Source organism: Erpetoichthys calabaricus, chromosome 2 (assembly GCF_900747795.2).
Source record: "Erpetoichthys calabaricus chromosome 2, fErpCal1.3, whole genome shotgun sequence".
Taxonomy (NCBI): domain Eukaryota; kingdom Metazoa; phylum Chordata; class Cladistia; order Polypteriformes; family Polypteridae; genus Erpetoichthys; species Erpetoichthys calabaricus.
Window position 1 is genome coordinate 224,136,781 of NC_041395.2, and position 144,179 is coordinate 224,280,959.

Consider the following 144,179-nt stretch of genomic DNA (forward strand, 5'->3'; position numbering starts at 1 on the left):
CTTTATTGTCAGGCAACATTTTTGCAAGGGTTTTCCCTTGGTGTTACATCCATACACATAACAAGGTAAATACAATTAAACAACACAATATACAATACAATATATGACACCATCTCAACATTATATACAGTACTAGTAAAAAACATAGTGCACAAAATACAAATGTATAAAACAATAAAATAGAATTGCACTCCTGCCCAGTAATATATCAAGTCAGTCCCTATAATATGAAAATAAACCAAATAGAAATAAAAATATAATTTAGATTGGTTGGAGGAGTTTAGAAATCATGAAAAGACAGAGGTGAATAAGAGATACTGTAGTGTTTAACCATAGAAGGAAAGAGCACCACTGATGCAATGTTTGCTCTGACGGTGTTGATGGAGAAGTATAGAGAAGCCCAGAAGGATTTGCATTGTGTCTTTGTGGACCTGGAGAAAGCATATGACAGGGTGCCTCAAGAGGAGCTGTGGTATGAGGAAGTCAGGAGTGGCAGAGAAGTACGTAAGAGTTGTACAGGATATGTACAAGGGAAGTGTGAAAGTGGTGAAAACTGCAGTAGGAGTGATGGATGCATTCAATGTGGAGGTAGGATTACATCAGGAATCGGCTCTGAGCCCTTTCTTATTTGCAATGGTGAAGGACAGGTTGACAGATGAGATTAGACAGGAGTCCCCGTGGACTATGATGTTTGCTGATGACATTGTGATGTGTAGTGAGAGTAAGGAGCAGGTCGAGGAGACCCTGGAGAGGTGGAGATATGCTCTAGAGAGGACAGGAATGAAGGTCAGTAAGAACAAGACAGAATACACGTGTGTGAATGAGAGGGAGGTCAGAGGAATGGTGAGGATGCAAGGAGTAGAGATGGTTAAGGTGGATGAGTTTAACACTTGTGATCAACAATTCAGAGTAACTGGGATTGTGGAAGAGAGGTGAAAAAGAGAGTGCGGGCAGGGTGGAATGGGTGGAGAAGAGTGTCAGGAGTGATTTGTGACAGACGAGCATCAGCAAGAGTGAAAGGGAAGGTCTATAGGACAGTACTGAGACCAGCTATGTTATATGGGTTAGAGACGGTGGCACTGACCAGAAAGCTGGAGACAAAGCTGGAGGTGGCAGAGTTAAAGATGTTAAGATTTGCACTGGGTGTGACAATAATGGACAGGATTAGAAATGAGGACATTAGAGGGTCAGCTCAAGTGGGACGGTTGGGAGACAAAGTCAGAGAGGCGAGATTGCGTTGATTTGGAAACATGCAGAGCAGAGATGCTGGGAATATTGGGAAAAGGATGTTATGGATAGAGCTGCCAGGCAAGAGGAAAAGAAGAAGGCCTAAGAGAAGGTTTATGGATGTGGTAAGAGAGGACATGCAGGTGGTGGGTGTAACAGAGCAAGATGGTGAAGACAGGACAATATGAAAGAAGATGATCCGCTGTGGCAACCCCTAACAGGAGCAGCCAAAAGAAGAAGTTTAACCATAGAAGGAAAGACAACTTTATATGTCTAGTAGTTTTTGTCTTTAGTGAACAGTACATTTCCTCATTAGTAATAATAGAAAGAGATGGACACTTGGGTTAGTGTAGTCTTTTATTACATTTTTGTCTTGTTTCCTGACCAATAATGTATACAGGACCCCAATGGGGTCCAGTTTAAGGCTTATCTTTTCTTCTGTCCGAATAACACAATGCAGTTTATGTTTTGAGTGAGCAAGGGCATTGCTATATCAGACTTTTATGAAGAAAGTGAGGATGCTTTCAATTAAGGCTCAATAAAACTGTACTAACACTGACTGTGACAAGTTAAAGTTTTTAAGTAGATGGAGAAAAAACATTATGCTGATAATCATTTTTAATAACAGAAGTTATGTCTTCATCCCAGATCAGATTGTGAGTGATAGTTGGGCCAAGAAATAAATTATTTCACTCCATTCAAAGTGACATCCTTTATAAGGAGGCGAGGAGTGTCTCGTAAAATCCACCATCATTTATGCTGTTTTCAGAGAATCTGAGATTATATTTTTGAATGTACACAAACTGGTCGGTCAGCTGTTGCACTTCCTTCCGATATTGCGACTCATCCCCATCTGTGATCAGGCCAATTGAGGTGATGTCATCAGCAAACTTCAGCAGTTTAACAGATGCTTAACTAGAGGTGCAGTCATTGGTGTACCAAAAAAAAAGAAAGTAAAAGATCCAGAGACACATGGCATAGTTTACATTTATACTGAGAAGTTTTCTGTGGAGAAACTATGGTATGATTGTATTAAATGCAGAAATGAAATCCAGAAACAAGATCCTGGCCTAAATAGCTGGAGATTATAAATACTGCAAGATAGATGACCTATTGGCATGGTAGGCAAACTGTAGTAGATCAAGGAGAGAATTTGTAACAGATTCTGATGTCCTCATTATTACAGAGGTCAGTGCCTCTGGCCTGTAATCATTTAGAATCTGGAAGTATTTTGCTTCTAGGCACAGAAATGACTATGTATGACTATGTATGCCTTGAAACAGGCAAGGACTTTACATTTAGCCAAGACTGAATGAAATTAATGTAAAGAGAGGTGCTATCTGATCAGAACAATGTCAAAGTCAAACCGAGCTTTATTGTCATCTCAACCACATATACAAGTACAGTAATCCCTCCTCCATCGCGGGGGTTGCGTTCCAGAGCCACCCGCGAAATAAGAAAATCCGCGAAGTAGAAACCATATGTTTATATGGTTATTTTTATATTGTCATGCTTGGGTCACAGATTTGCGCAGAAACACAGGAGGTTGTAGAGAGACAGGAACGTTATTCAAACACTGCAAACAAACATTTGTCTCTTTTTCAAAAGCTTAAACTGTGCTCAATGACAAGACAGAGATGACAGTTCAGTCTCACAATTAAAAGAATGCAAACATATCTTCCTCTTCATAGTGCTGTTTGCTTTTAAGTATGCGAAGCACCGCGGCACAAAGCTGTTGAAGGCGGCAGCTCACACCCCCTCCGTCAGGAGCAGAGAGAGAGAGACAGATAAAAAAAATCAATACGTGCCCCTTTGAGCTTTTAAGTATGCGAAGCACCATGCAGCATACTTAAAAGCTGCACACAGAAGGTAGCAAAGTTAAGATAATCTTTCAGCATTTTTAGACGAGCGTCCGTATCGTCTAGGTGTGCGAACAGCCCCCCTGCTCACACCCCCTACGTCAGGATCACAGATAGTCAGCGCAAGAGAGAGAGAAAGAAAAGTAAGTTGGGTAGCTTCTCAGCCATCTGCCAATAGCGTCCCTTGTATGAAATCAACTGGGCAAACCAACTGAGGAAGCATGTGCCAGAAATTAAAAGACCCATTGTCCGCAGAAATCCGCGAACCAGCAAAAAATCCGCGATATATATTTAAATATGCTTACATATAAAATCCGCGATGGAGTGAAGCCGCGAAGGGCGAAGCGCGATATAGCGAGGGATTACTGTATACAGATAGACGAAAATTGCGAAGTTCAGCATCCATAGCGTAACAACATGAAGTGCAAATAAAAAATTTTAATTAGATAGATAGATAGATAGATAGATAGATAGATAGATAGATAGATAGATAGATAGATAGATAGATAGATAGATAGATACTTTATTAATCCCAAGGGGAAATTCACAAATTAAAAATATAACTAAAATTTAAAATTGAAACACAAACAAGACAAGACATTGTGCAAAGACAAGATTGATGCAATGTATGATACTAATTATTGACATTAATTAATGTCTTAATTGTTGAAAAAAAAAAATGTTACCTGGACCTGGAGCTTTGAAATGAGATTGAAGGAAATGGATTTTTACATGAATCCGATTTAATGTGGCATGATCAGCAAGCTGTATTTAATAAAAATATCTAATTCAAGATGGTTGTATTATTTTTTTTTTATTATAAAATTGTTCTTCCAGGGTTAGAATAGCTATTTTCCTACTAATAAATATTTCATTGTGTTTAAGAAATACTCTGGCTAAAACTGAAATTGCAAGACCATGAAAGCTCTATCCATCGTCCACCGCTAGGTGTCTTCAGATATATCCAAAGCTTCAGCATGGAAGAGAAGCTAAAAGATATGGTTGTAAGAAAACAAATCCTTAATTTTTTAACTGTAAAAGACTGCAAAAGTAGAAACAAATATTGAAAATATTAGTTACTAACAAAACAGAACTGAGGGAAAAATAGAGAAATGGTTAAAGCAGTACATTATTTTCCTTGACTCCTTATAATGTCATCAAATACTACCTTAATATTGCCACTTATGACAGTTTTGTTGACTATTATATATTGATTTATCATCATACCATTTACCTTACTAATTTGTAGTACACGTGTTTGTGCTGTAAGTTTGTAGAACAGATGACATTTAGATGTTTTTTATGGGTTATGAATAAAGAAAGTACCCTAAATGGAGTGTAAAATCCACTAAAGTGTTTGGCGGGTCAAAACTCAAATGAAGGACATGGCACTGTTCAAAATAAGTAGCCCCATAAGTTACATTATAAAATGCTAGGACTGGCTATGTATTTTTTTTCTTTATATTTTTATTTTATTAATTTTCATTGTAATCATTCCATACAAACAGATCCATTTATAACCCAACAAATTTGAAAACAAATCAAACCCCATCCCTGAGAAGGAGAGCTTAGCTAAAGGAAAATTTCTTTAAGCTTTTTAATAAGGCAACATTAGACAAAAGAAGGGGAGAAGTAAATATCTATATAAATAAGAGATGGAGAAGGGAGTTAAATACAATAATAGTTAATTCTCTTATTCTAAAATAATATTGATTAAATCCTGCCAAGTTTTGAAAAAATTTTGTACAGATCCTCTAACTGAAAATTTGATTTTTTCCAATTTCAAATAATATAAAACATCAGTTTCCCACTGACTTATAAGAGGAGAATTAGGATTCTTTCAATTTAACAAAATAAGTCTGCGTGCCAAGAGTGTAGTGAATGCAATCACCGTTTGTTTGTCCTTCTCCAATTCAAGTCCATCTGGAAGGACACCAAACACAGCTGTTAGTGGGTTAGGAGGGATTGTGATACTAAGGCTGTCTGAGAGGCACTTAAAAATTTTTGTCCAAAATGATGTTAGTTTGGTGCAGGCCCAGAACATGTGACCCAGTGAGGCAGGAGCTTGGTTGCAGCGCTCGCAGGTTGGATCCTGGCCTGGAAACATTTTGGACAGTTTTAAGCGAGACAGATGAGCTCGATATATAATTTTTAGTTGAATAATTCTATGCTTTGCGCATATAGAACTCGAGTGAATTCTCTGCTTTGCTACCTTCCACTCCTTTTCTGATATATTGATTAAGAGATCTTCTTCCCAATGTCCTCTTGGATCTTTGAAAGGTAGGGACTCTAATAAGATTTTATATATTGCGGAAATAGTGTTTGTTTCCTCGGAATTGAGCAGTATTTTTTCCAGCATTGTGGAGGGTGCAAGGTGGGGGAAATCGGGCAATTTCTGTTTAACAAAATTTCTAATTTGAAGATAGTAAAAGAAATGTGTAGCTGGGAGGTTAAATTTTGAACGTAATTGTTCAAAAGATGTAAATATGTTGTCTATATAAAGATCTCTGAGCATTTTAATCCCAAAACTTTTCCAGGTATTAAAAACTGGATATACTTGCGAAGGTTGAAAGAGGTGGTTCCCTTGCAAAGGTGCCACTGATAAAAGATTTTCCATCTTAAAATGCTTCCTAATTTGGTTCCATATTCTGAGTGAGTAAAGCACAATTGGGTTATTAGTATATTTGCGATAACTTTCATTTATTGGAGAGCAAAGCAGGGAATATAAAGAAGTACTACAGGATTTTACTTCTATTGCAGACCAAGCCTGTGTATGTGCATTTATTTGTGTCCAGGTTTTTATGGCTTGTATGTTTGCTGCCCAGTAATAAAACTGAAAATTAGGTAAAGCCATGCCACCTTCTGCCTGAGGTCTTTGTAGGGTCGCTCTTCGGATACGTGGGTGTTTTGAGTTCCAAATGAATGAGGTTATTATTGAATCTAACTGTTTAAAAAACGATTTATTGATATATATTGAAATGTTTTGAAATAAAAAGAGAAGTTTAGGAAGGATATTCATCTTAACAATGTTAATTCTTCCGGCTAGAGTGAGATGAAGGGTTGACCATCTATGCAAGTCTTGCTTAATTTTTTCCATACAGACGCCAAAATTTTGTTGATAAAGAGCTTTATGTTTACTTGTGATATTTACCCCTAGGTATTTAAACTGATCTGCTATGGTAAAAGGTAGGGTGTCTAATTTAATATTATATGCTTGTGAGTTCACTGGAAAGAGTATACTTTTATTCAGATTAATTCTAAGACCAGATATCTTTTGAAATTCTGTTAGTGCTGTTAAAACAGCAGGGACAGTGTTTTCTGGGTCCGATATATATAAGACCATATCATCTGCATATAGAGAAATTTTCTGTTCCAGTCCTTCTCTGACAATCCCCTTTATCTGATGAGAATTTCGGCAGTGAACCGCCAGTGGTTCAATAGCGATTGCAAACAACAGTGGCGACAAGGGACATCCTTGTCTGGTACCACGTTCTAGTTTAAAGTAGTCTGAGCAAATTTTATTAATACAAACTGAAGCTTCTGGACTGGTATACAGTAGTTTAATCCAAGCACAAATATTCGGGCCAAACCCAAATTTCTCCAATGCAGTGAAAAGGTAATTCCATTCGATCATGTCAAATGCCTTTTCTGCGTCTAATGATAGTAATATCTCTGGGGTGTTTGATTTTGCTGGTGAATATATAACATTAAACAAGCGTCGGAGATTTGAAGATAGATGTCGGCCTTTAATAAATCCAGTTTGATCTTGTGATATTACCGAGGGCAGCACTTTCTCCATCCTTCTAGCTAGGATTTTTGAGAGTATCTTAACATCATTATTCAGGAGTGAAATTGGTCTATATGATGCACATTGTAACAAGTCCTTATTTTGTTTAGGAAAGACGGTGATTAATGCTTGTCGAAATGTTTGAGGTAGTATTTGGTGGTCTTTAGCTTCTGTAAATGTTACCAATAAGAGTGGAGCTAGCTGAGTGGAGAATTTCTTATAAAACTCTACGGGGTAACCATCAGGGCCTGATGATTTCCCGCTTTGTAGTGACTTTATAGCGTCTAGTAATTCTGTTAGCGTTAGAGGTTTATCTAGTATTTTTTTAATTTATAGAAAAACAATTAACTTTAGAACACAGTTTCACATAGCAAATTCATTTGTACCATTTTTGTGAATACATAACTTTGACTTGAAAAACACCAAACTTATCCTTTAAGGGTCACAAATTGACAGTCCTGGGACAAGGGTAGAAGGATGGTCAGCTGGCAGAGGTGGTCATTGCATACTGGATGTTAAATACAGGCCTCAGAGGACCAACTGCACAGAACTGTTCTATCTAGCATTAAGTATTATAAGACAGATTATCATACACCATCTGCATGACATTAACCCATGCAACCACATTCTGTCACAATGTCTTCATCTAGCACCAAAAGAAAAGACGTGTATAGTCTCATGAAACACTACATTGAGTAACATAGTGTCTCTGACTTTTTTTCAGTAAAGAGTTCATCTCTATATAGGGCAGAGTGATAGGTGACATCAAGTACATACAAGGTCTGTATGAAGGGCTCTTCCAGGAATGATCATTGTCAAAAATCACAAGTCATACAGTAAGTGCTGCCTATCATGGTTTTCACTGTTTTTAGCAACATCACAATGACTGAGTGGCCTGCCAGCTTCCCTGAAATAAACTCGGGCAGTGTCATATGGGACATTGTTGGGAGATGTTTGGACTCTTCTAGTCAAAACTATGGCTTGGCAAGACAAGAAAATACAGTATCACACATTAACATCCCTAGGAAATTATCCAAAATGTTTATTGACTCATAACTGTGTTTTTACAAGTGTGCTATTCACCTAATACTGGACATCATACTTACTGGCATTTTTGTATAATACTCTGTTGGTCAACCTGCAAGGCACCTTCTGCACATAACTGATTCAACCAGGGAGCACTACTAGAGGTCTTTCTGACAGCTTCCATTTAACATATGTCTAAACTTTATTTTCTGACACGTTAATTCTTTTTAGTTTAAATTATTTTAATGCTAACTTTAATGATATACTGTAGTGGACATAGTGACGTGCAGTGAGGTTCATGGCTGGTGAGGAACAGACTCCTTCAGAGTCAGTTTTACAAATATATGAACCCACAAGAGTAGCTTATTCACTATTCAGTTGGCAGCATACACATTGACTACTGGTTATGATTCATATATCATCAGCATTCTTTACAGACACATGGGTAAGGTACATATTTGGCTAAGAAAGAACGTTCCATGTATAGCGCCTAGAGTGAGCAGAGAGAGTGCATTTGCTCTGCACCCTCCATGTGTTCTAAATTTTCCATTGCAATTCCACAATTCATACTCATTCAATACAAATGAAAGTACTGAGTGGTGTACAAAAAAAAAAACAGATTTCAATTTTGATCTTAATTGAAATTTTTAGTTATTTTAGCTTTTAATTCTGATACTGTAATCAATTTTAATACAGACTGTTCAAAAAAAGGATAACAAGAAAAACAAAAGAATATTTTATTTAAGGTCATATTTTAGTATTTAAATATTGGATTGTTTTTTTCTTAGTCTGATCCTATTTTTTATAAAACTGAAAACTGTTTATGGTCTTACCTTTATTTGTAAATGAAGTCCATGCGCCTATCCTTCTCCACGAAAATCTCCATCACTTTCTTGTAAAAGTCCTCCTTATTTTTTTTTCAAATTTTACTGATTTTATTGTAATCATATAATATTCCATATAAATAGATCAATTTTTACAAAAATAGGATCGAAAACAAATCAACCCCCACTCCTAAGAAAGAGAGCATGGCCAGCAGAGTGAAACTTAAAACTAGTAAAAATAAGTAAATAGATGAATTAATAAGTGAATAAAGATAAATGGAGGAGATAAAGAAATGGGGAGAGAATCTGCTTCCTCAGTGCCTTAAAAGCTTATTCTAAAATTTTATTGATCGGATCCTGCCAGGTTTTGAAAAAATTCTGCACAGATCCTCTAAGGTGAGAATTTCATTGTTTCCAATTTCAAATAGTATATAACATCAGTTACCCACTGACTTAGAATAGGAGAGTTAGGATTCTTCCAGTTGAGCAAGATAAGTCTATGTGCCAATAGTGCAGTAAAGGCCATTACAGTTTGTTTGTCCTTCTTCACTTTAAGCCCATCTGGAAGTACACCAAACACAGCTGTTAATGGGTTAGGAGGGATTGTGACACCAAGGCTGTCTGAAAGGCATTTAAAGATTTTGGTCCAGAATGATGTTAATTTGGTGAAGGCCCAAAACATGTGTCCCAGTGAGGCTGGAACTTGATTGCAGCGTTTGCAGGTTGGATCTTGCCCTGGAAACATTTTGGACAATTTTAAATGAGACAGATGGGCTCGATATATCATTTTGAGTTGAATAATTATATGCTTTGCACATATGGAGCTCGAGTGAATTCTCTGCATTGCTACCTTCCACTCCTATTCTGAGATATTGAATGAGAGATGCTTTTCCCAATGTCCTCTTGGATCTTTGAAAGGGAGGGACTGTAAAATGGTTTTATGTATTGCAGAAATGCTGTCTGAGTCCTTGAAACTGATATTGCTCAGTTTCGAGTCCCCCTTATTTTCGTTTAGTTTTAAAAATCTTAATCTTTCATTTTGGCAGTCAGTCAGAACAAAAAATAAAAATAAATGGATTGCTGCAGTGCACTTGACTTTCTGATATCGCTAACTTATTGGCGCCCAGAGCCTCTGCGTAGAAGAACAGCAGCAACGAGCACCTGTTGGGCTCAAATGTGCCCCCTTCAGTGCGGCACGATACTGTCTGCCTCACTTTGCCTTTTCACAGCGGCTTAATGTCCAATCAGCAAGACTAAATATGTCACACACATTCATTAAAGATATCAGCCAGACTGCGGTAAGTCAGGGTGTATAATAAACATGTCTGCAAACATTATATTGGCAACATACAGGGAGACAGCAACAGGCACATGCCAATTGGATGCATCAGCTCTGCCTCACCTGCCTCCCCTGACTACACGTCCCTGAGTAGACATATCAGTCATGTAATTATCTATGTACAGTATGTATGAATCCTGCTTTTTATCTTGAGTGTATTCTGTGTAGCTCTTGTGTGTTGGATGCAGTTTCCCTTGCGATTAATAAGTTATCTATCTATAGATTCCTATGCTGTTGAAACAATGAAGAACCACAATTTCATTTCTGTTTTATTTTTTGATATGGTATAAAGCTGTTACATGTTTAACTTGGAGAGTGCAAACTTGAATATATTACAGAAATACTGCCTTTCATCTGCCCTGGAAGGTTACAATATGATTTATCTAAACCTTTATTAATTGTAATATACTTTATATTAGAGCAAACTGTAAAAGGTGCCAAGTTAAAAAAGTTAATAAAAGTTTACTTTGAATGACTAGAAGGGAAGAACTTGCATTATGGCCATTTTGGTACATGTACAATATGCATTTGACATTCTGAAACCATTGTACCCTAAATGAAATGAGAGGATAAAAAATGGAGAATACAAAGTGTCAAAGTTAAAAAAAAAAAAACCACAACTATGCAAAATCTCTAGTTCTTTCTTTACAGGTTTTGACCACTATGTGTGTCACGTAAGGTGGTGCACCCATTTGGCCACCTCTGTAGTGTTAGGTTCTGTTGGTACTTTTTATTCCTTAGCTTTTTTTTCCACGTTGTCTTTCTTATATATAATATATTTATATTTTTTCAGCATTTTATTACAAAAGATTTTCTTCCATATTGTGACTAACAGTGAACATCTTTTCATGAACAAAACTACCAGAAAGTCTAATGGGGAATAATCACTTTTATTCCTATATTGAGGGAGTCTTTCCTTTACTTGCTGTGAAGAGAAAACATCTCATGAAACACAAAGCCATCTGTAAACTAGGCAACATTATCAACAAGCACAGACATAATGAAAACAATAAACAAAATACATTTTCTGTAATGGAAATATAATATAATTAACCAAAAGGAGTAAAAATTACATTAAACGAGCACATGTCCCTGGCATGTGTGTTACATTGGTTGCTAAGAACATCTTTTTGTCACATAAGTGCTATGGGCCACATATCAGTTCATAACATAACAGACATCATCTTATTTATGCATGAGGAACCACCATTGCATCTTGTCTGAACTTACAGCTGCTCTCCTGAAATGGAATTAATAAATTTAAACATTTCAGGTTTTTGGACTTCACTTTTCCAGCTTTTAACTTTTTTTTTTGTTTGTCTCTAATAAAGACAGTAAAATTGATTGTGCTGATGCTTTCTTGTTTACACTTCTGATTCATTGTTATTTTTCCACATTTCCAAATTTTTCAAATTCTAACACTCACATTTTTTGCCAGTGTATACTATCCTTTTATGTTTTAACAGACTTATTTGCCACACAAGTATCTTTCTCTATTTGCCTTCTCAATCTTTCTATAGAGCCTAGCTTCTTGATTGTGGGTGTGAGCATTTGTCCCATTTCTCCTTCTGTCTATAGACTCACTGAATTTTGAGTTGACTGACACTCTTTAAGTCCTCCAGGTTATCATTTATAAGCCAAGCTTCAGAATCAATTCAAAGGTCAAGGTCACCTCACTGTGACTAGTGTGCACTCAAGTGGTCCCCTTAGCCCTGAATAGCACTTAAAGGACCAGGTCTCCATGAAAACATTCATTGTCAACCTTGCCTGTATGAAAAGTTCTGGCTTCCTGTCCATCATTCCAGGCCTCATTCCTAAATAGCAATGTCTTTCCTTTTGTCCTAGTACAATGTCCTCTGCCATTTCTTTGTGGCCTCATGCTTTTTAATTGTGTTGCTTGGCCCTTTATCGCAGGAAAAAAAAAATTTTGTTTGTTTTTTGCATTATAATTGTATGTACTATAACTGGTCTCTTACCCTAGTGAAGATTTTGTATTCAGGGTAACATGCACAATTTTAAGGCCTATTGGCTGCTGAGGGCCCCTGACTTCCCAAACTTTCATTTCTTCTTGCTCTTGTGAAGATTGCTATTGGTCTGGTCTGTGTTACCTTAGTGGTGCCATTATTTCTGGGACTGTCCCTCCAAAAAATGGAGAGGAAACCACACCAAAAATCAGTCATGGGTTGTTAACTGTTTTTCATGTCAGCAAGTCTCAGCTCATAAGTGGCTTCCTTTCTCATTTATTAGACCCTACTTTGTCTTTTATAGTGGTTACTGCTACTGTATATCTCAGGATTGTGTCAATGCATCCAGTATTATTTAGTGTATCCAGAATATTTATTCCGGCAAACCCAACTTCATACCCTGTGCTTTTTCATGCTATTGTAAAACACTAATCGGTCGGTGTCTAAATTTATCCTTTCTGTCGAGTTTGCTAATACAGAAGTGGCCCCTATCCTTTTAGTATAACTACATATTCAGTGAAACCTTTTTCATTCCAACTCAACTTATTCTACTAAGAACTTCAGGGAGCCTATACTAGCAGCATTTAAATAAGCACAATTTCATATACGTCATTTGGGTAACATGCAAACTCCATTCTGACTGTTCTGAGCTGAGATCTGAATCCTACTCTCTAGAGGTGTACAGCCACAGTGTTAAACCCTGCACCACAGCTGTTACTAAACAGTTTTAGGACATGTCACAAAGCTTCTAACAATTCTGCTAATACTGCTTCCGAGGGCTTATTTTTGTAACAGAGTTTTTCAAAAACAAAAAGGCATTTACCATACTTAAGAAGATTACTTTTCATCACCCCTACTTATTTAATTTCACAAACTTTAAAACATATTGTGTACATGCCAAAGCTTTCATGGGTAAATGCTAGGCACAAGCCTAACATTCTGCTGCAAAACTATTATTTTGCATGAGTCTGAAATGAACTTTTCTTAAGTTTCATTTCCTGTATCTTTGGCAGCTGTCAGGAGATGTGAAAAACAAAAATACCTATTTATAATAATAATACATTTTATTTAATAGGTGCTATTTGGGTATCACCCTGCTTCCTCCCATGTTCCTAGGCTCTCATTACAAGCACTTCTCTTGTTCTATTTTTGTTTCTAAACAATCTTTTGCAGCTGACCAAGTAATCTTTCTCATTTCTTCCTTTCTCCTGACTTAATGTTAAGAAACTTTTTTTCTGCATTTTATCGGATCACTGACCAAAAATTCATTCTGCATAAAAACAAGTCCAAGTGAGCAAAACACAAGTTGGGTATGTGTTTCTTGCATTTACTAAAGACTTGTTTAAAATTAATTGTCTCCTTTGACAGAAAACCGGTTATGCCAGATTATTAGCAATAACTTTAGTCTGATCTTTCCTGTTGTTATGGACCACACTCTCATGGCTCTAAATAAGAATTTTAGTTTACTCCTTTTGCAGAACTCCTTACAAAGTGACGTTAATGGGTTTTCGAGCATGCCCCTTGAGCATTACATTTTAATATGGAAGAATGGGATAAATCCTTTGCCATTCTTGACAGGAGTCATTGTGCACTATCATTTTATTTCTCCACTTTATAGGTAATAGCTGCTCTGTGGTTTGCTCTTCACTCTCAAAATTTGCTGGTGTGAGCAAACTTAGAAGTAATTTTTAGGACAGGCTGCAGACATCATGGTTAGAACTACCGTACAATGTGAAAAGGACAGCATATTTGTGGCCAATGAATATGATAATGCATAAATCAATGAACAAAAGGCATTTTAATACTCACTTTATTAGGTATACCTACTACCAAGACCTTTATATGACAATTTAGAAGCCATAACAGGACAAATAATAAGACATGACAAATAATAAGACATACAAGGCAAACAACTCCAGCACTGACAGTAGGTTTTATGAGTGCATGAGAGGAACATATAAAAAGATATTATGAAAACTAAAAGGCAGTTAGAGAGAGATATTAAGGAAAAGGCAAAAATGACCAAAGAGATGCTTTCAAAATTTCAGTAGCAAGACAACAATCAAGAGGAACGGAAATGCATTAGAATGGGGTGAACTAAAATACATGGACAGTGAAATAGTGAATGCTCTAAATTGCCATTTTTCCCAAACTTTTCACATGTTAAGAAGTTGATTGCATACTCGCAGGTACATGGGCTACTATGGAGGTACTTTAGTGATCTGATAATTGTAAAAGAAGAAGTACTGCTTAGATTAAAATGATATCAATCAACTGGATTATCAAAGAGTGTTAAAGGAGATAAGTGACCAAATACAGTATGTAAACCCCAATGTACAGTACATCTTACTGGTAAAGCCTAGCATAACTTGGGTAAAGCTCATATTATCAAGCAGACCCGGGTAAAGCTGGAATAGCATATGAGTTTCTAACCTTACCTGGGTAATCTCTTTGGATAATGCAAGCTTTACCAAGGTAATACTAGGTTTGTCCAGGCCTTTTGGATAATGCAACCTTTACCCGGATAATGCTAGGCTTATCCAATTTCTGACTTTACCGGTAACATATATATTTCAGACATCATTGCACACTGAGAAAATGCTTAAGAACTGGTAGCTATTAAATGTTATCCCAATATATAAAAACTGGGATTGGTTTTTATTCAAGTTACAAGTAGGCCAGTAAGATTAACATTTATTATGTGTAAATTAATTGAAGCATATTAAGGACAAAATCGAGCATCACATGCCACATTTAGCAAAAAGGCAGCATGGTTTCAGATGGGGAAGGTCATGTTTCACTAATATGCAATAATTCTATGAGGAATAAAAAAAATTGTAAAGCCATAGAGATGCATATGATATTACTCATCTTGATTTTTGGAAAGCTTTTGATAAGATCCCACATGAAAGGCTACTAAACAAACTAAGAGACACTGAATTCAGGGCATAGCTTGTAGGTGGGTTTAAATTTGACTAGAACAACAGAAGCAAAAGGTTATGCTGAGGGGAACTATTTCAGAATTAGCTGATTTTAGAAGTTGTGTCCCACAGGGATCAATGCTGATGCTGTTGCTCTTTTTCATATTTGTATTCTTATCCAGATTGTTTATAAATAACAAGCTGATTAATTTTTGCAGATAATACTAAAGTAGATGGAACAGTAATGTAGAATAATAATGGCTGATAATGTAGAATCTGCCAAATAATAATAATAATAATAATAATAATTCATTACCATTATAGAGGGATATGTAACAGGCAACATTTACGTGTGCATTTATGTGTATTTGCAAGTTAATGTAAATTATAAAGTGTTATGTGTTGGAAGCAATACTGTTAGATTTGAAAACACAATGGAAGGATTGAAACTTTAAAAGTACAACATATTAGAAGGACCTACGAATCAAAGTGGACTCTTATTTTTAACATCCAGACAATGTGAAGAAGCCCTTAAGAAGGCAGGAGAATGTACTTAAATTATATATATAATAGTTAAGCCTCATCTTGAGTACAAAGTGGGGGTTTGTACTGCAAAAAATGCATATGCAAAAAATAAACAAACAGAAACTTCAAATGGGAGTTGTTTTGCTTTTATTTAGCAAAAAAAAAAAAAAATCTGCCAATGGGTAAGCAAAATTTACTTGACAAATTTTCTTAAAGTAAGCTAAATAATCATAAACACAAATTTTTTGATAAGTTAATTTTTATAAGATTTAATGTCATGATTTAATGTCATGATATAAATACTTACATTTCATTTTTTGCAGTGTGGTCACCATATTGAAAAAAGACTAGGCTTACCCAAACACTTCAAGATATGAGCCATGAGGAAAGATTGAAGGAGCTAAATCTTTTCAGTTTAAGCAAATAGAGATTAAAAGGTGACATTACTGAAGTGTTTAAAATTATGAAAAGAATTAGTACAGTGGATCTCAACTGTTACTTTACAGCAAATTCTTCAACAAGAACTCAAGGACACTGATAAACACCTCTTAAGGATGGATTTCACACAAATGTTACAAAGTTTTTCTTCATACAAAGACCCATAGACACATTCAACAAATTACCAAGTAGTGCGGTAGCAGTACTATTTTGGGGACCTTAAAAACTTGACTTGCTGTTTTAGAGGAATGTAGCAAAGAGGAGTGGCAAGTTTTTTTTTGGCTGAATAGCCTCTTCTCATCTAAACTGTTCAAGGTTATAATGTATAAGAGGAATTCAGTTTTTTTACAGGATATTTTCCATGAGGTTACAGGTAATGGAAGCATAAAATATATGGAATATTTCAGATAAGCTATGTGCATTTTTTATTAATTAAAATTATGTATTTAATAAATTGTTATACTGTATATCATGGGTGTGACATTTTGCAGAATCTGACTTATAATTAAAACTTTCAATGTACCCTACACTACCAACACTAAGAGCATGTTCTAATTGCTGTCTACATCTATATGCAAACCAACATCAACGATGTGCTGAACAATCTGTGCGTCATTATTGTGGAATATAAACTTTTATATTCTAAAGAATTATTTATTGGTGTTGTGAACTTCAACAAAGAAAATGTAAGGAATATTAACCCTCAATATCATCAGCATGGAAACAGCCCCACAAGGGATGCCAATACTATGGATTACAGCTACAGAAAGCCCTGATTTAAAATGTTTATTTATTTTCTAGAATAATAAATATAAAAAGTACTCTGAGTACAATATTTAAGACTGAGGTTCACTAGGTTTCAACGTGTGAAAATGCAAAGTCACTACTTTATCTTTTACCGATAACTTGTTTTCCTGCAGTAAACCACTTTACAGTGTATACTTGTGCTATTAATTTAGTGGGATCTAGTAATGTTCTGAGGGGCCACGTGGTGGCACAGTAATTAGTACTGCTGCCTCACAGATCCATCTTCCTGGAACTGAATCCCGTGCACTATCAAGGTCCATGTGGAGTTTGCATATTTTGCCTTTGTCAGCATTTATTTGTCTTCAGAATTTATTTTTACTTCAATTTTCCTCATATTTAAAGAGGAGTGTGGCAAACAAGATAGAAACTGCTCATTCAAAACCTGCCTTTTTTCTTATAGGTTTAATTATTTCACATATTGAAGTGGAAGATGCAATTACCTATCTGCTTATTCTCACCTGGACAAAGCTGGCAGCATGGTGAGGATTTTGATTTCTCCAGTGCCTTCATTACCATCAGCCATCCCTGTTAAGGGGTAAACTCAAAAGATATGCAGGTGACTGAGTCTACGGTGTCCTGGATAAAAAACTATCTGTTGGGCAAACCATAGTTTTTGAGACTCAAGGGCTGTTTCTCTGATATGGGTGTGAGCAACACTGAAGCACTACAAGGAACCGTCCTGACTCCTTTTCTCTTCAGTCTGCACACTTCACACTATAAATATAGCACCAGGTCATGTCACTTGGAAAATCTCCATTTATGGGATGTGTCAAAAAGGGGACTGAGACACAGTATGGAGTGCAGAAAGAACTGACTGCAGCTTAAAATCAGCAAAACCAAAAACTGGTTATTGACTTTCTCTGTGCCAAAGAACCTCTACAGTAGGCCACTATTCAGGGAGTAGATGTTGAGGTTTTGCACTTCTACAAATACTTGAGGGTACACGTCAATGACAGGGTAGACTAGTTTCGTAACACAGAGGAACTACATAAGAAAAGGCAGAGCAGGCACTTTTTTCTTAGGAAACTGCATCTCTTTAATGTGGGTAGTGACATCCTTCACATTTTCTACAAACTCTGTGATAGCCAGTGTGATTGTCTATGCTGTGGTATGCTGGGCCAGTAATATAACTTCAAAACATGTGCACTGCATTAACAAGCTAATTATAAGGCTTGGTTATGAGATGAACTCAAGACCCACTGGTGGTAGCAGTGGAGAGAGTGAAGACAAAACTGAATGTCATGAACAAAATTACATATCCTCTATCTCATACAATAACATGGAGAACTTTAAGCCAACAAATTATTTAGCGGAAGTGTGTAAAGAAACTCAATTGGGGCTGATTAATACAAACAACAATACGCCTGCACAATGCCTCACTGGGGCAGAGGCTGCCAAGTCATAAGTTTACTTTCATATTAGTCACTCTGGTGTGTATTTGAGAGGGGACTGTTGCCTGTTATTATATAATATCTATTTATTTAATGAGCTTCTGTAAAAGGCCAAATTTCCTCCTGGGAACAAATACATTTCTACCTATCTTTATTGGGACGTATGAATGATTTACAGTTATTACACCTGCCAATAATTTGCCAACAATTTCATTTTATGGTTTTCTTATTCCCATAAAAGTAAACCATCATAGAAAATAATAAACTATTAGGTAGAATTTCAGAAATAGTTTTCATCATGCTCCTTCTTATACCTATTATTATTGAGACTAATCACAGAATTTAGTTGAAAGAAAACTGGTAAGATGACACAATCAAAATCATTACTACAACCAAATATTTTATTTTTTAAAATGATTTATTTCAAAATACCAATTAACAAAGCGATAATAAACTATAAGGCTACACTTTTTTGTGAAATAAGCGCATTAAATAAATAAAATCTGTAGTAACAACTCAGTGAAGATTGCTCAGGGTTGTCAGATCCTGCAAACATTTCCAGCTAAATGAGAACTAAAAACCCATCTAATGGTGCTGCAGAGCTGCCCAATGAATGGCGTTCCCTTTACACTGTAATACCCACAATAAAATCGAAGAGCGGACTCACTGTGAAGTTTTGAGACCTTTTATACAACATTTTTAATTTTCTGAAGCACAACGGGATCATCCTTGGAACGGGTTGCCCAGTTCACTTGAAAAATTGCTAAAATAATTTCACATCACCAAGTCTTTTTTATTTTTATTATAGTTATTTTTTTAACCCACACAATGCTTTTAAAACTAACCCGCACATCATTAATGTTCTTAGGTGTTTAGTTGGGTGTGATGGGTGTGCAAACAGGAAGTCTCTTAAACTGCTGTGTATTGCAGCTATTAGAACTTAATTGATTCTGGATGCATTGCATATGGGTCGGCGTCACAGGCAGTATTAAAACCACATGATAAAATAGAAGACCAGGCTTTGAGAAAGGTGCTATGAAATCCTCTCCAATATCAGCAATATTAGTTGAAATGGAGGAGATACCTTTGTATTTACGAAGAATGCAATTGGCTGTGGTCTACTGGATTAATGCAAGGGAACACAATGACAGACATCTAATATCAACAACTCTAGAAGACTGTTGGGAACACCATAGTAATAAGATTACAAAATGAATGGGGAAGAAAATCTTGGAGTATTTAAATATGAGCTTGGTCCCAGTGTAACTATTTCTGCTGTTCCACTGTGGTTTTTCCTGTTACCTGTGTTGGATTTAAGTATCTAGGAGAAAATGAAAGAAAATGCAAAATGTAATTTACTTGGGCAAATTGTTAATCAACATGTGCAAAGGAAATATTTGGGATTCTTACAAATTTATACAGATGGCTCAAAAGATCCAGTGACTGGTCATACAGGTGCTTCAGTGTATGTTCCCACGTTTCAAATTAACATTAGGAAAAGGCTGGCCAATAACTTCTTTGTATTTACCTCAGAGATTACGGCAACAGTTATTGCACTGGGATGGGTAGATGAGGTCTGGCCAGAGCATGTACAGATTTTTACTGATTCAGTATCTGCAGTATTTGATATCTTCAATATCAAATATCATGCCTGTAAATTCCAAATGTAGGCCAAATATATTAAAAGAGATACAGCAACAGTTGTGTAAACTGAAGATTCTTGGCATAGCTGTTCATTTTCTATGGGTTCCTGCTCATGTAGGTATTCTAGGAAATGAGGCAGGTGTTAACTTGGCTACACAGTCACTCAGTATTAACAATATAAATGTAATAGTGCCACTGCATAAAGGGATAAGCAAATGCCTTAATAGAAACACCTATTAAATCAAGATAAAGATAAGAAAGGCATCTATAGGAAATTCTTGTTCTTTCTTTCTTTTTTTGTGTACTCTGTTTAATTACAAAATTGTTTAAACATGAAAATTATATTTTGCTATATTATGTATTTTATATATGTATTATATTTTTGCAATTCATAAACTAAAATATTGAAAAAAATTCTTAGCAAAGCGGAAGAGAAAAGGATGTGACGCCATATTTATGACGCACCTTGCTGACGCTTTTACAGAGCGCCACGCACGCTTTCGGTCCTTTTTGGAAGATGGCTGAGCTCCCTGTGGTGCCGAGTGACCTGTTTCAGCATGTTTACTCTTTCCTGTTGGAAAATAAGTTCACAAAAGCGGCCAATGAGTTTCTGAAGAAGGCTAAAGTGGTAAGTCAGATGAGTGAGGTGGCGGAAAAGGAAGGTCAATCGTTTGGTGTCGGCTTTTAGCGTTCGTTTATTCAGTGGGCCAAGAGTGGCCTACCAGCGGCGTAGCAAAACTACCTTTTTCTTAGTTGCTTTGGTCTGAAGAAGCTCCTTTGCACTTGCGTGCAGTCAGTAATTGTATCGAACCTCTTTCCAGTCCTGTAAGGCTCGCGTGTGACCGCCACGTGAGGGCTGTTAGCCCACGTGTGATATGTTTACTCCATTTTCTCACATGCAGCAAGCGGCTTGGACATGCGAAGGTTGCACTGGCACAGGCTCAGTTTAAATTAGTTTCTTCATTAACTGACTATAACGTGGACTTTGTGTTCGTAGCCATATCCGATGCTTCTCGGCTGACGACTTACCATGTTGCCGCCTCCTCTGTTTCATATGAGTTTGGGTGAATTGTGAGATATGAAGGCCGAGACAAGATGTAGGAGTACACGTGGACTGAGGTACATTAAACGGGTGGAGAGGGGTCTGTCTGCTTATAATAGCGGCTTTCGTGTTTATTCCTGGGCTGTACCGCTGTGGCTGTTGGTTTTCGTTCAATACATTTGTTGACTTCAGTCGTCCCCCTACCTGAATGAAACAAGCTATTTCACAGTGTCAGTCCTGAAATTAAGAAAGTAAAAAAAATCCGCATGGAACATCCATCCATTTTCCAACAGTACAGTGTAAATTATACCGCGGGAAATTTTGCAATACGGTACGACCTACTGTACAGTGCGATAGTAGAGAGATAAATGGAACTTTATTTGTCCCCAGAGGTCAATTCATTGTTTTACAAGAGCTAATTTAAAAATAGTTGCAAACACACGTACACCAGAATGACTATAAATAAAGAAAACTGTCGCAGTGAGGTATTATACAAAACGTATTTCTGTTTGTATAAGGCTCCACAGTAGCGTTTCTTCACACACTTCCGCTGAGTAACTTATTGGTTGAAAGTACTCCATGCTAGTGTGTTGGAGAGAGGATGGGCAGCATTGTTCATAGTGGCACTAAATTTGTCTTCACTTTCTTCCTCACCACAAAATCCAGGGTTCAATAGTGCATCCCCAAACTGAGCCTGCCTTTTAAATCTGCATGTTGATTCAGTGGGCCTCTCTTGATCTGATGTGAGTGGACCAGTGTAGAAGATTTCACTGGCTATCAGAGTTGTAGAATATGTGAAGAATGTTACTATCCATGTTAAAGGAATGCAGTCTCCTAAGTGGAAAATGTCTGCTGTAGGTTATGATGTCTTAGAAGTTCACATTGTCACATCATCTTCTTTTGGCTGCTCCCATTAGGAGTCGCCACAGCGGATCATCTTTTTCCATAACCTCCACACAAGGTGTCTAACACTGGACAATGATGGAGGAATGGTGTGCAGGTGTTTTAGCTTGTAACACAGTAGTTTAGTTGCCACATGGATTGCTGCAACTTGGCACATGTATCGGTAATGTTACAACAATTATTTAAAGGTTATTCATTTCAAGTTCATTTAAATTGTATCAATTCACAATACAGTATTGGCATGAAACTCTAAAATAAGATCTGCCTCATTGTAAAATGGATATGAATAAATGTATACTGACAGGAAACTTCAAGTTACTAATTACTTCTGCTCACTTAAATGTGGACTCCTTACTTGTTCTCTATATCATTTTCTGAACCAACAAAAAGTAAAGTTTGTCATAGAAAAATTGTGATTTGTTGTGCATCATTGTGGCAAGTGTATAGTGCATATTTTGACATTTCTTATGATATGCCGATGTACATGCAGGAGGACAATGGCACTGGCTTATGTAAGGCACTACTTTGATATACAGTGTAATTGGTTTGTTTCACATTTATTGTTTTATGTACACAGTCTGATTACATTCCAGTTTGCCCACAAGCAGTGCTTGAAGTGGAACCAAATTACTGGCACTGCTCTATTTATTCAGCATCTTGTCCCTACTTCCAATTTGTTACTTTTACATAATGGTGCTGGGGGTTCTCCTTGGAGGTTGGAGCATGTGCTTATTAGTATAGAATATCGACAGGAATAGTCCCCGTGAAACTACAAGTGCTGTGATACACTAACATTAGATTATAGGTTGAGGGTTCCCTTCAGGCATTGCCCACAAGACCAGTTAAGCACCACCACGCTACTGCTGTCCTTGTCCGGTGCTTAAATTGGACATCATTGGTTATGTGGAGTATAACACCACAAGGATATACTCCAGTTGTCTTGTGAACTTGTCTTGGATAACATTACTGTATTAGCTAGGTGAACAGTCTCTCACAGTATGAATTGCCATGAGACCCACTGTGTTGAATCCTGTAAGATGAAGCTTAAAAAAAAAAAAAAAAGATTTATATTACTTACATTAGATAGAATGCCTTGTGAGGGCTGCTGGTCTTTTTTTTCGCCTGGAACTTAACTGGAATTTTTTTTTTCTCTTGTCTGCCCAGGCCAACTGACATTATCTTGTTCAGAAATAGGAGGAGGTCGGGAGCATGCACTGATATGATGTAGAGTAAAATAAATAGGAAATTGAATTAGATGAACAGCTTAAATAATAATTAATTTGAAAGTAAACACATTAGGTCAAGTGACATAAACAAGTTGCCTAGATTGACGGATTGGTATAGGGGAGTAGCATAATACCTCTGTCCACATTAACCTATACAGATGGTTTGTGTGTGTTTTTAATTATTTCCTCCTCATCATCCAGTGTGTACTCTTAGGGCAAATAAGCTGTCAACCATCTTTACTTCTAATTTTTGTTTTGAGTGTGTGTGTCAGCACCTTCATGTATGCATACATGTATACTTAAGTAAATTATTTAAAAAAAAATTGCTCTTACAAAAATGTTGCAAATCAATAATTCTGGTTCCGTGACTGAATGGTACAGATTGTAAAAATCCCAGCTAAATCAAACAATTTCTGTAGCAGTTATCGTTGGAAAAAGCTCAAATTGTTTTTGAAGGATATAGGATAAGTACTGGACCAAACTGTACCAGAAGTAGTAGTTGTGGAGCCTGTAACAAGGCAAACCCAATGCAACTTGTTTAAATAAGAGAGGTAATTTTTTAGGAAGTTGTCATTGTACATAGATCTCAGTGTTCAGGGTTGAATATCCTGGAAACCACTTGTTCTATAATATATTTTTTCTTGGATTGATATCTAGCAGTTCTTCACAACACAAAAAGACAATATTAAAATGAAAATTGTACTTTTAAGACGTGAAAATCAATTTCAATTTTCCACATGTACATACAGAAAAACATGGCTGCTAAAATCAGCCTTTATGTTATTTGTAGAGTCAGTCTGAGCTTAACTCTATCTTTGGTTGAGGGCAGAAAGAATTGCTGCACAAGACACCAGTTCATCACAGGTTGAGTACACACCCATCAAAGACCTATTTACCATCTCCAGGTAACCTGTTTTACTGAATTTTTGTTAGAATGTGGTCACCATTAATATTCTTTTAACTATTTTTTTAAGATTTTCATTATTGGCATATTTGTTTTGTTTTTCCTGTTCTAATTGCTGAATCACGAAAGTACACCTTATGAGAGTGACTAGGAGTCATAGTGAACTTCTCACTTTCTACATCAAGACAGTGTGAAGAAGCAATCAAGAAGGCTAATAGGATATTAGGTCACTTTTTATAGCCAGTTATGTTGAGTACAAGTCAGGGGAGGTTATGTTTAACCTGTATAACACACTAGTGAGGCAGCATCTGAAATAGTGTGCACAGTTTTGGTCCCCATATTACAAAAGGGGTATAGAGTAGTTATAAAAGGTCTACACATCCCTGCCAGAGTTGCAGATTTTGTGTAATAAAAAATGAAACCAAGATGAATCTTGTCAGTGTATTCCACCTTAACTGCAATCCAAAAAAAGATTAAAACAAATCAGAGACTGCTTAGTGAAATAAAGGAAAACAACATACAAAAACCTGGTTTCATTAGTGTGCACACACCCTTTAATAATCAAGGACTGGTTGATTCTGAATGCAGCCACATCACAATAAGTCTGACCTCAGATAGTAGTTAGTATAGACCTGACATCAGTTAAAGTGGCTCTGATTGAGCTCAGGTAAAGTTTGGCTGTTCCTGTAGGATTATTTTGATATCCTCTTGGTTGCAACATACTCCAAATGCCATGGTCTGCAAATAACTTTTACAACATGAACAAGATCTCATTATTGAAAGGTATCAATCAGGACAGGGGTACAAAAAAGTACCCAAACATAAACATCACATGGAGCATTGTGAAGACAGTCATCAACAAGTGGAGAAAATATAGCTCAACAGGGACTCTACCAAGATCAGGATGTCTCTCCAAGATTGATGAGAAGACAAGGAGAAAACTGGTCAGGGAGGCCACCAAGAGACATACAGCAATATTAAAGGAGCTGCAGGATTTCCTGGCAAGTACTGGTCGCTCCCTACATGTGATAACGGTCACATTCTTCAAATGTGTGGATTGTAGGGTAACGTTAACCAGTGATGAAAGACTTTTCTCACAAAGAAAAACATCCAAGCCTGGCGAAACTTTGCAAAAATGTATACCCAGACACCCACCACCATGTGGAAAAATGTATTATGGTTTGGTGAGACCAAGGTTGAACTATTTGGCCATAATTCCAAAAGTATGTTTGTCCCAAAAGTAACATGGCACATGATTCACTGTGGGTATGATGTTCTTTTGATCATGTTGGAGGCAGCATCATGCTTTGGGGCTGCTTTTCTTCAGCTGGAATCTGGCACTTTAGTCAAGGTGGATGGAATCATTATTAGCTCCTAGTATCAGTCTATTTTGGCATAAAACCTTCATGCATCTGCTAGGAAGCTGAAGAGGAAATTCGCCTTTCAGGATGGCAATTATCTAAAGCATACATCAAATTCTGCAAGCAGTGGCTTCATGAAATGAGAATCATTGTTCTAGAATGGCCCAGCCAGAGCCCAGATCTTAATTTAATTGGAAAGCTGTTGGGTATTTTTTTGCATGGAAGAGTGGGCAAAAATCACCAAGTCCAGATGTGCCAAACTGATACCCAAAAAGACTGCTGTAATAAAATCAAAAGGTGCGCACACTATTGTGACCGGGTTTTTGTATGTTTGGTTTATAAAAAAAACCAAAAAAAAACAAAATAACAGTTTCTGATTTGCTTTCATCTTCTCTGCATAGACTGAGTAACAGCTGCAATGCCCAGTGTTATAAATCATGAAATGACATGGCCAATACAGTTAGAAGATGTGTATGTCTTGCCATTGCTACATTGTCCATGTATCTTGGTAACAATAAGGCTAACTCTTCGGTTCAGCTTCATTATTTATATTTGTTAATTTTGCATTCACACCAAGACTGCATTTCCCTCGAAACAGGTACTATGTACTTAAGTGGTCCTTGGTTAGCTTATTTTTCCATAAAATTAAAGAGAAATGTTTCTTTTTCAATGATACTTTAGCACCATTGGCCAGAGTCCACTCAAGTCACAGTAAAGGTGCTCTTCAGTTAAACTCCTTTTGTTGTTAAGACTTGTGCAAGAAGTACTTTGACTACAAAATCAGCCTTTTTTTTTTTTTTTAAATGCGCTCACAGGATAAATAGCACTGGTAGTTTGGTAGTTGACTACTTGTCTCCACTTTCTAAGCTTTGAAACTATAACTGTAAATCAAAAGTATGAATCAAAATTTGGGGAAAATGGTGTCCCTCTGTTGGTTCTGATGATAAGATGGATAGATTATCAAACATTTGTTACTGCTTTCTAGAAAATACTTTAAAGGAGGTTTTCCTAGTATTGGTAAGCATGTTCTTCAAATTAATGATAATGATTATTTTGTGGGTTTACATTTTAAATTTTATTTATTCATTTTCTTAAACAGAAACCTCAGGACCCACAGGATAGCAGTCTTACTGACATATTTAACTTCTGGATCAAGTAGGTATTTGATATTGTTCTATGGTAATATATCCAGTATGTACATAAACAGCAATTTGGTTGTGTGTGTTGTTTGAGGTTTGTTTTATTTAATTTTTAAATGCCTTCTGTTTTGAACCTGACTTTAAAGCTAATCTTCACAAAAAATTTAGAAAATAATGGCAGAAATAATTAATATGGCTGTTGGAGATGTAGGGCTATCACCTGAGTCCACAACTGAGAATTGCATGTTTTATATACAGATTTTGTATTTCTTTAAATACTTGGTTACAGTTCTGGAGTATACAAGAATTCAAATGTGTAAGGTACACACTTATAAAACTATTAAAATTTCATACATTCCATCAGGTCATCACACTAATGTTTGAAAGGTAAAAAAGCCATATTTTGGTTCTTGGTACCATGGACATTCATGTTAATTTGTATTGTATCAATGGTGCATGTCATGGTCAGGCATATATTAGACATTCCATCGGCCATCTAGAGTGCTTAGATCTTCTGGTCAGCTGTCTCTGGTTGTCCCTCGTACCAAGTGTAAAATCAAGGGGGACAGGGCTTTTGCAGCTGCTGCGCCTTGCCTGTGGAACTCTTTACCTCATCATATAAAGGAGTCGCCTACAACTGTTTAAAACAAGACTAAAGACTCATTTCTATTCACTTGCATTCTGTGACCTTCAGTAATACTGATGGTTTCCTCTTTTGTCATTATATAACATCTATTTTTTATGTATATAACATTACTTCTAATTATTATGTATTTTATGTTCATATATTTTATTTCTGTTTGTTTTATGTTAATTTTTGTTTTTTTATTCTATTATTGTAAAGCACTTTGGCCACAGCATTACTATGTTGTTTTAACTCGTAGATCCGGCCCACCTTAAATCGCTTCTTAAATCCGTTCACACCTCTCCGCCAGCATCCTTTGTCCTCTAAATGTGCTGATAAAAGACAAGCTGCCAGCAGCCGGCTATTCCATCCCCCCACTGACTTAGAACGTTGGCGAAGTTTTCCCAGCTCATGCCTTGATTGATTATCTGGGAGTGAAGTGGAGTATTAGACTGGAAATAGATGGCTATTTGGAACACATGCATTTCATGCGTGTTCCGTTTCTACAGTAATCTGTGTAAACACATTGTTAAAACAGAAACTTTTTCATATTTTAGTAATAAATGTTACCAAATGTAGTAGGCATAAACTATAGAATGTGTAAAGCCCGAGTTCCAAAGATCAAATAAACACTTTCACAAAAGCTTCAAGGAGGATACAACTGCTTCTGTGGCGTAACGTGCTAAGATTTGCTTCTTAGAGCACAGCTGCTTTGCCGTGCCTCACAGATCTGGGTTCGATTCCCTGGTGGGGATAAAGTGTTGGCGCGGCATCGGCTGGTGTCTGATCAGCTGATGCCTGCTTCTCACTCTCTTGCTCGATCTCCTGATCACTGCCAATAAAATCCGATTCTGAAAAATCAAGAGTCCGACTCCGCGATAATGTGCAAAACATCGTCTGCCGAGTGTTTTCTTTTCTGCGCTTGCTTCGCTGCCTTTTCACATGTCGATGCCATCTTGCCATTGTTTACATTTCACAACTCGCGCACACGCAAGGTTTAGTTGCCGAGTCAACGAGTCTAGCATTCCTCCAAGCACAGAGGGAATGCCTGTGACGTGACAGTGAGATTTGTCGCCCCCTATCCCTGGATGTTGACTTTTGTCGACATTCGCCTTCAACCCCTCCTGTCGACAAAAGTCGACATCCGCCCTAAAAGAGTTAATGAGATCGTTATATTTTCATATGGGATGCTCCTTTTAAAATATTTTTTTAACGATTGAGACTGCAATTAACATGAACAACTGTCCCTAAAACTGTTATTTTTAAGATCCATAACACACAGACAGAGCACTGCGTAATAGAGAGACAGATAGGCAGAGATATATGAATAAACAGGGAAGGCACATGTACTGAAAGAAAAAAAGATCAACATGTGCGTTGTTCCTGCTGTACTAAATAAACTCACGCGCTCTAACATCAACGATCTGACTCTAAGTAACTGCGCAAGTACAGACGCAAACCAAGTGCATGTGTGTACTGTATAATAATAACAAAAAGAGCAGCTTACTACTGAAAACGGCAAATATAGGAGTGAGTAGGGATGGTACCGGACACTCTTGATTACACTTGGTTTGCGTCTGTACTTGTGCTGTTACTTAGAGAGTCAGATGGGGGGAGGGGTGATGTTAGAGCACGTGAGCTTATTCAGTGCTGCAGGAACAACGCACATGTTGATCTTTTTTTTCTTTTAGTACATGTACCTTCCCTGTTTATTTATATATCTCTGCCTGTCTGTCTCTCTATTACGCAGTGCTCTGTCTGTCTGTTTGTTATGGATCTTAAAAATAACAGTTTTAGGGACAGTTGTTCATGTTAATTGCAGTCTCAATTGTTAAAAAATATATTAAAAGGAGCATCCCATATGAAAATATAACGATCTCATTAACTGACAGTGCATACCAATTTATAAATTTTATGTTTGAGTTAAAAAGAAAAAAAAAAAAAAAAAGCAACACTTTATCCCCAGCAGGGAATCGAACTCCGGTCTGTGATGCACGGCAAAGCAGCTGTGCTCTAAGAAGCAAATCTTAGCACGTTACGCCACAGTAGCTGTTGTATCCTCCTTGAAGCTTTTGTGAAAGTGTTTATTTGATTTTTGGAACTCGGGCTTTACACATTCTATAGTTTATGCCTACTACATTTGGTAACATTTATTACTAAAATATGAAAAAGTTTCTGTTTTACCAATGTGTTTACACAGATTTCTGTAGAAACGGAACACGCATGAAATGCATGCGTTCCAAATAACGATCTATTATTTCCAGTCTAAAACTCCACTTCACTCCCAGATAATCAATCAAGGCATGAGCTGGGAAAACTTCGCGCACATTCTAAGTCGCTGGGGGGATGGAATAGCCGGGTGCTGGCAGCTTGTCTTTTATCAGCACATTTAGAGGACAAAGGATGCTGGCGGAGAGGTGTGAACGGATTTAAGAAGTGATTTAAGGTGGGCCGGATCTACAAGTTTTTTCGTAGGCTCTGGTAATTCTAGTGTTTATTTATATAGCACATTTAACATTGACATTAAGCTGACACTGGATACTTTTAGATCAGCAGGTTAAACCAACCTACCACAGCCTCACCTTTTTTAAGTATTTGTTTCTTACCCAGTTTTATTCCCTCTACACAGCTGTTTCAGTTAATCAGCTAATACATTCTGCCATTGATCATTGATACCTGTTTGTCATGAACTGCTCAAAAAAAATAAAGGAACACATCCGATCTCAAAGTGGGGGATCCTGCTGAATAACTATACTGATATGAACTGGGTAATGCGTTAGGAATGAAAGGATGCCACATCATTTGATGGAAATGAAAATTATCAAGCTACAGAGGGTTGAATTCAAAGACCCCCCCCCCCCCCCAAAAAAAAATCAAAGTGAAAAAATGATGCAGCAGGCATCATTGCCGAAATTTCATTGCAGCAACACAAAATCATAGTCAGTAGTTTGTATGGCCCCCACGTGCTTGTGTGCATGCCTGAGAATGTCGGGGCATGCTCCTAATGAGACGGTAGAAGGTGTCCTGGGGGTCTCCTCCCAGATCTGGTCCAGGGCATCACTGAGCTCCTGGACAGTCTGAGGTGCAACATGGTGGGATCAGATGGACTGAAACATAATATCCCAGAGGTTTTCTGTTGGATTTAGGTCAGGCGAGCGTGGGGGCCAGTCAATGGTATCAATTCTTTCATCCTCCAGGAACTGCCTGTATACCCTCACCACATGAGGCCAGGCATTATCGTGCACCAGGATGAATCCAGAACTCCCTGCACTAGCATAGGGCCTGGACAGTGGGTCCAAGGATTTCATCCCGAGGTGTAATGTCAGTCCAGGTGTCATTGTCTAGCCTGTGGAGGTCTGTGTGTCTCTTCATGGACATGCCTCCTCAGACCATCACTGACCTACCACCGAACCGGTCATGCTGAACAATGTTACAGGCAGTATAATGTTCTCCACGGCTTTTCCAGACCCTTTCACATCTTTCACATGTGCTCAGGGTGAACTTACTCTCATCTGTGAAAAGCACAGGGCGCCAGTGGTGGACCTGCCAATTCTGGTATTGTATGGCAAATGCCAATCGAGCTCCACGGTGCCGGGCAGTGAGCACAGGGCCCACTACAGGATGTCGGGCCCTTAGGCCACCCTCATGAAGTCTGTTTCTGATAGTTTGGTCAGAGACATTCACACCAGTTGCCTGCTGGAGGTCATTTTTTAGGGCTCTGGCAGTGCTCATCCTGTTCCTCCTTGCCCAAAGGAGCAGATACCAGTCCTGCTGATGGGTTAAGGACCTTCTACGGCCATGTCCAGCTCTCCTAGAGTAACTACCTGTCTCCTGGAATCTTTTCTCCGCCCTTGAGACTGTGCTGGGGGAGACAGCAAACCTTCTGGCAATGACATGTATTGATGTGCCATCCTGGAGAAGTTGGACTACCTCTGCAACATCTGTAGGGTCCAGGTATTGCCTCATGCTACCAGTAGTGACACTGACCGTAGCCAAATGCAAAACTAGGGAAAAAACAGTCAGGAAAGATGGGGAGGGAAAAATGTCAGTGGCCTCCACCTGTTAAACCATTCCTCTTTTGGGGGTTGTTTCATTGTTGCCCCTGTTGTTAATTTCATTAACACCAAGGTAGCTGAAACTGATTAACAACCATGTCTGCTACTTAACTGACCAGATCAATATCCCAGAAGTTTCATTGACTTGATTCTATACTCTGATTTAAAGTGTTCCTTTAATTTTTTGAGCAGTATATTTGTTTATTCAAACACTGGGCTTTGCCTAAAAATATTTGACATTTTTTAACTACAAAGTGGTCTATTACTAAATTAATTGCCCTTAAAGAAAGAAACATTACATAGCTTGATGTATTGCTTTACTTTTTTTCAAAAGGAATGTTTGGAACTCTAAAATGTGCTCTTTTCTGTTGACACTGTAATCAAGAAAACACAAAGTCTGATGAATATTTGTGTGCTAAATACATACATATATTTTAAAAAAAAAAAAAGTTGTCGTGGTGTATCTTCTGGCACCTGAATGATGCAAATTGTGCACTTTTCCCTTTAATTTATGATCTTGGAACATCCAAAATGTACCACCATATGAAGCATTCAGTTCACACCTGCAGTGGAGTTTGGAGATCAAGAAGTAACACATCATCTGTGTTTTACAGTAGAGTTAATTATATTGGGGCTCTGCAGAACAGTTCACATTTAAAGGAAAAGTCTGTTTATCAATGACAATATTAGCTTTAGAGCTGTTTTATTGTAACAAAATGTTTATGAAAGGCACTGTAACCTCCAAGGTTCTTTTTGCATTGGTGGATAAGTTAATACTGGAAATGCCAAAATTAATAGATTTTTTTTATGTTTACACCTCACAATGCTTGCCTCTTTTGTTCTTCACTCGTGAGTCAAACAGCAGTGGCCAAATTGCTTATCACTGTCCCTGCCGAGCTACAGATATGGCAGTTTGGTTCTGGATCACTTCCCTGATAGAATTACACTTTAGAATACCTTGGCAAAGGCCAAAAATCACTTCAAGAGCTTCACTGTACTGGATTCATTAATGTGGAGCTTCGTACCAAGATACCCAACTTTTGAAAGTGCAGCACAGATGCTCTGCCCAGCTCATTTATATATTAACTCTCATTGGTCATTGCTAAATGTCAGTAATCAAGATGCCATCAGCAAGGTAGAACCAAACTTTATTTTCATCTTTGCTTGTTTATTTGTTTACAAACCAGGAATAAATATTAGGTATGGAAAGCATGCAACCTGAGCGATTTAAATCAGGGTCACACAGCAAGCTTCGTATTAGGTTGCTATAGCTGTAGTTGTTACAGTCTTAGTCGGTTTAAGCCTGCTGTGATGCTTGAGAGCAGGGCGATGGTAGATGGCAAATCTGACAGAGCTGTCTTCTCTCAGGAGGTTATGATGCCTCTGGAAATTTTAAAATCATTTCCTTTATTGGGTGCTTTTCATATGGCTATTTTCTGTAAGATCTTGCACCTGCTGAAATTAGTCAGCTGATAAATTGCTGTTTTGCATGTGCATATGAGTATATACACACTGGTTAGTTTTTCTGCGCTTAATCATATAAATTGATGCAATAATAACATTCTTTTGTTCATAGATGCGTTCTCTTAAAATCTTACCACCTTTTAATTTGTATTATTTGGAGAATTACCTTTTTTTTTTTTTTTTTTTTTTTTTATATATATATATATATATATATATATAAACATAACCTGTGCTGTAGTGGTAACAAATGCTGGAGGTAATAAAAGAATGTTTATACAAGTACACATCTCACATTTGCTTTGGTTAAGGTCTCCAGAGGCCAAGAAAAGAAAAGCGATTGGTAATGGTCCAGCTGCCAAAAAGGCGAAGAAGGATGAGAGTTCAGATGAGGAGGATTCTTCTAGTGAGGATGAAGAAAAGCCACCTGCTATAACACCAGGTAAGCTTGATATATAGCAGTTTTTCCACAGGTGGTGTATAGTTTAAGAGGAACAGGCACAATTTTTTTATATTTTAATAGCAAATTACTGTCACTGGAGTTTTGAAAAAAATGTGATATGAAAAGATGCAGCTGTTTACATTTTCATGGGGTGTTCATTGATTTACCTACTCGACTGTGAAAATAAAATCCCATTATAATTCCTTTTGCATAAGCTTGTTTAGCTTCAGGGTCAGATTGGTAAACCCATGTTTCCTCCCCAGTAACAGTCTGTGAGAAAATACTGGTGCAATTTCTTTTAACACTAAAATTCTTGAAGCCTATGAAAAAACTCGTAATCCTGGCCAACCTTAAATCCCTTCACACCTCTCCATTCAGTGTATTTTGTTTTGTAAATGTGTCGATTAGCGCAAGCAGCCTGCTCTCCCAGATCAAGCCTTGTTAATCTGGGAGTGAGGTTCCTGGAGCTGTATAATATCGTTATTTGGAACACATGCATTTCATATGTGTTCCGTGTCTTTGTTACAAAGACAAAGATGTAAGTGTAGGATGATGGGAAATACAAGAAATGTTGAAAACACACCTAAAAGACAAACTCTTCATGTTTTAGTACTAATGACAAAATTTTGACATGAAGTGTATAATGTGTGAAGACTGAAGTCCAAATATCAAATAAGCACTTTCACAAAAGGTACAAGTATAACAAAACAAGTGCGCTTTTATTGAAGAATATAACCAAAGAAAAAGAAATTGGGTTAGTGTACGTCGTTGGAATGACAGCTTTGGTAGTACAGCAGTAAGAACTGCTGACTTATAATCAACAGGTCGTGAGTTTGATCCTGGCCACTTCCCAGAATTAACGTTTTGAGTATTGAGCTGCTCATATTGTTACTATTATACAATAAAAACATAAATTTGATTTGCGTCTGTAACAGCCAGTCTAAATGTCCAGTGTTAGCACCCATCAGGTACTCGCCTTTTACATCATCAGTTTAGTTTGGATAATTGTGGAAACTGTGCCAGATGAAATGCCTAATTCATGGGCTATAACATTAAACTTGTACAACAGTCTTCCATAATCATGGCCTATACTTTTTGCCACATTTCCTGTGAAGATTCCTTTCCTGGACACCCCATGTGGGCATCATCTTCAGTCGATTCCCGACCCTATTTAAATTGCTTAGCCCAAAACTTCACCTTATAATACAAAGGTGGATCATCACCATATATCGCATTCAACCTCTTATGGATTTCCATTGGGTTCTTCCCTCCCTTTGTAAGGAGTTTAATAATAGAATAATACCCCCTGTCAATTTTTTGTACACTTGCAGGTAGATGTGTTTTGCTATTTTTTCTCTCTCTCTCTCTCTCTCTCTCTCTCTCTCTCTCTGTGTGATGGAAGACTTCATCCCAAGAATCAATGCAGCTCTTTAATGGAGGTTTTATATTAAAAAATGGGTGCATTGATTTTGCACCATGATTTTTTTTTTCCCCCTTCCATAAAAACTGTCCAATAAAGAGAGTATTTTTTATTTTTTTTTTGCTATTATAAGGTACATAAATGTGTGTTCCCGGCCATTGCAATACCTTCCCACCCTGTAATATATTTGTGTAAACATTATTCGCAATAATGCAGCATCAGTGTACCTTTCTGAACCCATTACCCCCACTGGAGCACCACCTCTACTTCATGGCTTTACACCTCAAATCCCACCTATTTTGTACAAGGCAATTTTAACGTACTTGTTAATAAAATAAATGTCAGAATGTTAGATTGGTTTATTCCAGTTAAGGAGGTAAAAATGGTAGTAGTTAGTAATTCTAGGCTTAATCATCATTTTCTGCCAAATGTCTGCTAGTAAAGTACAGTATACTTAACTTTATTTGGAGTGATTAGTAGGATAGGTGATTTGTTCCAAGTTCATTTTAAATTGCTACAAGTCACAATGCCCTATTGAAACTAAACTCTGAAATTAGATCTGCCTCATCATAAAATGGGTTTAAGCAAATATCTAACAGGAAAGTAGAAGTTACAAATTACTTTTACTCACTGAAACAAAACATCTTCAGTTATTCTTTCTATCTTCTGAACAAAAAAATGACTTGGTATGTTATAGAAGAAAAAAAAATCTTGCCTCAATTTGCTTCATTGTGGCTTCGCTCTAGGATATATAATATGATAAAAAAAAAGTAAGGTACTGCTTTGAGATATGGATAGATACAGTATATCTACTCTCTCTCTCTATATATATATATATATATATATATATATATATATATATATATATATATATATAAAATTCTAAGCCTAAAAGCGCAACGATTTTATGTGATGTTTTTATGTCACGTTTTTTTGTCACTCTTTAGATGGGCTTATTTTAAAACCTACATATATGTTTAATATCATTCTTTTCAGAATTTATCGAACTTTAATGTGATGTTGTTAAATTTTCAGATTCTTATTTCTATTTTAAATTATAAACTAAAAAAGACCAAGAACTCGTGTCCCATGAGATGATACTTTGTGCCAAGAGATTTAACCACACCCGGGGCCGGAAATAAAAGACAGAGTAGGACAGCTGCTGTACAGGCTTTTAAATGGTTGAAGTGTCATGTGATATGCAGATCACACGACACGGCAGCAGCAGCAAGCCAGCAGCTGATCGAACAAAGAGGAGGTAAAATATATATAAGCTGAATGTGTGTGCAAACCTGTAAATCCACCCTCTTGCCATTTTTGAGAATCTAATTTAATGTCAAGTTCAGATCTCTATGTATACATTAACACATTTCTGATTATTTTTTCAAAACATTTACCAATTTTAACATCAGGAGTACTGTGGATGTCAAAAGAACCAATATTTTCATTACCAGTTGATAGCAATGTTCCAAAACATAATGGTTCTTGCCCTCAAACCCAACCCCCCCCCACCCCCCTATCGGTAGTTCCAGGTGAAAGCTGGTACCGGACGCCTGCATGATTGCAAGTAGACACATTTCTTCAGAAGGAAAAGTATTATGTGAGAAAAAGTGAACCAAAACCACATTTAATAATGTGTCGCGGTGATGATGATAAAGGAACAAATGTCCGCATGTAGAAAAGAAAACCAAAACTCATGTCTAGAAATTTTCTCTCCAGCACAGGATAATTTTAACATGTCACTGCAGGAATAGTGCTTGTTTAATATTACCCAAAACGTGTGACTGATCAGATGTGAGGTGTTTTTTCTATATGTGGGAGAAAAAACATTGTATGCAATGAAGTTGAACTGGTATAACAAATACCTTAATAGTCAAACTAGGGGGGGAAACACACATCATAAAACAGAATTCAACCCCCCGCCAGAGAGAGGGCGAGAGTAGGGCTAAGACCATGGGCAAAAATAGTTCTTGTAAGCTGGGAAAATGTCCCCAAAATGCATGGCTGTCTTTAACTCCTTTTTCTGAGATATTAATTGAATGACACTTTTCCCACTGTATCCTTGGATCTTTGAAAAGAAGATTCTTTGAGATATTTTTGAGTATTTCTTCTGTAACAGAAATGGGTGGGAAATGTGGAAAGTTGGTTTCTTTTAGCAAAATTTCAAAATTCAAAGTAGTAGAAATACTGTGTTGCTGAGAAATTAAATTTGAAGCATAGATATTCATAAGATGCAAAAACATTATCTACATAAAGTTCTCCAAGTGGTCTTTAATCCCAGGCATTTTCCAAAGATTACTGTTTAGGTTCGAGTGGATCAAAAAAGATGAAGCTCGTGGAGAGAGGCAACATATAAAAGATGTTCTGCCATGAAGTGAATCCTGCATTGGTTCGATACTCTTGAGTGATTGGACAATTTGATTATTGATATACAGTGGAACCTCGGTTTGCGAGTAACTTGGTTTACGAGTGTTTTGCAAGACGAGCAAAAATTTTTAATAAATTTTCACTTGATAAACGAGCACGGTCTTGCAGTACGAGAAGTTTGTCTGCTGAGCGTCATGTGATCACAACTGAGCTGATGGTGGTTCTCTCTCTCTCGCTGCGGGATTGTGGGCAATCGTCTCCTATTCTCCGTCTGAGTCGGCGTGCCTCACTCATATAGTCAACATCCGTATGAGCGTATAGTGTTTACTACAGCATTAGCATTGTGACTGTGTGTGTGCTGTGACGTGCAAGTCCCCGTCTTGCACCCTCAAACACGAAGCTGAGTCTCGGTACTTTAGCAACACAAGCTTTATTCAGCTTGAAACAGCAACAGCGCGGTTATTTATACAAAGACACAACAGTCAGGCAGGGCCCTGCACATTTATAATGTTCCTTGTTCCTTGTATCACCCATTGACGGCAAGTGCTTATAGCATGACCGTGATCTTTTCGGATTCGCTTTTATGGAGAACTGCTACAGTGCTGGGAGACTGCGATTGCTTTGGGACGCTCTTCAGCGTGTCATCCCGTTGGGTGCAATCCCACAAGAGTTTAGAAACTCAATCACACCAGCCATGATTCTTTTTAAAGGTAAAGTGCAAGTTAATTTGTTTTATGTATTTTTACTTTATATTTTGTATTAATCATTTTTATATGAATAGTTTTGGGTTGTGGAACAAATAATCTGAGTTTCCATTATTTCTTATGGGGAAATTCACTTTGATATACGAGTGCTTTGGACTATTAGCATGTTTCCGGAACGAATTATGCTCGCAAACCAAGGTTCCACTGTATTGATAATAGTACCTACCTGGGCACAAAGCAGTACATATAAAGAAGTACAAGGTTTTATTGCCATTACTGACCAAGTGTTTGTAAATTCATCAATTTCTGTTCATTTCCATGTCTTTATAGCTTGTATATTTGCCAGCCAGTAGTAATGTGAGTTTTGACCCGCAAACTTTTAGTGTCACAGTATTGTAAGTGGAGACAAAATGATGGTGTGAGTAATTGTATCGTATGTATAGGAAACAGTATTAAAAAGCAAAGGGCAGGAAGCTTCGTATTCATTATCTGAATATGTCAAATGTCCATGGATGTCTTTTTAAGCATCCATCCATCCATTTTCTAACAGGCTTTGTACAGTTTGCAGCCATGAGGGAAATATCACACATACAGTTCTGTATATAAGACTGTGCCTTCTGTATATAAGACTGTGCGCTGTCAAGCCAAGAATCTAAACAAAATAGCTATTTAGATTGCTTGCACTAATGATGAAAATTATCTGCTTCATTTGATAATGCAAAAATCCAAATGACTTATTGCTTCAAAGCACTGTGATTATGCCAGTTTGCAGCATAGGAGAAGCAACATCCTTCATTGCTAAATGCGTATATGCAAGCGCTGAATTTGTGTTGTTTGGTTTTTGAAGCCAGCCATGCCCATTCGTATAATCCACATGACTTATTTTTGAAGAGTGCATTGGTGAGTGTAATGCATTCAACCAGTTAAACTCCAAGTCCAGTTAATATTTTACTTCTGGACTAGTACACAGACTAAGTAATAAAAGAAATCTGATCAATCATATGATACTTTGAAAATAGCACAACAAAGATTTTTTTTACAGGAGTTCCTGAAATAATAGATTAATGTAAAGCTGACAAGATTGATTTCATGCAGGAAAGTAGTTTGGGCAAATGGAGAAAATTTAAAGTTCCGGGATTTTGTGACATTTGAAAACCGAATCGCTGTAGCTCATCTGTTAATCTTTAGTTTGTTCGTATCCAGCTAATGATGTAAATATAAACCTTAGTGGCAAAAGTTGCAAATCTAACCGTGATTCTGTAACAAACCAGATTTTAAAAGTACAGTGGAACCTCGGTTCACGACCATAATTCGTTCCAAAACAATCGTAACCCGATTTGGTCGTGAACCGAAGTAATTTCCCCCATAGGATTGTATGTAAATACAATTAATCCGTTCCAAACCATACGAACTGTATGTAAATGTTTTTTTTAAGTTTTTAAGCACAAATATAGTTAATTAAACCATAGAATGCACAGCATAATAGTAAACTAAATGTAAAAACATTGAATAACACTGAGAAAACCTTGAACAACAGAGAAAATTAACACTGCAATAGTTCGCGCTATAGCGCTACAAACTGCTGGCTAAAAACACTTTTTTTTTTTTTTTTTTAATATGAGTTTTAAGCACAGGGGAAAAAATTAACATTTGAAAAAATCTGTAATTTAATAAACCACCAAGAAAAGTAACATTGCAACAATGCACGCTACGAACCGATCGCTGTAAACAGAAGTGAAAACAAAATCAAGCCCAGTGCATTCTTTAACAGCCTTCCTACCCCCTCTCTCTCCCACTGCCTGTGTGTGTGCGCAGCTCTCTCTCGCATTGCCTGTGTGTGTGTGCACGCGCGTCTATTCCTCGTGCTGCCTGTGTGTGCGCGTGCGTTTCTCTCTCGCGCTGCCTGTGTGCGCGTGCGTCTCTCTCTCACTGCCTGTGTGTGTGCGTGCGTCTCTCTCTCGCTGCCTGTGTGTGCGCGTGCGTCTCTCTCTCGCGCTGCCTGTGTGTGTGTGTGTGTGTGTGTGTGTGTTGCACTCTCTTGGTCTCTCTCTTGCTCGCTGCACAGGGAATCGACTGAACATGTACAAACCGAAAGGGAAACTGGCTTGTTCGTATACCGAGTGTGTGGTCATGAACCGAGGCAAAAGTTTGGCGAGCTTTTTGGTCGTAAACCGATTTGTACGTGTACTGAGACGTTCGTGAACCGAGGTTCCACTGTATGCGGTTATAAGACACTTAAATTTATTTAAGTGAAAATATCCTGAATTATCTTTGAATTCACTAATTCAACAGTTAGATACAATGTTTGGATTTTTATTTAGTGAACATGATTTTTTTTATTTTTTTGCTTTTTTTACTAGAGAGAATGTGTCAGAGTATAAATTTTTAATGTGCACATGGTAAGATAAATTAGGTAGTCCTTGTTGATATCATCCTTTATAAACCCTATGCTGAAATCCCCTCAAGATTATAACATTTTTCCCCTTGGTTGTTACATTGGAGGGATCCCCATGTCCATCACACTTTAAGATTCCAATACTAGCTTACTTAAATGATAATTTGGTAATATCTTAATAGGTATATCAGCATTTTAAAGCTGCTGTTACTACTGTGGTAGTGTGGTGTACTTTTTGGCAGACAGTGTGGCATAGTGGTTAATGCTTTGGACTTCAAACCATGAGTTTGTGGAATCAAATCCCACTATTGACACTGTGACCACGAACAGGCCACTTCTTCAGCCTGTGCTCCAACTGCGAAAACAAAGAAATGGAACCAGTTGTGTATCAAATGTTTAAGTCACTTCAGGTAAAGGTGTCAGCCAAATAAGTAAATGTTTTAGTAATTATATATTTTATGTTCTATTACAGAAAAATGCACAATACTGTCATGACTGTTAATAACGTCCAGGCTAACAACATTGCTGTTTAAGATGGAACTTCCATTGGGATGCAATAAATTAAATCAAATGAAATTGGTTGTATTACAGTATTAATATTGCTATTATTGTATTTCAATAATTATTTATGTAATGTATATTATACTAATATTAGGTTACTTGAGGTTAAGTTAGCATAAAGTAGGCTGTGTCAAGTCAGGTGTTGATGCATTCTCTGAGAAATTATACACTGAGAGATTATAATGTGAACTGTACTAATTAAAGGTCTGTTAGTTTGTAAATAACTGAGTAATACAGATACACACCTGTGAGAAATGGACTTCCTGTACTGGATTTAACTCATCTGATACACAAAGTTGGTGGTGCCCTTCTGCAGCTAGAGAAAATGCCCGTAACTGAAGTAACTAATCTATTTCTCTGTCTATCTCTCTCTATCTGTATCTTGCGTCTGTATATTTGTCCGCCTTTCACGATGGAACTACTTGACGGATTTAAATTGTGTTTTTTTTTTTTTTCTCTTTGATAATTTGCTTTAACATTCCGGTTGATTTCGCGACTTCTCTCATAGTGCGAAGTATCATAGTTCGCTTGCAGTACCAATTTTATTTGCGCTAACCCCGTGAGAATGGATGCAGGCTGAAGGGAGGGGGCAGGTCCTAACTCACTCATGCGCCAGCCTCCGTTCTAGTCTGTCTACCTCTCTCCACAATATTTATCTATACTAATAAAAGGCAAAGCCCTCACTGACTGACTGACTCATCACTAATTCTCCAACTTCCCGTGTAGGTGGAAGGCTGAAATTTGGCAGGCTCATTCCTTACAGCTTACTTACAAAAGTTAGGCAGGTTTCATTTCGAAATTCAACGCGTAATGGTCATAACTGGAACCTCTTTTTTGACAATATACTGTAATGGACGGCAGCTCGATGGCCGTGGGAGGCGGAGTTGAGTGTCACGTCATCACGCCTCCCACGTAATCACGTGAAAAGACTGTGAACGCAGTAGGGAGAAATGAAGGAAGAGCCGCAAACAGCGAAGAACAAAAAATTCATTAAACAATTGAGAAGGGAGCGAAACAATAAGAAGCGAGTGAGTGAAGCATACAAGCATCTTCATAAGGGAAACAAAGCACTGTGTAAAACGTAAGTTTAAATTAAGTTTATAGAAACGCTCCCGCTGCGGATTGCAATAACATATTCGCGAGATAAAAGTTTAATGAGAAGACACGAGGTATAAACGAACCACACGCCGTAGCGCAACGTAAGGGGCTTCACCTCTGGTGCTGACGTTCGAAATTCGATTCCCGAGAGGGGATGCAATGAGTGTGTATGCATGAAGAGCACAGAATTAGGGCGAAACACGTGTCGCGTACTCTTTGCATAATTTGAAAGTAAACAATTTCAACCATTCTATGATCTGCTTCTCGCAACTGAAAGACGGCACATGGCGGATGTTAGCCGACTTGCTGACCGCAACGTTAGGGGCTTCAACTCTGGTGCTGACGATAGAGATTCGATTCCCGAGAGGGGATGCAGTGAGTGTGTATGCCTGATGAGCCCAGAATTAGGGAGAAACACGTGTCGCATACTCTTTACATTATTTGAAAGTAAACTATTAAAACCATTCTTTGATCTGCTTCTGGGAACAGAAAGAGGGCACGTGGCGGACATAAGGCGACTTGCTGACCAACCACAAGCGTAACCTGGCAGGTAACCACCCATACAATCAGATTGTGATTCAGAAAACGAATGCCATGAATGTAATTACCCCAATCTACATACAAAGCGAAAGTCTTGCAACATTCAAAGATGATGGTTTGGGATAAGTACACCATGGATCATAAAAGACCTTATGAAGCCTTGAACCGAAAAAAGCAAGATCTCAGAGATCGTAAAAAAAAAATAGGAGGTAATGTCGTTTTACTCGCTGTAGATTTTAGTCAAACATTACCAGTTATTCCACGAGGGAGACCAGCAGATGAACTCAATGCGTGTTTAAAATCCATGCTTCTCCCATGGTCGGTTATATGTCGCGTGTTCTGGTAGGTACACCAAAAAATGTATACATTTAAGCATGTAATGGGAAAACAAAAAATGAGGTATACCCGAAGGCACTGCAGTAGTACTCAATGTAACTTTACTTCTTAAATGTTAATGTTTTACTGTTTAATAATTTATACGCTTCTTATATGTTGTTCAAATTCTTTTATCAAAATACCAGTGACAGCGCAATGCACGATAACATGGAGTGAATACACCATACGCATCCGCCCACGGCCGCCCTGGTGTGCGCAGATAGGAGTTGATTCTACAATAAAATAAAATAAAGATAAAAAGAGTAATACAATCATCACCCATAAAGCGGATAGTAGACGTGACGTACTATATGTGTACCAGATTTCAAGTCAATAGGTGAAACGGTTTGCGAGCTACAGGTGATTTAAAATCCTGGACAGGCAAACGAATAGCCACGGTAGCAAATTATAGAAGATTTTACTGTTTAATAATTTATATTTATATGAAATGTGCTTCTTATATATTCATATTCTCATATGATAATGATGTTAATGTTGTTTATATTGATTTCTATGTTATTGTAAGTGCATGTATGTGTGTATATGTGTGTGTATATATATATATATATATATATATATATGACAGCAACACTCATAACAATGACAACACAATTACATTGACAATCATGTTACGTTATTTTTAAAATGTTTCCTTTACTTTTTCATAACCTCTTTAACACACTACTTCTCCGCTGCGAAACGCGGGTATTTTGCTAGTATATATATATGAGAGAGAGAGAGAGAGAGATCAGAGCTACATGTGTTTTAGAGGATAGCTGCTGATTGCCAGAATTATTTCTCCCCACGCAGGGAACGCTCTCCTGTCCAGAGCTGAACACGGTCAGATACTGTGTCAACATTTGATGTTGGAGCGTACCTACCTTCTGCTTGGCCAAAATTACATTTTTTAATTGATTTTTAAAGTTTGTACTGTTTCACTACTGCTTGTGGGTAGCTGAGTGGGGACCGCTAGTTAACATAAAACAATTGAGGCTATTAAAAACTTGTAATTGTAAAACAACGTTTTTTTTCCTTTATCGATCTTTTGAAAATAAAACTGTAGTGTTCAAATTCTGTTTCTTCCAAGCTGTCTTTAAAAAACTAAAATGTTTCAGAAACTATCATTTTGGTAAAATTAACATGGTTCTATCGTGTACAGACATGAACTGTAACCTTTACATTCATCAGTCATTTTGGCTATTATATTTAAAATACTGATCTCTATTAAGATGATGTTAAGGTAGACCTTGTATGTTGTAAATAATGACACACTAAACTCGCCACTACATCAACTACTCAGGCCATTTACATACAGTAGAAAATTGCAGCAATTGACCAGTAAGTGCTTTGCAGTAAGGATATTGCTTGTTCGCTTCCTGGGTTCTCCCTGTGTGGAGAGAGGTTTGAGTAGTGAGAAAAGCACTATATAAATTTAAAAGAATTATTATTATTAAATGAAAAAAAATTATAAACTACAACTGTCAGGATTGTAAGTAAGGCTGCAACTAATGATTATTTTGGTAGTCGACTAATCGTTCAGTTTTTCGATTAGTCACAATTATTTCATGCTTGACTATTTTGATGCCTGCGACCTGTGGTTGCACATCCTGTTCTGGGCTCCAGTGCATGTCTTACCTCATCTGCTCATGTCTGTCAACCTGTGAATGTCACCCGGATGTCTCTGCATTAACACGATTAAAATTAATAATAATCAAATGAAAATAACCAGTGAAACATATGAATTTGAAAATAATCAGATGGTTTTGTATTAGTGTGAACATCACAATAAAAAAGAAATGCATTAAACAATACAAACTAAAGTGCACACAGTCTTTAAACAAAAAAAAGTGCATTTAACTTAACCAAAAAATACATTGTTAAAACTGAAACGTTTTTCATATTTTTGTAATAAATGACAAAATGTAGACATAAACTATATAATGTGTAAAGCCTGAAGTGCAAAGATCAAATAAACACTTTCACAAAAGGTTCAAGGATGATACAATAGCTTCCGTGGTGCAGCGGTATGAATTGCTGACTTATAATCAAGAGTCCCCTGGTTCGATCCTGACTGCCTTGTATATTTACCGTTTTGAGTACTGAGTTGCTCTTATTGTTAATATTAATATTATACTGTACAATAAACACATACATTTGATTTGCGTCTAACCGCCACTGTATTAAATGTGTAATACTTGTAAAAGTTACCTTTTTTTTTTTTTTTTTTTTTTTCGCTTTTATTCTGCCAGTCACGATACATACTACCCCCAACCCTGCTCCCCCCACCCGGGATCTGACGCTGTTGCTTTTTATATGCAACTGGGAATAACTGTAATTGTGAGTGGTGTTTTGAGACAATCGAACTGGAAATTCTCTGATCTGGATGGATAAAAGCTGACACACATGCTGGCAAATCTGCCTTCCTTGTATCTCATTGTCACTTGATTTTTTTTTTTAATTCAATTTTGAGTGTTCCTGCTTACGCTGAATTAGTATGCGCCTTAAGGCCCGTGATGTCAAAGCCACACTGACAAAAAAAAACAGACATAGGTATATATGATATTTGGAATTATTCATTTTTATGACCTTCTAGCACATTTCGGAAAACATTGTGGCACGGATGCAACATTATTCATATTCATTCACGTACCTTCTTGCGGTTGTAATGAATGACCGTGTACCCCCTCAAACCCCCCCCCCCCAACCCCCCCAGTCTTTCCCAGTCTGCACAGGACTCCAGGACATGCAGAAGAGAGAATGTTCCTCGGCAAGGTGTGCCATGAACGCTCTTCTTTTCTCAGTGGACCGTGTACATGCTTTGCACAGTACATGTGCTTTGATCGCCGCCAGGTCAACTTGTTATAGCACAAGCAACTGGCCACCTGCGTGCTGCTGCTAGCACTGAATAAGCCCATGCCTTCTGGTGTCAGTGCGCAGCACCAGAGGGGGTGGGGAAGGGGAGAGAGACAAATATATGTGACATTTTGAAGAAATCATTGTATGACCTGAATAGAACCAATCAGAAAACATCATCACACTAATACAATATTATTTGAAAACGAACAGATCGGGTGTAAATTTGTTACTTATAAACTAACTATAACTAACAGCGCCAGCATAAATTCTCAAGAGGCAGCATCACATCTCCAGGATGCTTTCGTTTCAGATGCTCATGCATCACGGTGGTGCTGCTGTGAAAAGAAAGCTGCACTTTACATAATCTGTATTCAGCTTTTTTTTTTTTTTTTCGGTGAAGTGCTCCCTCACTTTAGAAAGTTTGTCTCAATTTTTTTTCCCATCTCCTTCCCCCTCCTCTATCTGACTCGCCATTGCAACCACATTTATTTTCCATTACATTCTTCTTCTCCTCAGACATTCTTCTTCGTTGGTAGGACTGTGTGTAGTCTTGACAAACAATAACAAACGATACTGCTCCAAGAAGTTCATGTAGTGCATTGCAGTTACAAAAACCAACGTGGTTCTTTGTGACTGGAGCTTCCATTGAAGGTTCTGTTTATGATGCGTCGATGATTTTTTGTAGTCGATGTCGCCGATTACATCGACTAATCGTTGCAGCCCTAATTGTAAGTAAAAATTAGTAAATGTGACTGAAACACATCCAAACGAGGTTCATAGATGCATGGACTCAAGATCATCTATGGTTATTAATAGTGTAGAAATATACCTTCATTGACAGGTACGTGTTGACTTAAGAATTACACTTAGCCTGCATTAATAGGAATAAGTAGATCATAAACCTCAGTAGGAAAGTGCAGTTTTGTGGTGCTTTGCAGACAAGTGTGAGGAATACAGTTGGAGATGAGATTATACAGCAAAATTTTAAATTGAAGAAATAATTTCTGGATTGATTTTGTTGATCACTTTTGAAGTACACAGAAGCTATGTTGCCTTTGTGCATATTGTATCTCGTCGGGTGTTTAAATTAATTTCTTTGTCAGCCACAGTGTGGTTGAGGGACAGTGCTTTCTTTTGTTTGTGTGTATTTGTTTGTTTATTCATTTAAATAAACCTCGCAGCTTGACATGAACCTTTTATAACTAAAAGTGAGAACTGCCACACCCAGTCAGGTAAAGCTGCCACTGACCTATCCAAATTACGCAGGAAAATCTAACATACTTTTTATTAGTCTATTGTTTATAAACGGCATCAAATATTTCATTTCTACAACTGCATTGAACTCCTCTGTAATTAATAGTGTAAAGCATAAGGGGAGAAGTGATAGCGAAAGATTAGTGTCTGCAAGCAGGGAAAAGAATAAGTAAACCTTGTGTTTGGGGTGGTGACAAGCAAGTATGACTCTTGTATGACTTAATTTTTATCCCGTTTTATTTGATGTGAGGTTTTTTTTTCTCCCTCTTCTTCTTTTTATGACAGTAAAGAAACAGATCCCCAAGAAAACTGAAACTTCTAGCAGCAGTGATGAATCAGACGAAAAAAATGACAAGAAGCCTGCAAAAAAAGTGAGTCTGCTTTGTGTCATTTAGTATGTTTGCTTTGATAAATAGATTTATACATGTTTTGCTTTTTCTGCCATAGAAGACAACCCCTGCAACAGCAACCCCTAAAACACCATTAGCCGCAACTTCAAAGCCAATAGCTCGAAAGAAGGATACTAGTTCAAGCAGTGAAGAGTCTGAAAGCTCAGAAGATGAGAAACCCACAGCTAAAGCAGGTCAGTTAAATTAAGTGCAATATTGGCCTTTTTGAGTTTGGGCTTTGAACAATGGGACTTGTACAAATACTGCTCTCATTGCTAGAACACATTATGTAATTGCTATATATGTACAGCATAATACACACATACCGTGGCATGTAAAAGTATCCAGTCTCCTTGAAAGTCATCAATTTTCTGCATGATCAAAGATTTGTACACAAATCTATCCATTCAGTATTTTAATGTGAACTCCTGTGTTGTAACAATACATTTTCTAAGTCAATATAAAGTTTTCTGTAAACATTTAACTGAAGAAAAGTTCAAAAGTTAGTGTTTGTAAGCTCCAGGTTTACACAAATGACAAATTAATCAGAAACAACACAAAGGTGATAGTCTTTTGACCATAATTAAACATAATTGGGTACTACTTGAGTCCTTTATATCATTCTGGATATAAAAAGTTCCCTTTGTAAGTGCCAGTAGTCATTGTTGGACAATCACTGTAAAAATGGAGACAAAGGAGCATTCTGCCTTATGTGAGAAACAAGTCCTTGAAATGCACAAGGCAGAAAATGGCTACAGAAAAAAAAAAAAAAAGTTTGAATGTCCTGGATCCATCATCAGAAAGTGAAAGGTTCATCACAGCACCCAGACATTAGAACAGGCTGTCCTTCAAAACTAAACATCAGAGCAAGATTTCGCTGGTGAGAGAGGCTACTATAAATCCAACCATCACTCTCAGAAGTCTGCAGTGTGTCTTTGGCTGAAACTGAAGTTGCATGGGTTGATGACTTCAAGATCCTTCCATAAAACAGGCCTCTATGGGATGGTAGCAAGAAAGAAGCCATTCCTTAAAGTCCACATAAAAGCACATACGGCATTTGGTACAAAGCATGAGAAAGACCCAGTTAAGATGTGGGAGAAAGTTTTATGGCCAGATGAGACCAAAAATAGAACTTTATGGCCAGACTTCAATGACTTCTTTTTCTCTTGCCTGGCAGCTCTATCCTTAGCATCCTTCTCCCAATATACAGTGCATCCAGAAAGTATTCACAGCGTATGACTTTTTCCACATTTTGTTATGTTACAGCCTTATTCCAAATTGGATTAAATTCATTTTTTTCCTCAGAATTCTACACACAACACCCCATAATGACAACATGAAAAAGGTTTACTTGAGGTTTTTGCAAATTTATTAACTCTTTTAGGGCTAATTTTTTTTTTTGTTTCTTTTCTCCCAGGGCTGAATATTTTTCCAAAAACTAACATTTTTTAAAAAAGAACACAAAGCAATTGTTTAACATATCAAATCAACAAAAAATATTTACTTTTGACAAATGTTACTGTCTTGCATGTTGTATGAGCCTGCATACTCTATGATTTCACATACATATCACATACATTTTACACAGCAAAGTCTGATCTCGCTCAAAGCAGCCAATTTCAGTCATTGCCACATTGCACTCCTTACAATTTGTGTTGCTTTGGTGCCTATTTTTCAATTGTCTGTTGCTGCACTTTCTAACATATATTGTTAGTGTGTACTGTAGAGAGACAAGTCACCCATTTGCCATCATGCCATGCCACTGCCACCAAGTTTTCTGCCAGCATGAAAACCGTATTGTCACCTCTTTTCATCTTCTGAAACTTTATGAACTTTATGTATGGCATTATGTATGGGATTTGCTTCTGTTTATTACAGAAGTGAATAAAACTTTGCAGCAGCACGTACCTAAGCCACCAGGGGACAAAACACGTTTGGACCAATGCTCCCTGAAGTTATATCACCAATTCTGTCTCATCTCTATTTGTAATGCCACAGCGCGCTTCATCTCGTCTTTCGTTGTGGGTTTCCACTTTGAAAAACGAGAATGCGATGCAAACGCAGCCCGCGATTCAAAAAAAATCTCTGCCTACCTGTTTGTCTCGTCTGACAGTAGCTAAAAAGCAGCATCAGGAGAGAGCAGCCTGAAGTACAGCAGCTGGTGATCTGTTGTGTCCAACAGCAAGCCATGCCGTCTTGTAAACTCCGGTAGCCAGATCAGCTCTCAACGGATCAATGTCTGTGTATTTATCCCATGCGAACCTTGCAGTAAATGCATCGGCTGCGCGAAGGCACGCAACTGGCAGCAGATCCGCTGGCGCGGCATCGGCTGGTGTCTGATCAGCTGATGCCTGCTTCTAACTCTCTTGCTCGATCTCCTGATCACTGCCAATAAAGTCCGATTCTGAAAAATCAAGAGTCTGACTCCGCGATAATGCGCAAATGCGCATAATGCGAGTGTTTTCTTTTCTGCACTTGCTTCGCTGCCTTTTCACATGTCGGTGCCATCTTGTCTGTTTACATTTCGCAACTCACGCACACGCAATGTTTATTTGCCGAGTCAACGAGTCTAGCATTCCTCCAAGCACAGAGGGAATGCCTGTGACGTGACAGTGAGATTTGTCGCCATTAACAGCTGATTGTCGCCCTCTATCCCTGGATGTTGACTTTTGTCGACATCCGCCTTCAACCCCTCCTGTAGACAAAAGTCGACATCCGCCCTAAAAGAGTTAAAAATAAAAAAAAATTATACATAAGTATTCACAGCCTTTGCCATAAAGCTCAAAATTGAGCTCAGGTGCATCCTGTTTCCCCTGATCATCCTTGAGATGTTTCTGCAGCTTAATTAGAGTCCACCTGTGGTAAATTCAGTTGATTGGACATGATTTGGAAAGGCACACACCTGTCTATAAGGTCCCACAGTTGATGGTTCATGTCAGAGCACAAACCAAGCATGAAGTCAAAGGAATTGTCTGTAGACCTCCGAGACAGGATTGTCTCGAGGCACAAATCTGGGGAAGGTTACAGAAACATTTCTGCTGCTTTGAAGGTCCCAATGAGCACAGTGGCCTCCATCCTCCGTAAGTGGAAGAAGTTCGAAACCAGCAGGACTCTTCCTAGAGCTGGCCGGCCATCTAAACTGAGCAATCAGGGGAGAAGGGCCTTAGTCAGGGAGGTGACCAAGAACCCGATGGTTACTCTGTCGGAGGTCCTCTGTGGAGAATGGAGAACCTTCCAGAAGGACAACCATCTCTGCAGCAATCCACCAATCAGGCCTGTATGGTAGAGTGGCCAGACGGAAGCCACTCCTTAGTAAAAGGCACATGGCAGCCCGCCTGGAGTTTGCCAAAAGGCACCTGAAGGACACTCAGACCATGAGAAAGAAAATTCTCCGGTCTGATGAGACAAAGATTGAACTCTTTGGTGTGAATGCCAGGCGTTGCGTTTGGAGGAAACCAGGCACCGCTAATCACCAGGCCAATACCATCCCTACAGTGAAGCATGGTGGTGGCAGCATCATGCTGTGGGGATGTTTTTCAGTGGCAGGGACCGGGAGACTAGTCAGGATAAAGGGAAAGATGACTGCAGCAATGTACAGAGACATCCTGGATGAAAACCTGCTCCAGAGCGCTCTTGACCTCAGACTGGGGCGACGGTTCATCTTTCAGCAGGACAACGACCCGAAGCACACAGCCAAGATATCAAAGGAGTGGCTTCAGGACAACTCTGTGAATGCCCTCGAGTGGCCCAGCCAGAGCCCAGACTTGAATCCGATTGAACATCTCTGGAAAGATCTTAAAATGGCTGTGCACCGACGCTTCCCATCCAACCTGATGGAGCTTGAGAGGTGCTGCAAAGAGGAATGGGCGGAACTGGCCAAGGATAGGTGTGCCAAACTTGTGGCATCATATTCAAAAAGACTTGAGGCTGTAATTGCTGCCAAAGGTGCATCGACAAAATATTGAGCAAAGGCTGTGAAAACTTACGTACATGTGATTTCTCAGTTTTTTTATTTTTAATAAATTTGCAAAAACCTCAAACTTTTTTCACGTTGTCATTACGGGGTGTTGTGTGTAGAATTCTGAGGAAAAAAATGAATTTAATCCATTTTGGAATAAGGCTGTAACATAACATAAAATGTGGAAAAAGTGATGCGCTGTGAATACTTTCCGGATGCACTGTACTCAGCATCTCTCCTCTGCACATGTCCAAACCAACACAATCTCACCTCTCTGACTTTGTCTCCCAACCGTCCAACCTGAGCTGACCCTCTAATGTACTCATTTCTAATTTTGTTCATCCTCGTCACACCCAATGTAAATCTTAGCATCTTTAACTCTGCTACCTCCAGCTCTGTCTCCTGCTTTCTGGTCAGTGCCTGCCACTGTCTCCAACCCATATAACATAGCTGGTCTCACTACTGTCCTGTAGATCTTCCCTTTCATTCTTGCTGATATCCATCTGTCACAAATTACTCCTGAGACTTCTCAACCTATTCCACCCTGCCTACACTCTTTTTCACCTCTCTTCAACAATCCCCATTACTCTGTACTGTTGATCCCAAGTATTTAAACTCATTCACCTTCACCAACTCTACTCCCTACATCCTCATCATTCCACTGACCTCCCTCTCATTTACACACATGTATTCTGTCTTGTTCCTACTTACCTTCATTCCTCTCCTCTCTAGAGCATATCTCCACCTCTCCAGGGTCTCCTCATCCTGCTCCCTACAATCACTACAGATCAGTGTCATCAGCAAACATCATAGTCCACGGGGACTCCTGTCTAATCTCGTCTGTCAACCTGTCCCTCACCATTGCAAATAAGAAAGGGCTCAGAGCCGATCCCTGATGTAATCCCACCTCCACCTTCAGTGCATCCGTCACTCCTACCGCAGACCTCACCACAGTCACACTTCCCTTGTACATATCCTGTACAACTCTTGCATGCTTCTCTGCCACTCCCAACTTCCTCATACAATACCATAGCTCCTCTCGGGGCACCCTGTCATGCTTTCTCCAGGTCCACAAAGACACAATGCAACTCCTGGCCTACTCTAAACTTCTCCATCAACACCCTCAGAGCAAACATTGCATCTGTGGTGCTCTTTCTTGGCATGAAACCATACTGCTGCTCACTAATCAACACCTTCTTTCTTAACCTAGCTTCCACTACTCTTTCCCATAACTTCATGCTGTGGCTCATCAATTTTATCCCCTTGTAGTTACTACAGTCCTGCACATCCCCCTTATTCTTAAATATCGGCATCAGTACACTTCTTCTCCACTCCTCAGGCATCCTCTCACTTTCCAAGATTCCATTAAACAATCTGGTTTAAAAACTCCACTGCCATCTCTCCTAAACATCTCCATGCTTCCACAGGTATGTCATCTGGATCAACGGCTTTTCCATTCTTCATCCTCTTCATAGCTGTCCTTACTTCCTCCTTGCTAATCCGTTGCACTTCCTGATTCACTATCTCCACGTCATCCAACCTCTTCTCTCTCTCGTTCTCTTCATTCATAAGCCTCTCAAAGTACTCTTTCCATCTGCTCAACGCACTCTCCTCGCTTGTGAGTATGTTTCCATCTTTATCCTTTATTACCCTAACCTGCTGCACATCTTTCCCAGCTCGGTCCCTCTGTCTACCCAATTGGTACAGGTCCTTTTCTCCCTCTTTAGTGGCCAACCTCGCATACAACTCATCATACGTCTTTTCTTTAGTCTTCGCCACCTCTCTCTTCTCCTTATCTCCTTGTACTCTTGTCTACTTTCTACATATCTCTGACTATCCCACTTTGCCATTTGAATCCATCTCCAATCCACCTGGCCTTACTCCCCTTCCATTTAGTCTCTTGCACGCACAATATATCAACCTTCCTTCTCTCCATAATATCTGCTAACTCTCTCCCCTTACTAGTCATATTGCGAGCATTCAAAATTTCTACCCTCAGTTCCACTCTTTACCTTCAGCCAACAGTAGCCAAATTTCCGCCAGCACCCTGTTGACTAACAGTACTGGAAATTTGTATTGTCTGTATATTGATTTGGCAAAATTTTACACTGGATGCCCTTCCTGATGTAGCCCTCCCCATTTATCTGGGCTTGGGGCCGGCACAAAGAAGCACACTGGTTTGTGCATCCCCTGTGGCTGGGTTAATGTTAACAATTGAATAGCAAAAAAAAAAAAAAACTATTTTAAAATTATTTTTTTTTTTTTTTTTTTTTTTTTTCTAAAGCTAGCTTATAATAAGAACATCTCCGGAAAATTTGCTCTTTGGTTTTTGAATTGTTGCTGAGCTATCACTACGTATAGGTGGCATCACACGGTTTCATATCATTAATGGACCTCTTTCATAGCAACTATTTTGACATGAACCAGTATTGTAAGCACGGGTGTAAGTAATATTATGGTTCCAATTGTGCTTCACTGAAATTGAACAGGAGCTTCAATAAACGGACGTATAAAGTTTCCAGACCCCCCCAGAATGTATGCATATAGATTTATTTTTTCTTTTTTAATGTTAATGAAGGCGTTTACTAACTCATGCAAATTCTGTAGCACTGAATAGTTGCACATGCATAAGAGTACAACCATGCAGCTTTTATTATCCAATTAAAGTGTGTGGTTTGGTTTTTTTTTTTTTTTTGGAAAATTAAAGCTTTGGTGTATTAAAGTGCTTAACCAAAAATTATTATAACAATCTCAGTAGTTTATTATACCACATAAGAAAATATAACATTTTTCACTTTGTTGACTAAAAAGCAAAACAAAGAAAAAACAAAATATTCCAGTGACTTTTGACAGCCACCAAGAACCCAAACTAGGAACTAGCCAAAACCAAATAGTTGCTATGCAGAATGGGCATTTTTAAAAATTTTGTTATTTTGCTGCTTAGTATGACCTTCCTTTGATATCCCTATCCACAATTTAAGGAAATTTTAACTGCACAATATTCCCCATGAGTATTAATTATTCCAAGATTTATTTGGCTTTTTTTTATTTTAGGATGCCACCTGACTCTTGGAAGGGGAATTTTATTTTTTGTTCAGAGTGAATTTCTGACATGAAAATGCATAGTTTATTATATGCAGTAAATACAGTATATTGTTGTGAAGAATAACATTCTGAAAACATTGACCATTTGTTTCCCAGTGATTTAATAAAATTCACCTTTTTTCGTAGTTTTCTATGAATAACCTACTGGGCTGTTCTATAGCACTGTATGTTGTTTTTCTTCCCCTTCTGTCCAAGCACTTAACAATTTTTTGCTCATGGCTTGCCAGTTGAAGCTAAAGCTCATACAAATCCTTTTGTGAACTTCTTTAGCAGATTTCTCTCTAACATTTCAAATTAGCAAGGTATATATTTACTCGACAAATTGTTACTATTGCAACACTCTATTGCAAAGTAAAGCATAAGATACTACAAACCAGACTGTCTAGTTTAAGTTGTCAAGGACAGCCTGCTTTGGAAAGATTAACACATTGCTGATGGGACACAACTATCACATTATGTTTCACAGTTCATTTACTTGCGTATATGTGAATTGCTCATTTGCTTAACAAAGGAGTTAACGTAATATGGTATCTTTGTGCAGTAGCTATTTTCTAGTTTTGATATATTCATTTTTTTTTTTTTTTTATTTTGGGGGGAAAATGCATAGTTGCACAAAAGGCAGCTGCATCTTTGGCCAAATCAACCCCAACCCAGGCAAAAGAAACCAGCAGTGACTCCAGTGATTCCAGTGACACTGAGGACGAGCAGCCAACAAAGGTCAGAACTCCTGTAGCTCTTGTATAACTTTATTACCCACCTCCGCAAAGGAATCTTGAGTAGAGATGGATATGTAGTGTGTTGCAGCTACTGTAATGAACCATTCTTATTGAAAGGCAACAGTAGAGGAGATAGTAGTGCATGACAACTGGTGGAAGAAAGTCTTTTGAGTAAAAGAGTATAAATTAGAAAATATTGCTTATCAAACACAGCCGTATGCCAGAAGTAGAGTTGGCAAGGAATACAATGATACCTGTCTGCAGCTTTCTGTGAAACACCATGGCAGCTCTGTCATAATATAGGGGGTACATTTTTTTTTTAAACACAGTGCAAATTGAATTATAATTGTTTTTTAATACCTTGGAGCCTGGACCTCAGCCTAATAAAGCTTTTTAGGATTACTTGAAAAATTACAGAAAGCAGCTGAAATAAAATATGACATTGTGATTTATGTATTTCTTCATGTGCTTTGATTTTTTTTTTTTTTTTTTTTAAAGTATAAAATGCTCTGTGTTTTAAATATTATTTACCTAGAGAGATATTAGCCTTTTGACAGGAAATGTGGCAACTAAACTAAATTTACATGTTCTTTAGAAAGTTGCAGGTTTGCCTAAACCATCGGCTTCATCTGGGAAATCAGACTTAAAGAAGAAGGTCTTGACTGCTCCTAAAATCTCAAAACCTCAGGCAAAGGCAGTCCCAAGCAAGGCGGCTACAGAGTCTAGCAGTGAAAATTCTTCTGAAAGTTCAGAAGAGGAAAGTGTCCCTCCCAAAAAACTCAAACCAGGTAATTGGATTCTGTATGATATTTTAACATCCGGTTAAGGCAGGCTATACTTGTTTTGATGTGCTGAAGTGTTTTCTTTTATTATCCTTAAGGTTTGGTGTCTTAGCATGCTTATATACAATTACATACAATATCCCTCAATCTTTATTGCGCATATTAGCGTGCAGGAAAATACACAACACAGCAAGACAACCATAAGTCATTCCCTAGGAGCCATCCTTTCCTGTTTCCTGTAGATACTTTTGCAAACATGCATACTCCAAGTGGAATGCAGTAGTGTTAGTAATCGTATCATAATTGACCAAGTGGAAATTGTACTGCGAGAACACGACACGTGGCTCAAAAATGTCTATATGGGACAGGAAATGACTAGAATTAGAATTTATTTATTTATTTATTTATTTATATTCTATTTTACCAGAGAACTTTGAAGCAGAAAATGACAAGCAAATTTAGCACATGAAATCTTCAAACAAAATTATCACATGAAATCACATAAACCTCTATAATTTAAAAACTTGTGTCAATACACATAATACATGGAAAGGAAAACGCATGCATAAATGTGTGTCTACATATGCATAGATGTGATTCAGGCCTAATGGTATTTTGTCAAGTTGAAGTTACTTATTCACAATCATGGTGTAAATATTAATTTGTCATTTAAAATGTTTTATATTTTTTTAATTTTAAAAATACTTTTTCTGTTCTAGCAGCTTATATTGGAATACTGTGGAACCCTGCTTCCATATGTGGAAAAAAAAAAAGCCTTAAAACGTGGAGTTATGACAATGCAGTGCCCACCCATACCCCTCTCCAATTTGTCTATAGTTTTTACATAACCCATGAAGAGGCAAGTTATTTTTTTTGTGTCATATCTTATGATCAAAATACAAAAAAACAAACCGTCAGTGGAAGGCAGAGTGTCAAATTGAGCAGACTGAGACCACAACAGAAAACAGAAACCACAACCTACCCTTACAGCGTCCACTGCGCTTCTGGCGTTCGAGCCAAAAACGTGGTGTATGCAGGTTATGAGGTGTGACGCTAATTAACGCCCGTACTACAACAGATTATATTGTTGATATACTATTAACTATTTACAGGGATCAACTCTTTTGGGGAAGTTCATAACCAAAAAAAAAAAATTAAGTTATAAATAACATTTACACTTTGCTACATGTGCACTTGAGTATTTCAAGCCCCGCGTCTGAGTCGGATGGGTGTTTCAAGCCGTGATTTTCTATTTTCTCCCTTCCAGCCCACTATGCCTTTCAGTCTTCAGCTACCCATGTGCACTTGTACGGAGGAGACCTTATCGAACAATGCCGAAACGAAAGGCAACTGAACCTGCTCCTGCGAGAGAGGACACATTACAGCGTGATCACGAAGCAAACGGGCAAAGGCGTGCCAGTCGCTTGCAAGAAACGGACACTCGGCATTCACACAGATTAGCTCAACGACGCGTCTCTGCTGCACAACGAAAGGCAACTGAAAACCCTACAGAGAAAGAAGACAGATTACGCCGTGATCGCAAAAGAAAGAGGCAAAAGCGTGCCAATGAGACACCCGACGACACGTCCTTACGATTGCAAAACAACCATAATATACAGAAACGTACGGTCTCCCAAGAAACTCCAAGTGAACGCTCTCACCGTTCTCACTCGCAACAAACTGACACTCACCACTCGCAGACATTACCGCAACGACGCGTCTCCACTCCTCTTCCTTACAACCATTTACACAATGTATACAATTCTGATTAGTCTGCGTCCCACACTTCATGAATCATGGGTTTTGTTTTGAAATTTTGTTTCCCATGCAAAAATCAAATGCGGTGCGATGAAGGACCCAGTTCACGACTGCCAGGCGCGTTTAAACAGGGAGTCCTTCAATTGTGGTCATCCAATGCGCAGCGTACCGCGCGCCAAGTCGCTAGTATAGTAATAAAACAACCAAGCACAATGTTTGAGTGAGTGAATTTAATGACTCGTATGCCAATCAATCTGTAATACAAGAATATAGAAACTAGTGCTGTGAGGCAAGAATGGCAGCCTGCTCTGCCTGTGTTGAAACATCTGTACTGAACTTCAATACTCAAGCATGATTAAGCTTAAGAGAACTGTCATTGCTAAACTGGCCCATGTGTGTATGACTGTTCATCCTGTGTGGGACTGGCACCATTTCTGGGGATTGTTCCTTTATCAGTCCAGCCGATATATGCAATCATAAGATGTTATTGTCGTCTAACTGTCTAAAGAGCAGAGAGCAAGGGTTTTGTGGAGTAAGATGAAAGGGAATGTTGGCGAAGATGCATGGATCACAGCTGTTCTTTTAAAGTTTGCGGTTTGTGTTTTTCCTTTCAACAACACAGATATGATGTTTTACTATTTGTGTCATTTTAAGACCGAGATTAATAATTTAATATTTTGGCTTGAAAAAAACATATATGGAAAATTTAGGCTTTTTTATTTTTACCATGTATGGATGTGGGTTTCCATAGAGCCTATTGTAAGCTGCAAGAAAACTGAGTTGTATGTGGCAAAAATTATGAATTTACAGTGATTATGAAGAAATCCCTTCAACTTGAAAAATACTGAACTTATCCTTTAATGTACATGACATTCTTAATAGATTCCACAAAAAAATTAATCATCTTGCACAGAAATGCATTCTTTTCCCTGCAGGAAAACACAACGAAAGAAGCCCATCTTTGGTGTTCCATAGAAATTGCCCTTTACTGGTTCCTGCAGATACTATAAGGCTGATTGCATTTATGTGCCAAGAGCTATGGAGGCATGTACCCAATATCATTTATGTCTCTTGACACATCTTTAGAGTAGCAGTCATTGTTATTGCCATCATAATGAGCAAAGCAAGCAGTAGTCTACCAAAATGACAGATGTAACACTGGCTTGTAGTATGTAGTATCTGGAATAATTTCCTGTTGGATACAGTGATTTATTTTTTAAATAATAGAAAAAACATGAGAGACTGGCAGATTCATCCAGAATTGATTCATGAGAAAGCCATGAACCTATGTGCATTAACATGCATCAATGTAGAATAAGCACACAGGGAAACATGCCTGTATTAATGCGTGTCTGCATATGCACACGTATAAACCAGGCAAGTTAATGACCTTGTGCTTCCTTTCTTTTATGAACATTTAATGTATGTACATTCTTAATGTTTAAAGATTTGCCTCAATTATCTAGGTACATACAGTGCTGTGCCACCTCCTGTAGAAAAGCAAAACTTAACATCATCACCAGCATCAAAACCTGTAAAGATGGCAGTGAAAAAAACTGCAAGCAGCAGTGATTCTTCAGACAGCAGTGAAGACAGCAGTGAAGAAGAAAACATGGCAGGTAAGAGAAGTAGATTTTAATCATGGGAATTTCTACTTATGAAAGTAAATATGATTATTATCTAAATGAAAATGTAAAGTTTGTTTTGCAGAGCTTTAACTTTTTCCTGCACTTTCTCTCTCTCCCACCACACCCCACACTTATTGTGACAGCTAATACAACATCCATTGTAAAAGGTCCAGTAAAGGCTAAGCCTAATAGCTCAGGTATGTTAAGTTCTTCTTCCTATCATTTTCCTCCTCCTTACTGTTAATGTTATGTAAATATGTAGATTCTACATATGTCTCCACATTTTCCTATGCAGTGTAAACTGTCTTGTGTAATTAAGTGCTCAGGAACTAGAAAACAATAAATGTAAACAATCCTCCTATTAAGATGCAAGTTTCATAGTCTAGTCTGTGATTGGAAAATGAATGAATGTGACCTTGTTTTATTATTGTCAAGGTAACTTACAGGTTTGAATGCAGTAATTGAAAGAAGATAAACCTAAACTAATAACCGTCCTCTTGATTATAATCGTTCTAGTCAACTTTTTTTATAAAGAATTTTTTGAGATTGGACTGTGGTAGATAAATATTTATAACTTACTCAAATGTTACTTATGCTCTGCAGTGTCTACACAAGCTTTTATCTCATCTACCCATTTTTGTGGTTCAGTTGTCCTAGTTAGGCTTATGTGGAGCTAGACAAAAACTGGCATTAGCCAGAAAATAGTCCTGATTATTATACTAGTTTATTGCCAATCATTTATACAAAGCAGTGTGCTCATATAGTGGATAAAGATGAACATCAACCTTATAGCACACACTACTGTGAAAAGAGCATTGAAACACATGAAGAGGTATGTTTATTAATATATTGGAATATATGGTTATTTGTTCTTCATTTTAGCAGTATTGTTAAATTAGATTACCTACACTGCTTACAATAAGTGTTCACCTGCTTTGGACTTTCCTGTTTTACAACATTGAATCACAGTGGATTAATAAGGTCTTTCTGACACTGATCATCCAAAAAAAAAAAAAAAAAAAAACTTAAAACAGATCTCTTCAACCTGATCTACATGTATTACAATTATCATACAGAAAATAATTTCCTGTTTCCTTTAAGTATTCACTTCGTATACTAGGATACATCTAGATCCTTATTGGAGCAGCCAGTTGGTTTTAGATAACCTGTATGCCACCAAAGTGTTTCAGGTGATTTTAGTGTGTCAGCCAAACACAGCACATCATCAAAAATTCCCTACCCCCAGTTCCCAATATGGTAGTAACAGTACTGTGGTATGGGGATTGTTCTCTGCAGCAGGCCAAGGAAAGATTGAGAAGGTAGTCTGTATAATGAATGCCGTGAAATACAGGGAAATGCTGAAGGAAAACACAAGATGGTCTGCAAAAGAACCATGACTTTATTTTCTAGCAGTACGATGATCCCCAGCATAAAGCCAAAGCTACACAGGAACCGCTTCAGAACAAGATTAATGTCTTAGGATGGTCAAGTCAAAGTCCAATTGTGAGTTTGCTATTTTCAGCAGTTAGCACCATTGCAGTACCTAGATGTGAAAAGTTGATAGACACTTAGCCACAGAGACTAAATTACTGCCCATGGTGCCTTTACTTGGTCGGTCAGTCATTTGGAATTAAGATGTAGCTTTTTCTTCCCCGGGGAAAATTTAGCTCATAAATAAATAAATAGCTAGATAAATGTTTATAATTATGTACACACTATGGTCTGAATGTACACCAGAATAACTAAAAAGGAAGAAAATAAAGAAATAAAATACGTTGTCACAGTGAGGCATTATTCAGGTGCATTGCCTTTGGTATAACAGAGCCCCAGTAGACACATCCATCCATCCATCCATCCATTGTCTCCCGCTTATCCGAGGTCGGGTTGCGGGGGCAGCAGCTTGAGCAGAGATGCCCAGACTTCCCTCTCCCCGGCCACTTCTTCTAGCTCTTCCGGGAGAATCCCAAGGCGTTCCCAGGCCAGTCGAGAGACATAGTCCCTCCAGCGTGTCCTGGGTCTTCCCCGGGGCCTCCTCCCGGTTGGACATACCCGGAACACCTCACCAGGGAGGCGTCCAGGAGGCATCCTGATCAGATGCCCGAGCCACCTCATCTGACTCCTCTCGATGCGGAGGAGCAGCGGCTCTACTCTGAGCCCCTCCCGGATGACTGAGCTTCTCACCCTATCTTTAAGGGAAAGCCCAGACACCCTGCGGAGGAAACTCATTTCAGCCGCTTGTATTCGCGATCTCGTTCTTTCGGTCACTACCCATAGCTCATGACCATAGGTGAGGGTAGGAACATAGATCGACTGGTAAATTGAGAGCTTCGCCTTGCGGCTCAGCTCCTTTTTCACCACGACAGACCGATGCAATGCCCGCATTACTGCGGATGCCGCACCGATCCGCCTGTCGATCTCACGCTCCATTCTTCCCTCACTCGTGAACAAGACCCCGAGATACTTGAACTCCTCCACTTGGGGCAGGATCTCGCTACCAACCCTGAGAGGGCACTCCACCCTTTTCCGGCTGAGGACCATGGTCTCGGATTTGGAGGTGCTGATTCTCATCCCAGCCACTTCACACTCTGCTGCGAACCGATCCAGAGAGAGCTGAAGATCACGGCCTGATGAAGCAAACAGGACAACATCATCTGCAAAAAGCAGTGACCCAATCCTGAGCCCACCAAACTGGACCCCCTCAACACCCTGGCTGCGCCTAGAAATTCTGTCCATAAAAGTTATGAACAGAATCGGTGACAAAGGGCAGCCCTGGCGGAGTCCAACTCTCACTGGAAACGGGTTCGACTTACTGCCGGCAATGCGGACCAAGCTCTGGCACCGATCGTACAGGGACTGAACAGCCCTTATCAGGGGGGCCGGTACCCCATACTCTCGGAGTACCCCCCACAGGATTCCCCAAGGGACACGGTCGAATGCCTTTTCTAAGTCCACAAAACACATGTAGACTGGTTGGGCAAACTCCCATGCACCCTCCAGGACTCTGCTAAGGGTATAGAGCTGGTCCACTGTTCCGCGACCAGGACGAAAACCACACTGTTCCTCCTGAATCCGAGGCTCGACTATCCGACGGACCCTCCTCTCCAGGACCCCTGAATAGACTTTTCCAGGGAGGCTGAGGAGTGTGATCCCTCTGTAGTTGGAACACACCCTCCGATCCCCCTTCTTAAAGAGGGGGACCACCACCCCGGTCTGCCAATCCAGAGGCACTGTCCCTGATGTCCATGCGATGTTGCAGAGGCGTGTCAGCCAAGACAGTCCTACAACATCCAGAGCCTTGAGGAACTCCGGGCGTATCTCATCCACCCCCCGGGGCCCTGCCACCAAGGAGTTTTTTGACCACCTCGGTGACCTCAGTCCCAGAGATGGGGGAGCCCACCTCTGAGTCCCCAGGCTCTGCTTCCTCATTGGAAGGCATGTTAATGGGATTGAGGAGGTCTTCGAAGTATTCCCCCCACCGACCCACAACGTCCCGAGTCGAGGTCAGCAGCGCACCATCCCCACCATATACAGTGTTGACACTGCACTGCTTCCCCTTCCTGAGACGCCGGATGGTGGACCAGAATCTCCTCGAAACCGTCCGAAAGTCATTCTCCATGGCCTCCCCAAACTCCTCCCACGCCCGAGTTTTTGCCTCAGCAACCACCAAAGCCGCATTCCGCTTGGCCTGCCGGTACCTATCAGCTGCCTCCGGGGGTCCCACAGGACAAAAGGGTCCTGTAGGACTCCTTCTTCAGCTTGACTGCATCCTTCACCGCCAGTGTCCACCAGCGGGTTCGGGGATTGCCGCCACGACAGGCACCGACCACGTTACGGCCACAGCTCCGGTCAGCTGCCTCAACAATAGAGGCACGGAACATGGCCCATTCGGACTCAATGTCCCCCACCTCCCTCGGGACGTGGTCGAAGTTCTGCCGGAGGTGGGAGTTGAAGCTACTTCTGACAGGGGGCTCTGCCAGACGTTCCCAGCAGACCCTCACAACACGTTTGGGCCTACCACGCCTGACCGGCATCCTCCCCCACCATCGAAGCCAACTCACCACCAGGTGGTGATCAGTTGACAGCTCCGCCCCTCTCTTCACCCGAGTGTCCAAGACATGTGGCCGCAAGTCCGACGACACGACCACAAAGTCGATCATCGAACTGAGGCCTAGGGTGTCCTGGTGCCAAGTGCACATATGAACACCCCTATGCTTGAACATGGTGTTCGTTATGGACAATCCGTGACGAGCACAGAAGTCCAATAACAAAACACCGCTCGGGTTCAGATCAGGGGGGCCATTCCTCCCAATCACGCCCTTCCAGGTCTCACTGTCATTGCCCACGTGAGCATTGAAGTCTCCCAGCAGAACGAGGGAGTCCCCAGAAGGTATGCCCTCTAGCACCCCCTCCAGGGACTCCAAAAAGGGTGGGTACTCCGAACTGCTGTTCGGTGCATACGCACAAACAACAGTTAGGACCCGTCCCCCCACCCAAAGGCGAAGGGAGGCTACCCTCTCGTCCACCGGGGTAAACCCCAATGTACAGGCTCCAAGTTGGGGGGCAATAAGTATACCCACACCTGCTCGGCGCCTCTCACCGGGGGCAACTCCAGAGTGGTAGAGAGTCCAGCCCCTCTCAAGGAGATTGGTTCCAGAGTCCAAGCTGTGCGTCGAGGTGAGTCCGACTATATCTAGCCGGAACCTCTCAACTTCGCGCACTAGCTCAGGCTCCTTCCCCTTCAGAGAGGTGACATTCCACGTCCCAAGAGCCAGTTTCTGTAGCCGAGGATCGGACCGCCAAGGTCCCCGCCTTCGGCCACCACCCAACTCACACTGCACCCGACCTCCTTGGCCCCTCCCATAGGTGGTGAGCCCATGGGAAGGGGGACCCACGTTGCCTCTTCGGGCTGTGCCCGGCCGAGCCCCATGGGTGCAGGCCCGGCCACCAGGCGCTTGCCATCGAGCCCCACCTCCAGGCCTGGCTCCAGAGTGGGGCCCCGGTGACCCGCGTCCGGGCAAGGGAAAACGCCGTCCAAAATTGTTTTTCTTCATAGGAGGTTTGTTTAACCGCTCTTTGTCTCATCCCTCACCTAGGACCAGTTTGCCTTGGGTGGCCCTACCAGGGGCATAAAGCCCCGGACAACAGAGCTCCTAGGATCATTGGGACACGCAAACCCCTCCACCACGATAAGGTGACGGTTAAAGGAGGGGCCCAGTAGACACACTTCTGCTGAATAATTTTATTTGTTGAAAATACTCTACATCAGAGAGAGACTGTGCAACATTGTTGTAGTGGCACTCCATTTTGTTTTCTTTCCTTTGCTACTACCTCTAGGGTGTCCAGAGTGTGTCTCATAACTGAGCCTGTCCTTTTAATTAGCTTGTTAATTCTTCGGATTCCTCTTTTTTAAAGTAATGTAACCAGTCCAGCTCACCACAGCATAAAAAAATCGCACTGGCAGTCAGAGTTGTAGAAAATGTGGAGGATGTCGCTACCCACTTAAACGAAAAATAGTCTCCTTAGAAAAAATTGCTGCCTTTACCTTTTCTTATATTGTTCCTCTGTGTTACAAGACCAGTCCAGGCAGCTGTTAATGTGGTCCCTCAAGTACTTGTAGCAATGCACAACCTCTGCATCCCTCCCTGAATAGTGACTGAACATAGAGGCTATTTGGTGCAACAAAAGTTACTTACCATTTTCTTGGTTTTGCTGGTATTAAGTTGCAGACAATTCTTTCCGCGCCAAGAAACAAGTTTTTCACCTGACTCCAATAGTCTTGTCTCATCTTCCTTATCAATACACCCTATAAAAGCAGAATCATCTATATATATATATATATATATATATATATATATATATATATATAAAGGAGAGTTGGGATCCGAGGGACTGTCTTTGTGCGTTTCTGGAGGGATGGAGAGTTAAGGGGGGTGGGGGAGTCACGTGATCATCTCCCCTCCCATTCACTTCATTGCGCTTCGAGCTGAGCTCCGCAGCTGACGCGGTTTTGCCGTTCTTGATTTGCTTTTCACATGGCCCCAATATCTCTTGCTTGGCTCAAGAGTAAGCTCAGCGCACAGCTTGGTCATATTACAACCGGAGGGGCGAACTGACAACATGGTATACAAAGAGATCCTTAACAAATAATTATTGGTATATTTTCTCTCAGTTTATTATTTAAAATTTTAAAGCAGTACTTCTCCACTGCGAAGCGCAGGTATTTTGCTAGTCTGAGAATATTTGCAAGTGTCATGATCTGGTATTTATAGTCTGAGGTATACAGAGTAAATAGAAAAAGAGACAGGAGTGTTCCTGGTGGTGCTCCAGCATTGTTCAATTCCATTTCAGAAGCACAGTCCTTGAGTCTCACAAACTGTGGCCTGACTGACTGTCCATTGGAGAAATCAAAAACATAATCCTCACAGTGCTGCTAGCTTTGTTCAGGTGAGAAGCACTTTGTCGAGCAGATAATTGCATGCTCCACTCCAGTCTTTATTCTATAGACGAACTGCAGTGGGTCCAAGTACTCTACCACAAAAGGACTCGTAGTACAGGGCCAGCCTTTCAAAGGTCTTTGTAATGTGAGATGCAAGTGCCACAGATCTCTAGTCATTAAGTGAGGAGATGCCTACCTCCTTTTAAAACCTGAACAATGCAGGATTTTTTTTCAACAATAGCATTTTCTGGAGCCTTATGAACAGACTAAACAGTTGTCAGAGGGGACCACCAAGAAGCTGCAGTTTTGTATTTAATACTTGAAATAAATTTTAGATTGATTTGTAGAGGTTTTTTCACGTTCACATTTTAAGATTTTTCTGATCATCAGTGTCAAAAAAGCCTAATTAATACACAGTGATTCAGTATTGTAAAAACAATAAAACCTAACAATGTCCATGGAGTGAGTGGTTTTTATAGGCTTATACACACAAACTAGAGTTCATGTCTCTACCACTCATAGATGCATTGATTTAACATTGTTGTCCAACAAGGAACTCCATGTGCATAACCCTAAGCTAGGGGATTGAGTCTCCCCACATCTTCCTGAGGCCCTTCACATACCAGAACCCCAGAAGGGAGGACAGGGATGACCCCTGATTAAGATTATTACTGGTGAGATATAGTTAAATATCCCCTCCATGCACAGCATGGTTTCTGACACTAGTTTTCCATCTCCTGCACCAGCTCAAGCTTCCCTGTCAGAGAGGTAATGTTTCAAGTTCCCAAATCCAGTCTCCATGTCCAGGGTCTAGTCCGTCTAAGTCTTTCCCACCTATCCCTGCCACTGATTGTGACCCTCACATGTCGTCTTGCCGGTGGTGAGCTGAATCTTCTTCCTTCATGACCCTTTTTTTAGATAGTTGACTTGAACTGAGACAAAACCTGCTTGTAAATTCCTTTGTTATCCTGGTGTTCTTGGAGACCTCCCCAATGTGTTTTGATTAGCATTTGTGATGGCTTCCATTTGTAGATTTTTCAGCTAGTGGAGTGATTGTCTACAGACCGCTTGAAAGTACCTTTAAAAAGATTCCCAGACTTGTAGGTATCAAGGCTGTCTTCAGAGGGCCTCCGAGAGCTCTATTGATCTTGACATGATGCATCTCATTTCCTAAGAGGAAACTACACTGCTTATTTCTGATGTTTATATAAGGCAGGGTGCACCATCTTGAATACATACATAATTAAGCTGTAAGCATTTGCACCTGTTTGGGTGTATCTGATTGTAATTTTAGGCATACTGCATTTCTATTGAATAATGCTGTGCTCACATTACAAATCTCATTTCTCAATTCAGATTTTTTTTTTGCTCAGATTGGATTTGCCCGTCTTGATGGTTCATAAGTACAAGTGCTTTGTATCTAGCTGTAATGTGAATGCATCTCTCTCCGGAAACATCAAGCATGTGCACTTAGGTACATTTTGTGTTCGAGTCATCTGCATCACCAACAACAAAAGTCATATTTGTGAGACAATTCATGGTATTAAAACAGACAAAATAGACCTGTAGTAGCTAGTGTATGAATTGAGTATTTCTCTGGAGGACTGCAAATAGTCCATCACTTGTACATGATTAGTTTGGTAAAATTTAAAAAAAAAAAAAAAAAATCTAGCTTCTGCTGTTTTCGCAGCTATTGCCGATGGTGCTTCACAAAGAGATGTGTGGGTGCAAGAAAGGAGCTAGCAATGGTGGGACCGTTATTGTTGTCACAGCTGTAGCTCTCCTCCATTGTTTTGCCGCATTGCCTGTGGTGGCTGCTGATGACAGCGCTCAGCCCATGCATATAGGCAAAAACCACATGAATTCCTATTTGACCATTCTTGTTATGGTCATATGGCCATGAATCGGATACGTATCCGATCTAGAACATATGAAGACTGACTCAAATTTGAAAAGATCGTATTTCTGTCTACACACAGCCCTGAAAACAATAGATTTGTGTCAAATTAAAGCAAAAAAATCAGTTATGAGTCACTTCAGCCAGCTAATGTGAATGTAATCTGAGATAACTGCATACAAAAAAGTGGAGTTCTGGGTTGTTTTAAATAAATTGTGTCAGTTTTGTTTAAATACTGATCAAATATCTTTTATCTAAAATTGAGATAAAAGAAAATTTTCTTCAGAGCACTCTAACTTGTACTATCAAAGGAAGAAGCAAAGTTTTTTTGTAAACCTTTTGTTTTATTTGGTGGAATATTTGTTTTACTTTGTGTCTTTTTCCCATTAGTGAAAATTACTACACCAGCTAAGGCTGTGTCAACCATAAAACCTGTGAAGGCCATCCAATCAAAATGTGATAGCTCAGGTATGGGCATTTTGGTTCCAGTCTTGCTTATTGTTTCCAGTCTTAGTATTTTCTGCTCTTAATAAATTTTGAATGTTTGTGAAGACAGACTATGGATCAGTTGGAGTTAATCATGGATTCAGAAAGATTTAGTTGTGGCACCAGAACTTGTTTACTTTTCTTGATTTCATTGTGTCAAGTTATTATAAATTAGCAGGTGGTGGATCTCTACTTGGAAAAACTTACTCAATCTCATTTTGTATACTGTATGTTTGAGTGGATTAAGATTTAATTAGTATGGAATGTTATTTTGAAAAGCTAATTGAAGATTTTTTAAAAACGGGGGGGAGGAATTATCTTTGCAGTGTCCTTTATCTTTAATCCATCAACTTTAGCAGTTCTGTCATATGAGGGTTGCAAGGATTTAGACCGCAACAGGCAGCATCAAAAGCTAGAGCTGATTTATGTAATTTCAACGCAGGGCACATAGTATCACCAGTAAAGTTACACAGGCTAAGAAAACTTAGGATAGTCTTCCTGATGATGCATCTTTGAAACCTAAATGAAATGGCAACCTATGAAAGAAACCTACTTGAACATTCACATAATAAACCTGTCATAGATGACACTGCATCATGATCAGCACAAGGCCCATGTAAGAGTGGGCACTACTTATCATTCTGCTCACCTGATTGTTATCATCTGGCATATTAGACAGCTAACACAATTGTTTGTTTTAAGGAAAATGGCAGTCTTCATAGAAGTGCACTTATATTATTATTCTAAGGTTTACTTAACTATGTGTGGTAGTTTTGCCTATGAAAGGTATTTTGTGAAGCAAGTTTTTGCTAGTTCAAAAGGTGGAGATCATCTTTTGAATAAATAAGAGTACTTTGAAGTTGTGTTTTGTGTACATTTTTCTTTGTGTTTTCTCTTTAGCTAAATTAACCAAACCAGGTAAAGCTGCATCTTCCACAAAAACTCCAGTGAAGACAGTTGCGTCAAAGTCTGATTCATCAGGTAATAGAATCAATTTGTATACTTTATTTTTGTTTTGACTCCAAAATATAACTTGTGCAGCTACAATGACAGGTTCTTAGTGGCACAAACTCCACTTTGCATGCCTTTAATAATCAGTAGCTCAGACTGTCAAATCGTTAACATCAAATGTTTTATTTGTTTAGCCTAAAAAGAAATGGCCCTTCTTGTAGACCTATTCATATACTGTATATCCTCTCCTGAAATAAAAATACAATCAGAATAGACAAAAGTGTTAACTGAGTTAAGTGATACTTCAGCAGAGAGATTAATAAGCTGCAATTATTTACTAATGTTCATCATTGTCTGATACTAGCAAACAAATGACGATGAAGTAAGGACATTTTTCTGTGTTAATCTTGCCAAGGCTTCCTTTAGTGTGAACATATTGCCATGCAAGCTTCAGTTTAATACTGGAATTTTATGAAATATTAGGGAGCCATGTCTGTCTGAACTGAACAACATTTACTAGATGCTGTTTTAAGTTCTCAGTTGGATTTAAAGTGAGTTGTATTAATCCTGTTTTTATTTATATCTGAATATTTTTAATGTTTTTCCTGAAATTTAAGAATGACCATCTCATAAGACATTAATGAAATTAACAAGAAACATGAAAGTTTCAACCTACTTTAATTGAATAGAGGCATAAAGTTACTGACCAACAACAAATGTTTGCTGAAGCACTCATGTCATTGTCATATAAATGTATAGATGGAAATATGTAACTGAGCAAAAACATAAGTGCACCCGGATACTGAATGATCTCTGCAATCCACAAGCAGTACTTAAGTACAGCGATGGTGTACTGGTTTTGTGTTTAAAATATCTACACATTAAACATGCTTTTTAAATGGGTTAAATTAGGCTGTGCAAATTTAGAATGAATATACTATATAGGGAGGCAAACCTATACTGGAGGATTCATTTAGTCACCCTTAGATTCTTTTGGTTCATTTGTTTAACATGAGTTTTTTTAATTATTTGGTTTTATTTATTTTTGCAGTTATGTCATAGGTTTGCACTGTATCAGAAAGCAAAGCATTGTAGTTAGTCTTTTACATCAGTGGTCCCCAAACTTTTTTGACAGCAAGGATCACTTTATTAGGAGTTTTATACACAATTTACATAACATTTCTATTATTATTAAGTTATTAAGCAGTTCGCATACGTTTGCAACCTGAGATTTTTCTTCTTTTTTTGCATATAACAAAGACATATGCTTTGCATTTGCCATTCCAACAGATTGCACATCACAAACATTAACACTGTTATCGTTTTTTTCGTGTCTGCCGTTTCTATAGGAGGGTGACAATGAGTTAAATTCCAATGGATGTTTTTCAAAAGTTGATAAGCAATAAGCAAAAGGTGTCACTGAAAACCACAGAAAACAAAAACAGTAAAAAAAAAAAACAGTACGAGGAAAGTTCGAAGAAAGAATTTTTTTTTTTTTTTTTTTTTTTACAATGTTTCTGTTTGGGGATCGTTGTGTAAATGTGTACAACTGAGCTGTGACCACAGATCTAACTGCTCTGTGGATGATTCATTCAAGCATTTCAAGGTCACTTCGTTGTAATGAAAGCATCTACTGAATGTACTTCATAGTAACGAGACTTCTATAGACTCGTGTCATATGGGGAAACTGTCGGGACCATAAAAATACTTTGTTGTAATACTCTTATCTCGGTCTCTCTCCTCTCTCTGTGCCGCTGCAAAGCCCCGCCCGCCAAGCGTTCTGAAAAGTCTGAGTGAGTCTCCGTTGCCGGCAGTTCTCTCGCGGCCTGGCTGTCAGACGGCTGCGGCCCGGTAGTGGGTCGCAGACCGGTGGTTGGGGACCCCTTTTTTACATGATGTAAAAGCAGAAACTGTCTTTTGTGTGGACTTTTTTCTTTCTGAATTTCCTTGGTATTCTGTGAAATTTTTGTTTTTCACTGTAAACCTGGGGATGATTAAAGGTTTTGTGCTTCTGTTTCTTTGATTAACACAGTTGGCATTGGTTGCGTCAGATAAGAGATCAGTGTTAGGCTTTTCTTTTATTTGTTTTGAGTTAATTTTCAAAAGGAAACCTCTTGAGTTTTACTTGTTTTGTGCATTTGAGTGGCATGTTGTGTATATTATGTTGTTGACATTCCTTGGAAAAAAAATCAATGTATTCCCTCTCTCTGTCTTGTTAGATTCAAGTTCTGAAGAGGATGATGAGCCACCACCACCACCCAAGAAAGCTACCAGTAAAGCTACTCCTGTAAAGCCTGCTGAGGCAAAAAATGTAGTGCCCAAAAAACCTGCCTCATCTTCATCTGATAGTTCTGGTATGGACTCTTCATAAAATGTCTGATTTTTTAAAAAAAAAAAAAAAATCAAATCCTTTTATAATTTGTGGTAATTATTATCGTTAAACTTTTTTTGATTTCAAATGTTTTTGAAAGTGTACAATGACACATTCCATAAGCAGACTGGAAATTACCATATAGAGAGGAACTGTTAAGATTGTTTCCTGTCACCCCTACAAAATAACCAAACTCAAATATTGAGGTAAATCAAAGTAAGAATACTTCTGCATATGTTTGTTTCTAATCATATTTACAAAATGTTCCTTGTGTTAAATACAGAAAACCACCTATAATGTGAACACCAATAGGTTGACACTTCTAGTGCTATAAAACCACAATAAAGGCAATGTCCATTATTACTTTTATAGTTGGTGGATTATGTGTGACTACGCTAAATAATGGAAATAGTAAAGTAGGCTACTCAAAATGTTTAAGTAGTTTTCACCTTCAGCAGCAGCAACTTAATTATATTTCACTCTCCAGATTGTTCCACGTGCTGCTCGTAAGCTCTTCAAGAACATGCTTATTACTTGTTTCTCCTTTTAGGCACAGAGAAAACTGTTGTATACTGCTTCATAAGTCATCAGATAGTAGAAAGTAACTGCAGATTTGTATTTTGTAAATAGTTTTGGTATACAGTACACCCCCCAAAATTCGCAGGGGTTACGTTCCTAGAACACCCATGAATTGTGAAAAACCGCAAATTTTGGATGTGGTTAAAAAATGCCTATTTTCATAGTTTAAACCCTAAATATGCCCCCAAAACATTTTAATTTCAAACTCAACACATTATTTAAAAATAAAGAATGTAAAGGTAAACCTGTATACTGTACTGCTATGTCTCCTGCAGTGCTAGAATGTAAAATACCGATGTTACTGCTATATGTACTGTAGTTCATGCAAGTGTGTTTTCATTGCCAGAAGACTTAGACGGTGCAGCTCGTTTCGGTGGCATCTTGGGGCTTTAGCCCTTAAACTGCCACATACCTGGGGGTTAAGGCATCCCTGGACGCCAAATACTGCACTTTAAGTAAATGTCACAATTAATAAAGAAAAAGTGAAATTTTAATGGAACACTTTTTTTCATGCAAAGAGCATCACAATTACTGCAATACTGATAATTTTACACACTGCTAATGAACTGTAAAAACTATTTAAAAACTACTGGAACAATATGTACAAGTTGTAGCTGACGCCATGGATGAAACTCAGTAAATCACTGAGCCAACCGCGCTTGAACTGGCTGCACGCAAGCACACAGAGGTAAGCGCTGACGCTGGCAGGCTAGTTGAGTGCAGCGGCTGAATCCCAGAGACAGTGAGGCTGCAGTACTGCAGGGTGTAACGCTTGGGTCACAGAAACACAGGAGGATTGTAGAGACAGGAACTTTATTCAAACACCTCAAACAAACATGTCTCTTTCAGAAGTAAAACGAGTTCAGTATGCAGTTAGTTATCGGTTTAAAGAATAGACAGACATCATAGGGGAGCACAACCCCCAACAGGAGCAGAGGATGTCTGGGGGAGGAGAGAGAGAAACAAAGCAATCGGCCAAAAAGGGACAGGTGCTGTTCAGGCTTTTAAGTCAGCTCCTGCGTGCGCGCAAATGGCACTGGTAAACAACTATAGCTGGTTGTGGCAGTTTAAGGGTTAAGTGGAACAAAACGGAAAACACAAGAATGCTCAGCTGGAGATGCATCACAGTCCATCAGTAGCAAGGAGAAATGAATACCGCTGTAGCGGTCTGGTGCCGCTAAGATTCACACCATCGAAAAGGCGGTGATATATTTATTTTTATGGGGGAGATTCCAGGGACGAACCCTGCCTTGACCCAACCTATGCGCACTCACAGAGACAAAAACAAAGCAAACTGGTAATCAAACGGCAAATAAAGAATGTAATGAAAACAAACGAAAACAACGATACCACCCCTGTTCCCCTTACAGCAATTACACATTAAAGTACAACAAAGCACAAAGAAAACACACACAGTAAATCATGAAATCATATTTATTAGCATGGGTGTGAATGTGAAGTGAATGATAAATGGATGCATCTCCTGGTAAACAGGCTCATTGTCTTTGCTGTCTTGAATAAAGAGTGGCTTTCTCATTTTAAAATTATTACCAGTTTCTAGGCACTTTTCAGACTGCCAACTTTATTAAACAAACTACATCAAAGCATTTTTTTGTTTTATTTCAGTTTAGAATAGGTTTACTCTGTCCATAGCAAAGTTCAACAGTTCTAATATGTATGTCTGTGCTGCTTTATGCCCCTTCTGTTGCATATTCTAATTTCAAGTTTACTTTATTCAGCGCCTTTAGTTATACTCCATGATGCATCTAACACTTTCTTTTTCTTTGTGTAGATTCTGACAGCTCAGAAGATGAAACCCCAGCAAAACCAGCTACAAAGGTAACTGCAACTACTCCAAATGTAAAGACACCTTCCAAGCCTGCTACCCCTGTAACTGGACCTCAAAGTAGCAAGACTTCCTCGGCGACAAAGAAAATTGCCACACCCAGCTCTGACTCGGACAGCTCTTCGAGTGATTCTGAAGATGAGAGTGCTGCCACGAAAGCACAAAAGAAAAACTCAAAACCCCCAAATGCAGCAGAGTCTGCAAAGAAGTCTTCAGTAACATCAAACAAAGTGACTTTAGCCAAGAAAGCGGAGTCCAGCAGTAGTGACTCTTCAGACAGTTCAAGTGAAGATGAAGCACCAAAAAAGCCAGCAACTGTTGTACCATCCAAAGGATCGACACCCATGGCAAAATCAGTAACTGCAAAGAAGCAGGAGACCAGCAGTGAGAGCAGCTCATCTGACAGCTCTGATTCAGAGGCTGAGAAAAAGAAGACATTAAATACCAAAGTGACTGTACAAAAGTCCAAGGTCATAGCTGTAGTTACTCCACAGAGCAAAACGTTGCCTCCAAAGAAGCGGCAGGACAGCTCAAGTAGTGAAGAAACTAGTTCGGAGTCCGAGACTGAACAGAAAATAAGTAACAACACAGCCAAACCTGCTTCCGCTATTAAGAGCAAACCTGTTCCAGCAAAGAAAAGCAGCAGTTCTGAAGATAGCTCTGAAGAAGAGGAGGATGTGACCCCACCAAAGGTCAAATCACCTGTGACCCCTTCAGCCAATGGTATAAACTTCTTATAAAAATGAATTTTGAATAAGTGAAATATGTCTTTTTGGGGAATGAAAGCTTGTGTGTTAGTGTGTACTGATGATTGTATTTTTATTTTGAATCTGTATTGTTTGTTTAGTGAATTCAAGTTCATTTTATGATATTTTGCATTAACATGAAGGTGGTGGAATTGGAAAGTTAGTGTGTATTTGCAGTTAGTATTCAACACAAACTTGAAACAAGTTTATTTCCAAAGTGTGCATTGATCAGCATCAACAACATAGCTCATTTGGTCAAGCAAGCCCCAAAAGAATGCAGAAATGTTTTCTTACATCCTTTTAAAATGATTGTGTTGGTTAGATAACTCTTGTTTGTAGTTATCATTTAGTTGTACTTACTTGATTAGCTTGGTACTGTGTTTCAGTGCTGCAGGAAGGCATAAAATCATCAGATTTTGTAGTTTTGTAACACTGTGGTATTTACTCAGCGTCCGTGTATCCAAGGTTCCTGATAATTGTTTTTTCGCTTTGAGTTTGTATCATTTAAGTGAATTCATCCTCATTTGACTATAGTTGTGCATGTTCCATTTGTAGCTTATTTTGCAATAAGATTCATAAATACCATAGTGACTGTGATCTGTGAAGGATCTGCAGGAAGGATTTGAGCCATTGGAGTGGTAGGTTGGAATGGAAAAGTGAGAAGGCAGGATGGACATGTACTACTGAGGCCAAACATGGCAGGTAGTCTGGGTCTCGTTCAGAATTGAGATGAACAGTCCTTGTTGCTTATGTTTGCATGTCAGTCTTTCCTTAGCCATACCAATATGTTGAATCAGTTAAGGAAGGCAAATGTTTTAAGTCCAAAGATAGAATTGTGTTATATTTTGTTTGAGCTGAAATTGTTGGCATAATTAAATATCAACGTATTAAATCTGACTCATTTTTATAATTTCCCGTTTTAGTAGCAAATAATTTTTAACTTCTCTATTACTCCCAGTAAAAAAGTAAATGTGACTTCCTGGGTATGTGTGGATCTTAATTAAAAAAAAAAAAAAAACAAAAACAAATGAATTTAGGTGATTGAGCTTTGCTTGTTTGGAATGCAACCCCACCAGAACAAATGCAGTGAAACACATTTGATGTTTCCTTAGGTGGTGTAGAAATGTATTTGACAAGTTTGATTACACTGTGTGTGTGTGTGTGGTGGCAGTGAGTGGGCGACTGGATGAAAATATTCAGGTGTAATAAATAGGTAGTGTGACTGTTAGTGATCTTTTGGTATAGGGTAGATTCTGGGGGGTGGGGTCTTGGATTGGGGGGGATTAATGCCCAGACCAATTTGGCCCTGGGTCAACTCTATGATGACCCTTGCTTTAGATATTTTTTCACTGTATGATTTGTTTCACACATCCATTGGAATAACTTTTTCCCATTAAATAGTTGTACTATAATTGATGTCTTGTCATTTTGTACAGAATAATAGTTTCTGTGTAGAATACAAGATTCACTCTGTGCAAAGAATATAAAGTACTCGGTTTTTGAAATACTAGCAATGAATGTGTTTACAAGTGCGGCCAATTGCTCTTTGACCTTTTTTAACTGTCTTTTGATTTTTTTGTGCAGGTATTGCAAAGAAAAATGCATTATCCTCCGAAAGTGAGAAAGTCATCAAAACTCCAGTTGAAAAGAAAACACAACAAACCCCTCATTCCTTTCCTAAAGCAAAAAAGGTACAGTAGAAGCTAGAGACTCATTCAACTAACCATTACAAACTGCCTTTTGGAGAACATTTTCATATCATTCCCAGCAAAGTCCCAAGTGTTAGGTGTTCTGAGGACAAATGATATGTGAACTATAACTAAAGGCATTAAGGAATGGGGTGGCAACTGCTCGAGACCCCCACAGTACCACCAAGGTATAATGTCATACTATAGCAGCTGTTGGGTATTGTTTTGATTCTACAGTAAATATGTAAGCAAACGTGTACAACAGAGACCAAATAATAAAACCCTTTTGCAAATTCATTCTACTTGAATCATTTTGAATAGTTACTATAAATGGATTTAAATTACCCTGACAGTCTCATTTAAGCTCACTCAGCATACATGTGAGCACTACAGCCAAATAAGACAAGCAAGTTTATTGTGTGCTTATCCTACACAACTGAAACTCTTATTGAAGGCAGCAGGTAGAAATATTACCCAAGCACATAAAGTGAATTACTCTGTTTGTTGCACAGACTAATTCAATCAGAAAATGTATAATTTACCTTACAGTGAAGCATAAATCTGCCTTTGGGTGCTTCTGGCAGCCTAGAGAAGAGTCTCAATTTTAGTTAGACGGAAGGATGAAATCGAACTTGCCCTTTACAGTTGGGTAGAGGGCAGTTATTTCCACTGGCAAGAAAAGGACAGAAGCTACCTAGTCAAAAAATACAAACAACCAGTACCTCATAGTGATGTGTGGGGGGAAAATGGTGTTTAAAATCGTGTAGTGTTGTTTGCTGTAATCCTTTAATAAAGTTTTGATAACTGGAAACATATTCAACCTCGGACTCAAATTCACATATAAATTTAACCACCATAGTATGTGATTTCAACCCACCCTTCAGAAGAAAATTGTTTGATATCAGAGTATCGTGTAAATACTTCAAAGATGTCAAAGCATTTTTGTAAGCAAATGCTGAAGTTTGCTAGGCTGCAGAAAATCCATCACTGTTCATTGGCTGCTAGTTAAACTGTTACTTGGTGGTTTCCATTCTGACCAGAGATTAAAGTGTTCATTGAGCAACTCATTGTATTATGCAAGCTGTAAAAAGATTAGAATTAGCATAATGTGTTAAATAGAGTTGTGAATCCTGTCCTATATTTACTAATGGTAAGCTTCACCTGAAAAAGATTTCAGGGGTATTTTTGGTCCTTTGTTTCATCCTCCAATATTTAGAGGTCTGCTTTTACTTGTTTTAGTGGAGAAGTTAACAAAAATATTGATATTAGGGTCAATAATAGGATTATTAATATAGCAATTGCATAACCAACCATGTGTAACAGAAGTTTCCAGATCAGTATGTGCAGTGACCTGTGTATTTGCAGCTAGCTAAAATTGTTCATGTTTAGGTGGCATTTGTTTAGAGAGCATATAATTCTTAATTTTTGTTTTGTTTGTTTTTGGGATCCGTTATGTTGCTTTGCCAACACGAATCTTTAAATGCCACCACTTCTTTTCTTCCTGTTTAAGAATTCGAATGCTCCTTTCCGTAGAATCAGAGAAGAAGAGATTGAAGTAGATTCTCGTCTTAATGACAACTCATTTTCAGCCAAGGTAAGAAATGGCACAAGCATGAAATATTTCCTACCAATATTAAAAACATGAACAAATGTATTAATGGCCAGGTATGAGAATCTGAGCCCTTTATTGTTAAGATCTTAGATAAATCTCTGCAAATGATACCTGATCTCCAAATTTTAATAAACATATAAATTGTTTTGTGTTCTGTATTTGTGAGCTGTTTCACTTTGTGCAAAAGTAGGTAAAACCTTCATTTAGATTGGCATATAATTTTATTTTTTGTATTGTTGCCAAGTTGCTTACATCTGCTTAATGTGTCTTTTGACCTACTGTTGAATTTTTTTATTTTTATTTATTTTTTAATTCTTGAGAATATTTTCTAGAACTTCTTTTGGCCCAATATTTCACAAACAGAAAACATAGCACGTGTTACAAAATATTTTGGTGTAACACTGAATTCAGAGGTCCTTCAATGATGGCAAGACAACTAGAACCTATAGCAGAAGAGCAGCCAAGAGCTGACATGTACACCACCTTCTTTTTTGATGTAAAAGATTGTTCTTGATGGAATCTAAAACATTCTTCCCTAATTCTATAGGATTATCCTGGTTACTTTTGTTATAGTTCCTTTAAAGAGCTGTCAGGTTTTCATTTTTTACTGTTGCTTGGTTTTGAAGGATGTCCACATCTGAAAATTCTTTTGCCTTTTATTGTTTAAACATATTTTCAAAAGAGCTTAATCCAGAGCCTAAAAGCAGAAAATAATCTTGGACATCTTATCAGTGTGTTGCTTAGTCCTGATGGGCACACAAGTAATTTAGAGTTGCCAGTTACCTTTACCTGCATGTTGTTGGAGGTGTAGGTGGAAAAAATCTGCTTGAACAATTGTTGGCCACAGGATTCAAACAAGGCATACTGAATTTGTGAAACAGGAGTGCCAAGTACACTGTTGGGCACATGTAGTCAATTTTAAAATATACACTGAGTTAACCAGTTGTTTTAAAAGCATAATGTAGAACTTGAACATCTGTGCATCACATTTATCTTTACAGAAAGGAGCACAAGGGGACTGGGGTGAGAAGGCCAATGACATTCTGAGGTTTACCAAGGGTAGATCATTTCGCCATGAGAAGACAAAGAAGAAGCGTGGTAGTTATCGAGGGGGAGCCATCTCTACCGGTGTTAACTCCATCAAGTTTGATAGTGATTGAAGTGGAGACTTGACTCCTGGACCATGCAACGGTGATTTTTGGGGGGGTGGGGTGTTCCTTTCCAGAAACAATTGAACAATTTGAATTGCAAATAACCAGTAGAAAATGGAATGATTTCACCTCTGGATACTTACCTTTTTGTACTTTATTTTTTTTATTCCCCCCACCCTCTCATTTTGGTTCTATTAATGCAAAAAATATCATGGAAATGGTTTTCAATATTAATGTTTTTTTAGAGTCTCCTTCATGTTTCTGTGTGTATCTTCAGTTTTAAATCGGTTATGGCACTCTGAAAAAAGGAGTGTTGGTGTCGTGTTTTCGTTTTTAAATTTTTTAGCCTATTGGAAGAGTCTGCTATGTATCATTTGCTGAAGTTACTGTGTCTTCATAAAGCCATAGAGAGAGGTTTACTAAACTGATGTAAGCTAGTTGGTCAATGTGTGCAGCTTTCCCCAACTTTTGTGAATACTGTTTTTTTTCTGAAAATTTTTAAATTTTTGGTTAGTCTATTTACTTTGCTCTGAACAAACCAAGGTTTATTTTTTGTAAAATCATGTGTGTGCACCAGTCAGTAGGAATAAATAGTTTGTTAATTTTGATTTCTAAAATTGCATTAATTGAACAGAGTTAGAGAACTGCTGCAATTTATAAATATAAACTGGCTGTAATTATAAAAAATGGCAACAAATCCTCTTCTGTCTCTTTAGGTCACTTTAGAGTAAAACACAGCCGGTTTGTGTCACTTTGTCACCTGCACTCCTCGTTTATGGCCAGCCCAACAGACTCCATTGGCAAATTTGAAACTTCATCTTTCATGCTGGTTGGCATACTGGCTACCTTCAGCATGAAGAGCATTTAGTTAGCAAACTGTTATTTGTTTCTAACAAAGTCTAAATAATTTTTTTTAACTTAAAAACATCTAGTGTGACTTTCGTTTTTATCATCCTTAGCATTCTGTTTAACACTGGAGAAACTAGTCAGAATGTCAACATAAATACAGTAGGAAATGTATGTGTTGTGTGTACTGCTGCACAGATGCAGATTTGGTACTTGTCTGTGTGATATGTTAGTTTTGACAGTATGTGTGTTTGTTTGCACGCTTCTTACTTGTCCCTAATCCCCCCCCCCCCCCCCTGCTGTTAGTGAACAAGAGGGTACGATGTCAGTGCTTGAACCACACAATCAACCCACCCATTGTAGTATTGTGGGCTATCACAGAACAAGACTTAGTGACTTCCACGTTTCCCCTGAAATGAACATAGTCCCCTAAATACTGACACTTGCTGTAATGTGGACAAACAACTTTCTTGTCCTTCCACTTGATTGCAGTCTTTTTGCTACTTGCACCATCTTCACGTGACTAAATTCACCAGGCATATCATGGCAATTTGATTGTACAGTGCCATGTTCATCAGTATCAACATCTCCTGACCAATTCACATTGAAATCATGCAATAGTGATGACAACTAAGGGTTCAGTTTGTTCTAACACTGTCTTTACAGCTTCTTGTGTACATGTTTTGATTGAAGGCGCTGCCTCATTCATGAATATTGATGAGTTGATGATTTTTGCAGTGAAATGTTATTTTATTCACTAAATGGCAGCAGAGTACCGTCACAAGAGTTATTTCGGCTCAAACACTGTAAAGTGGGTCCTCACATGTCACCCAGGTCTGAATCAGGCTTAACAAAAATTGCATAGACCTCCAAGCCTGAGTTAGACTTGGCTTGAATGCAAAGGAGGTTAATATGGCTTCTGTGCTTTAAGAGACAGCAGTGAGTTTGGAACACTAAAAAAATCTTGTTTCTCCATCCATTTACAAGCCTCCCTAATCCTTTTGAGGGCCTGGGCCTGTCCCAGCAGCAGTGAGCACAAGGCTCTGGTGATTATCATAAGAGCCACTTTAAATTGGTCAGACTGTCTACTATGAGGGGTGTGGCTGCGTAATCCAAATACATGAAGGAAACCCCTGCAGGTATGGAAAATGTGGAGTGGAGCAGGATGAGCACACAGCTAGAACTGTCTAAGATGAGGTGGAACTCCAAAAAGTACACATTGAGCAGATTGTGGATGATCAGTTCACATTGTTAAACTAATTCCACACAAACAATTGGGCTTCACCTCAGCCACTTCATTTGAGCATTAACAGTCCAGGAATTTGAACCTCGAAGCCATGCAGTGGTCCTCTACTTTTTCTGCCTGGAGGACCAACATGGGTGCAGGTTTTTGCTCCCAACACATTTGCTTTAATTTGAGGCCCAGCAGGTCCTCTTATCTAATTTTATGGCTTGTTAGTGTTTTTATTCTGCCACGTCAGTTCATTCTCAGTTTTTATTCCCCAAAAGTATTATCTAAGTGATTTGTAGCCCAGAGCTGATTAATAATTCTTTCCAATTAAGTGAAGGGAGTCTTAATATACAAGTTCAATAAAGTAAACCTCACCAATGTTGCTTCAGCAGCAATAATTGGGATTTAACAAAAAGCTGCATTTCCAGGCTAACAGCATCTCCAAAAGCCAAGTGGTGGGAGTGAATGAGATAAGACTGGAGGTGTGGGTTTGAGGAGCCCTGCTGCCTACATGTGTGGTTACAGACAAGAGTCTGAAAAGATCTGTGCATGTGAATTGCAAGGTGATCTAACGAAACAACCAGAGGAAGATGTGCATAAAGCTGTAGAACACTGCTGAAGCATCTCTAAAGGCCTGGAGATTCATCAGTCCATAATGGAGTACTTGACAAAGAGTGTAGCATGAAAGATTAAAGAAACTTAACAGGAACCTTAAGCTAACAGCAAAGGACTGGCACAAAGAACTCATCAGGGTCTCCATTCATTCACTGGTCCACTATTAAAAAAGAAAAACCACCAATATGCCAAAGATGGTGGTAAACCATTACCTTCTAATGCTGGGTGGGCCCAGGCTTGCAACCTGGTGCACCTTGATGTTCCACAATGCTTCTAGGATAACGTTCTGTGGACATATGAGACAAAACTTCAATTCTTTGCTTGAAAAGCACGATGTGATGTTTGGAGGTAAAAAGTCACTGCAGGCCAAAAGCTCAACTGTGAAGCGAGGCGGAGGAATCCCATAGTTTGGGGCGAGGACAGCTTGTTGAATTCAAAACTGGGTCGAGAAATTGTACAGGAGAATGTCGAGGTAGAGGGTTCAGCTTGCCACTTAACACAAGTTGGGTGATGCTAGATTACAATGATGTGAAATGGAGAGAACTCAACAACAGGAGAAAATGTGTGTGTGCTAGGATGACCAAGTTAGAGTCCAGACATGCTGTTATTACTTGAGGAGTGCTTTTAATGGAGAGAATTCCAAAAACTTCAATAGACTGAAATAATTTATGAGGAGAAATTGTCCAAAAGGTTGGAGATTCCAAGGGTTCAGCACTGACATCATCTGGTCCGGCTTTTCAGTTCCTCATTTCAGTACTGAAGAGTACATTTGCCTCTTGTTGTAACCCAAGTATGTATGAATGATCAAGGCAGACATCCAGGTACTGCCAAAGGGTTCTTGAACATTTTCTTGCAATCGTCTTTGTGCCACACATCTGCAGAGACTCTTGGGGTTGTGATATCAAATGGCATGAGCTTTACCCAAGTGACTTGTTCACATAATTGGGCTGAAAGACTTCAGCAAAAGAAATTTGCTTGTTTTTCAGGAGATACAGTAGAACTTTTTTAACCTGCCAAATCTCAAGTATTACAAGGGTGAGTGGCTTTCTATGAAACCCACAAACTTAAAAGTGCAGAAAAGCTGCCCAAGTGTCAGCCTCCATTTACAAACCTTACAGGACTTATTTCTATAATCCAATCGATGCAAGATGCCAACTTTTGATAAAAGATGGATGGTTCCTATTAGCAAATCAATAGCGTCTGCTACAACCCTCCATCAGTTATCATATGAATTGTAATTATGGTATTTTAAACCAGATAAAGTCCTCCTTTATCCAGACCACACATTTATCACAGTCCTTCTGGGGAAAAAAAAAGTTGTTCCCCAACCCAACAATGAAGTAAATCAGGACGTGCTCCATAATAAGCCATGTTCATGAAACTGCTTTAAAAAGTCAGCTTCAGTCAGTTTTCTGCATCTACCTTTTTTGTGATAAAGTTGCAAGGAACCAGTGGTGGAAGCCAGGCTCACCCACTGTTGTCACTAAACTCCCAGTCCTTCACCTTCCAAATTATTTAAGCAGATAGCACATGACATTGTGAAATGGGTCCCTTTTTCCAAAGAACAAAATGAAATGGAGGACACACATTCATGGAATTTCACACATTGTACTGCATTTAGTTTTGACACCATTGTCAAAAATGACCTGTTTAATGGCCTCTTAGGCACAGCCTTCAGCAGTGTGTCTGGCTGTGGAGTGTCAGCCTTGTCAAGAGGTTTACTTACCTTGGCAGTGACATTCATGTCTGTGCTGGGCTGGCGCCCTGCCCGGGGTTTGTTTCCTGCCTCACGCCCTGTGTTGGCTGGGATTGGCTCCAGCAGACCCCTGTGACCCTGTAGTTAGGATATAGTGGGTTGGATAATGGATGGATGACATTCATGTCTCTATTGACTCTTCCTATGAAGGCAATAGACGGATTGGAAGGGCATGGGGAGTCGTGAGGTCGCTGGCAAGGGGTGTGTGGCGCTCCCGATATCTATGCAAAAGGACGAAGGTCCAAGACTTTAGAGTCGTGCTGCTTCCTGTCTTGCTATATGGGTGTGAGACATGGACGCTATCCAGTGACCTGAGATGAAGACTGGACTCCTTTGGTACTTTTGTCATTTCGGAGCATCATTGGGTACTGTTGGTTTGACTTTGTGTCGAATGAGCTGTTGCTGACGGAGTCCTGAATGAGGCACATTTCCTGCATTGTGAGGGAGCGTCGGTTGGCACGATTCCCTGAGGGTGATCTGGCTTGCAGGATCCTCATTGTTGAAGACTCGAGTGGCTGGACCAGGCCAAGGGGACACCCACGTTAACACCTGGCTGTGGCAGATAGAGGGTCATTTCTGGAAGGAGGGACTGGACCTTGTGTCTGCCTGGGGGGTTGCCGACCAGGATCCTGAGCTGTTTCGTCGTGTGATGGGAGCTGCAATGTGCTGTACCAGTGCATGTTGGATAAAGAAGTAAAAAATGAGGTAATATTGGGGGGGAAAAAAAAAAGATTGTAATATGGGAAAAATGTGATGCAAAGACGTGAATGTCGCTGCCAAGGTAAGTAAATCTCAACATTAAAGGCCAGGATCTCGGTTTTTATCCAGGACACTCACAACCACAGATTCTCAAACTTCTTGCTCAATCTCACAAGAGCCACGATCGGAGCCTCCATTGACTGCACAAAGAACACGGCATCGTCCACAAAGTCGAGATTGGTGCATCTTCACCAACAGATGCCCCACAACTGCTTCATTTACACTTGGCCAAACATCTGACACATGCTGATGCTGAAGTAGTACAGTACAGTACAGTACAGTGGTCGCAAGTGATGTCATTAACTCTGCTCTAGCAGCCGTTTCTCAATCATGGGCCTTTGTCCTAGTGGGGGACACCCACCTTAGCCAGAGTTCACCATTCAGTTAAAAATTCAGTACAGGGTCAGAGTTCATAATTACACTTTCTAGATCTCGTAGCTCTTGAAGCTGACTGTTGTGATTGGAGCGTCTCTTGCCTGATTGTTTGCCCCATTTCTTGATGCTGATTGGGCATAATTAGCAGCTGGCCATGGAAAGAAACACAATGAGCTTCCGTGTGAGACATTTGATCAATTATTAAAAAAAAATGCCATAATTAAAGGCATAGCACTAATATGCATCACATTTTGGTGTATTTTATACATTGGGTAGCATTTCATTGTGGCTGCAATAAACTTTGATATTTTCCAAAAGTTATATCTGGAAATCTATGGATTCAATGTTTTTCAAACAAAAGCTCCTTTTCTGTAACGTAAAATGGAACATTTCCTTTATCCCAGAGTTTGTTCAACCTAACCGTAATGCATTGAGAGAATACAATTTTGGGAAAATGATAAACTAAAAGTCCTGAGAGTTTAGAAACAAAAATACTACAGTAATCCCTCCTCCATCGCGGGGGTTGTGTTCCAGAGCCACCCGCGAAATAAGAAAATCCGCGAAGTAGAAACCATATGTTTATATGGTTATTTTTATATTGTCATGCTTGGGTCACAGATTTGCGCAGAAACACAGGAGGTTGTAGAGAGACAGGAACGTTATTCAAACACTGCAAACAAACATTTGTCTCTTTTTCAAAAGTTTAAACTGTGCTCCATGACAAGACAGAGATGACAGTTCTGTCTCACAATTAAAAGAATGCAAACATATCTTCCTCTTCAAAGGAAACAGAGGAAAGCAAACAAATCAGTAGAGCTGTTTGTTTTTAAGTATGCGAAGCACCGCGGCACAAAGCTGTTGAAGGTGGCAGCTCACACCCCCTCTGTCAGGAGCAGAGAGAGAGACAGATAAAAAAATCAATACGTGCCCTTCGAGCTTTTAAGTATGCGAAGCACCAGTGCAGCATGTCGTTTCAGGAAGCAGCTGCACAAAAGATAGCAACGTGAAGATAATCTTCCAGCATTTTTAGACGAGCGTCCGTATCGTCTAGGTGTGCGAACAGCCCCCCTGCTCAATCCCCCCTACGTCAGGATCAGAGAAAGTCCGCGCAAGAGAAAGAGAAAAGTAAGTGGGGTAGCTTCTCAGCCATCTGCCAATAGCGTCCCTTGTATGAAACCAACTGAGGAAGCATGTACCAGAAATTAAAAGACCCATTGTCCGCAGAAACCCGCGAATCAGTGAAAAATCCGCGATATATATTTAAATATGCTTACATATAAAATCCGCGATGGAGTGAAGCCGCGAAAGGCAAAGCGCGATATAGCGAGGGATTACTGTACAGCGAATTTCACTGGCTATCCGCATTCTAGTGCTCCTTGGACTCCATAATTCTTGATCTCTCTTTGGACTCCATACATTGGATGCGAAGTGTTTTTTACATTCACTTTCTAAAGTGGTTATTCGTCCATCGGTGGGGGTTGATATTTCTTATAATTGTTCGATGCAGATTGTTTCACATCCTTGAATGGAGCTGTTTTTTTCTCTCCAAGTTTTTCTATTTTTCTGAGCTTTACCTCTAAGCGATGACTTGAGCGTTCCTCACCTTCTGATGCAAACCCTACCTTTGGCCTTTCCACTCGCTTGTTTCCCTCCCTTCATCTCCAGGCCCGGCTACTTCAAGATCGGAGGGTTCTCTGTCCGATCGTCCACACAGCACCCTGCTGGGTGTCGCAGTGACACTAGGTGTCTGTGTGTTGGAGTTTTACACAAAGCTAACAAAGGCTTTGGATGTGGCATGAATGTGATCAGCTGGGAATGCTGACCTCACCCCCAGACTCCCGAGGAGCGGGCTAGTCGTCCTGCTGGATATCAGTTGTGGAGGAGCTCGCGTGATCAACACCTATGCCCGTCACCTCTTCACTGAGCTGCCACGTCCATGTCCTTTTCTTTAAGATCTTTCCGTGTAGTGGGCCTTACGTTTTGGTGTACAGACCATTTGATTAAATCCACATGGATCAGCTTACACATCTAAGCAGGGCCGACGTCTTCCAGTAACCTTAGTTTGAAATAAAAATAGGCTTCTGTTACGCAAAAAAGAACAAGCTTACACCAAACCTTTCTTCCATTTTTTTATTAAATAGTACAGATTAAAATCACCCAAAATATCAGTAAGTAAAAATCAATTGCATAGTGCATAATTGTTTGAAATTTAAGCTGTAAATTAATATATACCTGTTAAAATAAGTCACGGTTTAAAGCTGAGCCCGAGGCCTGCTGCTGACATGTTGTGCTGTACTATAAATGGCGTCTTCTGGTTGTGTGCACAAAATAAAAGATGAATAAAGTCCATCAGTCCACAATGGCTGTGCACTGCAGAATTGAATGATTGGATATCTCAAAATTTCCTTTCTTTTTCTTTAGAAAGTTTGAGGTCATGTTAGAATTTGTGGAGTATTTGTAGTACTAGGGTGTTGTACCGTGTTAGCCATTATGAATGTAGAGAAAAGCCAAGCAAAATGACACCTTTTATTGGCTAACTGGAAAGATTACAATATGCAAGCTTTCGAGGCAACTCAGGCCCCTTCTTCTTGACATCTTGCCTGAAGAAGGGGCCTGAGTTGCCTCGAAAGCTTGCATATTGTAATCTTTCCAGTTAGCCAATAAAAGGTGTCATTTTGCTTGGAGTATTTGTGTTTGCTAAGTCCTTAAAAATGTTGGCTATACTGCACTCCTGCCTCCAAATTTTTCATAAAAAAAATAACTCTGCCTCATTTTCATAACTGTGGTATTTTGGGTGAAACAAAAACGATGAGCTGCAAAGTGATCTTCCTTCTCCATGTTGGAAGCTGAATATTAAGACACCGTCCCAGAAGGAGGAAGCCAGTAACTTCAGTTTAATTTTTTGTATTTTCTTTGATGCTTTCATTATTGTTTGTTATACAATCCACTCATAAAACAAAACAATGCATTGGTGTTAGCCATGGCGCCTTACCCTTTAGTCCTTGCATACTAGACAATGGAAACACACTTTTGGAATATTCATCAGCATCACTTGAGAGTTTTATATTCCTTGAAGGCACTAATGACCTTCTAGATGTAATTCCTTGGCTGAGCCTTCCATTCAAACTGTGACCTTGGACCCCTCCGCCTGGTCTGTCAGCCATGGAGCACTCGGGATTTCTGTGTTCTCTTTCTTAGGAAGATGAGGCAGCAAAATAGAAATTCACATGCACCTGCAATTCTCTGTACAAATATTATATGTTCACTTATGAATCTCAATCTAACATGAGCAGTGCTCAAAGGTAAAATAAGACCAGCTTCATCCTGAGTGGATCCATCGCTTGCTAAATGCATTTGACAGGTTTTTGGTCAAATATTTGGGCACCGTTATAAGGTTATTCAAACAAGCATTTGAAAAAGCTATTAACATATAACTTTACAACTTTTGGTATAAACAAACCCCGACCAGCCCTTTTGCCCGTGTTGAACACAGAAGGTGTGTTTTACTGCTTTGGAGTGGCAAAATCCCACGCCGTTTCCTGGGCGCATTTCCACATGGCTCTCATCAGTCTCGTGAAGCCCATGTCCTTAGGCTTCTCCAGGCCTCGCATGAGCCTCTGCTTCATGATGGATATGAACTCCTTATTGCTCAGCTCTCCATTACCTGGAGGTACAAATGGTACATGTTAATCACTGGAACAACGGGACAGCCAATAGTGAAGTGCACGTTAACATCAGAGTTAGGAAACACAGGCCCTTATCTACTTGGAACCGGCTTTGATTTTTTCCTGTTGCACTTTTTACTTTCTTGTATATGAAGTATTGTAATCGTCCAAAAATTCAATTTTGAGATTTTGATGAATCTCGACGTTTTAGACCTCCCCGAGTTTGATTTACTTTCTCGTAGGGAACGTAATTGTAATCGTCCAAAAATTCAATTTCAAGATTTTGGTGAATCTTGACCTGTATAAAGCCTTTTAGAGTCCGAAAATACCATTTTTGGAATTATGTTTGCTTGTCTGTCTGTCTGTGTGTGTGTGTGTGTGTGTTTATGTAAACACGACAGCTTAAGTGCGCTTTCACTTGGGTCACTTAGGTATTCGGTACAAAACATTGATTTCTATCAACTGTTGTGCTATTTCTCCTAACCGGAAGTGGTACTTTTTTATTCATGCAGCTGCAGAGTCTGATTTATTTAATTTTACTTTTATAATAATTGTTCAATATATTATTAATCTGATTTGATTTGTTGTTGATGGTTCTTTAATGTACATAATATAAAAATATAATCATTGTCTTGTAGTTTACACTTCAAATATCCATCCCCATATCTTAGTATTTGAGAAAGTCTGGTCTCCCAATTTTTTCATCCTGTTTTTATAATCTCGTCCCCTTCATGAAGAGGTACATGATGACCTTTTCCATCTAGGACTCTATTCTTGAATGAATCTGTCTAAATCAACTCTCCAGGACAAGTGATGTCTGTACTGCTATTAATACTTGGCAGGTGTCTTTTGCCAAGGCAACCTATAGAGCAAACCTTCACAAACACACAGACAGACACACACACACTCTCTGTGATGGACTGGATAACGCAAACTAGCCAGAGGTGCCATCACAGCTCACTAAACACTGTTTAACAAATGACATTTGAAAGGCGAGTTGACAGGTTCTAGGGAGAAAGAGCCTCGACAAGCAGGTTTAGGGTGAGGCACTGCAGCGATGGGCACATAGCGACAATTTCTGTAAAAGGCAAGTACCTCGAAAAAATATAATGAACTCACAAAATTAGGCAAAAAAGATCACATAAATTTCAATTTCAATTTGACATATCATCAAACATGGCTTCTAAAAGTTGGTACTCTGTGGGCTGGAATATAAGAACGTGAGGACAGACTGAACCCTACCTCCCACACAGTCACTGCTTCAGAAGACATAATTTAAATTTAAAAAACACACTAAATTTTATCCTTTGAATAATTTCTAACAAATAGGACAATCAAGTTCTAGTTTAGTGATATTTCTTATGTAACCATAGATTCATATGCGTCCAAATGTTGCCACAAAGTTAAATTGCCACCTGAATTTGTTGACCAACATTTAGCCTGAAGGCCCATTCAACTGCAAGCACAGCAACAAAACAAACTGGAAGCTGCACAAATTACAGTAACAAGAATATTAGAACATTAGCATCAGTTGCAATTCAAACCAGGCTAAGTAATGACATATTACTTCAAGGATTTCATCAGAATCAGATACAATTCCACTTACCATCACAGTCAAAGAGTGCAAAAACAACGTCACAGACATGGTCAGACAGCTCCACGTGTGCCACGGTTCGGGCAACTTGCTTCATTGTAGCTGCAAGCCAGAAAACAGTAAAGAAAATGCAAATTTAGGGAAAAAGTTATGTTCTGTAAAGCAGGCACAAAAAGATTTAATATTTAGGACATTAAAGAAAAAGAGAAGAGTGTTGCCGTGACAATCCACCCCTTTGCACAAGAGGCACTTTTCATTCTTGAGTGTCAGGCATGTTTTAAATAATCACGATAAAGAATGCACACGCCAACTGCAAGTCTAGACGTCCACAGCCCCTCTAAGTGATTTCATTTACACTCTGAAAGGCCCATTTTTCAGAGTTTGACTAACAGTCTTGATGTCATGGAGTCTGTATTTTCTCTGATGGTGCCCTGTGTTGACAAATCTAATTGTGAGGTCACAGGTACCTTACCTGCTTCACATGATACATTCCACCTCTCTGTTGAAGTTAACATTAAAGGCACTTCACCATCGCTACCTGCTCTCCTAAAGAGTCTTCTTATACTCATAGCCTGTGCCTTTAATCCTTATCTTTAGTTCGACTAGATCCTGCTGCTTCCAGTCTTGTGAGTTATTCCTGTAGTGAAGGTGCTTTTGTCAACTTTACATCCATCTTACTGGTGTAAAACACTTCAGCACATTGCTTCCTCTAAAATTATTCATTGTCAAAATAAAACCCACTTGTTGGAATCTCTCCAGCCTGGGAACTGTGACAGTTCTTCATTATGAGTATGACCTTCTCCTAAATGGTAATGCTTACTTCTTAAACCCTATTTGGACAGGATTACCGTATATACTCGCAGATAAGTTCTCCCACGAATAAGTCAGGACTTGATTTTACAGTATAAGGAGACTGTGGAAGATTGTGGGTTTGTTTCCCGGTTCCTCCCTGTGTGGATAGCGCTTTGAGTACTGAGAAAAGCGCTATATAAATGTAATGAATTATTATTATTATAATTTCTGGTATATTATAATGTCGGTCATGTAAGTCGAATGCGGGAAAACTAACGCTATTGGTTTAAGAGATTATGATATGCTAACGCCCACCTGAGAGAGTAACCACGGAGCACACTGCCTTTTTTTCTATGTGTGTACGGCAATTCGCTGTATCATCGCGTGCTCCTAACCTCTCTCTATCTCTCTTTCTATTGTGCCTACGTGACCACACAGTAATACCCGAACTATTCCGAAGCTACATTTGCACTGATTTTTGTTTTTTTGTATCTCACACCCTCATACTCCTTTATCGTAAGAGCATCCCTTATCTACGATGGAGCATTCGATCAGAAGAAAATATGAAGCTGGTTTTAAATTAAACGTCGTTGAAGTAGAAAAAGAGATTGATAACTGTGCTGCTGCAACAAAATTCGATGCGTCTGAGAAACGGATGCAAGATTGGAGGAGGCAAGAAGATGTAAAAAAAGAAAAACGAAAATAATTATCACATTTTTGAACAGGCGTATAAGTCGCGGTATGATTTTATGATTGAGCATATACGGTAGTTTACACCAGGACATGGGCTTAACTACTTATGACTGGATGTCCTCTGTAATTTTAGTCTTGTCAGAATCGCTTGTGTGAGTAACATTTCATAGACTGCACGATTGCATCTTGGTAAACATTATAAAGCCTTCTAAATTCCATAAAAATAATGGCAGGTTAAACTTATCCTGTGTGAATCGACATTTCAGTAAAACACTCAATTGAGCAATTTGGTTAGAACTAAAACTGCAGCGGTCCTCCAGTAATAATTAATACACCCAAGGGCCTTAGGTAGGGTGAAGAGCTGCTAGTACTCCTGGTTTTGTGTGCTGAATAACAAGGGGATGGGGTATCCTGTCGGAGGCCCAAAGTCACTCTGATGTTTGTGTCAAAATGCTCAGAGCATAGTGGACCAGGGGGATGGGGTTTAACATTGAGGTGTAAACAGAAATATTGTTATAAGGGTCACTAATGTGGTCCAAACTGACACTGGTACACGTACATCAATTACTGGTACTCATAAGACAAGGATGGACAAATGCTGATATGTGTACCGTTCCACTTGACAGGCTGACTTTACCCCACCTCCTGGTGTAAAACTAATCCCATCTGAATAGGATGGGACTGGAAATGATGTTAAAAGAAACAAATAGATGGACTCATCAAAAACTTTTTTTTTGTCAAAGAACAGGCCAAGGTTGAAACTGAAACTCAATAGTTCAGGAAACAAAACCCAAAACATAATCCAAAAGCAATGCTAAGGTGTTCAGCCAGGATATTAAATCACAACTAAACACTACAAAAACTCTTTGTTGCATATTTATACTGTCGCACAAGTGACATGACATGTAGTAGCAACAGGCATAGCAACAATCAGGTCAGGTCAGGTTGGGGAGTGTGCACCAGTATAGCACAGCACGTTGCCACACCCACCACACAACGAAACGAAACGAGGAAGCACCAGGACTCTAAAGACTTGGATTTTGTCCTTTTGCATTAATATTGGGAGTGCCACACAACCCTTTCCACCAACCTCATGACCCCCCATGCTCTCCCAATCTGTCTACTGACTAATCAAGAGTCACCAGAGACATGAATGTCACTGCCAAGGTAAGTAAACCTCTCGACAAGGTCAACACTCTCTCCGCAGACAGACACACTGCTGATGGCTGTGCCTAAGACGTCATTAAAGGCCTGGATCTTGGTTTTTATCCAGGACACTCGCAAGCCCAGACACTCAGACTCCTCACTCAGTCTCTCGAGTGCCCCGATCAGAGCCTCCATTGACTCCGCAAAGATCACAGCATTGTCAGCAAAGTCAAGATCCATAAATCTTTCTTCACCAGCAGATGCCCCACAGCCGCTGGACCCCACAACCTTTGCCCAACACCCAGTCCATGCAAGCACTGAACAGAGCTGGGTTCAATAGCAACAATAAACAGCCTAAATGGTGTCGCCCACTAGGAAAACAAAATGGCTGTGCACCAAGAACTTAAATATTTTTTTCACTAAACTGAAAACAACCCCAAGCAGCAAAACCAGTTACAGAAATGGGTTTCATGTATCTGATACACCTAAAATGAAGGAAATAATACACAAGTACCTGGAGTGACCTCAGGAAAAACATTCATATTCATGACACCTTGTGAGGCTCTTCGGCTTGACCTCACAAAACTGCTAAGACAAATATCCCCTTGACACACCGGGAAAGTCATGGCTGACTTCCGTTCCTAAATGTATTCCTACAAGTAGGATATATATGCTTATGTTTGCTGATTTGGGTCTTGTAAAAGCATCCAGAAAATGGTCTAAATGTTACTCATTTAAAATTGATGGTTCCACATGTGTTATTTTTTAATTCCAAATGTTAAGAAGAAATATTTTAGAGACAAAATGAGATACCTTTTAATGGATATCTTAGTGAAAACTGAAATCTAATGTTTGCCTAACTATTCAGACCCCTGTGCTCTGGTAGTTTAGTTTTTATACTTCCTAACAAGAATATAATGGTCCTCAAAGTGGCCTTTACAAGTGTACATGTCCAAACGCATCTTGAATAAGGAAAGTTGTAACAGTTCGAGATTATTAATCTATCAACCACTACTACTTATAGGGTTTGATTCCTGCCCGGTCACTTTAAGGTAACCTGCTATCCCTTGATAGATCACCTCTCGTTTCGCTCCCACAAACAACGCTACAAAATTAAACAGATCTGACCTGACGCAGAGACAGATACTGTACAATTATATACAAATAATACCACCACCAAAACAAAACGCAGATATTTACAAGAGCAACACCCTGGCCCACCACCTATGTTTTGTGGTCTACTGTAGGTATCAGCTGGGTTTAGAATTCTTTAAAAAGTCTTGAGCTTACACAAATACGGACACACACGTTATAGCCCACCATCTTAATTCTACCCCGGGGTCCACTTCTGCGGTCGTTCCTTGTCTTTCTTCTGAGTGAAAGTAATCATCCGTATGAAAAGTCCAAAGAGTGAAAATATAGTGTGTCCTTCTTGGCTCTGATCTTTACATTTCCAGGTCTGTTAATCTTCCCTCGTTCAATTCAAAGAACACTCCTTCCTTTGTAGGTACTTCCTGTTTTTATAGCGTTTTTTTCCTGTAAGTACAGGTACAGCTACTGAGGCCTCTTAGACGCACGCTTGGAGTTTTTACTGTTTCATATTCTATTATTTTAACAGCATTAAAAAAGGAAAGACAACGTAAACATACAAAGTGTTGAGAACTACACAATGCCCTATTGTTAATTCTCTTACATTAAGTTATTAAGCTATTTATTATTTACCATATATTTAAAATTCTATTAATGATTTTTGATATTTATAAAGTCATCTAGTACTGTTATTGTCCCTTTTAGTTGAACAACTAAGCATTTCACTACATACTGTATTGTATTTATATGTGACAAACAAAATTTGATTTGATGTGATTTAAAGCACTGTGGTTGAAGAGTTTTATTTTCATTTATTACATAATGTGTTGCTTCTTTAATGGACCGTCATTCTGTCCAGAACTGTCTTGTACCCAGTGCTGCCTGGACATCCCCCGGGCCCTACTGAACCAGACATGTTTGAGAATGAATTAATGAATGGCCGATTTGTTTGCTGTTCTGGGAATGTAAGCTTCTACGGTCTTGTAAATAACTGAATCTCAAGCCTCAACTTCAGCTAAATACTCTTCACTAAAAATTGACGTCTTCAGGACAGACCAATGCAGCCTTTCCCTTGAGATGTTCTTCTGTTTCTGCCTCAATGGCATCTCAAAACACATTGCTGTCAACAGGGATACAACCATTTTTAAGACAAAGCAGCCACCTCTGCTCTCAGGCCCATAACCCAAGTTTAGAGAATAGCTCTACATTACCCAAATGTGCTGACCCAGTGCACCCAATTTACATTTCCATTAAGTAATGGTATTTCAAAGTAAACAAAACACCAGATAAAGAGCGCCTCTACAAATAACTGTTACAGCAAAGACATATGAAGAGCAAGTCATGAAATAAAAAGTGATTTAGGGATGTGCAAGTGTGTCTTAGAAATACTATAGTGTCACACAAGATGAATAGTGATGTGCTGAAATCGTTCTTACTGATGGGTTAATAAAATAACAAAATATAATTCTGAAGTATTTTAACTGAGGGTGGGCTAGAGCTGCAGAGCACTGGCGGTGGCGTAACAGAAAAAATAAGCAGTAACAGCGCTACTAAATTTACACTCATGTGAATAAAATGAATTGAATGAATTGGTATTTGTAACACAGAGAGAAGGCACATGACAGAAACATAGAGGTTTATACATGTAAAAAATGATAGCAAATGCTCCATCATAACAAAAATATCCATCAATCAACTTTACCATCTAAACCCAATTTTCAGGTAAAAGGGTGTTCACAGATTAGAACCAATCTTGTATGAAATGCCAGTCCATCAGAGGGCACTCTCACACAGACACTGCGTCTGAATCCAAAGCCAGTACACAGCAGTTAGTGTACACGTAGAATTTACACTTCAGAGTTATGACTCCATGCCACCGGCGGTAATACAAAATATGCTGAAATTCAGTTTGGAAATAATTGTTATATATTTCATTTTTCTATAGCAATGAAATAATCGTGTAGTTCTGAATTTAGATTACCCAGGTTTGAAATTTGGATACACAACAAAACAAATGGAGTTCTTTGCATGATAGGACTGAATTTCTAACCCCGTGTTGCAAAGGAGCATTGCTTAGTTTTTCTGGTTTTTTTTCCTTCCCCAAACTAACACACTAAAAAACATTAATTGAATGCAAAGTGCTTTTGTTCAACTTTCCATTTTATGCACACACTTTGTCCATCATTTATTTTCTTGATTTGTACCAGTTATGACATTTCTGGGAAAACACTTTAGTTTAAGTAGTACAAAAATGCATCTATTACTGATTTACTCTCAAGTAACAAGGCCTTAAAAAAGGCTTCTTTGAGTTTTCATACCACTTACAAAGTATCAGTAAAGTGTCTTTTCATCTCTGCAATGTGACCTACTAGCAAAACCTCACTCTGGAGTGGTCTGTGGTGGTTTCACTGTGACTCATTTCTCTCGACATTACATATTTAGTATAAGGCCTGTGAATACTTCATATTAACAAGTCATTCGAATGTCATGTCAACATGCCACACTGCACAGAGATGAATAACAAATCTACTCATGTTTTATACGTGTCATGAAGACCAGAAGAAGTGTTTGTTAAGGTTTTGATATGTAGCAGTAAATGAGTAACATGCATGTTTACAGTACCTAAACTAAAGTGTTACCGATTTCTGATACCAACCTTTATCTATTGAGGCACCAGCCATATGATAGAAGCTCAGGGCCGTGTCCACATCATTTACATTTTTCAGGAACTTAAAGAAATTTTCTAGTTCTTCAAAAGTTACGCCCTGCAAAATAAAACAAAGCAAGATATAGTTACATGGAAAAAAAAATGTTTATTTTCTTTTTACAGTTCCTTTTTTTGTATCATATGATATTTAGTTATTTTTATTACATTATATAACAGCCATTAGCAGAAGCTAACAAGTATCAGTAACTAGCAGACAAAGAAGTCCTGGACTTGGCAATTAAAGTGAATGTCATCATGACAGTTAAGAATGTGTTTAGTGATGCATCAAAATAGTTTAAAATAGTACACTATATGTGCGCAGCCGTAGATCAAGAACATCTGGCTGACTGCTTAGAAATCTGTAATCATAACACTAACAAATTCAATTTATTTTAGATTTTAGCAAAAGCTCTGGCAAGAAAAAGGATATTTATTCTTAAGTTTTTTTTCTAGTCATATTAGGTAGAGTGAAGCAGATGGCTATATATGATAAGCCCATAAATCTAGACAGGTAATAATATTTAAGACGATATCCAACACTCAGCTAGACAGGTAACAATATTTAAGACGATATCCAACACTCAGCTAGACAGGTAACAATATTTAAGACGATATCCAACACTCAGCTAGACAGGTAACAATATTTAAGACGATATCCAACACTCAGCTAGACAGGTAATAATATTTAAGACGATATCCAACACTCAGCTAGACAGGTAACAATATTTAAGACGATATCCAACACTCAGCTAGACAGGTAATAATATTTAAGACGATATCCAACACTCAGCTAGACAGGTAATAATATTTAAGACGATATCCAACACTCAGCTAGACAGGTAATAATATTTAAGACGATATCCAACACTCAGCTAGACAGGTAATAATATTTAAGACGATATCCAACACTCAGCTAGACAGGTAACAATATTTTAGACGATATCCAACAATAATCTAGACAGAATATTTTAGATTATATCCAACACTAAGCTGCAATACCCATGTGAGAGCACTTGGGAGTCACTGCAGTGCTGCAGCATGTTATTCCGGCTGTGAATGCATAATATACATTATTTAGGATATACAAGTTGAATAGCCCCCCCACACCCCCAAACATATATTCTCTATAATCTGAAAAATCTTCTTAATAACCTCTGGAATTTTTTTTCAGTTTGTTCATTTCTCAAACATTCTCAAGCCCCTGAAGTGGGATTTTGGTGGCAGGTAGGACAGGGAGAAGGATCAGGAAGTGCCTGGACTCCTTATCACACAACACAATGAACAGAAGGTCAGTCCCCACATCAGATGTATAAATATGGGAATGTGTGTGCACAGACCAAAAGTCAAGCTCACAGAACTGCACCACCATTTCTGGCAAATGCAGTAGATTTGTAGGTAACAATTTCAGAATTGGCAAATAGAGAGTCAGAAAAAAAACATTCCTGAGACCTTTATTTTTATATAAATACAATAAAGGAACAAAAGAATAGTGTGTGTTCATAGTGAACATAGTTAGTGAAGGTATTTTTGACAGCCTAAAAGTTTGTACTTCACTGTAATTCACCTTTGTTGTTCCTTTGTCATTAAAAACACGCTGTAGGACTTTAATCACAGGTAATGGAGTGAAAGCACCCCATCATATTTCTAGGAAATAAGCAGCACTGAAGGCATCAACTGAAAATGTCTATTATATTTTATTGACAGACTGCTAAGAATTTAACCTAACAGCACAATCTACCACATAAATCAACTCTGTTTTATGCACCCTGGTATGTTTAATAAACTATAAGTGTCTACGAATGTCTATTATATATTACACAATTGTTAGAATAAAGGGTCAAATGGGCAGACAGGTGAAAGAAAATGAAACCTCAGTGAACTTTCAATATACTTATTTTAATACTTAAAAAATATCCATCCATCCATTTTCCAACCCACTAAATCCAAACACAGGGTCACGGGGGTCTGCTGGAGGCAATCCCAGCCAACACAGGGCACAAGGCAGGAACCAATCCTGGGCAGGGTGCCAACCCACCACAGGACACACACACACACAAACACACCCACACACCAAGCACACACTGGGGCCAATTTAGAATCGCCAATCCACCTAACCTGCATGTCTTTGGACTGTGGGAGGAAACCGGAGCGCCCGGAGGAAACCCACGCAGACACGGGGAGAACATGCAAACTCCACATACGGAGGACGCGGGAAGCGAACCCAGGTCCCCAGGTCTCCCAACTGCGAGGCAGCAGTGCTACCCACTGCGCCACAGCGCTGCCCCTTAAAAAATATTTTTTCAAAAAAATCTTTTGATGGTACAGGACAAGTTACAATAGAGCTTATGATGAAAAAAAGAATATTTAATTTTCTTTACTCTCAGAAAGCTTTTACTTTGTTTTTCAAATAGCAGTTAGTTAGTAAGATCAAACTGATGGCACCGAAGCAACAAGCCTCTGCAAGCCTTCTTCAATAACACATACCTTCTACCTTCAAGTTTTCACTCAAATTTCAATGAAACGTCCTCTTAACAAGACCCAGCAGGCTCACTAGGAGCAGAACTTGGCAAGGTCTCAATCTTACAACGAAATTGAGAGGCAGTCATGTGCAAATCCTCATGCATGAGGGAAAAAAAGTCGGTTTGATGAGAAAGTTAGCATTAGGGTGTCTCTTTCTTAAACTACCGAAATAAACGTACCTAATATGGTAGGTAGTGTGTTTCACCAAAATATTAAAGAAGCAAATTTATTTCAGTGGCAGCCGTGACACATTATAATAACGCTAACCCTCCTTGTTTTGACTTTATTTATAGTTTAAAATCTCACAAGAATTCTGATTTCATCGCCACAATGTTTTCCATGAACTGATGGTTTTAAATGAGGGCTATACGTTAAAAACAGCAACATTTATTTATATAATACATTTTCATATATACAATAACTGCAGCTCAAAGTGCTTTATAAATAAACAGTAATTAAAAAAATAAGAGAAGTGAAAGACTTTTTAATATAAATGCCAACAAACTGTGGAAGATTATTTGTGTAAAAATTACGTTCCATTCAACGTGTTAACTACATTATACATGGTGCACTTAACCTGGCATTGTTTTATCGTGTCATAATTAAAAACTTATCAATGAAATCATCAATTGCTTTTTATCATGTCACACAATTTTTGTGTCGGTTTAAAATGTAATACAAAAGCATATTGCATTTTAACTCATGTCCATCAATCACAAGTCTTAACTAAAAGTAAAGCAAACATATTGCATTTTGTTTAATGGCTGCTCCGAGTGTATTGCATTTCAGATTAAAACCACACATTAATCATCGCAATCAGCATTACAAGGTGGGGTAAGGGGCATTCAACCTCTAAACATTTCTGTTTTCTGGCAGCAAGCACAAGTTACAGCAATGTGGAGCGATTAACTGAAAGGGTGAGAAATATGTTTTAGGTCTCACTGAAAAAGTTTACTTTACATTAAATTGTCTGATTAATATAATAGGTTTGCCTTAAATGATATTGCTCCATTCTTCTTCTAATAGCACTGGCCAATACGTCAAGAAGTTTACCTGATACAGTCATCCCCATCTGCAGGTTTTTATAAATCATATTTAGGGGAACATTGTCATATGGATGCCCTGGTTGCTGTAGCTCTTTGGGACATTAGCTCTTGAATGCGTTCAATGGCTGGAAAATATTCTCTTGTTGCTGCTTATATTAAACTTTTCTTTCCAGCAACCAATCGACACTGAAGACAATAAACTCGTTATTTACATCTCCAGCTTCCACCTCTTCAAGGAGACGGCAGATCCCCTGCCTTATCAATTCCTCATTCTCCATCATTAGCACCGGGTGAACCCATTTGTAATTGGATCACTCCTTAGCTCAACTGTTGATGCTCTTTGCTGTTCCTTTTGATGCCAATTAATCATCATTTGATTACATTTAGTTTTGGCACAATCAATTCATGGTCTGGAATCAAAATGCATTACACTCGGAGCAGCCGCTAAGCAGAAAGCAATATGTTTGCTTTGCTTTTAGTTAACACACGTGATCTATGAGCACAAATCAAAATGCAAGATGCTTTTGTGTTGCATTTTAAACTGTACTCCGCTCATCCATTACAGCGTGGTTTGGATTAGCATCTAACCTGACAAGAACAAGCTACAGCGAATAGTCAGGTCTGATGACTGATGATCACTGGCACCGGTTTTTCCACCTTTAAGGACATGTGTTATTCCAGAGTCATGAAGCGGACAGGGAAAAATTATCACCAATTCCTCACATCCTGGCCACAACTTGTCTGAACTTCTTCCATTTGCAAGGCATTATAGAGCAAACTATACCAAAACAAGCTGATATACAGTAAGAAAAATTTATTTCCACAGGTTATGAAGCTCATAAATGGTTAATTTAGCTCTCCTTGCTCAGTCTGCCAGTCCCCCCCACCAACCTCCAATACCTCACAATATTTTTACATATAGCTAATGCATTGTGGACCACTGGGGCGCGTACAGCTGCCCTAACCCAACACTGACAGACAGAGAGACAAGTGCAGCACACAACACACTTTTATTCATGACTAGAGAAGCACTTTTCTTCACTCGCTGCAGTACAGAGCACCAAAGTGCACGGTTTACAGTCCTTTTCTGTCTCTCTCTTCCTTCTTTTGGTTTCTTCCACCGCCACTCCTTCCTCCCGACTATGGCTATCAGAGTAGTGGCCGCTGGCTCGGGTGTGGCCCAGCAGGGTTGAGCTACCATGCTCCAAACCCGAAGCACTGCTGCACACCAGGGGGGCTGCCCTCTAGCATTCTGGGGGAGGTAATGATCTGGTTATGCTCTCTCCATTATAGGGGCGTCCCAGCCAGGCAAGGGACCCGGCCGTCCACCACAGCATATATGTCAGTATTTCTTGCACTGCCTTGTACTTTTTTTATGCATATACGTATATTCTTTGTGTTGTATTTATTTTAGGTGTGTACTTGTCAATTGAGTGTATGTCTATAATGTAAAATGTAGACAAAATTTTTCTATGAGATCAAACTTGGCCAATAAATGTGATTCTGATGACAGATAAAAACAAAATCAGTTAAAAATTTTTAATATGGGGTGAAAACAAAATTTTACCGGAGCATCTTTAAACTGCTTCTTCAGGTTTTTCAGCATTTGAGTAAGCTTACGTGACTGGACACCACTGTATGCTAGTAGCATACTTCCAAACTGACGTTCTGTGATTCGTCCATTGACAGGGTCATTACGTTCAAACTGGGGGAGAAAGACAGGAAGACAGAGATAAGTCAGAAATTAGACACAAGCAAGGCTGATAAAAAGAATATTTACAGAAGACACAACCAGCCCAGAGTCTGATGTACAACAACATTTATTTATATAGCACACTTTCATACAAATGATGTAGCTCAAAGTCAATAGTTCGTTTGACCATACATGAAACAAAGTGAAAACTAAAAGTAACTGCAATTAGATGGAAAATGGTAGTATTTTATGCTTTAAAATAAATAATAAAAAGGGTGGAAATTACTGTGTTTTTATTAAGCAATTCTGGATCTAGGGAAGGGAATTGTTTTCAGTCAAGAAACAACCACATACAGTACATTCTTATTATCTGCTAGGACAGGTGTAGTGGACGCCTCAGCAATCCCAAGGAGGCAGGGATGTACCCCATTAGATCTACACAAAGCTAGCCACAAAAATATTGATTTTTGAACACAGAAATAAATACATGGTGGATTTTTAGGCTAAATGAAACATGAAAAACTTGTGAGTCATGTCATGTGACATTATAAATAACTCGGTGCCCATTAATGAGTTTGCGGGAGATGGTGGTCTGCGAGCCCTTCACAGTCCGGACGGGGTCAGCTGAGTATCTTGGAGCAGGCTGTGCGGAGATAAATGTTTGAGTGACAGTAGTCCACATCCTTTATATCATGATGGTTTGAGAAAGAGGGCGCAGAATTTCTTAGGAAATGAATAAACCAGACCTCATTTTGTCTGTTGGACATTCTGCACTATACTATGTGACCTAGGTTAAAACAAAAATCATTTCTCCATAAAAACTGGAGCAACTTATAAAAAATAATTTCCAACAACCTCTTTTGAAATAGTGTAGCATTTCCATGCCCTTCTCGTTATTTGCAAAGGTTAAAAATGATTTGATTGACTTGTTCAGCTATAATTTTGCCATTAAAAAACAACAGATGACCGTTCACTGCTGTTTTTGCATAATGGTGAGAAATATAATTTTGTTGTAACAATACCATAACTTATTGAAACAGTCCCTATGTGACATATAACCCTCTTCTGGCATGTACACTAGTAAACTTTATCAAGTCCTCTTTAATTCAATGCCTGCATAGCATGTGAGTCTTGTGTTGTAAGCTTAATGAAAATAATGTATGAATAAGAAACAGGCAAAATATGTCCTCACCAAACCCAAGCCATGCATCTCATTCTGCGTTTGATCTTATTTTAATAACATTTCTTAAGGATGTGCATGTGCTCTTGTATAGAAAGACTCTCCTCTCACTGGAAATGCTGCAAAGACTCTCACTGAGCAGGGATTTACACTTGCACCGTTTTTACACCGCGCTTTCATTAACATTCCATTCTGCACCTAAAAAGCACAGCTCAGAAAAGAATGTCCTCTCTTAACACTAAAAAAAAGGTTGTGAGATCTTGTTGGGTATTCACTGCACACCTCTTAAAGCTGTCCAGAAAAAGAGACTTTTTCTATTTATTTACTGGTCAGTTCACCATAATTTGACATGAAAAAGGTCCAAAAAAGTACAATATCTGCAGACAGTAAACCTTTTCAAAAACAAAAATGATCTTTATTAAACATGTGGAGATACGCAACATTGATCAACTGTGGATGATTAATAAATTCTGAAACAGCATTGCTTGTTATACAATAGCTCCTCTAGCATTTGAACTGTATCAAAATCACACACTGGCTAAAATTTCTACCTGTAACTTAAAATGTATTTTAAAACACACACATCCCCTTCTACAGTTGCAGCACAACGTGATGCTCACAGACAGTTGCAAATGAAGTACCCAGCTGATAATATGGTTAGGGATTTGGTGTTAATACATCACTTTAAATTCTAGCAACAACCAGTAATGATTCTATTTAATGTTTCAAATGAAACATGTCTGATTACAAAATGGCAAATAAGAAGTATTTGAAAGCACTAACTAGCCAACTTCAAAGTTACTGCAAGTCCCCATAAGTAACGCAACAATCCAAAGGTAAAGAACCACTGACAGAAGATCTTATTCAAATACTTAGTCGTCAGGGTTGTAAATGATAGTAACAAACATGATTTAAAATATGTACAATGCAGTCTGATGCATTTGAATAGTTGCCCTTTGAACTCTTGAGATTCATTTAAGTACGAGTAGGTACCTGCATGGCAGTGCAGTGCGTAAGATAATCTATATCAGCAATAAGAAGAAGAGCGCAACAGTTTAATTAATGTTATTCTTAACCTTGTGCAACTGACTGTAAAATAAAAACTATGTAGTTGTTTTATTTAAGTATTGCTACGTTGAGTGGCTAATAACTAAATGTAAAATATTTTAAAATACTGAGGAACTTCCTTTAATGTCAAATGTAAAAGAGAAGGGACATTACTACAGGAATCTCCTGATGCCCCATCTCCTTCCTTAGTAATAAGCCAATTTGTCATTTGATGTTCTCGATATGTTCTTTGCGTTAGTGGCTCTGCTTTAATTTGCTACAGTTTATTATTTTGTGAACCAAACATAAATTGATTAAAATATTCTAATGTTAAAAATGATCATTTCTTAGCTATTTTATAGTGGAACAATGTATCTAATCTAATTGGCTACCTGCAGATGTTCGACTTCAGTGCTCTGCTGGCTGTCAGTTCAATTCCCGCCCATGACCCACAATGTGGCCCTGTGCAAATTACGTAAGCTGCTTGTGCTCCAGCTGTACAAAATATCTGTAACTAGTTGTAACATATGCAGAGCTTGTAGGCAACAGGCAAATGTGATAATAATAATACTAATAATAATAACATTACTCTTGAAGTTATCATGTAAAATGTTTTAGTATCCACTAGATGGCACTGGAAATGTGCAATAACGGTACCTTTCTGATAAAAGGTGCATACATTTTTATGCAGTCTGTCAATATTATAATCTGTCTCTCATTAAGCTAGTGGCAAAAAAGAACAGATGCTGGCATGTTTAATGAAAACTCAAAATATAATTACCAAGCTTGAGAAAATAAAAGAAAGAGTGAATGTCTTCCTAAATCAGATCACTTATGAAAACATTAATTCAACAATCCCTTACTTTAATTGTGACCTTGGAGTGACGAAGAGAGGTACATGTCCAAAGGATGCTTTGAACTATATTGTCCAGATAATTGTGTTACTAGTACAAACATTCATGGAAAGATGCACTAATTGGAAGGGACAATGCAATTCAGAATGTGATTCGCATGTTAGTTAAAATTAAATGACACTTGCTAGCAGTACCAGGATCTACCCTTGGATCTGATGTTTCACTAGACAGGCTCAAACCTGATATGTATAAAAAATAAATATATATGTATAATATACTGTAAATATTGAAATATTTTGAGTTACTACAGCTGTCCTTTTGTCTCACTGCCTTCTCTCTCTTCTCCCCCAGACATCCTCTGCTCCTGTTGTGGGTCCCCCTCCCAGGTGCGCCCCTATGAAGAGGAAGATTTTCTATTCTTTTAATTGAGAGACGGAACTGTCCCCTCCGACTACACACGGAGCTCGATTCATTCCTGTAACAGACTTATGTTTGTTTGAAGTGTCTGAATAACATTTCTGTCTCTAAAATCTCCTGTGTGCAACTCTGTGACTCAAGCGTGACAGCGTATGTGGATTTCACTTTCACCAAACAACAAATCTTTTAATTCTCGCTGATACGCCTCTTCATTGTGAAGAAACACTACTTTTCACTGATTACAACACAAATTAGACAATCTACAAGTCTCCAACTTAAAGTTTAAATCCAAAAAATATATTCGATCTCTTTTCACTATTCTGTTATTTCAGAGTAATAATTTCCATTTCTTTGCGCTAATGCGATCTTTACTATCATTTTTTGGAGACTTTTGAATTTTTGCACTTCCATTATATCAACCTGCTCTGCATGTGTATCGCACCAACATTTTGAATTCTTTACGACATTCTACTCTGTCATCTGCACTTGTCTTGCGGGACGTGAAAGTGTCTCTCTGAGAAAGTCATGTCTCATCTGTCTGAAAAAGTCTCGTCCCAAGATTTTTTTATATAATAGAGAGATGTTAAATATAATGATTATAAAAATGTCTCTTTTATAATATAAAGAAAAGTTCAGTTTAAGCAAGGTTCAAAGGTCAAAGGACGGGATATAAAAGAAGAAACTGCAGGAGACTGCATCAGACGAGATGAGAGGAGATCAGATCAGAAAGTGATGATCCAGAGAAGGATCGAGACCAACAGCCAGGAGCTGCAGTGTTTCTTTCTTTTTGTGGAATGTTCCATTCTTCTTCATGTTCTATTCAATAAAGGAAGACAACACCTGTTGTTAATCTGCGTCCCCTTTGAATCTGTGCAAAGACTCAACAAAAACCTGCAAACTGGAGGTAAGGTGCTACTTTAGCCAGGTTGAATACTTGTGTGGCAGAACAGGAATTCAGAGAGAGTGCACATTAGATTGACTCTTAAGAGAAAACAGGGTCAGACATTTTACTTTTTGAGAATCAGAAAGAACGTCAGCTCTTACAAATGTTCAAGGTCAACTCACCTCATTCATTTTGGTACCATATTATGTGACTAGCAATAATGTCATTCATTCTCTGAAGTTATATATAAAAAAAGGATTCATGAAGTAAAAAGATAAAAGTAGCCGGATTTCAAACAGAATGACAAAAATCAGAAACTGCACTGCTGACATGGACTTAAGATAGCCATATTTGTCCAAAATGTCTTGTTATGGTGTGTCACTGTATTCTTCTAGCTGTAGTGTATGATCAAGCATATCATCCCTTTTCCAGTCTGATTTATATTTTCCTAAAATTTCAATGGATTTAAAAACATCATCTACCATGCCTACATCCAGATTATATCTAAGTTCCCACTGTCTGCTAGCTTTAGCTGCTCATTACAAACTAGGCAGTATGAAAGTGTACCACTACCTGACAGGTCAGCATTTAACCTAAAAAAGTTTCACAAGTGAAGGAGTAAAGCTTTAATGTACATCAGCCAATTAAAATGTAGGCTCTTCAGTGCAAAGGTCACACTCTGGAATTCAGCAAGATTAGAAGAATTATTTTCCCAGGATAGATTGATAGAACAAAAGAAGTGCGCTTAACTGTTATTTACTGATTAACCTGAGCGCCATAGGATGTCCAAGAATTATAAATGCTCATGCATTCAACACTGTTTCAGTAAAGCCTGAAACCTGTTTAAGGTAACAGCTGGAATAAAAGGGACCTTCAAATAATCTAGAGATTTATTATTATATTATTTAATGATGAGGAAATCGTTGACACAAGTAAGAAAATGTCATAATTAATTGTGCTCTGCATACTGTTGAAAATAATGTATTATACAAGCAAGGTAATATGAAGGAAAAGCAAAATACAGTATATACTGTAGAAGCTTACTGTTTTATGTTATATTGATGCCTATGCTTAAATGGCACAAAACTATGGTCTTCTGACAAAGGAAAAATATAAACAAATGTATGTAAAGTTTTTACACATATCTAAAGCGTATTAATTATTGTTATACAGTATACACAATCAGTTAAATAACACAGCAGTCTGTGTTTGCTGCTTGAGAAGAAACCCTACTTGTAGTAACAAGTAAAACAATTCTTGTACATGCATAACCAGAGAACCTTCCGCTAAGAAATAAAACGTTCTGTTCCCTCCCGGTAGGAGTATTAGCCAAGTAACTATAATGTCTTTCAAGTAGTTTTTGTCTTGTTAAGAAAGTGGTTGATTAACGTACAGCATGGTGGTATAATGTTTAAAGCTGCAGCCGCATTGACCAAGTGCCTTAAGTCAGAATCTGGCGCCAGGTTATAGTCTCTGTGTGGTTTGCAAGCTCTAACTAAGTCCGCATGTCATTTTTCTCAGATACTCCAGTTTTCTGTCCATAATACATACACATGATGAGTTGGAAGAATCAGAATTACTAGAAATTATCATGCCACCTTCAGATTAAAGAGAAGAAATTTCTAACTTGTTTGTACGCATACACGCATGTAACAACTACTTAACACGTATTTGGGCTTATTACATAACTCAAAGGATAACCCATATTGACACTGTAGTTTTACTGGGAGATTTCAGTACTTAAGTGGAGAATTGAAGAAACTTGAGAAGGTATATGGTTAGAAAAAAAAATGTCTTACCCAGTCTGACTTTAAACTAGATATCTGTGCTAATCAAGGACTGCTGGTAACAATCACCAAGATCAAATACAGGATTTCTCATAGAGACACCTTGTACCAAAAATAGTTTATGTAATCTGATCGGAGGTCTTGCATTGATTGACTCAGGCAGCCACTGTGTCAGCAATAATGACCTGAAAGGTTTCTACAGGTAGTTATGGTGTACTGAGAAGGCCTAAGAAAACATTTAAATTATGGGAAGAACACAATTCACAGCACTGTAAGGGATTCTCCCGCATCCCAGAAGGCATCAGAGGCAACGGGTATAAATGGACATTGATGAAGACCTCTTTGACTTATGACAACACGGACACTAATTAGTTGACCGACCATGAAGCAAACCATTAGTTTACAGAAAGCGGTCTCAAAATACAATACGAGTGTTTCTGGATTTGACTGGGTGATATCATTAGGTTGGACAGACAGCAGACCAAAAAAAATCTTAAAACATGACTAAATCCCAGTTTGGGCTATTTGAAATATAATATACTGCTCTCTATACAAAGTTCTATAAGACATTAATTTTCTCACCATGGATTACCATGACAATGAAGGCATGAGATGCTACCATCCAAAGGTAATATAAACTCTTCAGTGCTCACCTCCAATTTCAAGACGTCATGCTGCAGCTTTCTCTGAAATGCTAGGAAATTTTTAATCGTTAGTTTTCCTTTTAAGTCGGCCCCAAAGAAGTAGGTGGTCAATGCTGAGTTAAAACCAGTTTTCAGGGTGTTGCCTGTGGTAGATCGATCTCTGTGTCGCATGCCCATGCTAGTCTGAGACCGAATGATGCTCTGCACCTATTGTAAGTAAACATAAATAGTACAAATACTTAAATTACAAATCTTAATTAGACCTGCCATGTTACAAATCATTAATTTAAAGTGATTAAGTAAGCTCACTTCTAATGGTGCACTTTAAAATGTTTATTCACGTTCTGCATTACAATAACAGCTTTCAGTCTTTTACACACTTCTGTCAGATTATTTCCAGTTCTACCAGTACTGTTCTGGTAACATAGTTTATTTTAACAACAAGCCCATTGCAACGTCAGGAATGGAGACATGTTCCTGGTACGTTTTAAGCCACAAGCAAATTAACATGTATACTAAAATTTAAAATATATACTATCTTTACTTCAAAACAGCATTAAACTAATACACTCGGAAAGCCGTCCCTAATATACAAAATTTGGGTACTTGCCTGTTCAAACTCTTCCATATCAACCTCTCCATCTCCATTCAGGTCAAACATCTTAAAGGCAATTTCAAAATTCCTTTGCGGAGCTAAATAAATCAAATAGAAATAATGTTTTTACGACTACAGAAATATTCAAAACATTGATATGTAGTGAAAACTGTGGGTAGGGCAAATGATTGTTAATAAAATACCTTGAAGGGCTCAGTTTACATATTACCTGACATGTAGCTGCCAGGTGCTTCACTTAACATGATGCCTTTTACACAAATTCTGTAGCTTTGGTGTGATAGATTTTTCCATTTATTTTTGAGCCTTTTTCAAATGTGAAAATAATTTGTAAAGGGGCATCTGATTTTACAGTACTAAAAAAGTAGATACAGTTCCTGAACAAAATGTATGCATTATAAAAATGGGTTAACACAAATTCAGTTTTATAAAGTGTCTTTTCTGTCTATAAATAAAATTTGAAACTAAGATGAAAAACACATTTACATGTATTATTAAACTGCTAGAAAGTTGCATGCAGACGCTATGTTCACAAACGCAGCCTCCTCTCCTGTTCCAAGTTCCAAGTACAACATTTAAATGAACTTATCAGTGATGCAGATGGACCCCACACTGGACCGCCAAGGACACCAGAAATGTAGACTGAGGTCACCTAAGCCCTTCCAGAGACAAAATCCTAATATAACAGAAATTGTCTCAAGCGACTACAAACATGCTTCTACAATGAACAGAAAAAAAAACAACACAAAACAGACCACAATTTTGTAATGCCACACCAGTAAGTTAAAACCATGCCATCATTACATTTCTAATGCTATGGAAAAATAAGCCTTCAGAGATTTCATTCTCAACTAGTGAATGTGTGCTAGGACCTGTCCCCTTCACATGCCACAGTCAACCAATGAGCTAGAAAGAAGTGACAGGATGCCTCTCAAAGATGATCCATAGTCTGGAAAGTCTTCAATATTGATGACAGAATAGCAGCCATAATGGAGAACCGAATTGTAATACTACATGACATAGCCAACCCTACAAAGATAAGTAATTAATTAAACATGAACAATTAAATATTAACATGGTCTATGCATGTTGGGTACCCAGAATGTTAACTAATCAAGTAAGGCATCACTGCATCCAGGGTTTTAAAGAGAACATCCAGCCTACAGAATCTGGACAGGGAGAAAAAAAAATGTATTTTGAATTGTTCATTAATTTTCCTAACTGGAAATGAAAATTGAATACGTAACTATGATCCAGAGCCCAAACAACAATCCAAAAGAGCAAAGAAATTCAAAGTACCAGCCAGTGGCAATTATATCATAAAACACATTTTTTGTAATGTTGGGGATGCATGATAACATGCATTAAAATATCCACGTAAATGGTCAATATTATGCTGATTTGCCTTGTTACTTGCAGCAGTCAACCAGGGAGAAATGGTAAAGCCAGCTTCAAAGCATGTAGATTCAAAGAGATGCCTCACTTTCCCTTTTCTCCAGGCTTGGGGTCCTTGTGACTACCACCTGCTCCCCAATCTGCTACCTCCATGGAATATGCACTGCTAAAGCAGAATGCATCAAGTCTTCAACAGAAGAATGGATGCATAAACAAAACACAGCATTTTGTAGGGTGGGCTTTGTAAATGTTTTAACAAGTGTATGTGTCCCCAAGGATGATGTTGAAAAATAAAAGTTGCTTGGCTTCACTGGTCCTTCATTTAAGTCAGGCTGAAAATTTTTTAACCAACCGTGTCAGTCCCTACATGACATTTAAGAATCTTTATGCAGGTGTTTTTATGATCAGGCTTTTTCCCATAGTCCACACTTGCATGTAAAAAATATGCCTTAGGATAATCACACAAAGAGAAACATAGGATAGACTAGGGAATGTAAAATTCCTCAGCCTAACTGAAGAGGAGGAGTTGCTATGGGTTTCTGTCTGATCTGCATCTCGTGCGGCACTTTGAACATTTAAAAGCCTGTACTGCAGCTGTCCTACTCTTTGTCTTTTATTTCCGGCCCTAGGCGTGGTTAAATCTCTTGGCACTCTTGGTTAAGTCTCATTTCGCGGGACAGGAGTTCTTGATATTTTTTACTTTATAATTTAAAAACAGAATAACAATCTGAAAATCTAACATCACATTAAAGTTCGATAAATTCTGAAAAGAATGATACCAAACATATATATGTAGGTTTTAAAATAAGCCCAATTTAAAGCGTGACAAAGAATGTGACATAAAAACGTCACAAAACATCATTGCACTTTTAGGCCTAGGATTTTATATAAATATATATATATATATATATATATATATATATATATATATATATATATATATATATATATGTATATTGTGGCAGATTGCCGGGGTCATTACCTGGCCAGGATGCCTAAAAGGACCGGAAGGTGGCAGGAATAGCTTCCGGGCCACAAGGGGGCAACCGCCTTGGAGCAGGAGAGGACCACGGGAACAGAACAAAAAGCTTCTGGCCTGTTGGGACCTGTGGCCTCCGCCAGGGGGCACCTCAAGCCTCGCAGGACTCGAAAATAGTTACTTCCGCCACACTCGGCAAGATGGCGGAGGAACCTGCCAGGGACGCCCGGAGTGTTTCCGGGGCAAAGGGCATCACTTCTGCCACACCAGGAAGTGCTGTTGGATGGACGTCATCAGACACCTGGAGCACATCCGGGCAGGGATAAAAGGCGCCACCTTCCTACAGTCTGGGAGCCAGAGTCGGGAGTGGGAGCAGGACGAAGCTCCCAGGAGGAGAATAGAGGCGGCCAAGGACTGAGACAGGGAGATATTGGGGTGATTATTGCTGTGTGCATTGTGTGTAGTGTTGGGACTGGATTTATTGATGATTAATAAACGTGTGCAATTGATAAAGAAGTGGTTTCCGACTGGTGGTGTCCGGGAAAATCTCACAATATATACTAGCTGATTACCCAGTGGCTTTGCTCACTGAGTGCAAGGGAAAAAAATAAAATGTAGTCTGTAAGTTATTAAACAGTAAAACATTAACATTTTAAGAAGTAAAGATACATTGAGCACTACTGGAGTGGTTTCAGGTAAATTACATTTTAAAGGCGGTATAGCACAACAGGTAAGTAGTACTAACAGCAGCTAAAATGTATTTGGATCATCTCTCGGTAGTAGATCCCTTTTAAAAGGCGCTACACGACTGCTGTGGTATAGAAATTACATTTTCTATGTGACTGTCCAAATTTCTGCCTGACAACCTTGCACTATGTGCCTGTGATTTAAGAGAAAAATAATTCTGATAAATGTGGACGCTGCCCTTCCGTGCTTAACGGGCAGAAGGTCCAAACAATTCCCAAGTCCAACACTTTACATGAAGAGGTCTGTACATCTTCTTAGATGTAAATTCTCCATCTTCTTAAAATAATTGATCACAAAAGCAACCTTGAATGTTGCGGGGTTTTAGTGACCCAAACTCACCTTAAGGGACAGTAAGTAGTCATGCAGGGCAATTTAAAAACAGAGTCCTGCTTCGATGGCGCCGATTACACTCATTTGCAAAGATTTCCACTCTCCCAGGAGCCGACAGGGCACTTGAAGTGTCACAAACAGTGCGAGAAGAGAGGATGCTGCCCGAAACTGCGACGCTCTCGACCCGGCGGAGCAGCCCGACATTCCGTGCCTCCCAGTGTCCACTTCTCACAACCCCTCGCCGCTGAAGGCGGTCTCGTCTTCACATTGTTTACAGCTCGGCGCAGTTAAAAAGTAGAAAGACACAAAGCTGTTTTCCTCATCGCTTCTACTATCAAGTGCTGCCAACTAAAAAAAAGTTACAATGTGGCAGTGTCCGCGACAGTCACGTGGACGAATAAATAAAACTTCTCTGTCAGAACGCGCCTGGCGGCGGACAGCTCAGCGCTGTACTCCAGAGAGGAGGGCTGGGAGAGGGCAACGCGAGGCGCACTTCTATGGGATAGATTGGCGTGTTTGTGTTTACTTCTTTTTAATATCAGTAAAATAACTCTCACACAAATAATAATTCGTCAAGATGATATAAAAATGGCGTCCACAAACAAAGTGATTAGTTCCTGTATTATAATACGTTCTGTGGTCATACGTAATTTCCATATCGCGTGGTCATACATAATTTCCGTTTCATACGTAATTTCCATTTCAAACGCGAAAAGAATTTTATATATATAGATACTAGGGGGCATTGCCCCCTGCTTGCTTCACTCGCCAACCCCTTCCCCCCCACCCCCACCAAGGACTACTCGCCGTTGTGAAGAGGGAGGCTGAACGCACCCTATGGAGATGCAGTCACTCCTCCGAGACCCCTCTTAAACGGTGATACAATGGGAAACAAATAGTTTTTTTTATATATATATACTGATATATATATATATTTTACCTCCTCTTTGCTCGATCAGCTGCTGGCTAGCTGCTGCTGTCGTGCCGTGTGATCTGCATTTCGTGCAGCAATTTGAACGTTTAAAAGCCTGTACAGCACCTGTCCTTTTGTCTCACTCCCTTGTTTCTCTTCTCCCTCAGACATCCTCAAACACTATTCTATCTTTTTTGCTGTTCCATTATTTCACTGAGTAATATTTTCCATTTGTTTGCGCTGATGCGATTTTTACTATCATTTTTTGAAACTTTCGAATTTTATTACTTCCATTATCTCTAACCTGCTCTGCATGTGTATTGTGCCAAAGTTTTTGAATTGTTTACGATGTTCTACTTTGTCTTTTTCCGGCCCTGGGTGTGGTTAAATATCTTAGAATTTGCACATAGATTAGTTTTGTTCTTTTTTGCATTATCTTCTCTCCAATGCTTTGGGGTCTGTTTTCGATGCGTTGCTCTTTCTTCTTCATTTAGTCATTGACATGTCATGTAGAACGTATAAAATTTTTAAGAGCTGAGAGCACAGGAAGTATGTCTGCCAAAAACATTCCAACCACTGAGAGGTTAGATGACCGTGGTCTTATTTGAAAATGGTTGTAAGTAGGGTGTGACCTGCAAAAGTCACCATCTCATGGGACTTGGTTCCAGAGGTTGTAAGTATGACGTGACTTGACCGTCTTGCAGGATGTGAAAGTGTCTCTCTGTCTGTCTCTCTTCAAAAGATCATGTCTTGTCCCAAGATTTTTTTTTTATAATACAGCTTATAATATTTTATATATATATATATATATATATATATATATATATATATATATATATATATATATATATATATATATATGTAGAGCTTATATCTTTTGTATGGTACATTTTTTTTAAAATAATCGACACAGGGTATATATGTTTGCACATTGCTCAAATAAACATTGCTTCAACTAAAGGGTACAGGCAAGATAATAGTCTTCATTTCTAATAAGGATTAAAGATAATCTGCAATATATGTTTTTGCAATGCACACAAATCCCTACCATTAAAAAGAATAGACATGAAATGGAAGTACAGTGCACTTCTCTAAATGGTTGGTCCATGACTCTCTAAAAACATTTGGAGATTAGCCCTTCTAACAGACTAGAACACAAAGTGTGTGTTTATAGCATTTAATGTTTAAATAAAACATGAGATGGAGGCAAAGCAGAAGCTGGGAGGCAACTGTAGCTTCAAGAAATGACAGGCTGAAGTGGATTAAGACATTGGTATCTCGTAAAAGAGAGGAAAAAAACAGCGTAAAGAGTTGCAAAGTCAGTTTTATGACAGACACGCACAAACACAAGCATCTGTAGCTATCAATCAGAGAAGGAAGTGTTGCTGCATCAACAGTATAAACAGCAAGACTCAGGCACATTTAGGGAAAAAACTGTGTTAAGAATGAAAAGAGCAGGGAAAATGAATGTTTCTTTCATAAATTAATATGCAGAACAAAATGTTCGCAATATGATTATTGTGCATAATTCTGCAGGAAACAGAATGAAATAGCAAAATATATCGTCTACCAGTAATGATTAATAGTAACAATAATAATAATATATTTTATTTAAATAGTGGTTTTCCCAATAAGTTATTTACTTATATCCCTATAACTGGGACGGTGTCTTATGGAGATGAACAGCTAAACAGTACATAAGATGAAGAGTGATATTCACCACCAATCCAGGATGTTTCAGATTTTCTTGATTTTAATCACTTACAGTATGGATGACACAAAAACAACACTCATTTTCTGATACTCTTCCCTATGGAAACTCTTAATTTACAGTGTTGTTTATATATAATACCTAATCAGTGCTTGAATTAGTCAGTCATTTTCCAACCCACTATATCCTAACACAGGGTCACAGGGGTCTCACTAAATGGAACAGAATTGTCACGGATAACTGTTTACAAAATCATTCAATAATAAGCACCAGAATAAGGTTAGATTATTTTGTAAAACAGGACACAATTATGGACTATGCAAAGATATATACTCTGTCAATTATTTAAAAAAAAAAAGTACCATACAAAAGGTGTAAGCAAAATATATACATACAGATGGTCATAATTTTCATTCCAATGCATTAACATCAGAAGTGTGGGTTGAAATCTGCTGTTAAAGGTCTCACTAGTATGCATTCATCAAAACGGGATGCTAGATTTGTGGTTAATCTATGTAAGAAAGAAAAATCGGCCAGTTTAGTGAAATCACTGAATGTTGGGTTAAAATTCTGCTTCAATTTAGTAAAATGGTTTATGTTAAAAAAAATATTCTGTCAATGTGGTCCACTTTGGTAAGCTCATTTACTACATGAGTGAGTTTTATGTTATATCTAAGTTTTGGGAAGTATGTTTTTGATTTTTATTACTTATAATTTATTGAAAAATATCTCAGCAAGGTGACTGAATCCAGACTTAATGGCTGCACAAACAAGCAAAAGTGTGCAGCTGTTCCTTTCCAAGTGAGCTGTTGCAACAGATGATGCAGTATTATGTTCTGAAACTGATGAGGGGAATCCAGGCCTCAAGGTCGTTGCTGTGTAACAAATTCCTTTTGTTCAGCAAGTGTTTTATTGCTTTCAACTACAATAATTACCAGTTAAAGAAATTAAAAACCTGGAACACACTTGCTGACAATTTTATTAAGTACACTATCTAGTACGATGGGGGACTCCAGGATAGCCTGAATTCTTTAAAGAATAATTTAGTTAAACAAATATAACATTCCTTAGGAGTTGTGGTCCCTGCTGACTCAACGGCACCAAACAGTTCCTGATGAATTTTCAGCCATATATTCATGCTGCAAATATCCCAGTCCACCTCATCTGGGAGTTGTGTGAGCCACTGAAATAAACCAAACTCACTGCCATATTTGTGCAAGCATTTTTAAATGAAGCATGCTTTTTGATGTGGCACATAAGTTATCCTGCTCCAATAAATATTTGAAAAAGAAGAGCCTCTGGCCATAAAGGGATACACAGAGTCAGCAACAATGCTTAGGTTTGCTGTGGTATTTAAATTGTTATTAAGAGGTATGATGTGTGCCAAGAAAACATGCCTCATACCATTACTATACCACCTCCAGACTGTATCATTCACACAAAATGGGAAAACAGCAAGGATTCATGCTGTTTATACCCAATTCTAACTCAGAAACTGAAATTATTCACTCCAAGTGACATTTTTCCAATATTCAACTGTCCAGTTTTAGTGATGACATGCGCACTATAGCCTTACTTTCTTGTCCTTAGATGATAGAATTTGAACCCCACATAGTCTTTGGCTGCTATTAACCATCTGCTCACAACAGTAAAAGGCAGAACAAATAGTACAAATGTTCACATATGACACTGATATTGATAAGAATAAATAAGAGTATTTTACTTTGATAGACCCAAACCAAAAGTCAATGTAATCTACAGAGCCATGCAAAAGTGTGAGCACCCTTGCCTAAAATGTCTGTTATTGTGAATAGTTAAGTGAGCAGAAGGTGAACTGATCATCAAAAGGCATCAAGTTAAAGATGACAAATTTCTTTAACATTTTAAGCAAGATCACATTTTTATTTTCATCATTCACAGGTACAAAACACCAAAAGAAATGAAAAGGGCTTGAAGCAAACGTTTGGGCACCCGACATGGTCAGTACTTAGTAACACCCCCTTTGTCAAGTATCACAGCCTGTCAACACTTTTTGTAGCCAGGTAAGAGTCTTCAAATTCTTACTTGGGGTTTTTTTGACCCATTTGTCCTTGCAAGAATTTTGGGTGGTTTTGCATGCACTACTCTTTTGAGAACTATCCAGATTTTCAATGATATTTAGGTTTGGGTGAACTGTGAGGGCAGCGGAAAAACCATATGCTTGCAACTCTTGAGGTATTCCATTGTAGATTTTGAGGTATGTTTCAGATCATTACCTTGTTGTAGGACCCATCCAGCTTCAACTTTTTTTACAGATGGTGTGATGTTTGCTTCCAGAATTTGCTGGTATGTATTTAAATCCATTCTTCCCTCTACCAAAGACATGTTCCCTGTGCCACTGGCTGCAATATAAGCCCAAGCCTCCTACATGCACAACAGTTGGAGAGGTGTTCTTTTCCTGGCATTCGGCACCCCTTTTTTCTCCAAACGTACCTTTGAACATGGTGGCCAAAAAGTTCTGTTTTGACTTCATCAGTTAACAGGACTTGTTTCTAAAATGCATCAGGCTTCTTTAGATGTTTATATGCAAACTACCTACTTTGCTATCTTCTTGTAGTCTTCTCCTGCTTTGTGAGCATCAATTATTTTATTTTCAGAGTGCTAGGCAACTGCTTAGAGGAGCCAATGGCTGCTGATTGTTCGGCAAGGGTTTGAGGAGTCAGAGAATTTATATGCAGTAGCTTTGAATCACCTGGGGTTTCCTAACAATGAATGTGAACAAGCCAGAGCCCTATTAAGCTAATTAAGGTCTGAGACCATGGTAAAAGTTATCTGAGAACTCAAATATCCTGGGGTGACCAAATGTTTGTGTGCCTTTCCTTTTTTCACTGTACAATTGTACAATACAAAAAACAACACATTAATCTTCCATAAAATGCAATGTGTCATCTTTAACTTACACCTTTAATTGATCAATTCATCTTCTGCTCACTTAACATTTTAAACAAGGGTGCCCAAACATTTGCATGCCACTGTATATACACTGATCAGCCACAACATTAAAAACCCTGACAGGTGAAGTGAATAACATTGAATATCTTGTTACAATGATACCTGTCAAGGGGTGGGATATATCAGGAAGCAAGCAAGCAGTTAATTCTTGAAGGTGATGTGTTGGAAAAATGTGCAAGAGTAAGAAACTGAGCGACTTTGACAAGGGCCAAATTGTGATGACTAGATGACCGAGTCAGGGCATGTCCGAAATGACAGGTTTTGTTGAGTGTTCCCAGTATGCAGTAGTTAGTACCTACCAAAAGTAGTCCAATGAAGAACAACTGGTAAACCAGCGACAGGGTTTTGAGTGCCCACGGCTCATTGACAAACAAAGGCTAGCCCATCTAGTCTGATTCCACGGAAGAGCTACTGAAGCACGAATTGCTGAGAAACGTAATTCTGGCAATTTGAGAAAGGCGTCAGAACACACACTGCATTGCAGCTTGCTGCATAACTGCAGACTGGTTAGAGTGCCCACGCTGAACCCTGTCCACCATCGAATGCACCTACAATGGGCAAGTGAGCATCAGAACTGAACCGTGGAGCAATGAAAGAAGGAGAATTCGTCTATTGAATCACATTTTTTCTTTTGATCATGTGGAGAACCACATGCATGTGCGGCGTTTACCTTGGGAAGAGATAGGAGCATGACACACTATGGGAAGAAGACAAGATGGCAGAGGAAGTATGTGTTCTGGACAATGTTCTGCAGGGAAACCTTGTGTCCTGGCATTCATGTTGATGATACTTTGACGCGTACCACCTACCTAAAAACTGTTGCAGACCCTGCCACACTGCAAAAAATGTTCAGGAATGCTTTGAGGAATATGACAAAGAGTTCAAGGCATTGACTTGGCATCCAAATTCCTCAGATCTCAAATCGATTGAGCATCTGTGGGATATGCTGAATAAACAAGTCTGATCCATGGAGACCCCACCTCGCAACTTATAGGACCTAAGGGAACTGCTGCTAAAAGTCTTGGTGCCATATACCACAGGAAACCTTCAGAGGTCTTGTGGAGTCCATACCTTGGTGGGTCAGTTTTGTTTTGGGAGCACGAGGGGGATCTACACAAATATTAAGCAGGTGGTTTTAATATTGTGGATAATCTGTGTAAATATAATGTAAAGTTGACTGACTGACTTAAAAGTTAAAAAGCTGAAATTTGGTAGTATTGTACATCTAAGGTAGACTCCTAGACATTGACTCCTCTATGTCTTAACATTGAACAACAGAGAGTACAATAGCACCTACAACAACCTATCATTCACATTTATCACTCGTCCATTGATGCTATGGAATGTCAATGCATAATCTGATGATACAGAAAAGTTTTTCTCTTGCAAAAGGTTATGTTTATTTTTAAAAACAGGTTATGTTTACTTTTCAAAAATGTATTGTTCTTTCTGCACATGCAACACACATTTATATGTCTAATAGAGACTTTTCAACTGTAGACAGTTAATCATAAGCCAAAGCTTGCTGTCTGTCTGACCATTAGCAAAAGCACCTCTGATCTTTGCAGTTAAAAATCATCACCCCTTCTTCTTGAGGCGTTGGATCAGTTAAGAAATGTAACACACAGTGTTCCTTCTAATTCTTCTTACCCAGTTTTAAGCACAATTCACTCATGGTTGACTCCAGATGTATAGATTATATGTCAGGCTTCAGCAAGACAACCCTTACCCCAAAACATAAGACTGGTATTAAACTTGAAAGCAAAATTATTGACTGAACAAAGAAATATCCTGCATACAAAGCCGACTTTAGTTTAGTTTGTTTGCTACTGTTGTATGATATGTATGTAGTGAGCATTGCAAGGTTAAGATTTGCAGTTTGCTCAACTTTGTATTTCACTTTCTATCGTATTCCATTTTACAAGTTTATTTGGGGTGTCTTTCAGTTTTTACTGGTTCCAATTTTTAGTTTATAGTATTGTTCTAATGTTCTTGCTACTAAGTGTTCCCAGTGGACTCTGAAAAATGTCTAACCAAAAACAGTATTATGCTCATATAATTTACTATGGCATATGGAAGTATTTGCTTTTATCACTTTTAACTAGGGATCACTAGCAGCTCTGGGATTTTTAAAGAGAAACAATAAACTTCATACTGCACATCAAAATTTGTGTTGATCTGCAAGATGAGATATGATGCCAAAACAGAGTATGTTACTGGGAGGCCTCTTCGTGCATTCAGCTTATTTTCATGGAAGCCCTTTTCTGCTTAAAATAGCTGAGCTGATAGATGATACTGTGATTAAGAATGAAATGATAAAGGCATCATAGTCCCTTTTCCACTAACAACTCAACGTGATCAGAGAACAAACAAAAACAGATTAAGTACAACAAATGTCTGTTTCACACACAACTAATTGCTATTCGACAGTGAACAGATTTCCACTCAAATCCCCTACATATACAGTAGAGATCACTGAAATAACTCACAAAGGCTGTGAGGGTTTTAGCCACACATAACCAAAGACATTAATACATGCAATGAAACTTGCCGAAACTGTCAGATAAAGAGGCACATACAAAAGTAAAGAACCAGGTATAATATTTGTTTTTAAAGAAAACATTTTAAGGTGCCAGATGCAGTATATTTACAAAACCTGTAGCATACAACTACTGACGTCATTAGGCTCTGCAGTAATGACTCAATCGGAATGGCATCAGCCATTTTGTGCAATCTGGCATCATATCTACAAAAAAAGTCTGCAGTCTGTTTTACAGTGATACTAAACAAACTACTACATGCAGTACAGTATCACTATTTGATGGACTATGCACAGAACTTTCATAAATTTTTTCAGTTGGTAAAAGATTTCTAGTATCAACATTCAACAGCCACAAGAAATTATTTTTCATCTTCATTTCTCACATTGTTTAGTAATTTGTAAATTACGAAAAGTTGCCACAGGGTGGAATGATATGATAGGACAGAAAATGTAATTCTTTATTAGTCCATAACGTAGTACTAGGGTGTTGTACCGTGTTAGCCATTATGAATGTAGTGAAAGGTCAAGCAAACTGACACTTTTTGTTGACTAACTAAAAAGATTACAATATGCAAGCTTTCGAGGCAACTCAGGCCCCTTCTTCCGGGGCCTGAGTTGCCTCGAAAGCTTGCATATTATAATCTTTTAAGTTAGCCAATAAAAGGTGTCATTTTGCTTGACTTTTCACTACCTTAGTCCATAATGAAAATTTATAGGAAAACTGCTATTGATGATTGTAATGGTACTAGAAACATATTTTTTTTTTGCTGGGTTTAAAGCATGGATGCGACCAAACTGATTCTCAATAGAATTATGATTCAGGAGAGAGAAAACTGTAGAAAAGTACATATTCTTCATAGATTTTAACCATTAACAGTTATGTAATATTTATTAGATCATTTAAAAATTAACTGATTTAAAAACAAGGTGAGTATAAGTACCTTCAACACGGATAAATAAACAATTATTACTAAAGAGATGTTCATAGCAGGAGAAAAATATAAAGGACAGACAAGAATACCACTACAAAGTGATATTATCTTATTTATTTTCCCCCAAATTAAAAGTGTTATATACTTTAGTAATCCTCATTCATCCATCCATCCATTATCCAACCTGCTATATCCTAACTACGGGGTCACAGGGGTCTGCTGGAGCCAAGCCCAGCCAACACAGGGCACAAGGCAGGAAACAAACCCCAGGCAGAGTGCCAGCCCACCGCAGAATCCTCATTCAGATAAGGTTAATAAGCAAAATATTATTTCATGTATAAAACTGCAACTGACAGAATAAATTACTGCTATTTAGAAATGTTAATTGCTCATGTCACAACAAATTTCCTCTTTCCAATATGCAAGCAAAAAATTTAACACTATACCCTATCAAAAATATTGATTTTAGAAAATGAATCCTTAAATGGTCACTAATATAGTCATAACCTTTAGCCTACTGATTTTTAAATATATTTTTAAAACCACATTAAAGTTGCTCGGTTAAGAGTCTATCAAGAGTTATTCAGCTGCTGACAATGGAAGGAATTCCTGCTAAGCTTTTAATGCAGCTATCAATGCATACTTCAGTGACTCAGCCTGAAACCATTCACCTTTGTTAGCAATACTTGCACTTGACATTTGGAGTTGTAATTGCGAAACTTCCACCAAAAACTGATCAAACAATAAGATCGGACAGGATCACTCAGCACAAATTGTAAAATAAAACATGTATGGAAAATACATTTGAATTATGGAATATGTATTCCCAATAATTTCTCAAGAAAAAAAAATAAATTAAGGACTTCCAAAGTTTCACAGATAACTAAATAACATTTCCCAGGGTCTATCCAAACTAGCATTTAAGTTCCACATGTTTTTCTTAAATAAAGAGCCACGTTCCTTTACTGTTTATTTTCTTTAGCATGTCAGTACATCAAATTGTAATACTAGTGGGGTGCTTATAATCAAGGAACAATTTCTCAAAGTGATTCTTTGCATTCAGTTCAAAATGGTGTTTTCAAACTGGAACTGTGCATTACTAATATTTTACTGACTATATAATTAACTTTTAAACAATACAAAGAGTAGAGGCTTTTGAAAACTCAGTGATTCATCACTAGATTCAAAACTTAGTTTTCAACAGCTCAAACTGAAAGTCCTGTTCAAACCAACTTAAAATGATAACCAAAAAATTGTAGGGGAAATATCTGAAAGCCTGGTATGCCACTGCTTTTGTGACAACTGTTTCAAAATTTTAATATCATGCCATTATTTACATTAGATAGATAGATAGATAGATAGATAGATAGATAGATAGATAGATAGATAGATAGATAGATAGATAGATAGATAGATAGATAGATAGATAGATAGATAGATACTTTATTAATCCCAATGGGAAATTCACATTAAGTATGTATGATGAAAGTCTGCTGTTTTTAATTATGTAATACTATAAATTTTTAACACTGAATTCCCATATAAACTCCCCTTTCTATATGAAATAATACTTTGAATTTATTGTTGTCAAATTCTACTTGCTTTTTCACATGTAGTACTCGAGCTAAAGGATAGATTTCTCTAAAATGACAATTAATGTTTTCAAAAAGAGTGGGGATTTCTCCTGATGATGTTAGCTGCAGATGCATTACCCTGGTTTGACTTTAGAATTAAGGGCCAGGATTACTTTTGTTGGAGCGGCACAGTGGTGCAGTGGTAGCGCTGCTGCCTCACAGTTAGGAGACCTGGGTTCGCTCCCCGGGTCCTCCCTATGTGGAGTTTGCATGTTCTCCCCGTGTCTGCGTGGGTTTCCTGAGGGTTCTCTGGTTTCCTCCCACAGTCCAAAGACATGCAGGTTAGGTGCATTGGTGATTCTAAATTGTCCCTAGTGTGTGCTTGGTGTGTGGGTCTGTGTGTGTGCCCTGCGGTGGGCTGGCACCCTGCCCGGGGTTTGTTTCCTGCCTTGCACCCTGCGTTGGCTGGGATTGTCTCCCAGACAATCAGACCCCCGTGACCCTGTAGTTAGGATATAGTAGGTTTTTGTTTTGAAGTGTAGTATATGTGTGCTTAACTTAATTAGTATCATTCTTAAACAAGAAATATTAGTTTTGGCTTCATACAAAATGACTATGACAAATTTTATTTTATCATGTATTGAATGGAACAGTACAAAAATCAAATGCACTCCAGCAATTCCATACTCTTAAAAATTGAAGCAAAGAAGAAAGCAGAGGATTGCGTCACTTACTACATACAAGAGTCACAAGATATTATACTTGACCGAATATATTTATGTGATGGCATATCCTTGTGAAGTACTTCCCAAAAATAATAAGAAAAAAAGACCTGAGATGACATATTGCTCAAGTCTGTCACAGGAGCTGAGATTTTGAGTTATGTTAAGAGGTCAGGAATCACTGAGCATTCAATTGAACATCACTACTCACTGGAGAGGACGGTAGTCAAGAATATATAATCTGAAAATGAGATGAGTCCACATTCTCCTAGAGTGTAAAATATACTGTCTTCATCAGCAAACTTCTCACGTTCCTGGGACAATTTCTGTTTACAAATACAATAAAAAGAAAAAGAAAGAGAAAATGGCACATTAAAAATGATTAAATTGGCTATTACCCGCATAATGTAAAAAAATTGTTACATAACCAGTATAAAAAGAAAGCAGTCTAAATCCTGCAGCACAAGTTGTCTCTGGGATATAACCATTCTGCTTATTATCTGCTCTGAGCATAATAACTGTACCCTTAATCTCTTCAGAATACAGCTTCACTGAACCTGTTTATCTTTTCTATAATCATCTTCCACAGAACTCTAGCCCTTAACAAGGCATACTCACAGACACGTCCATAAATATTTGGACAGACACAACTTTTTTCTAATTTTGGTTCTGTACATTACCACAATGAATATTAAATGAAACAATTCAGATGCAGTTGACGTGCAGACTTTCAGCTTTAATTCAGTGGGGTGAACAAAACGAATGAAAATGTGAGGCAACTAAAGCACTTTTTTAACACAATCCCTTCATTTCAGGGGCTCAAAAGTAATTGGACAAATTAAATAACTGGAAATAAAATGTTAATTTCTAATACTTGGTTGAAAACCCTTTGCTGGCAATGACAGGCTGAAGTCTTGAACTCATGGACATCACCAGATGCTGGGTTTCCTCCTTTTTAATGCTCTGCCAGGCCTTTACTGCAGCGGCTTTCAATTGCTGTTTGTTTGTGGGCCTTTCTGTCCGAAGTTTAGTCTTTAACAAGTGAAATGCATGCTCAATTGGGTTAAGATCAGGTGACTGACTTGGCCATTCAAGAATTTTCCACTTCTTTGCTTTAATAAACTCCTGGGTTGCTTTGGCTGTATGTTTTGGGTCATTGTCCATCTGTATCATGAAACGCTGCCCAAACAATTTGACTACATGTAGCTGGATTTGAGCAGACAGTATGTCTCTGAACACCTCAGAATTCATTCAGCTGCTTCTGTCCTGTGTCACATCATCAATAAATACTAGTGTCCCAGTGCCACTGGCAGCCATGCACGCCCAAGCCATCACACTGCCTCCACCATGTTCTACAGATGATGTGGTATGCTTTGGATAATGAACTGTTCCACGCCTTCTCCATACTTTTTTCTTTCCATCATTCTGGTAGAGGTTGATCTTGGTTTCATCTGTCCAAAGAATGTTTTTCCAGAACTGTGCTGGCTTTTTTAGATGTTCTTTAGCAAAGTCCAATCTAGACTTTCTATTCTTGAGGCTTATGAGTGGCTTGCACCTTGCAGTGCACCCTCTGTATTTACTTTCATGCAGTCTTCTCTTTATGGTAGACTTGGATATCGATACGCCTACCCCCTGGAGAGTGTTGTTCACTTGGTTGGCTGTTGTGAAGGGGTTTCTCTTCACCATGGAAATGATTCTGCGATCATCCACCACTGTTGTCTTCCGTGGACGTCCAGGTCTTTTTGAGCGTTGCTGAGTTCACCAGTGCTTGCTTGCTTTCTCAGGATGTACCAAACTGTAGATTTTGCCACTCGTAATTTTGTATCAATTTCTCAGATGGGTTTTTTCTGTTTTCACAGCTTAAGGATGGCTTCTTTCACCTGCACGGAGAGTTCCTTTGACCGCATGTTGTCTGTTCACAGCAAAATCTTCCACATGCAAGCACCACACCTCAAATCAACTCTAGGCCTTTTATCTGCTTAATTGATAATGACATAACGATGGACTGGCCCACACCTGCCCATGAAATAGCCTTTGAGTCAATTGTCCAATTACTTTTGAGCCCCTGAAATGAAGGGATTGTGTTAAAAAAATGCTTTAGTTGCCTCACATTTTTATGCAATCGTTTTGTTCACCCCACTGAATTAAAGCTGAAAGTCGGCACTTCAACTGCATCTGAGTTGTTTCATTTAAAATTCATTGTGATAATGTACAGAACCAAAATTAGAAAAAAGTTGTCTCTGTCCAAATATTTATGGACCTAACTGTATATTCAGTGATACAGGGCCAGTTGGGAGTTGTTAATTAACCTAACATGCATGTCTTTAGTATGTGGGAGGAAAATCCATGCAGAAACAAGGGAGGGCATGCAGACTTCACACAGTGACTGGGCCCATGATTCACACCCAGGACTCTAAAGCTGTGAGACAAAAGGGCTGCCACCACTCCATCACCATGTCACGCAAAACATTTATTCTAATTAATTAATGAGTCTTACTTTTTAAAATTATGCTTGAATCTACACACTGGAAACAAAGTCTAAACTTTGTATTTACAGAGATTACTAATAATAACAATAATTCTTTGCATTTATATAGCGCTTTTCTCACTACTCAAAGTGCTCAGCAATTGCAGGTTAAGGGCCTTGCTCAAGGGCCCAACAGAGCAGAGTCTCTTTTGGCATTTACAGGATTTGAACCGGCAACCTTCTGATTGCCAGTGCAGATCCTTAGCCTCAGAGTCACCACTCAGCCACCACTCCGCCACCACAGAATACTCGCACATCACAATAGTACAACATAACAGCAACACTGCTTGTGTCAGTAATCCTGAGCATTTAAACTAAGCAAGCCTCGTAATTTAAAATTAATTTTACATAGGCTACAAGGTACCAGTTACAAAACCAAATAACTCAAAATTGAAAATTTTATCAAGATAACCAGAAACCCATCTACAAGCATTTTCTGTAGCATTGCACTAAAGGTTCAAATTTAAAACATCTGTGGGCATTCTTTACTTGCTTTAAGAGAGTTATACATGATGACATGAAACAATTTGGAGATCACAGAAAATAGACACTGTAATATAATGAAAAGAGAAGGAACTAAAATATAAACAAACTGCTAAGTTTTTTGACCACCTAGCATAAAACAGTATTTATGGACATGTAATATATAATATAGTTATTTTACTTAAAGGAAGAATCAATACAATCTCAAGCATGTTGCATTTACAGATTGCACTAAGATTATTTTTTAGAACCTGAACACACTGTATAACACTGCCTCTGACCAAGAATCTTGACTGAATAATTGGCCGGGTACTTTAATCAATTGTCCCTAAATAGTCTCAACAATAATTAATATCCTAACCTACAAGTGGAATACTATTCACAGTGGTAGCTTTATTTATATTTCTGTTGAACATCTTGCTGCTCCAATGAGTTCCCATATATCAAAGCAGATGGGATATCCCAGAATAACAATTAATATAATAAACTTCCACAACATACCTGGGAGCTTGTATAAAAAACAGATGTGTGCTTGCTACCAGAAGATTATTTTTTCATGTAAGGACAGGCACACAAACACTATTGTGGCTGAAGATTTCATTTAAAGATTTAGACTGCAATCATCTTAATACAGCACAGTGAAACTAAGACTGTACAGAAACACAAAAGAATAAAAAAACAGACAATAGAATAACTAGGAAAATGTGAAAAAATGCTATACCATGCAATTCACGCAAGCAGGTCAGAAAAAGTTTAATTTTTTTTTTGACAAAATACACACATCAAATCATGCTAAGGTCTGTGAGACAGACCTCCCCACTTGGTTACCTCTGTCTTGAATGGATTCCACAAGGGAAAAGGGAAGGTAGAGAAGAATGGTTAAGCAAGGGAAAAGATAGTTACTATAAAAAAAAAAATATATATATATATATATATACACCCACACATGTGCATACAAACTGAAGAAACAAACACAAATCCCTTTCACAAATATTTTTAATAATTTACCTTTAGGACATATTCATGGAACAACAAACAAATAAATAACTTAAATCTGCTGTAGTCCATTAATTTAAACATAAACATTTCAGAGATAAAAGTTCATCATATGGATAATTCTAATCAAGTAGATAGAAAGATACTCAAAACAGTAGTCTTATTAATGAGATGGGTGATGTTTTTCTAAAAAGGTTAAGAAAAAAGTGTGTTTTGCAATGGTATGCTGAAACGTTTTCACCTGCATAAAATCATCAACCTATACATAGAAACCAAGTATTTTAAAGGTTAAATAAAAATATGTATGAAAAAAAAATGATGATTAGCATTTGTCAACATATAACCAGATTATAATTCATGTTATTGTTATGCAACCAATCACAATGGACTTTTAACCTTAAATCTAATGTATAAAGCTCAATGTGGGTATATGTTTGTTCTTTATACATCTACGATACCCTTACTCAGATCTCAACAAAATGTTGCACACATGCCAGTTCTGTCAAGAAGAGACACTAGACTACTTTGGAACCAAAAATTTCAACCATGGGGTTACCTTTTTACTACAGTGAATTTCAAGGACAGTGCCTTTCCACGGATTTTATGGGGATTTTACTTTGGAAGCTAAAATGTTGACCTGGAGGTACCTGGGGATACCTAGGTGAGGGTTTACCTTTTTACTACACTTAGTTTTAAGGACAATGCCTTCTGTCAGATTTTATTAAGTGATAGGTCTGTGGTAGGGTACACTGTTAGAAACACCTCGTAGTACCCATGGGGGGTGGGGGTTCTTACCTGGGTGAGGGTTCCCCCACCCCCCTCCCCAAGCACACTGCCTTTTCTCAGATTTTCAACCTGGCCAGTAATTAATTTAGAATAATTTGTGTCTGGTAGGGTATACTTTTAAGAAACACCATTTACAGAAGCTACATGGTTTTGTCTTAAAATGAATTGTCCATGGAATGTTGGGTGCTGCTGCTAGTATACATTAACTTTAAATACTGTATCTGTGAAACAATGAAACAAGTAGTCCTCACAGATAAAAGAGTTCTGCAAATCATCACTCTCTCTTTAAGATCAAGTAATTTCATGCATGAGCATTAAGCCTTCAGCAACATAAACGTTTATGCACCTTCTGTAATCAATGATGACTGTATACTAATAATGCAAAAATCTTCCACTCCCTTAAATCATACTTACACTTGTTTATTTTAATGATAATTCCACATAAACTTCTCAATTAGTGTATTACAGGTTCAGTAGCATATTTCAGTACTGAAATAATGTAAATTGAGGAAAATCTGGTATAACAGTTCTTTCTGTTGCAATGAGCAGTGAAATGTCTAATTACATGTTGTATAATCACTCAGTGCAGATAATGGCACTCGCTCATTATGACTCAATGAACTCCTACTGTGTGAATTATTTTCCATGCTCATATATTCAAATATATCATTTCACATTACTAGTCATTCAACTGGAATAATGGCAATCATTTTTGACCAGCTAAAGGATGCTTTAGGACAAAGAAACCAGTTATTTAATAACACGTCCACTGTATAAATCCAAAACTTCAGACATCTTTCAAGTTTCTCCAACTTGGCAAAATAAAGCAAGGGTCTTCTCAAAAATACTCATTAAAAAACAGCACTGTTTTAGTTACACATTATTTTCCCAGTATTGAACATATACATTAGCCATAAAAATTACTCCCCACCTTAGAAGTTTCCACATTTTAATGTTGCACAACATTGAATGACAATGAATTTCATTTAACTTTTTAGACACTGATCAACAGAAAAAGAAAGGCAGGCTCACCAAATGTTTTAACAGACATCTGTATGTATTTTTCTGTGATTCAAGTGAACATTAAATATGCATACGCATGCCAGTTATTATTTGCTACAGTAAACTGACTCAAACTTATTTTGCAACTGTTAAATAGCATCTGGGATTTTAGTTATTTAACAGTTTTAAAGAGAAAGTATTCAGTGCACTTAAAATAATTTTTTTCTCTTGTGTTAAATTATCATGTTTTTAATTGTTCACATGGTGTTATTGCAGTAAACAGTGCCAATAAAAAGTATTCACGCCAAAGGAAGTTTTCACATTTTACTGTTAGAAACATTGAATCTCAGTTGATTTAATGTGGCTTTTTTGACACTGATCAACAGAAAAATCTCTTCAAAGTGAAAAAAGACTATGCCTATGTTTAAAAAAATACAGTGTACTGTTGTAGAACTTGATACCTCACTTTCATTTTACTTTTCTTTGCTTCAAGCTAAATTACATACTGCATGAGGTGGTGCAGAATTACATCTCTAGAAACAGGGCACACCTCTCACCAGGTCATAGTCTATTTGACGTTTGTACACTGTTTATGTGCTTATATTGGTATTTTGGCAGGTACGCTGGTTTTCCTTTCACATGTATGGTGTGAATTGGTACTTCAAAATTGACCAAGTGTGAATTTGTGTACATAAGTGTGTTACTGTATCCAGGCTTCCGTACAGACAATGAAACTAGATGGATTTCTTGGTTTAGTATCATATACAAAAACTTATTAAACAACAATACAATTTTAAGTTTCATTTTCATACAGGATATAGAGAAGCCAGATCTGTCTACATACCACTGGCTAACAGTATGATTTATCTAGCATAGATTACCTACTGACTTAATTCAAATTTTTAAAGTAGCACTAATAGTCCTGTTCGATAGCAGCGGTAAAGCAACACTCTCTTGATAATTCTTGATTCTTTTCATAGATCATCACATGGGATTTGCATTCTTTGTATCATGCTTACTCTTGTTTCACTAACTGCAATCTAATCTTTATTTCAGTTGCTTCTGTCATTTCCCATCACAACATAAAATACATCTTCCAGTTCATTTTAGTAAGTAGAGTGTCTTGAAAGGCACAGATCTTTCATTTATCATCACTAATCATAATGATAACCATTCAACCAATGCATTTAACATAAAAAACAGGCTTTCCGGTATTGGTGTGTTGGTAGCCAGTTAAGACAATACTCAATTAATATGACAGAGTCTTAGGAAGAAACACAAAGAGCATTTGATGATACAAAATGCTTTCTACCTTGACTTCCAAAAATGTTTTGATTAGGTACAAATTTGAACCATGTCATGAAGCAACATAAAACCAAGATTTAGAGAACACTTTGTAGATAATGCAAGTGCAAAATTTTAAGATAGCTGATAATGATCTTGTACACTTTCAAGGTGGTTCATTCTACCTCCTAACTCCATGGTCTGTTCTTCCACTATGCTTTCTTTTATACTTACTAGCCTGAAAAACTGAGGTACAGAGTGAGAAGCAGCTTATGTAAGATGGAAAAAACTCCTTTACAAATTTTATACACAAATTAATCTATATAGACAAATTCATCTAATATTCTGGAACAGCTGTACGGCATAAAAGTCTTTTTTTAGGTTAAAGCTCTAATGTTTATGGACCACAAGTTGTGGGCCTGTGTTACATTTAGGCTGAACTGGGTGATGAGTATCTGGAAGAAGTATTATGAATAATTGATAGATGACTGTTTCAAAGCCAGGGGCCTCATGCATAATGGTGTGCGTAGAGTTCACACTAAAACATGGCGTAGGGACAAAAGCGGAAATGTTCATATGCACAAAAAAAATCCAGATGCATAAATCTGTGTGTTTGCCAACTTCCACGTTCTTCCGCTAAATAAATCCTGGTCAGCGTAAAAAGTAACGCATGTGCCTGCTGCCACTCCCCAAACTCCTCCCAGAATTACGCCTCTTTGACTATGCAAATCAATATAAATAGCCCTTAAGCTCAGCGTTCTGTGAAAAGACAATGGCAAAAGCACGGGGGGAAATAAAAGAATTTCAGCTAATACCAAGTGGAGGCAAGGAAAAACGTACTATTTGTTGGTTTAAACAGTGGTATAAACAACAAAAGGAAGTTGATCGAGTAACAGAGTGCTGGAGAAACTTGAAAGTTCAAGTTCACAAAGTCGCACAGTGCCCGGAATAAAAAAGAAGTTGTCAGATATCAAAGTCGCGGTGAAAAGGTGAGTCGTAGCCCACCGTCTAAGTGTCATATGAAAGCTTATCAAAAAAAAAATAGGGACACAGTGAGAAAAGAGCTTGAAATGTCAACTTTAATCTCGAAATTTCCACTTTAATCACGTAGTTTATGTTGTCATTAAAGTAAAACATCTAAAATCGTTTAATTTACTAGTTTCTCAAATCCCATCATAACTAAAGTAGCATGTTAAATGCTTTGTTTTGTATGTGTTCTTCTATGTGCTGTATGCGTGTGAATCACTCCGTGCTTCTTAAACAGGCTTTCTCTTCCTCTGACAGGACACAGAATCCACTACATTCGTGATATTACAGCTCTCTGAATAATTTAAATACTGAGATGTATACTTGATATCATTTCAGTATTCATATCATATCAATTAAAGCATGTTATTAAACATGGGAACATGGTGGCGCAGTGATGAGCTGGTGCCCTGTTGGAGATTGTTCTTGCTGCGCCGTGTGCATCCTTCGATGAAATTATTTATTGCAGCAGTACTGTCTCTTTCAAACGTACTAACCAACAATTCCTGTCCTTCCTTTTCTTTCTCTAAGTAACCAATCGCCACACAATCAGCTCTGTAATAGACGTTAAGCCATCTGTAAGCTGAGAACACAGATTCTTCAAAACTTTTAAGGAACATTGAAATATCTTCGTAGTACATGTTTAATTATTCTATCCATCAATCCTTCCAGTGTCGCGCCAGCCCCAGCAAGAATACAGTGCAAGGCAGGAACAATCCCAGCTCCTTGCTAGCGCTGCGAAACCGTGTCCTCACATGTTTAATTATTAACAATAGAGATTATTTAAATGAAGTTAAAGTTTTATCTGTATAATAAACATTTTGCTGCACTTCATCTTAAAAATTATATAGTCATCATATGTAAATAAGCCCTTTATAAGTGGCGCAGGTTATGCAATATTATAACTGTATCGCAAGTTTACAGTGAGGTAATCATACTTATAAGTACAAACAGTTCTACAAGGAGCACTTGATGGACTGATTGATTGCGTTTATAGCTCTTGGGATGAAACTGTTTCTGAACCGCGAGGTCAGTACAGAAAAGGCTCTGAAGCATTGGCCGTATGAGAGCAGTTCAAATAGGCAGAATGTGCTTGATGCTGTATACCAATAATACTCTTTTTGATCAGCTGCTATAGAGCTGTGATTCCACACTCAGATACAGTGATATAAATACTCCCAAGAGGTGCAGTGAGTGTAATATGGAAAAAGGTGATCCTCTGTGGCAACCCCTAAAGGGAGCAGCTGAAAGAAGAAGGTGCATTGAGAGAAACAACGCAAAAGCAGCTATGGTATTTGGAATCGTTTGGCCATTCTGTAGACCATTATATTGTTACAGGTTAATTACAATCAGATGCCTTAAACTAACACCTCATCTTTGTAGTATGGTTGTCGCTTGTAGTTTTATTCCCTCTACACAGCTGCTTCTGCTTCAGTTATTCACTTTGGTATAACCTATGCATTAAGTGACAGATCATAATAAGCACCTGTTTGTTAAATTTTCTTAATCAAGTACTGAGTTATTTGCCTACAAAAATCTCACGTTTTCTAATTGAAAAATGGTCTATGACTGTTTTTTAAAGATATTGAAGTATATCATTATATTGCTTTACTTTTTAAAAAAGACATCTCTAGAACTCCAATATATGTCCTTTTCTATTGACTAACTAATCCAAAAGACATAAAATAGCCATCTAAGACAAACACCATCATGAACTATGCAAAGTGCTGAAAAATTCTGCACAGTGCTGTACTGATGAGTATGCAGTATGTTACTGGCTATTTGGAGGAGAAGAACGGATGTGTCAATGATTTCATTTACCTAATAAAGTGGCCACTAAGCATACATATGTGGTGTGCCATGTTTCCCTTGTCTTGTAAATAGGTCTAGTATTGGTGCAAACCATTTTTGAAATATGTACCCATCATTAATGCAATAAAGTACAGTCAAAGAGTATGAAAAGCTGCAAAAACTGCTCTGCTGTAAAGAGATTGTGGGTTTGCTTCCTGGGTCGTCCTCCTGCACGAAAAGCGCTGTGAGTAGTGAAAAAAGTTCTATATAAATGTAAAGAATTATTGTTATCATTATTAAGGATAGCTGGTATTTTGTTACAAGTAGTAAATAAAACATGCTTCAATTCCAGTCTAATTAATAAAACTGAAAGACCACCCCCTGCATTATGAAAAATACCTTCCCTTCCTTAAGGAACATTACCGGGCTAGTGAGGCTGGGCTTTTGTAAAGCCAAACCATTGTAAGAAGGAAGCAGAAAATGTGGTTCTGCCATCAGTTCACACAAAACTGTCAGTTGTGTCCAAATTAAATCACTTTAAATGAGAAGACCTTCCAAGCACTGTAATTCAATTTCACATAAAAAATACACAGGCCAATACACATCATTTTGTGGAAGGCATTCAAGGGAGTAAAATCAGTTACAATCAGATAATTTTAGATGTAACATTTACAGGACTACGCAAGTGTGAAGATTTTACACATTTTCCTTTTTTTTTATTGTACACCAAAGTACAAGAATAGGTAATGTGAAAAACCAAACATCAGAGATCAATATACAATATATGACTACAAAGTCCTGGCATTCACTATTTATTTATTATCATTTTTTGAAACACTAATTAAGAATAAACAGCTCATATTAATCTCTCTTCGACTAGGCCCTTTATGACTGCCTATTTGATCATTAACTAAGCACTGCACATAGTCATCATTGTTTGTAATTTCTACTTTAAAAACATGCAATTGTGAGCATCAATGCCCTCTTACATTCTTGTCCATTTTATTAAGCGTACACATCAAACTTGAATCTTAACAGCCTGAACTTGTTAGGGAACTGACTCAACATGGTATTCAAAGAGTGGGAAAAGATATTGACCTGTGCCGTCTCTGCTGTGCCACATAGCTGTTGCTACTTAGTTGATAATGAATACCCACTCCAAAAAACTTACTGTTTCTCATCTCACAGATAACAGGATTAAGAACTAATTTATAAGGCCTATGCATTAGATGAAATTTCTAGTACAGTCATATGAAAAAGTCTGGGAACCCATCTTAATTCTTTGGATTTTTGTTTATCATTGGCTGAGCTTTCAAAGTAGCAACTTCCTTTTAATATTTGACATGCCTTATGGAAGCAGTAGCATTTCAGCAGTGACATTAAGTTTATTGGGATTAACAGAAAATATGCAATATGCTTCATCACAGAATTAGACAGGTGCATAAATTTGGGCACTCCCAACAGAGATATTACATCAATACTTAGTTGAGCCTCCTTTTGCAAATTTAACAGCCTCTAGACGCCTCCTATAGCCTTTGATGAGTGTCTGGATTCTGGGATGGAGGTATTTTTGACCACTCCTCCATACAAAATCTGTCCAGTTCAGTTAAATTTGATGGCTGCCGAGCATGGGCAACCTGCTTCAAACCATCCCATAGATTTTCGATGATATTCAAGTCAGGGGGCTGTGACGGCTATTCCAGAACATTGTACTTCTCCCTCTGCATGAATACCTTTGTAGGTTTCGAACTGTGTTTTGGGTCATTGTCTTGTTGGAATATCCAACCCCTGCGTAACTTCAACTTTGTGACTGATGCTTGAACATTATCCTGAAGAATTTGTTGCTATTGGGTTGAATTCATCCGACCCTCAACTTTAACAAGGGCCCCAGTCCCTGAACTAGACACACAGCCCCACAGCATGATGGAACCTCCACCAAAATTTGACAGTAGGTAGCAGGTGGTTTTTCTTGGAATGCGGTGTTCTTCTTCCGCCATGCAAATCGCTTTTTGTTATGACCAAATAACTTGAATTGTTGTCTCATCAGTCCAAAGCACTCTGTTCCAAAATGAATCTGGCTTGTCTAAATAAGCATTTGCATACAACATGCGACTCTGTTTGTGGCGTGAGTGCAGAAAGGGCTTCTTTCTCATCACCCTGCCATACAGATGTTCTTTGTGCAAATTGTGCTGAATTGTAGAACGATGTGCAAATACACCATCTGCAGCAAGTTCTTGCAGGTCTTTGGAGGTCATCTGTGGGTTGTCTGTAACCACTCTCACAATCCTGCACATATGCTGCGCCTGTATTTTTCTTGGCCTGCCAGACCTGAGTTTAATAGCAACTGTGCCTGTGGCCCTTCCATTTCCTGATTACATTCCTTACAGTTGAAACTGACAGTTTAAACCTCTGAAATAGATTTTTGTAGCCTTCCCCTAAACCATGATACTGAACAATCTTTGTTTTCAGATCTTTTGAGAGTTGCTTTGAGGATCCCATTCTGTCACTCTTCAGAGGAGAGTCAAAGGGAAGCACAAGTTTTCTCATGATTGGACACACCTGTCTATGAAGTTCAAGGCTTAATGAGCTAATCCAACCAATTTGGTGTTGCAAGTAATCAGTATTGAGCAGTTACCTGCATTTAAATCAGAAAAATTACAAAGGTACCCAAATTTTTGCACAGCCAGTTTTTCATATTTGATTTAATTTCATACAACTAAATACTGCTTCACTAAAAATATTTGTACGGAAAACACCCCAGTAATCAGATGTTCCTAGCAAATGAAAGACATACCACTGTTATCTTTTTTGTTGAAAGTTGAGTAAATTATTATGCAGGCTGAGAGGGGTTCCCACACTTTTTCATATGACTGTATGTTCCTGGACTTTCCTAGCTGTGAGGACATATAGAAGAAATACACTGCTGAAAAAGCCAATTTACAGATGGGAAAACTGGTGCTACAAAGGGATGTGCCTGATCATCAAATATATTGAGGAGTTCCAAGATTTCTGTATTATCAATGGACACTTTCTTTACCATAAAATATGACAGTATACTCCAAATCGTTATACTACAACCAGTGTGCATTTCTGTCACTATAGCCTGGTTCCACCATCAGTTTATACTACCAAGATTACGCCATTCCAAGTTTCTGAAATCTTCCAATGCCCTGTGTTAAAGGTGTCCCTTGGTCTACTGCAATTATATCTTCTTGTCTTTTGCTGTCAGAATTGATACTTAATTGGATCAATAGCTGTCATACTCAATCTATGTCAATGTATGTTAAGATGTGTGCGCTGATAGACCTCTTTTAGTCTATTACTTTGGTTGCTTTACACAAGTTATGTCAGCCTCTGCATGACCCCTTTCTCTCAATGTTCAGTTTCTCAACACATAATTTGTATTCAGTAAATGAATCACAATGAATGCAACCAGAATAGTAAACCTCCTCAAGTTTTCACTAGTGTATCAATACATGAATCACACCACCCTTAAATTATTTGGTCCTTTAAAAATGAATGAATGCTTAATTTAAGAAAATCAGAAGCATAGACATAATAATGAATTTCAAGTTGATGGTAGCATTTCATTTCACATGAGCAGCCTCAATAATTTAATAGTACCTAGGTGGGGCAAGACACAGACAGATTGCACATGCTAACATTCCTTGATAGTTAATGTGGGGTATAGACGCAGATAATGGCTGAAAACACTTCATGCATGTATGGTGTATGAACTAGAGGCAGAGATATACACAAAGGATATTCAAATATGAATGTTACCAAATAATGCTATTTTTTAATAAATCTGTATGTATGCCAGTGTTCATAAAAATGTGTCAAAAGCTGTCTCTGTGCTACATACACGAAACTAAACATAAACAAATGCAGCGGTGCCATCACTTCAATAAGCGTAATACATGTTGTTTTTTTGTAATAATCTCCAAAGCGCCAATCTGAAAAGAAGGATGTAGTTAAACATTTTACCCTTTAAACAGTATGGGCGCGCTAAGGCAGATGCACAAGCAACCAGCATCCTAGGCAAAGACCAAAGCTTATAGCGTTCTTGTCAGTGGTGTGTAAGTCATGAACTTCTGCCTTGTGACCAGACTTCCAGCCTATACAATAAAAATGACGAAGTTAACTATTTTAACTGCAAATGACTGGACTTTTCATTCATCCATCCATGTTCTTTTAAAATGTATTAATTTTGAAATTCACAGGTAAATGGAAGCATGTTCCAATAGAAAGAAAGGAACCAGCCCACATTGACACATTTAAACTCAAAACAATTTACAGACACCAATAAATCAAAATGCATTTATTTGGACAGTGGAAGGAAACAGAAGGTCCTGAAAGAAACCAATGAGGACATGAAAAGAACATGGAGCATGTCAATGCCACACAGCAAGCACAGCAGTCCAGAACGAGTATATAATTGCTATAACATGGTAAGAGTACTCACCTGCCTTCTCAATGAGAAAATTAATATCAAATTTAAACATTTTTCTTGCTTTACCTATATGTTTTACATGGAAGCTTGTTTGTCACAATCAACAGAAAGTCACAGCATCAAACACCGCTGACATTCTTCAAGTCTCAGGCAGCATTAGCAAAACATGCTGGGCAGACACCTGGCTGCTAAGCAAGAGATACTAATTGTTTATTTTTCTGGTTTAGTTTTAACATTTAGAATCAAGAGTGCTTTCACTTCAAATCTGGTTTCTGTGATATATTTATACATGTTTTAAATTTAAAAAATGTACTTTTTTTTTCCCTACCAAATGATTCATTTTGCTACGTTTCTACATTTTCATACATAAAATGTATGAGTTTTAGTTATATTTTAGAATTACAGTTTAAATAGTATCTTTCAAATCAAATTCACAAAACTTTTATTAATCAGGAGAAAACAGGAAGCACTATGGATTCCAAAAGTACAATCTGCATTATAGTGATTTGGGTAGTAAACCAGAGGAGCAGATATGCATACAAACTGAAACACACATGCTAATTTCACACAACCCATACCTGCCAAAAATCCTGCAGGGTGGTGGCAGTTGGGGGGAGGGAGTATTTAGGTGAGAAGCGGAGAGAACGGGGATTCATTGGTTACGAGGACAAGAAAGCAGCATACAGTTAAAAAAAAGATACATTGACCACACACACAGCACAAAACAGATAATACTGGGCCAAGACAGTCAAAGTGAATTTACACCTCCTTTTATGTCATCTTTTTAATCAAAAGTATTGCCAAATACTCCTAATATAAAAGCAGTGTTTGTAAATTAGTGCTGGATCTGCATCAAGGAACCAATCCCAGATAATGAATGATGCAATGTCATTTGGTTGTATATGAGCTGAAAAGCAATATGTAATAACAAACCATAATTTTAAAACTTATTTTTCCCCCCACCTTGATACACAAAATGAATAAATGTAAAATAATCACGTTCATAACTTGGCTGTTTTCTTAATCTGAGCTCAAATGTCTGATAGTAACAACTGGATGGTGATGCATTGGGGAAAATAAAATGTCAAAATGTATTATTATTTATCTATCTATCTATCTATTGATTCTAAAATGTGCAACTTTGTGACTTTCGAAATTCAAAGACAAATATCCTACAAAATATTTAATTTAGAGACAGGTTCTTTAGAAAAAATAAAAATAAGATCACAGTATACCTGACCTGAAGCATTTAAAAGTTATGAAAAGACTTGGAAGAAAAGGCAATAAAAAATTCAGTATGTCCATGGCTCTATTTCTGATTAATAGCCGTGAACAAAACATATTCCTTATTTTTTCGGATTCATTTTTACAAATAATAGCATTCTTAAAACTAGTACATAACTGTATAACTGTTGATACATTAAAGAAGTATATACAGGGAATATCAAATATCTGCATAGCCTTACAGGAATAAAACTTTTGTGGATTTCACAAATTAATATCAATCATCTCAGACCCTTTTCAATATTTAATAAGATCTTACAGCCCACAATATTTATATAAAAAGCACCTGGACAATGTTTAGGAAAAACCACAATAAGAAAATCATTGCTTTGTGTTACACTTGCCATCTTACAATGAAGAATCCAGACTGTTATTACAACAAGGGTCTTTGTCCAAATTTGTTAAGTTATTTGGATGCAGAACCATTCCTAATACACAAATAACTGCTTAAGATTTTGTAAACTGGATCAGATCCAGTTCTTCTTCTTAAGAATTATTGATGGTGTTTTAGGATTACAATACACTAAACAAATCAGGAGAAACAGTAACAAGGTATACTTTATATGCAGAACATTTCACTCACTCAAACAGTTATTAGGACAAGACAGAAGACAGCTCAAAAAAGCAGGGGTTTTGATTTGGGTGTACAAGTACAAGTATTTGTTAGCATCCACCGTGCTCAGGCAAATTAAATACAAAAACATATTACGTATTTGGGCATTTAAATGTTCAGTGCCTTAAAAATAATAATCTTTAATAAGTAACATAGTTTTGAAGCTGGAAAACCTCTGCTCAAGAGAAAAGATTACAAAGCAACAATACAGCAAGATGCAGCACAGGAAAGATCAGTTCAAATACAGTTCATAAAACTTTTGTTAATCTTTATTTACATAATCCTAATATAGTTTAACTGCAGCAGATTAATTATACTTATAAGAAGATATTCACTTTTTACACATTTTGTTATGTCTCAGTCTTAGGCTAAAATTGTTTAAATTACTTTTAGTCTTCATCAAGCAACATTCAGTTATTAATAATCACAAAGTGAAAACAGCATTTCAGAAATTTTTTGCAAAATTATTAAACCCAAACATGAATACAATCGAACATTTACGGGGAGTAGGCAAAAGTACCGAAAAGCTCAAATTTTAAAACGGTATTGTATCAGCATCTGGGGATTCTTGGTAACAAAACTAAATGTCAATTTTCCAATCAATCCCAATTCAGTAGAGTAGCTGCGGAAAAGCTTGCTTAGACAAGGTGGAAACTTCACAAAATCACACTGCTTTGACACACACACGTCATCAAGAGGGAAATGGTTTGTTGTGCAGCATCATGGCGTTGGGAGGCAATCAATTGTGCAACTCACCAGGGAGGGTGGAGTAAGATGGAGGGGTGGGTTTTTGAGGTATCCGTTATTTGTTTTGGAAACATTCTGGTACCAATGCGGAGGTCTAAAAACTGGTATCGATAGTGAAGAGACCTGAAAATAGCTGTTTACTGATGGTCTCTATCCAATCTGAAAGAACTTGAAAGGAATTGCAGAGAAGAATGGCAGAAAAATACACCAAATCCAGGTTTGCAAAGCTTGTCATGTCAAACCCAAGAAGACTCCAAGCTGTAATAGCTGCTAAAGATGCTTCAAGTAAATAACTAATAAAAGGTAGGAATTTGTTTTTAATTTTATTAAATCTACAAAAAAATTCTAAAATCATTGTGAGTGTTACTTGATGTGGAATATATTAATATAAATTTACTTAGCATAAGGCTGCAAAATAACAAAATGTGAAAAATGCAAAAGGGTCTGAATACTTATTGAATGTACAGTAAATATCTCATGCACAAAACAACAGAGTAAACCATAAAATTACATGTTGCAAAACGATGCTTTGAATTATATGTAGTAAATGGTAAAATTTATATTTCACTAAATTAGTGTGTCTGAATGACTACCACCATGTGGCACTCTATTGTATCATAAGGTTGTTCATTTTGGCTACAGAACAAACGGATCCATCACCATCTACTGAGTACTAACCCATATTAAGGAATGCCTAAATTCAAGACTATCATCAGTGCCTTTTATTTAAAAACTACCCATATAACTTTATTCAGGATTTCCTGTCTTTAAGACCTCTTATTGCCGAGAGAGGAAATGCACATCAATGAATGTCACCTTGAACACAGAAACACCCAAATTTGTCTGCTCAGCTCTTTCCTTTCTTATGCACAATTGTGTTGCCAAGCATGGCATAAACTCTCATTAAGTTTGCTGATTTCCCAACAGTAGTGGGGATGATTATCATCCACTGCAGAACTCAGGATGTCATGCAACTATTGACATTAATCGGATTGTGTTGGAAACAGATAACAGTTTTAACTTTTCATTACTGAGAGTCTCTCACGGTCTCTCACTATCACATATCCTGTTAAAAAAACTCAAAGGTGTGTTTCACTTTTGAGAATGCTTAAGAATGTTAGCCTGTCACCCCAGCTCCTCACTAACTTTAATTGGTGTACAGTGGGGACTGTACTGATGAGGTCCATCAACAACCTTATCATATTACTATAGTGAATAACTGAATACAAATAATATTTAACATAAAATCACATAACTATTTGTTTTACATAAACCTGCCTAATATTTATGCTGCAAAGTACCCACACATGAGTTAAAACTATGTATATTGTGCAGGAGTAAACACAGATTTTCTTTTTATTTGGCTTACTGTCCACACCAGTATTTATATATAACCTATATTCAAACCATGTATTTACACAGAAACAACTCTGAAATGGCAGCCATATGCAAATAAATTAGAAAGGTGACATTATTTATGATAATAACACAAAATTACAAATGTTGTATGATACTCATAAGCAACTGTGCATTTTACTCTCTCGTAAAGAGACAGGATAATTGCCCATTTGTTATCTCACTTTGTTATGACAGGAATTCATGTTGTTCTTCAAGTAACAGTTTTATTACTGTAATATCCACCCGTGACAGCAAAAAGGCCTCTTCGCAAGTGAAATTAAACATAAACATGACATCTCTCTGTAGCTCATTGACCTGCACTATTAATCACTTTTCTTCAGTTGTTATTTGTTTAATAGCACATATTAATTAGCACATGGCATGCATGGTTAAGATATAATTTTAAACTTCAAAAATGCAGTCTAATTGTTGTCACAGAGATCTCATATCTGAATTCTTATCCACATACAAATGTGAATCTCATTTACAATCAATAATTGAATTCTGTCTAGTGTGTGTTTATTTAGATTTTATTCAAGTGGTATAAACACAGTCATATTTGCTGCTTTATGTTAAAGCATAAACAATTCTTAACATCTGGATTAAGATATCAGACTGTGCTAAAACACCTCTTGTCATTTGTATGCAATTTACTCCGTTTCCCTGTTTTAATACATACACTTATGGTTTACATACTTTGTTATTTTACATGCTGATATCAAATGAAATATACACATCTTCCTACATAATTACTTCAGGAAATAAAGAAATTGCTAAAAGCTCTTCATTCACACCTTACTGCACCTGTAAACTATGCATAGTTATATAAGTGGGTCAGGATAAGCAGTCACCATAACTCATACTATCTGCCACAATACAACATTTAGCTTCACTCAGCATAATTTATGCACTGCACTCTAGCAACAGGATAATTATACTTTGTATTTAATAAATTTACTATTAACTTTGCAATTACAAAATAAAATCACGTACTGGAATTATGAGTAAAGCTTCAAGATTTAAATAATTTATTGTTTTGATTAAAGATGGGACATAGCTTCTAGCATTATCTTAACTAATTATAATTTTATATTGGTTTGTTTCCAACATGTTTAATTCTAATTACTTAAACAAGTCTGTTATAATGTGATAATTGAATTTTAAAGACAACAGTACATATATCATATTTAAAAAGTGCCACTCAATTGTTTTGGCTATGTGCTAATTTAGCATCTGCATACTACAGCAGATTGACAAGAATACAGCCTACCTGACTTTAATAACAGGCATAAACTGAAACACAGATGTAAAATGCAATGCAGAATACATGAAAAATTAATAAAATATTGCATTGACATTATAAATCAATTCTTTAGTAATATTTAAGAGAGTTATAAGATAATCTGCAATTGCAGTCAATGTCAATGATAAAAGTAAAGTATTTCAAAGTGCAACAGACATTTATAAACATCAACTGTTAAGGCATTTATAAAAATGACTGTAATTGTTAATTATTTTATCGAGCAGGTTTAGAAAAAAGAAACAAAAAAAATGAATAGGTTACTTTGTGAAAAGTTAAGGCCTTGCCGATTGCTATTTTATAGTAGCAAAAACCATCACGTATGAGCTACAATGAATTAAATGTGGGCAAAATTCATGTTACTACACATGTCAGAAAATACCAAAGAAATAAATGCAATGTCAGTTTCATTCAGAGCTTTCAGGGGGCCTAAAAATACAACTAAGTTACACATATGAATATACCTTCATACATGATTAGTACATCGATGACAACAAAAATTAGTCTATACAACCAAGAAGAAAGATTTATTCTCAGCTTTCAGCATCAAAAGACAACCAAAGCCCATGATTGTAAATTTGTATTATCAGGATCTACACCATTTGCAACAAACAAACTTCTGCATGAACAAAGTTTCAAAGATTAAAAGAAAGAAATAGAGCTGTTCTATAGATTACAATAAACTAAGTAAAATAGACATAAATTGGAAAACATTCTGTAAGCTGCTTTTCTAAACAGTCTGCAATTTCCTTTGTGATTAATAAAGTGTCTGTCTTTCTGTCTATCTGTCTGAACTGCCTGGTAAACTTTAAAAGACTGAGTTGTAGCAATTTCTTTACCAACTATATTCACACATTTCTGTCAAGGCTTGCAGTATGTGTACACTTTAAAGCAGTAATTAACAATTTAACCAAGTTGATATCGATCATGACCTGTTCTAGCCTATCTAGGTAAAAATAGACAGTAAAGTGCTCTTCATAGTAAGAGCATTAGAAAAATGAATGAGAACATGCTTATTGTACCAAGCAAAACTGGCCAATCCTATTCAATAAATTCTCCTAAAATAATACCAAGTCTAGACTGTCCGACTGTCTACACACTACTTGATAACATATTCCATTT

The 144,179-nt window shown here is 38.1% G+C and overlaps 2 protein-coding genes across 4 annotated transcripts in view; one reads left to right on the forward strand and one right to left on the reverse strand.

Annotated features, from left to right (window-relative positions):
* The first annotated feature begins 20,226 nt into the window (after positions 1-20,226).
* On the forward strand, positions 20,227-79,187 carry nolc1 (nucleolar and coiled-body phosphoprotein 1). Of its 3 annotated transcripts, none has more exons than XM_028795206.2 (16): positions 20,227-20,380; positions 26,288-26,343; positions 32,780-32,910; positions 46,766-46,851; positions 46,928-47,063; positions 54,540-54,649; positions 55,244-55,436; positions 58,655-58,807; positions 58,960-59,013; positions 67,540-67,617; positions 68,536-68,616; positions 70,806-70,940; positions 73,329-74,105; positions 75,713-75,819; positions 77,327-77,410; positions 78,430-79,187. In XM_028795206.2, exons 1-16 carry the CDS (start codon positions 20,270-20,272, stop codon positions 78,586-78,588), a joined length of 2,451 nt encoding a protein of 816 aa, XP_028651039.2. In that variant the 5' UTR covers positions 20,227-20,269; the 3' UTR covers positions 78,589-79,187. The 3 variants fall into 3 exon arrangements, with proteins under 3 accessions (XP_028651039.2, XP_051778242.1, XP_028651041.2); XM_051922282.1 differs by having other exon boundaries at positions 46,931-47,063; XM_028795208.2 differs by lacking the exon at positions 78,430-79,187 and having other exon boundaries at positions 77,350-77,410.
* A 7,089-nt stretch (positions 79,188-86,276) lies between these two features.
* The window catches only part of micu1 (mitochondrial calcium uptake 1), a 154,158-nt gene continuing 96,255 nt past the window's right edge, over positions 86,277-144,179 (reverse strand). The window contains exons 6-12 of the mRNA XM_028795209.2: positions 123,579-123,693; positions 108,529-108,611; positions 107,928-108,125; positions 100,981-101,118; positions 95,797-95,905; positions 89,433-89,522; positions 86,277-87,825 (exon numbers count right to left, since the gene is read on the reverse strand). Coding sequence (XP_028651042.1) covers positions 87,665-87,825; positions 89,433-89,522; positions 95,797-95,905; positions 100,981-101,118; positions 107,928-108,125; positions 108,529-108,611; positions 123,579-123,693 — 894 coding nt within the window. The 3' untranslated portion in view covers positions 86,277-87,664. The remainder of the gene's footprint in view (positions 87,826-89,432; positions 89,523-95,796; positions 95,906-100,980; positions 101,119-107,927; positions 108,126-108,528; positions 108,612-123,578; positions 123,694-144,179) is intronic.

Bases quoted from the DNA above. Each gene is read 5' to 3' on its own strand.
- nolc1 (XM_028795206.2), top strand. From the start codon at position 20,270: ATGGCTGAGCTCCCTGTGGTGCCGAGTGACCTGTTTCAGCATGTTTAC. The intron at 20,381-26,287 runs GTAAGTCAGATG...TTTCTTAAACAG, and splicing joins TTCTGAAGAAGGCTAAAGTG to AAACCTCAGGACCCACAGGA. The intron at 47,064-54,539 runs GTCAGTTAAATT...GAAAATGCATAG, and splicing joins GAAACCCACAGCTAAAGCAG to TTGCACAAAAGGCAGCTGCA.